The sequence below is a fragment of the Eschscholzia californica genome, unplaced genomic scaffold (genome assembly GCF_041429995.1).
Source record: "Eschscholzia californica isolate CP2 unplaced genomic scaffold, dmEscCali1.0.p SCAF_2, whole genome shotgun sequence".
Taxonomy (NCBI): Eukaryota; Viridiplantae; Streptophyta; class Magnoliopsida; order Ranunculales; family Papaveraceae; genus Eschscholzia; species Eschscholzia californica.
In genome coordinates, this window is record NW_028238309.1 from 50,444,192 (window position 1) to 50,588,370 (window position 144,179).

Sequence of the window (144,179 nt, forward strand, 5' to 3'; positions counted from 1 at the left end):
AGATCCGTAGTTTTCTTTGTCATATTGAGTGGAATATTGAATTCTTCGAGAGAAATATAAAATATTAAGTTTCTTTTTTGGACATGTATATTAAAATTAAATATTGATACATCATTTTTGGACATGTATAGTTAAATATCAAGTATTAAGCATATAAAAAATGGGTAGTTTGAATGGCCTTCATGAGTATGACAGTTACCAAAGTTGTGACATTGCAAGTTATGACGGTGACAAAGTTTTTTTTTTTGAGATAGAAATATTCATTTTATTAATGATGGAGTAAAATCTTAACATCTTACATGGCTTTCATTACATCATGCGGATACAAGTACATAACATCATGATGATTTGAGAGAACACTATTACTGCCATAATTACAGATACTTGGACCTTTAAAAGGCTGCCAAGTCCCCTAAAGGCCATAACAAAGACCTAGAGAAAATCTAAATTTTATTTATACCGGAGAATCACAGTTTTTTTTTACGTATGAGTAATGAAGACCACCCTTATGAATTGAATCCATAATTTCTTGGATTTCAGAGTATTGCACATCTACCATAGCAAATAGTGGAGAAGTTGGAGAATTGATGAGTCTGTGGATTGAGGTTTTGTCCTCTTTATGGACAAATATCACTGCTAGTCAAGAGGCAAATTAGTGTACCATTAGGCTATTGTCATAGATCAAGGTGGCCAATACGTGGACAACCGTTTTTCTTATATGGACAACTATCTTATGTGGACAACGCAAAAAAATTAAATTTTTATATGGACATCAGTTTCTAAGGGGACAACTTTTTATTATTTTCACTCAAGTCGTCTTATAATCAGATGTATTATTTAATGACCTCTCTCTTTCTCTATAAACCCTAGGTTAGTTTTGTCTTCATCTCTTCTATAACTTGTTCTTCATCATCACCCAAATTTCTAGAGAGAGAAACTCCTTGGAGAAGCATTGGTGGTTATGGCATCAAACAAAGGCAAGGGAGTTGTTGTAGAATCTCCCCAAAGACAAAGGTTAGAACCCTAAAATTCTAAAACCGACCATTAAGAAGAAGATGGTACTGATGGCAGAGAAAATTAGAGAAGATGTGGAAGACGAAGATGGATCTGTTGATTCCGACTCTGAAAACGATGGTGAAGAGGAAGATGAATCTGGTAATTCGGGTTGTGCAAAAATATGACATAACAGAACATCACTTGCGAAGAAAATCTGGCATAATCAGAAAACTTGCCAGATTTTTGTCGCAACTCAGCTTCTGTTATGCAATATTTTCGTCGGTTTTCTCCGAAAATACGGCATAACAGAAGCAAAGTTGTTACGAAAATCTGGAAAATTGTCCGATTTTGCCAGATTTTCGTCGCAAGTTGTGTTCTGTTTTACCTCATCAATGTCATTAATGCCTATTATAGAAACGCCCGGAAAAACTTCTTCAGGTGCAGATTGAGGGATTTTGTCTTCTTCATCCATCTAGGGTTTGATAAAAAAAATGGTAGAAACTATAGTTTACTTCTAGTAGAAGTGAAGAAATAAGAATAAGACTAAGAAGAGATTTTGTCTTCTTCATCCATCTAGGGTTTGATAAAAAAAATGGTAGAAACTACAGTTTACTTTTAGTAGAAGTGAAGAAAGAAGAATAAGACTAAGAAGAAGGAAGAAGATGAAGAAGAAGAAGAAGACAGTTTAGGTTTTCAATCTTTAACTATTATTTTTGTTAGTAGTCCCCAAGTTACCAATTATTAGTATTTAAGACTTTATGGAGTTGTCCCCTTATTAAATCAAAGTCAACTAAGTCAAGCATAGTTGGCTCGCATCGGGCCCGAAAAATAGTTGTCCATATAAGAAAAACGGTTGTCCGCCTATTGGCCACCTAGATCAATAGGTATAATAATGATGGGCCCATAAGGTTACTCTAAAAAGTCTCCACCCGCAAGTATACGGGCGTCAAGTAATAATTCCGGTAAGACAGGACCAATCCACATGGACTAATTAAAATATATTCCAACCTAAACTAGCAAATTATAAGATATTTAGTTTTTAGTTGATGAGAATGATAATTATAAATACACGGAAATTAAATCGAACCAAATTAGAATTTCAGATAATGAACTATCTTAATTCCGGGGGTTATTTTCGTTTAAAACCGATAAACCATAACAATGTAACTGTTTCGTTTTGAAAAATAGATCTCTAAATTATTATCTATCAAATTATAAGTATACACCATCAAATGATTTTTTTTACCTAATTATGATGCATCAAATATTCAAATCCAAAAGTATAGACAATGAAAAGAAAATCGATTTAATTAATTAAAACAATCATAAACTTTCAAGCTTGATCAAGAGAATCAATCAAATAAGAATGTGTCTCTAAAAGCTCAAAAATGAGTTTCATCATAAAACCCTAGAAAGAGACTTAGCTACACATCAAATTCATCACAAAGAATTATGTTCAAAAGAAAAGTAACAAAAGAAATCACCAAAAGAAGAATGATCCTAGTATTTGAGGTCTTTGTTCTCTCTCCTTTATACTCTGTTTTTGTTATCCCTCTCTATTAACTCTCTTTTCACTCTCACAAAGAAAATATGTTGATAAAGATCCTAAAGTGATGAAGAAAAGAACGTGAGAAAGCTCTTTGTTAAAGACAATGCACAATTCTATCTTCTTCTTTTTTTCTCTCCCTCTAAAACTACTCTTTGTTCACTCCATTTCTCTCTCACAAAGAAAAGAAATAAATGAAGAAAACTTTCAGCAAAGATGATAAATTGATGATACAAGTAAAGATGAAAGTACACTGCCTCCTCTCTCTCTCAAATTATAATGCCATACAAAAGAATGAAGAAGAAGATAATGGTGGCTCTGTTTCTATCCCTGTTCTTCTTCTCTCTTTCTAAAATATATCCTTTAAGCTCATGAGAAGAAGAACATACCTCTTTGTTTCACTCCTAACCGAGTTCCCCCCTGTTTCAGTCAAAGAAAAGATGTTATGATTTCTTCTCTGCTAGAGCAATAGTATAATTAGAACCGCTGGTTCTTCCTCAATCCCTCTCTCTTGATAATCTTCTCAGTCAAATCTTCAATCTCTCTAAAGTTTTAAATGTCTTTGTTTCTCAATCTCCAGCTATGAACAGAATCATCTTTCTCAATCTTGTTGTAAATCATGTTCTTCATCAACTCATTGATTTCTCTCTATAAGAATATCTTGGTTATCTTCTCATTTCAAAAGAGACCCTAAACAAAGAAATTTGATTCAGCAATCTCCTTCTCTTTCCATCATTGAAAATCTCCAGTTATCCATTTTCCTTTCAAGTTCTCTCTCTCTCTCTCTCTCTATCTCTAACGAATCTTCATCCTCTCTTTAATTCCAAATCTATTATTTCCTTTGATTCTTCCTCTGATATCACACTTTCTCTCACTACTGTTTATTTAGAGAAAGATAGAAATGAGAGAAAGATCAATTGAAGAAAGTATAATATGGTGGATTGAGCCAGTTGGTTGTTTCCAATAGAGTTTTGATTTCCCAAAAACAATCCACGTGAGATTTCAAAGTTTGATTGGAGAGACGTGCGATTTAATGAAGCAAAGGTTACCGATTTAAAGTGCGTCTCCATAAACATGACCGTCGGATGGAAGCTGACCAGCGTGTACATCTTTGATCTTTCCATTTTACTTTTTATCCTGCATCGCATCACATGGAATCAGAATCTTGAATAGTTTACACTAGCACCCGCTTGGGACCACCAGAGTACCGAAAACTTTTCTATCGCATCGGTCGTCACGTGTCAGTGAAAGCCCTAAGTCGAGCTGATTTTTACTAAAACGTTGACCTACTATAATTTTGTCATCAGGACTTCGATTTGACTTCCGCTTTCGTTGTTGGGTTTGTCTTGGGGGCTTCTTCTTATCCGAAAATCAACATTGGATTTTGACCAGTCTCTAAATGACCGAAATGTCTTTTTGTGTCTCTTTCCCGTTTTAATCTATTTTTCGCGCTCAATTCCGTAGAAAACACCTGGACAAGAGATACAAGTAATTCATCAGAGTAACTGCTCGAAGTGAACCAACTAGCCCAACTTAAGAGATCCAGATGGGACATTTTTGTTGGGTTATGTGGAGTCTACTAATGTTGTATTAGCGGAATCTCAGACATCTCATGTCTAATATTAGTATGGTCCCTGGATCATCATGCATAAACTAATGATTAACTAAGTAAGTAAAACGAGAAGATTGCCTTAATCGCTAGTTTTCCCTCGAACCTTTCCAATCGCGTTGAGATAAGCAAGAGCTTCAATTGTTGCTCCTCTACTTGGGACACCGAATGGTATACTTAATCTCCCACCTTGAAAGCTAGCTAAAACTTCAATGGTAGTTTGATAAGAAGAACACTTCTTCTTGAATGATTAGTTGATAGCTTTTGGGAATTAGCTCACTTCTCTTCCCTACTTGATGTGGTAGAGTAAGAAAGCTATAAGAGAAACTCCACACCTTATTCTCTGCCCTAAGAGTCTTTATATAGAACCCTAATAAAAGACCACCTCTAATTTGGTTTCCTAAAAGACCCTTTAGAATAAGATTAAGGAAATTGCCGAAAATAACAACTAGTTGATATTTTCTCAATTCCTTGAGGAGGTGATCTCCAAACCCAGCCAAAATTGATATATTTGATGTTCCTTATTAGTGGAACCAACCCTCCAGAAATCAGCCCAATCCGAGCCCAAAAAGTCCCTTTTTGGCTCTAGGCCCAAAACTTCTTTTTCGGGCCTTTTTGTTATCTTTGCCTAAACTTGTTTTAGGCCTATGAGATATATTTATGGGATACTCCCATGATTATATATCTCACTCCCACTATTCATATCAACCGATTAAATATCCATTCTTATGTGTAACCCGTTGTAGGATTCGATCGAAGTTAGCCGCGAATTACTTCGTAATTCGACAATTGTAGTTGGTTTCTAGCTAAACACTACGACCCCTAAATCAATCGGACTTGATGATCTTCTTCATCAATTATCCGAAAAATTGCTCGCATTACAATCTTAGTCGAAGGACATCTCATTCAGACTCCCACTTGTACTTATATCAAGTGTAATGCTCGATTCCCGTGTCAATTTGTATCTCATCTGATACTTCACGTCATTCACACTTTCTTGATATCCGAGCACAACTGTAAAAGACAAACGATTAACATTTAATCCGCTTGAGCGTGGCCACGCATTTTCAGTTGTTAACTCATCAAGTGGCCTTTAGACACTTTGTACCTAATGTGATTAGGATGACACAATCCATTCTTGTACTCCCACTTAACTTCACGTATATCATGCCCTTCCCAGTATCCGCTTTTATAACCTCCTTTTGCGACGCGACGTTTAACGAATGCAAAGTCAGACATTCCTTACATAAGATGAGTGGAACACTCATGTTTTGAGGAATCTTTCCAATTTTGTCTTTATGAGAAGCGTTTGGACGTTCATCACGAGTGATGTACTTGTCATTTGAGGGTTATCTAGTGTATAGTACCTATTACACACCCACGTAGTCGAATAAAATACATTATTCCTATAGCCTATGAAACTGCGCTATTCCATCGACCTTACGGGCTAGTCTTCCTTAGTCGTTGTTGTCCATGCAACGACCTTGACCAGTGAGATGATAATAAATATTCCAAGTTCACTTAATAGGGTTTCATTCATCAGATCACGTATCTGAAAAACCTATTCGAAATGTTTTATTATCCGTGACTGTCGTTTAAATACTAAACTAAATTTAGACGACGGTGAAATAACTAACTTATTTTCGATAACGAGAGTTTGTTAATTTGAGCTTCTTCGGTAAAACTCCTTTTACCCGCTCACTTTACTTGTCAAGGTTTATTCAAAATGTACCTTATGCTTTAGACTTGTGTATGACTCTCATACTTTGTCTTAGGTGACAGTTTAGTTTGACTATGGATGTAGTCTATTTTAAACTTTGTTAATTATCAATTAATTTGAAGATTGTTTTCTTCAACCTTGATAATTGCTAGTAACCCTTTACTAGTATTAAAGCTTAATTCTTTTGTACAATTCGCAACAGTTCCCGGCTTGAAACACTTTCAACTTAATTTCCTTGCATGTCTGGAAGTTTGGAACGATGACATGTTCAACTTTTGTACTACTTCATCCTACAACCTTCTAGGATGCTCTAAGTAGTGTTTCAGGTTCTCCAATCCGAATTTGGATGTCGACATCATTGTTCTAGATGTCTAAATGCCAATCATGTCTTACATAACCCATTTTATGTCTCATGCATAAATATCTTCTCATGCGTGCTTGCTCATCAATGTCTTGTAAACTCGGAGTCCTGCAACGCTCTCTGTCATGAATTTTGGGTTGAAGTTCTCATAGACTTTTCCGAGTCATGGACCTTTCGAATTTGGACTTCAAGAATCTTTAGCATACCAAGGATTCTTAATCCTATCATCTTTTCGATCTATTCTCATAGATCTTTGATGTCCAAAAGGCATTTTATCCTTTTGCGTGTGGTCCTTTATTGAGTCAGTTCATAACTGTTTTATAACATCTTTACGTCGTACTCAATCTCTTGTATATACACTACATATGGATCTGAAAAGTTTGTTACTCCCACTTACCTTGTTGAAACTCGTGATTCAAGATTTTCTACATTCCTCAGAAATCAAACTTCTTTGATTACCTCTATGAATCGAAGAATCCAACTCTCGCGTGCTTCTATCCATTTACAGATTCCCGAAGCGTGCGTATGGACATAACTGAACTAGAGGAATCTCATTCTTCCTGTCTAATTTTGGGAAACTCTAATGTTTCCATCCTTCTCAGTTTTAATCTTGGAAATCTAATTTAGGTCTTCCATTGACTAAATTATCAAGCTTCATGTCTTGATGAGATATGGATTCCATAATGGCTTCTAGCCAAAATCTAGAGTCGGTTTCCGTCTTTGAGCAGGTCTTTTATCTCTTCAGAAGGTATCTTGATCTTCTGAGTTTTATTAGATAAACTCTTGACCTTAAGGGCTTTTGAACAACAATTTTGGACTAATCTCAATTACTTGAGATTTTTTCCTTTTGAGAAACTTCTAACAACTTCAGAGTTCTCCTTCGAATCACATTCGTTTTTGTGCGGTAGGTTTTAAATTTTACCTTTTATATCCTTGCGAGAGGATCCGCGGTTTAATGTCTTTTAACAGTTTTGTTGCTATTGGTCGAACTTAATCGGCCTGTACAATTTGCATGATTGTTCCTCCTGACTCCTCATGACTTTTCTCATGGTCGCATTCATTCGACTTGTACTTTTCTCCCACTTATTCTTGTAATAATTAGTACCATGTTACGCTAATTATAAGAAGAATACTATCATGAGCAACAAATACTTTGTTTCTCTTGATTGTTTGTGGAAAAAACCCAAATTTCTTTTTAAAGAAATTACGTCAGACTCTTAGCTAATTTTGTATCCTTGTAAAACACTTTTACACAGGCTTAGCTTTAGATGGATTAAGGAAAGTGAGAAAACGATCGTTTCTAGAATATATCCCAAAATATTCGGAAGACTGGCTTAAACCCATCATTGATCGATCATTGCATAGCAGTGTCCGATTACTCCCACTGAATCCATTATCCTTCGGATGTGTTCCATGGAGTGAGTTGGGAAACTGTTTCTCAACTCTTTTGATAATTATCAAATTCTTGACTCAAATCTCTTCTTGTCAAGGTGATTCTTTACTTCGGTATGTACTTTGTTTGAACACTTCAAACTTTCCGACATACTTTCTGATTTGTACATTTCCATACTATATGAAGTTGTCAGAGTACGTATTGAAATTTCTCTCGTTAGCTTCTGCAATTAATCTTGTAGGTCTGCATAACACTGTATGAGTCCTAATAGATTACTAGTCTTTATGCCTTTAAAAGGGTGACTTTGTCAATTGGCCATTAAGACCTAAGTGACAATGCTGAAGTTAACGAACTTGAATCTTTTGATTTCAGCTATTATCAATGTTAACCTTTAGTTAATTTACCACTGGTTTAAAACATCAGATGTTTCTAGAAGAACAAAATAATTATTATTAAGTTCTAAGCTAGATCAGTGTCTAAAAGAAGACTTCGATCCCTTTTAGCATCCTTAGCAATACTGCTTCTGCTCCCTCTTGAATCTTTACTCTTTTTAGTCAAGTATGTGGTTTCCTTGAGCTCCACTGAACCGCACATCCGGTTTCAAATACCTGATGAAGGGATTCTATGATACTTGTTTAACTTTGTTAACAAAGATACCAGAATTCATAATTCCGTTCCTTTTTGTCTTCCAGGTGCTAAGGGTGGTTTCCTATTAAATGGTCTAGCCATTGTTTGGAAATATTCACCGTAATGAGAAACACGCTAGATCATGAACTCGGCAACTACTTGCTTTTTCTTTGATCAAATATTTTTCTCACTTGACTAATCCTTTGCCCTTTTGAGTCTCAAGAACTTTTCTTAGATTCCTTCCATCGAATCGCAAGAACTCTTTCTTAGACTCGATGTTCCCATATAATCTGCTCAGTTGTTCATAACAATCTGAGTGACTCATCTAAGGTCTTATCTATCTTTGTTCAATAGACATTAAATTGGGTGATAGATTAATTCTGTTGTCTTCCATTAGGATGATTTTCAGATTTCCTTGGAGGTCTCTTACCTCTCCATTTATGACTTCTGTATAAACTTCTTCCTTAGTTTGTCTCAATGATCGTGCTAGCATTCACTACTATTTTAAAGAGAATGTTATATGATTGCTTGGAGAAGGCTTTTGACCTTTTCCGGTATGAGTCAAGATGATGGGGATTGGGTATTCTAGTACGCTTTCCTTTTGAATCTGAGAACTATTCTCGGATTCATTCTTCCATTTGATCAACACCTCCCTTAGGTGTGATTCAATGTTGAACTCGTTTCCTTGTGTCATCTTAAAACTACATAAAAGAATTGCAAAGTTTTAAACTCGTTATCGTTTTTTGAAAAATTCAGTTTTCCACATTATACAATATAAAACCGTCCCCGATTGAATAACGTGATTCCAATATCCTAGTTCTTCGGAGTAAAGCGGACTAGGGCCCTACCCTCCACTCCGTCGTTCCAGGTGAGTTGACTACTTCACTGATCATACCCTTATGATTCTTGGTTGATAGATTTCCTTGATGAATGACTAATCTATCCTTTTGCCTCGAGTATCCAAAACTCTTCTGCTGATCTCGTTGAGTAAAACCATTTAGACGCGTAGACCCTTGCCATGAGTCTACGCGCATTGTCCCTAAGATAGAAGAGGTACTCTGCGAAGGCCGACCGACCTTCCACGATCGAGGGCTCAAAGGGTGTCTTAGTCTGGGTAGGCATTTTACTCAAAATTACTTTTGGGGACTTTTACGCTAGTTTGGCGTTTGTTATAGAGAACTACTTAGCCTAACTAACATCCAAGACATAAAGCATAAATAAGTAAGTACATGCGCGCGAGAAAATAAATCAAGCAGACACGGATCCTTGTATGGCCCCTAACCTAGAAGATCTAATCTCCTTCGATTTCTTCTTGTTTTGCCTTTTGGTTCGCCTTAGATCGCCATCTTTGAACCTCCATTGATTTCTCCCACTCATCTTTGGATCTCATCCTCGAACTTCTTCAATGGACTCATAGATCCTAAACTCTAATTACAAGACTTTAACAGTTCGCAGAACGTATAAACTTGAAATTAAAATTAATTACAAATATGCACCCATCCGTGCTTAAACAAGAATAAAGAAACACTTTCTATGGCCATACTAATTTCCCGCATTCACATCACATGCATTCATATAATATAAAGGCTAAGAATTATATATGCATGATAATCCGAGAGATACTTTTGTTGACTTCCCATGTCACATTACGAATCTTAAGCCTAAATTCGAAAAATTCGACTAATGTTGCGTTCCGGTTTTATCTTTTATGATTTCTAAAATTAATTTTAAGAAAAACTCTGTTTTGGGTTTATGCAGGCCCGGGCCAATTGCAGAAAAAATTGGTTTGATTCTTAATGATTTCACAAATTAATTTTAAGAAAAAGACCGTTCCTGGCCTTTGGGTAGCCCGGAACGATTTCGGTAAAATTTGGGTGGAACCGGGAGAAAAATTTGACTTTTCGTTGAAAAACTCCCACTCGGGTCAAGACCCGTGAAATTTCGGCCCGTGGACCTAGGTCAAACTCGGGATGGCCCGGGGACAATTTCTTGGTCAAGGCCCAAGACCCTAAGGTCAAGGCCCAACAAGATGGTTCGGGGCAAAGAGCCCTAGGATGCATCTTGGTACGGCCCAAGCATGGTTCGTCCCGAGGGAAATAGCTTGGTTGTGCCATGCACGGTTCGGCTAAGACCGGATGCGTCTAGGCCCATGCTAGATGCGTTTTGGTCCTGATCAGGGCTAGGACGCGTCTGGAGAAGTCCCATGGGGTCAACCTGGGACGCGTCCTTGAGACCCGAGACGCGACCCAGACTGGCCTGGTCGCGGCCCAGACTGGCCTGGTCGCGGCCCAGTCTGTCCTGGTCGCTTCCTGGACGCGTCTGGCCGGCTGGGTCAGATTTTGGCAACTTCTAAATTTTTTTTTCTTTTGGCTATTCTCAACAACACTTGTTCCCTTCTTTTAGAAACTTCCAAAAGACTCAAAATTGTTTTTCAAAACCTTCTAAAGTCATAAAATCACATCTTTTGGTCTTTTTAGGAAACTTCTAAAAAACCCAATTTGTGATTTTCAACAAATTCTAAAATCATGAAAATCAGAACTTTTGAAACTTTCTAGAACCCTTCTAAAATTTCAATTTTGTTTTCAAACGATTTCTAAAATCAATGAAAACAACTCTTTTCAAAACACTTTTCAATACCGAAATCAATCAAAATTGATTCTTTTGCAACACTTTCAATCATCAATCTTTGATTATCAATTTGAAAAACAATGAATCACATTCAAAACAATCGAATTGGATATTTAAAACACTTTTAAACATAACTATCAAGCTAATCAATCATGGATTAGTCCGAAATTTAGTAAAAAATAGTTATTTGCAAGAGGCTCTGACGCCACTATTGGGTTATGTGGTGTCTACTAATGTCGTATTAGCGGAATCTCAGACATCTCATGTCTAACATTAGTATGGTCCCTGGATCATCATGCATAAACTAATGATTAACTAAGTAACTAAGTAAAACTAGAAGATTACCCTAATCGCTAGTTTTCCCTCGAACCTTTCCAATCGCGTTGAGAAGACAGCTATAAGAAAGCTAGTTGATAGCTTTTGGAAATTAACTCACTTTCTCTTCTCTCCTTGATGTGGTAGAGTAAGAAAGCTATAAGAGAAACTCCACACCTTATTCTCTGCCCTAAGAGTCTTTATATAGAACCCTAATAAGAGATCACCTCTAATTTGGTTTCCTAAAAGACCCTTCAGAATAAGATTAAGGAAATAGCCAAAAATAGCAATTGGTTGATATTTTTAATTCCTTGAGGAGGTGACGTCCAAACCTAGCCAAAATTGGGATATTTGATGTTCCTTATTAGAGGAACCGACCCTAAAAAAAATGAGCCCAATCCGAGCCCAAAAAGTCTTTTTTTTGCTCTAGGCCCAAAACCCCTTTTTTGGGCCTTTTTGTTATCTTTGCCTAAACTTGCTTTAGGCCTATGAGATATATTTATGGGACACTCCCATGATTATATATCTCACTCCCGTTAGTTATATCATCTGATTAAATAACCATTCTTATGTGTAACTCGTTGTAGGATCCGATCGAAGTTATTAGCCGCGAATTACTTCGTAATTCGACGATCGTAGTTAGTTTCTAGCTAAACACCACGAACCCTAAATCAACCGGACTTGATGATCTTCTTCATCAATTATCCGACAAATTGCTCACATTGCAATCTTGATCGAAGGACATCTCCTTCAATTTTCATGTCTCATCAAACAACAAACATTGAGAGTTTTTATTACCCACATTAGTTAGTTTCTTTTTCTTAACCCTAAATCCCCCCTAAAACTCAAACCCCTAAGTACTCATCTTCTTCTCACTGAAATCTCCTTGTCCCGAACCACCATAGAAGAAGGAAATTTCAAAATGTTGAGGAAATGTCAAAGGACTATAAAAAAAAAAATCTAATTTCTGGGAACATCCGCTAACACATTTGATGAATTATTTTTGGTTGTATGAAGAAAAAAATTGTGGAGCACCAAAGGTGATCTGGTCCGGTTCAAGCGAATTGGTGTGTAAATTTCAATCAAACAAGACTGCATTTGCCAAAGAAATTCAGCTCAACTGCACCGACTCAAAATTTCCGAGATTTCATGTGCTACTGGAGTCGAAAACCGTTAAGATGAATTGTTATTCTATAACACAATTCAATTGGCTCGTGTCGAATTTCACTTACAAGTTCAACATGGGCGTATGGAATTGAACTACAGTAAACTACTTGTTGGAGTTGAATTCGGTGGTATGAAGTCGAATTTGAGTAAGGTCATCGACACGAGCCTAGAAAATTCACCCCTAAATATTACAAGAGACATTAAACATAAGTTTGGGATGACCACGTTGATGTATCGTTCAACTTTCGGCCTCCTTCGAACTAATGTAAACTTTAAAACCAAAAAACATAGGAAGGAAGGTAAATATGATATTATAGAGGGAGAGAGGGAAAGATATAAATAATTCATCTCGATGCCTCAAATCCGCAAGCGTCTTCTCTTGATTCAGATTGGTCAGCTCAAAGATGTTACATTTGGAGGTCTCGAGTGATAGCTTATCTTTTTACCTCTGGGCAAGAAGACCATCCTCTTTCTCTTTATAAGCCTATGTTGGGGTCCCTCCTTATAATAAAAGGACTCCTAATTGAAATAGGATTTCCCTTATTCCTTGTTTGGGGAAAAATAGAAACTAGTTTCTATTTTTTCAAGCCTAAAAAGGAATTCCTATTTCTATTGGTAAACCTCCTTATTTATCATTATAAAAGGGAGTGAAAGGGAAGAGATTATTCTCAACAACTTCCAGAACAAAGAGAAGTCAGAGAAAGAGAGATTTCTGAAGTGGTTCTTTCAAGAGAAATTGAAAGAGAAGAATATTGGTTTGAAGAAAAGAAGATTATTAATCTTGTGAAGCAATTTAGTTTGTGGTTATCTTCTTCAACCTTTGGTAATATAGGATTTGTTCAAATCCTAAGGAGTAAGAGATTTCTATTTCTTTGTTTCTTTGTTCAGTTTATCCACCATAGTTTTGGTGAAGAGTTGTTATCTAAGAGTGTTTCTACACACCTTGAAGAATTGGTTTATCCACCATAGGTTTGGTGAAGAACTGTGTAACCCATTATTTAATCATAGTGGAAGATTTCTGGACTAGGTCCCGTGGTTTTTTACCTTCTATCTTGGAGAGATTTTTTGCCACGTTATATAATCTTGGTGTCTCTCTTTTACTTTCACATCGTTTATCTTTATATTCCTGAACAAGTTAATTGGGTTATTTTTCCTAACAAGTGGTATCAGAGCAAAGGTTGGATTTATTGTTCAGAAATATGGAAGTGAATACTAATCGTATGATTAGTTTAGATGGAGAAAACTATTTGATGTGGAAAGCAAAAAATGAAAGATTTGTTAAACTGCAAAGACCTAGCTGCACCCATTGAAAATCACGGTACAAAACCGATGAAGATGGATGAAGAAGACTGGAAGGTATTAGATCCTAAGGTTGTTGGATTTATTCGACAATGGGTAGAACCCAGTGTTTTTCATCATGTATCGATGGAGACTTGTGTTTTTAGTCTATGGAGGAAAGTAGAAGAATTATATGATCAGAAGACAGCTGCCAAAAAGGCTTACTTGTTCAGAAAAGCTAGGAAAATTACAATATAAAGAAGGAACCTCAATTGCTCAACACTTGAATGAGATGAAAAGTTTAGTAAATCAGCTTTCTGCAATGAAGTTAGTTTTGGATAATGAGTTGCAAGCCTTACTTCTTCTAAATTCTTTACCAGATAGTTGGGAAACATTAGTGGTGTTTCTTAGCAATTATGCTCCTGATGGCATAATGCGTATGAATCACGTAACAAGTAGTTTGTTGAATGAAGAAACAAGAAGGAAATCGTCGTCAGACGAGTCTCATTCAGAAGCACTTGTTACAGAAAGACGGGGGATAGGTAAAAGTAGAAAACCTCATAACCGTGATAAGTCAAGGGGGAGATCAAAACCAAAGAAAGAAGTTAGATGTTTTGGTTGTGGAAAAATGGGTCATTACAAGAGTGATTGCAGGAAACCAAAGAAGAAAAATAAAAAGGATGATGAAAAACAAGATAATGTTGCGGCAGTTGCATCAGGTGATGACATTATCTTACTCTCAGGTTGTGGAGACACTTGCTTAAGTATGACTGAGTCAGAACTAGAAACAACATGGTTGGTTGACTCAGATGCTTCGTATCATGCTACTCCATGTAAGGATTTTTTTAGATCTTACAGATTCAGTGACCTTGGCAAAGTCAGGATGGGAAACTTGGGTTTCTCAAGAATTGTAGGAATTGGAGAAGTGAAAATTGAGACGAGCACAGGGAGTACATTGATTCTTAAGAATGTGAGGCATATACCAGATCTTCGATATAACCTAATCTCTACCGGAGTATTAGATGATGAAGGGTACCACAGTCACTTTGGTGATGGAAAGTGGAAGGTCACAAAAGGGTCAATGGTGATAGCAAGAGGGAAGAAGTGTTGTACTTTATACAGGACTCAAGTAAAACTTGTAAAGGAGAATTGAATGCAGTTGAAAAAAATTCTTCCACTGATCTTTGGCATAGAATACTCGAGCTCATGAGCGAGAAGGGACTTCAAATCCTTGCTAAACGACAAGACTTACCGAACATAAAAGGTATAAATTTAAACACTTGTTCTCATTGTTTAGTAGGAAAGAAACATAGAGTTTCCTATCAAAGGAACGCATCTAAAAGAAAATCAAGTGTTTTGGAGCTCGTTTATTCTGACGTTTGTGGACCTTTAAAGGTCAAAACACTTAGTGGTGCTTTGTATTTCGTTACTTTTATAAATGATGCTTCCACGAAAGTTTGGGCATATGCCATAAAGACCAAAGATCAGGTACTTACAATTTTCAAGAATTTCCACAACATGGTAGAACGGGAGACAGGAAAATCATTGAAGTGCATTCGCACTGACAATAGAGGAGAATACATCGGGTCGTTTGAAGAGTATTGCAAAACCCATGGTATTCGACAAGAACAGACAGTTCCCAAAACTCCACAACAAAATGGTGTAGCAGAACGCATGAATCGCACTATTGTGGAGAGGATCAGATGTATGCTCTCAGAAGCTAAGTTGCCTAAAAGCTTCTGGGGTGAAGCAATGCGTACTGCATGTTATCTGATCAATTTATCACCTTCAACACCATTAGATGGAGATGTAGCTGAGAGAGTGTGGGCTGGGAAAGAGTCAGTTATGAACACCTAAGGGTGTTTGGTTGTAGGGCTTTTGTGCACATATTTAAAGATCAAAGAGCAAAGCTTGATGATAAAGCCAAACAATACATCTTTTTAGGGTATGCAGATGAGAAATTCGGATACAGGTCATGGGATCCAGTCGGTAAGAAGATTATTAGAAGTCGAGATGTGGTCTTTCTTGAAAATCAAACTATTGAGGACTTCGGGAAAGTTGAGAAGCATGAGAATCATAGTAATGATCTCATTGATATAGATCCACATATCTCTTCTAAGGTTATGCAGGAGAAGAACAAAATCATGAAGATGAAGGTCATGAAGATGTTCCTATGGGTGATGATGTTGAGGAAGGAATGGAAGTTCAACATGAACCACCAGCTGAATTGAGAAGATCGACTAGAGAGAGAGCACCATCTACCAAGTATCCTCCACACGAGTATGTCATGGTTACAGATAGTGGAGAACCACAGTGTTATGAAGAAGCTCTAGATGATGAACACAAAAAGGAGTGATTGAAAGCTATGCAAGATGAGATTGAATCTTTGCATAAGAACAACACTTTTAAGTTGGTTGAAAAACCTAAGAATAAGAAAATTCTTAAAAATAAGTGGGTGTTCGAAATCAAGACCGAAGAAAGAAATTCACAACCACGGTACAAGAACGCCTAGTGGTGAAATGGTTTGGGCAGAAGAAAGGTATTGATTTTGATGAGATTTTCTTTCCGGTGGTGAAGATGTCCTCGATACGGTTAGTATTGGGATTGGCTGCAAGTATGACCTAGAAATTGAGCAACTAGATGTCAAGACCGCTTTCCTTAATGGTGACTTGGAGGAAGATGTGTATATGGAACCAACAGGGTTTGAAGTTAAAGGTAAGGAACACTTTCTTTGTAAGTTAGAAAAGAGTTTATATGGGCTGAAACAAGCACCAAGGCAGTGGTACAAAAAGTTTGAATCATTCATGAAGGATCAAGGGTATCACAAGACGGCTTCAGATCATTGTGTTTTCGTTCATAAATTTCCTGATGGAGATTTGATTATACTTCTGCTTTATGTTGATTATATGTTGATTGTTGGTCAGGATGCTAATAAAATTAGCAGGTTAAAGAAGGAACTAAACAAGTATTTCGATATGAAAGACTTGGGTCCAGCAAAACAAATTCTTGGCATGCATATCTCTCGTGATAGAAAAGCTGGAAAACTTTGGCTATCACAAGAAAGAAACATTAAGAAGGTTCTAGAAAGGTTCAATATGGACAAAACAAAACCAGTGAGTTGTCCATTAGCCAGTCACTTCAAGTTGACTCGTGATCAGTGTCCATCAACTAGAAGTGAGAAAGAAGAAATGGAGAAAATTCCTTATGCTTCAGCTGTAGGAAGCTTGATGTATGCAATGGTGTGTACAAGACCGGACATTGCATTTGCAGTTGGAGTAGTAAGCAGATTTCTTGCTAATATAGGCAAAGAGCATTGGTTAGCAGTGAAGTAGATTCTGAAGTATCTTAGAGGTACGTCTAAAGCTCGTATATGTTTTGGTAATGATAAGCCAGTATTAGTCGGTTACACAGATGCAGACATGGCAGGAGATGTAGACTGTAAAAGGTCTACATCAGGCTACCTATTTACATTTTCAGGGGGAGCAGTGTCATGACAATCTAAATTACAAAAGTGTGTAGCTTTATCAACAACAGAGGCAGAATATATTGCCATTACAGGATGTTGCAAGGAGATGTTATAGATGAAGATGTTGTTAGAAGAACTTGGTATGAAACAGGATAATTATGTTATTCATTGCGACAATCAAAGTGCCATCCACCTCAGTAAGAATTCTAGTTTCCATTCAAAGTCCAAGCATATAAATGTGAGATACCAATGGATCCAATATGTTCTTGAAGACAAGGTGCTGAAGATCGAGAAAATCCATACTGACGACAATGGTTCAGATATGATGACAAAACAATTACCCAAAGGCAAACATGAGCTATGTAGCAATGTTAGGTTTGGGGATGGTAGGTCCCTCTTCATAAGTCGGGAGGGGAAGTTTTTTGGGGTCCCTCCTTATAATAAAAGGACTCCTAATTGAAATAGGATTTCCCTTATTCCTTGTTTGGGGAAAAAAATAGAAACTAGTTTCTATTTTTTCAAGCCTAAAAAGGAATTCCTATTTCTATTGGTAAACCTCCTTATTTATCATTATAAAAGGGAATGAAAGGGAAGAGATTATTCAGAACAACTTCCAGAACAAAGAGAAGTCAGAGAAAGAGAGATTTCTGAAGTGGTTCTTTCAAGAGAGATTGAAAGAGAAGAATATTGGTTTGAAGAAAGTAGATTATTAATCTTGTGAAGCAATTTAGTTTGTGGTTATCTTCTTCAACCTTTGGTAATATAGGATTTGTTCAAATCCTAAGGAGTAAGAGATTTCTATTTCTTTGTTTCTTTGTTCAGTTTATCCACCATAGTTTTGGTGAAGAGTTGTTATCTAAGAGTGTTTCTACACATCTTGAAGAATTGGTTTATCTACCATAGGTTTGGTGAAGAATTGTGTAACCCATTATTTAATCATAGTGGAAGATTTCTGGACTAGGTCCCGTGATTTTTTACCTTCTATCTAGGAGGGATTTTTTGCCACGTTAAATAATCTTGGTGTCTCTCTTTTACTTTCACATCGTTTATCTTTATATTCCTGAACAAGTTAATTAGGTTATTTTTCCTAACAGCCTCGAGTTGCTTCCACAGAATAGACATGCGAGAATTCAGTTGCTCGATCTGCAGCTCCAAACTAGATTTCAGTTGTTCGGCCTGAAGGTTCCAAAAGCCTCTATCAGTAACAACGATCTTCAAATCAGAGGCCAAAACTTCAGCCTCAGCCTTGAAAGATTGAGCGTCTAGTTCGAGTTGTTGCTATACTTTTCCAGGTTTTCGATTTGGAGTAGACTACTTGTCGCATGGTTTTTTACTTCTCTTATTGAGGAGGTTTTCCGCGATAAAATCATTGTCTTATTTACTTTCATTTCTTCGTTTATTGCTACCATTATTCTTCATATTTTTCTCATAACTAAGACACGGGGGGAAAACTTATATTCCGTTGCGCCTACTCGCCCGTTTTTTCCAACATTCAAGTCTAGTAAAATTATATAACCATGCAGGTAATGAAGAATTCATCATGTTATCAGAAAGATCAAGAATTGAAAAATGTAAATTCTATGGGTGGAAGTGTTGTTACGATGGATGAATCTAGATAACAGAAAGCAAGACATAACTCGACTAAAGAATAAAAATGGGTGTATGTTAATCACATGTAGCTACTTATTAGACACCTCGCTGAGGTTCAAATAACTCATGTCAAGATGTTGGAGAGAAGAAAGATGAGAGAGCCATTGAAGATCACTAACATCTAGCAGGTTATCACTAATATCCAGAAAAATGAAGATCAGATAAGTTTCCAAGTTCCGGAGAAATCATTCCACCAAGGCCAGCTCTGTGAAGATCGAGATATGTCAAATTATAGAGGGAGCCTGAGAAAGAACGTATCTGAATACCCTCAAAATTATTCAAACTTAAGTTCAAATTATTCAATCTTAAGGTATTTGAATACTATATGGGGGTCTCATTCCTTGAAAAGTATTAGGTATATTTCTACACTCTCCGTCATCGGCGCCAAAAACTTGATGGACCTCTCTTTCTACATTCCCCGACGGCGCCGCCAAATATGGTCTCTCACAAACCCTTTTTTTCTCATTGTGATTTTAACAAGTAGAAAATAAAAACTAAGACCAGATGATTCCCGATTCTCCTATCCAAGAATACTATCTCTCTAAAACCAGCCACTGATTGTATTTATATTCTTCTTCTTCTCTCTCTATATTTTTATTGAATACATATCCACTATTTGATTTGTAATCATTTGTATGTGAGATCCAATTCGCATCGCAATATCCTTCTAATACCTCAGGATATAACGTATAGTTGAGCTCATACCCTTTGGTCTTTCTTAGATACCTTAGTACTCGTACTATAGCAGCCCAGTGTGGATTACTCGGATTGCTTGTATACCTACTTAGATTGCTGACTGAGTATGCGACGTCTGGTCTAGTACAAGTACATTAGACTTCTGATAATCCTGGAGTATTCAAGTTGTTTTACTCCTTGACCAGTATTTTTTTTACAAAATGTATACTTGGGTCTGTGTACTTAAAATTTTCAAGTCATTTTTACTAAATTTTTCTAGGATTTTCTCAACGTAATGAGATTGAGATAAAGTCATCCCACTCAGAATTCTAGAAATTTTAATCCCAAGAATGTCTTCTGCTTTACCTAAGTCTTTTCTTATCGAAATTTTGAGAGAGCATCCTTTTTGTAGCTTTAATGATATCCAAATTATGCCCCATACTTTAACATATCATCGAGATATAAACATAGGATTACACATCCTTTGTTAGTGGTCTTAGTGTAAACATATTTGTCACATTCATTTATTTTGAAACCGTTTGATATTAGTGTACTGTCGAATTTCAAGTGCAACTGCTTAGGAGTTTGTTTTGGCCAATAAAGTCACTTTACAAGCTTGTATATTTTTCTTTCTTGACCGGGTGGAACAAACCCTTCAGGTTGCATCATATATATTTCTTTCTCTAAATGTTCATTCAAGAAGGTTTTGTTTATACCCATCTGGTGTATTTCCAGATTATGTATAGAGGCTATGTGATGAGACATGAAAATGTCCCATCTGAATCTCTTAACTCGGGTTAGTTAGTCCAGTTCGAGCAGTTACTCTAATGATTTGTTTGATTTTCCTTCTCAGGTGTCTTTTACGGAGTTCGGTGTGAAAAATAGTTAAATTCGGGAGAAAGACACACTTGAGGGCATTTTGGTCATTTGGAGGTTAGGGTATTCTGGAAATTTAAGTGCTCGAATGAAAAGTAGAGTTCAAGACGTGTCAGTGGGTGAAAACAGAGGTCCAATCGGAGTTCGGATGAGAAACTTATAGGTAGTCAAAGTTGGAGTCAAAGGCATTGACCAACAGTTATTAGACGACACGTGGCGCAAAGGTAATGGTACAACGTGGTGCGTCTGGATATTTTCGGGCTGTCTTCGGTCATTCTAGTGGGTGCACAGACTATTTTCAGGGATCCAGCAAGGCAACACGGGATTTTAAAGAATTTTTCGCTACAGTGTACTGGAAGCAAGATACTTCGATGCTCCCGCGAGGATCCAATGGACGGTTTCAATAGCTCAACACGTGGCTTCATCCGGATACTACGTTGCAACTTTGTTAATGTCACCGCAATGCATGTTATCTCCCTCCCTACAACTAACCTTTACACGTGACTGGATGATTCTCCATATTTAATGGGATAACCATTCTTCCCATTTTTTATCTCATGTATAACCCATTCTTTCTCTCTTTTTACCCATACACATGATATTAACCAAAATCATGGACAGCAAAGAAAGGGAAGATTTAATGTCGTGAAAATGGAAAGAGAGTGATTTGTGATATGGATTGAGAGGGAAAGATAATCTTCTCTTTAAGAAGGAAAGAATGCAGAAGCAGGACTCGATTTTGATATAAATGGCTAGAAATCTACAAAGAAAATAAGAGATAAATAAGGAAAAACCGAGTTAGAGAGAGAAACAGAGAAGGAGATCATCAATCTATCAACAACATTATCCATCTTTCATCTTCATCTTCTGAATTTCTTTTAGTGACAGAGAGAAATTAAGAGAGATTGTAGAGAGATTAGACAGGAAAGAAGAAAAACAGAGAAGGAGAGGTTAGAGAGAGAAAGCCGATCATCATCATCATCTTCTATCTTTCTTCTTCTTCTTTTGATTGTAACTTTTTAGTGAGAGAAGAAATTACAGAGAAAGAGAGAAAGTTAGAGAGAGAGACAGAGAGATATTGTAGAGAGAGAGAGAGAAACAGATTCTCGGTTTTTAAGAAAATAATTTGATTTTTCGTGATCTTTTGATTTCTCTTGTTAATTTATACTTCTTAGTGAGAGAGAGGAAGATTACAGAGAAAGAAAGAGAGAGATTACAGAAAGATTGAAAAAGAAACAGAAAGAAAGAAGACGAGAAAAATATTTTCTCACAAGGAAAATATTTCCGGGAAGACGAGAAAATCGTTTTCCCGGCGGGTGCGTTTGGCAGAACAGTGGAAAATCAGCAGGAAATCCTTTCCCTAAGGTTCTGTTTGGCTGCGCAGAAGGACAAAAAAGCGAAAAAAGGTGTTTTCTCTCCGATTCTTTACTTTATTTTCCAATTCTTTTTACATAATGCCTATGAGTAACTAATTTTTCTATCTAGGGTTTTAGATGAAGTTTCAATAATTATTCTGATGATTAATTTATTACAGTTTTTATTATTTTAACGATAATATCTTCCGGGTTTTTAGACCATCCATGGACTGAAAACCTGAGTTATACAAAGAACAATCGAATTAGACCAAATTAATTTGTTCTTAGAATTGTTAGGAAAACGGATTCGAAAACCCTAGGTTCCCTTTATCTGAATATCACTTTAGAATTATTTAAATTTTAATTGTTATTTATCTTATTAAAGAAAAAATATTATCAATCAAACCATTTCTTGAAAACCTAATAGTTTTAAGATTAGAATTGAAATTCGGCTTAGTCTCTGAGGAACGAACCGGTCTTACCGGAAATTATTACAACTTGACACCCGTGCACTTGCGGGTGTAGACCTATTTAGGGTAACCTTTCTAGGCCCATCAAGTTTTTGCCAAAAACTTGATGGGCCTAGAAAGGTTACCCTAAATAGGTCTACACCCGCAAGTGCACGGGTGTCAAGTTGTAATAATTTCCGGTAAGACCGGTTCGTTCCTCAGAGACTAAGTGAAACCTATTCTAAGACTTGGAAGTAAGACGGTTTTGAAAAATGGTTTTGGTTTTGGTTTTGAAATGAATAAAATATTAAAGTAAAATTACGGAAAGAAAATAAATACAAATGATACAAGGGACTCAAATGGGGGAGATCCTAGGGTTTTCTGAATCCGTCTTCCTAACAATTCTAACGACAAATTAATTTTGGTCTGATTAGATAGTTCTTTATATAACTCAGGTTTTCAGTCCATGAACGGTCTAAAAACCCGGAAGATTTTATCGTTAAAATGGTAAAAACTTTAATAAATTGTTGAGAAAATGATTATTACGACTTCATCTAAACCCTAGATAGAAAATTAATTCTTCATGATAAAGGATGGAAGCTTAAATATATGGAAAAAGGAAAGAAAAGTAGAAAAGTTGGATTTCTTACTAAATTTTCAGCCAAACAGAGCCTTAGGGAAGTGATTTCCTTCTGATTTTCTACTGCTCTGCCAAACGCACCCTCTGGGAAAACGATTTTCTCGTCTTCCCGGAAATATTTTCCTTGTGAGAAAATATTTTTCTCGTCTTCTTTCTTTCTGTTTCTTTTTCAATCTTTCTGTAATCTCTCTCTTTCTTTCTCTGTAATCTTCCTCTCTCTCACTAAGAAGTATAAATTAACAAGAGAAATCAAAAGATCACGAAAAATCAAATTATTTTCTTAAAAACCGAGAATCTGTTTCTCTCTCTCTCTCTACAATATCTCTCTGTCTCTCTCTCTAACTTTCTCTCTTTCTCTGTAATTTCTTCTCTCACTAAAAAGTTACAATCAAAAGAAGAAGAAGAAAGATAGAAGATGATGATGATGATCGGCTTTCTCTCTCTAACCTCTCCTTCTCTGTTTTTCTTCTTTCCTGTCTAATCTCTCTACAATCTCTCTTAATTTCTCTCTGTCACTAAAAGAAATTCAGAAGATGAAGATGAAAGATGGATAATGTTGTTGATAGATTGATGATCTCCTTCTCTGTTTCTCTCTCTAACTCGGTTTTTCCTTATTTATCTCTTATTTTCTTTGTAGATTTCTAGCCATTTATATCAAAATCGAGTCCTGCTTCTGCATTCTTTCCTTCTTAAAGAGAAGATTATCTTTCCCTCTCAATCCATATCACAAATCACTCTCTTTCCATTTTCACGACATTAAATCTTCCCTTTCTTTGCTGTCCATGATTTTGGTTAATATCATGTGTATGGGTAAAAAGAGAGAAAGAATGGGTTATACATGAGATAAAAAATGGGAAGAATGGTTATCCCATTAAATATGGAGAATCATCCAGTCACGTGTAAAGGTTAGTTGTAGGGAGGGAGATAACATGCATTGCGGTGACATTAACAAAGTTGCAACGTAGTATCCGGATGAAGCCACGTGTTGAGCTATTGAAACCGTCCATTGGATCCTCGCGGGAGCATCGAAGTATCTTGCTTCCAGTACACTGTAGCGAAAAATTCTTTAAAATCCCGTGTTGCCTTGCTGGATCCCTGAAAATAGTCTGTGCACCCACTAGAATGACCGAAGACAGCCCGAAAATATCCAGACGCACCACGTTGTACCATTACCTTTGCGCCACGTGTCGTCTAATAACTGTTGGTCAATGCCTTTGACTCCAACTTTGACTACCTATAAGTTTCTCATCCGAACTCCGATTGGACCTCTGTTTTCACCCACTGACACGTCTTGAACTCTACTTTTCATTCGAGCACTTAAATTTCCAGAATACCCTAACCTCCAAATGACCAAAATGCCCTCAAGTGTGTCTTTCTCCCGAATTTAACTATTTTTCACACCGAACTCCGTAAAAGACACCTGAGAAGGAAAATCAAACAAATCATTAGAGTAACTGCTCGAACTGGACTAACTAACCCGAGTTAAGAGATTCAGATGGGACATTTTCATGTCTCATCACTATGGCTAGTAATACAAGAATCAATGTAATTCGAGTGACAGGAGAGTAAGTGTCGAAATAATAAAACCCTTCTCGTTGTCTAACTCCCTTTGCAACCAGTCTAGCCTTGTACTTGTATATCGAGCCACACGTTTTCATTTTCTTTTTGAAAATCCATTTGCAACCTAAAGGTTTGCATCCTGGTGAGAGTTCCACTAATTCCCAAACGTGATTAGCTAAAATAGACTCGATTTCACTATTCACAGATTCTTTCCAGAAGGGAGCTTCTGGAGTAGCCATGGCTTCTGAGTAAGTCTATGGATCATTTTCTAACATATAAGTAAGAAAATCAGGTCCAAAGTCTTTAGACACTACTCGTGCTCTTTTTCCTCTTCGAGGTTCTTCAACTTCTTGGTGTTTGTCTTTATTAGACTTTTCCAAAGACTTGCCTTTTTCATTTTCATCACGTTTCTCTTTAGTGATTGTTCATCCACTGTTGGTTTATATGGAAAAATTAATTCAAAGAATTCGGCATCCCTTGACTCTAAAATAGTATTTACCTGACTATCTATTATTTCATATTTATACACCAAAAACCTATATGGGTTGTTGTTTATTACATGGCCAATAAAAACACAATCTACTGTTTTTGGTCCAACCTTAACCCGTTTGCGAAGTGGTACCATAACCTTGGCCGGACACCCCACTTTTATGAATTTAAAAGAAGGTTTTCTGCCCTTCTAAGATTCATATGGTATATTTCCTGTTTTCTTGTGGGGAAGTTTTGTTTAGTAAATAATTTGCAGAAAGAATTGCTTCTCACCAAAACTTCTGGGGTAAACCAGAACTTATTAATAGAGCATTCATCATTTCCTTTGAGGTTAGGTTTTTCCGCTCCGCTATACCATTTTGTTGTGGTGTGTAAGGTGCCGTTGTTTGATGAATTATACAAATTTGGGCGCAAATTTCAGCAAATAGAGATTCGTAATCTCCACCTCTATCACTTCTCAACATTTTTGTTTTCTTATTTAGTTGAGTTTCCACTTCATCTTTGTATACTTCAAATTTTTCCACTGCTTCGTCGTTGCTTTTTAGTAAGTGGACGTAACAATATCTAGTGCTATCGTCAATGAAAGTAATGAAGTATTTCTTTCCTCCTCTTGTTTGATCCATTTTTAAGTCACAAATATCAGTGTAAATTAAATCTAATGGTTTTGTTGTCCTTTCTATTGATTTGAATGGAATTTTAGATAACTTAGACTCGACACGTGTTTAACACTTTAAGTTAGAGTCTATCTCGGATTTAGGAATCAAATCCATGTTCATCAATTTTCTTAAAGAGTCAAAATTGACGTGTCTCAATTGTTCATGTCAAATACAAGATGAATCAACAATATAAGCAGAAAAAATAATTTTATTCATATTCTATTGCATTATTGTTACTACATTTAATTTAAAGAACCCACGGCTCATATATCCCTTTCCCACATACATTCCATGTTTAGACAGTACAAAATTATCAGATTCGAAAACCATCTTAAAACCATTCTTGCTAAGCATGGATCCAAAGGCTAAGTTCTCCTTTATGTTTGGAGCATGAAGGACTTCATTCAGAGTTACCTCCTTTCCAGAGGTAAACTTGAGAATAATCTCCCCTTTGCCCTCAACCCTCGAAGTTGAAGAGTTTCCCATAAATAAAGATTCGCCATCTTCAACCTTCTGATAGGTAGAGAACATGTTCCCGTCTGCAGAAACGTGGAGGGTAGCCCCAGTGTCAACCCACCATTCATTTGGCTGGCAACTAGGATACTTCAGAGATGACAGAACAAATGTTCATACTTTGCATCTCTTCAGTCACTTCTTGAACTCCTGTCATCATAGCACAAAAATTTTGGAGTTCTTCGTCTTCTACTAACGAGGCTTGTTGCTTCGTCTTTTTCTTTTTATTTATCCTGCCATTTTTTGAGCGAAAATCCTTGGCAAGGTGTCATTTTTTACCGTAGTTAAAATAGTCACCTTTGAATTTTGATTTCGCCGGCTTACCTGTTTCTTTCTTTGAGTGTTTTCACTTCTATTTTGGTTCACCTTCAATTACATTAACTTTGGCCTCCTAAGAAAGTTTCTTTGCTTTCTTCTCTTCAAGTCTACTGTCCTCCTCAACTCGGAGTTTCAATATTAATTCTTCGAGACTCGTATCTTTGTTTTTGTGTCTCAGGTAATTTTTGAAGTCTTTCCAAGCAGGGGGCAATTTTTCAATCATTGCTCTGGCTTGGAAGGCTTCATTAGTCCCTATATTTTCAGCCTTCAACTCTTGTAGTATAATCTGAAATTCTTGAACTTGCACCACGACTGGTTTTGAACCAGTCATCTTGAAGTCCAAAAATCGACCTACAATAAAAAATTTCATACCTGTAGTCTCGGCTTTATACTTGTTGGCTAATGTCCCCCACAATCCTTTTTTTTTTTTTTTTTGTTGACACTAACATAAATACACCGAACTAGACATTCAGCTCAAAACACATATTCTCCTTCGACTGCCACGTACGACTGCCCCCTCGAGTTCTCGCCCACTTCGCTAGTGCATCCGCGAGAGTATTGGTTTGGCGCGGGCTGTATTGAAATTGGATGTTCTCGAAGTGGAGACGGCATGCTTTGATACTCTTCATGTGTTGAAGTGACTGCCAGTTTATAGAAAGCTTTTCATTTTTGAGATGTTGAATGAGATTGTTGTTGTCACTCACTAAGCAAAGGTGGTGGATATTGAGATCTTTTGCCCATTGAATTGCCTTCAGAATCGCCAAACATTCGCATTCCTCCGCAGTCTGTCCTCGCACATGCTCTGCTTTTGCCATCATGAATTCTCCGTTTGCGTCATGAATGATGCAACCTATACCTGCCAGATCTGATAGTTTGATGAAGGAGGCATCTACATTTATTTTGATGAAGCGATTGGATTGATGCTCCCAAGCCTCGGGTATGTCCCCGCCAGTGGAGTGTTGCTCATCCTGGAGGCTGGTTGAGTAACATAGAATCTGCCTGATCACCTGTTGTGGCGTGTGAGCCTTCCGACCAAAACATTTCTCACATCTCGCCTTCCAGATAAACCACATAATTTTAGCGAGGATCGCTTTAGTGGGGTCATCCCATTGTTGCCATGACTTAATCCAATCAAAAGCCGAGGTCACGAAATCCGAGCGTATGTTGAAATAGAACCAAATAGATCGCGCAAAGGTGCAGTGGAGAAGCAAGTGTGACAAGGATTCCCGCTCCTCACAGAACGCACATTGATAGCTGTCGCCGATATATTTACCGATTTTGTCTTTCACTGGTAAACTGTTGGTGCAACACTTCCAGAGGAAGAGTTTGATTCTCGGAATCGTTTTGATGGTCCAGATGAACGACCAGTCAATCGTGTCATTTTCTCCATTTTCGTTACTCAGAAAATTGTACATGGATTTAACCGTGAAATTGCCAGAGTTGGTGAGAGGCCATATCATAGTATCCTCTGCCCCAAAGTGCAGGTTGATACTAAGGATGGCTTTACGAGTATCGTCATTGAAATAGAGCTGTAGCAAGCTTTCATCCCACTTGTTATCTGTTATCAGTTGGTTCACCGTATGAAAAGGACAGTTGTTAAGGTTTGGGGTAGGCGGTTTGTGATTGGGGATCCAGAAGTCCTCCCAAATATTGATATTAGTACCGTGGTTGATGTCTCAAAAACACAATACACATTGTATAGACTATCATCTAAACCATTCAGAATATGATTCTTACAAAGATAGTCATTGTGCTTCCATGCATCTATTGGAGACACACGTTGAACATCTCCGTTCTCGTTTAGAACTGGTTTCGGGTTTGTTATATATTTGACATGTCCTAATGTTGTTAAATAAAACAACATCTTTTGGTGCCAACGTTTGAAATCATTCCCCTTGAATTTTTCTTGTTTCTCTCCGTGGGTGGATGGACCAGAAGCAGTGACACTGATGAAATCATTGTTTGAGGCCATTACTTTCTTATCACATAAAATACACACAAATCAGTAACCTAAACTCAGGAAATATTGTCTTAAGATCGTTATTATCGGTATACTGATCATAAAAAGTCAGAGTTCTGACTATAACTCGTATTGTTCTGAATTTCAGAACAATGATAAACTTATCTAACAAATTAAATTAACAGATGATAAAAATTAATGAAGGACAGAGGCGAGTTGGTCACTCTTTCCTTAAGACAATAGTCGCACAGTATTTTGAACCAATAGTGCGATTTGCCTCACAGGATACAGCTGTTTTACCTTTCTGATCCGAAATTGGGCGAACTCTTGCAAGCAATACGAACTTTTACTTAATTCCTTCTCTGGATATGTTTTACTTCGAAGTGATTTATTTTCAGTCTGAGTTATGGTTTTTATAGACTAAGAACAGTCACCATGGATGTTGGGTCAACAGTCATAATGATTGGTGAGTCTAACTGACTTCGACCAGTCAACAAGACTGTCCTGGTCCGTTAGATGGTGATCTGTGTGATCACTACCAGAAAAGATCTCGCCTGCTGGATTACATCTAATGTACCTAAAAAGAAAAAGGCTCCTAGGCTTCTAGCGACGATACACAGTGCAAAGTGCGTGCGCCTCTAAACGATTTTGTTTTAGTACTAGATGTGGGACTAACTATAATTAGCTCCCAGCTCCCATGTTATAACTCCGACTTCAAATATTAATATCTTATTCATATGTAATCTGTTTGATGCAAATCTTTAGTCGAAATTCAAGTTCTCAACGACACGAACGCAACGGTACCTATTCCGAGCTATTGAGATGAGTGGACCCCACTCAAATATGCAAAAAAACGTCCTTTGCGTTTTTGGGTCAGATTCCATCAAGCAATAAGTTAACATGAAAAATTTCAAGCTCTATTGGATCTTCAATATATATCTGGATACCTTGCATTTGGGTAATAATTTCGTATCGAGTGAACTACCTCAGTTCAATTGTGGTATTCCAGAAGCACTTTGTAGTATTATTTCACTACAAATAATGGATATCGCTCATAGCAGCTTACTAGGATCAATTCTAAGATGTTTTTTTAGCAATTTATGTGCCACGACTTCGAAGCAAAAATCTGATGGACTATTTTAGCATCTCCATTCATGAAACCTATAACGAAACTGCTTCGCTGGAGACAAATGGAAGACAACATGAGTAATAGTAACACTCTTTTACTTGTTACAACCATGGACCTCTCTCTCTCTCTCCCTCCCTCTCCCACACACAAACAAACAAAATTCATAATCAATTTTTTTTTCTTTCTCCCACACACATGAAAATGTCCCTCAATGTCCCTATTTTCGTGTCCCAAACGAATAACACAGACATATGGTGACATTTGAAATGTCCCCAATCAATAACACGGACATTTGGGGACATTTGAAATGTCTCCAACCAATAAGTCAGACATTTGGAGACATTTCAAATGTCACCAACCAATAACACGGACATTGGGGGACATTTTCATGTCTCCCAATGACCCCAACCACTACCCCCTCCCTCTAAAGCTCACCCTTAGGGGGGTTGTAGTGGTTGGGGACATTGGGAGATATGAAAATGTCCCCCAATGTCCGTGTTATTGGTTGGTGACATTTTAAATGTCTCCAAATGTCTGACTTATTGGTTTGAGACATTTCAAATGTCTCCAAATGTCCGTGTTATTGGTTGGGGACATTTCAAATGTCACCAAATGTCTGTGTTATTCGTTTGGGACACGAAAATAGGGACATTTCAAGACAAATTGGTTTTGGAGACATTTTAGTGTAAATTTGGAGAGCTTTTGGAGAGAAATGTCTCTTTATGGACACTTGGGGACATTTGAGTAAGGAAGATAACAAAAATAATAATTATTATCAAATCATATTATAATAATATTATCTTATTATTATGTTACTATATTATTGTATTATTATTATTATTATTATTATTATTATTATTAGTACTATTATATTAAAATATATTATATTATATTATATTATATTATATTATATTATATTAAAATATATTATATTATATTATATTATTATATTAACTATATTAAATAATAAATATTTACCAATTGTCCATCAATGTCCACAGATATCTATGGATGTCTACGAAAGTTGAAAAATATATATTTGAAAATATTAATTAAGTTTTTTTTTTTTCATATGGTAAGACAGTAATAATATTAAAATAATAAATATCGACTAAATATCTATCAATGTCCACAGATATTCACGGATGTCTACGAAAGTCGAAAAATATATTTTTAAAGTAGTAGTGCAAATATTTTATTTCATATGATTAGACAATAATGATTACATTAAAATAATAAATGTCTACCAACTGCCATCAATGTCCACAGATATTTACGGATGTCTACGAAAGTCGAAAAATTTATTTTCAAAGTAATAGTACAAATATATTGATTTATATGATTAGATAATAATGAAAACATTAGAATAATAAATGTCTACCAATTGCCATCAATGTCCTCAGATATCCACAAATGTCCACAAAAGTCGAAAAATATATTATTGAAATATGAGTACAAATAGATTATTTCATATGGGGACATTTCAACATATTATTATTATTATTATTATTATTATTATTATTATTATTATTATTATTATTATTATTATTATTATTATTATTATTAGTGGACTACACATTTTGTCCATGGATTCAATGTGTTGAAATGTCTCCAGGACATTTTGTCCATGAACCAAATGTCTTGAAATCTGATTCTACCCTAGATTGTTTCATTACCATCACGATACAAAAGAAATGCAAGATTTGAAGAGGACGGTTTTTTTTTTTTTTTTGTGAGATAGAGGACGGTTTATTATACATATCAACATGTTTTGGCATACACATCAACATGTTTTGGCAAGAAAATTCCATTTTTGAAGAATCAAACAATGTAGGGTAGAATCAGATTTTGTCTTGATTAGTGTAACAAAGGTTAAAACAAGTCATCAGACCAGAACTAATGAGATTACACAAAAAAGAAGAAACAAAACCATCACAACCTTAAGAACCAAAGTTTCATTGTAATTGAGATTGGTGTGTTATTTTAAATATTCTTACCATATCGATACATATTTCCAAACTACCATGTGCAAAACTTAAAGAGCTTTTGTGTCATAGAAGTAATGAACCCAAAATAAGCATGTCTCCAAGATTGCTTCCACAATAACACCCCACATAAACCCCAAAAACCTGTTACAAATCCCAATATAGCACTAATATAAAACCACTTCATCTCAAGCCAATCATCCTCATCATCTTGTTTTCCTTCACGACTTCCGGACGGTTGAGTGTGTTCATTTCCATGGCAGTTATTGACTGGAAAACCACAGAGTTCAGGGTTGCCAAGATAACTCAGTTCCGTAAAGCTTTGCAATTGGTTACCCGAAGGAATTTCACCTGACAAGTTATTGTATGACAAGTTCAAGTGATTCATAGAATACAACTCTATAATGCTTTGAGGAATTACACCTGAAAGTTTGTTGCTTGACAAATCAAGAGATTCTAGTGTTCTCATCTTGCCTATTTCATCTGGGATCTTTCCTGTAAGCTGATTTTCAGATAAGTTCAAAAATCGTAACTCATGAAGTGTCGTTAGATCTTGAGGAATCTGCCCGGATAAGTTGTTTCTAGAAAGATCCATGGTTGTAAGAAGTGATAGTATAAGCGGGTTTCTATACTCATATTGTCTTCCATTTGTCACCAGCGAAGTGGCATGAAGGTAGATGCTTTTTCTTATTTTTGATGAAGGATCAAGGTAGATGCTTAGTTCTTGCTTCAAAGCCATGGCACTTAAATTGCTGAAACAACTTGGAATTGATCCTGAAAAGCTATTATAGGCAATATCCAGTATTCGTAGTGAAGTAAGGCTACAAAGTGCTTCTGGAATACCACCACTGAACTTATTTAGACGCAACCTAAGAAGTATAAGCCCTGCAAAGTCAGCTCCCAGCCATGTTGATATGCTTCCACTGAATTTATTTTCACCAAGATCAATCGCTATTAACTTGGTACAGTTTCGCAATAACTGAGGTAGTTCACCGGATAAAGAGTTATTACCCAAATGCAAGGATTGTAATTGAAGTAAAGAACCAATAGAGCTTGGAATTTTTCCGGTTAACTTATTACTTTCCAAGTTTAGCAATGACAGATCGGATGAGTTAAACCAACGTTCTGGAATCTCTCCAAACAGGGCATTGTTTGAGAGATCAAGATATTGTAATGTACACATTTCGCCAAACTCTGGATGACATTGGAAAGAGGAAATAGGACCGGATAAGAAGTTGTGAGAAAGATCTAGTAGTGAAACATTAGATACACTAGGTAGTGGGCCGTTAAAATAGTTCGAAGTCAAGTTAACTTCTGTAAAAGTAGAACTAAATTTCAGTAACTTTGGTAATTCTCCAGTGAGACTATTGTGGCCTAGATTCAAGTGATACATTTGAGAAGACATGTTCCAAAACCAAGTAGGAACTGTACCTGAAATTCTTGTGTTGGATAAATCAATATGGGTTAATTTTGTTTGTGTTTTTAACCATTGGGGAAATCCAGATCCTATGTGACAATTTCTAAATGATAACCATACGAGTTGAAAAGGAGGTTTCCAAGCAGATCTCAACTTCAAATCAACTGAATCAATATACAACAGTTTTAGTCTTCGGAGATTGGCGAAGTTAGCTTCAGTTACAACGCCCTGTAATTTAATATCATAGACCATTAATGTTTCTAAATTTGAGAGATGCCATATTGTTTCCGGCAATGGTCCATTCAATTCATTTCCACCAAGGAATAAACCCCTTAATAATGATAATCTTCCTAACGACGAGGGAATTGAACCAGAAAATGAGTTACTGTAGAGATAGAGTTTTTCGAGATTCTGTAATTTCCCTAATTGCTCAGGCAAAGGGCCAGAAAGTTTGTTAGCTGATAAACCCAACCATTTCAAACTACTGGTTATACATCTAGATGAATTTACTAAAAATCCAGATATATCTCCATGAAGTTTATTTGAATCCAAGAGTAATACCTGCAGGTTGCATAGATTTCCCAAGGTATTTGGTATCTCCCCTTCAAGCTCTTGATTAAATCTTAAATCGATGTTCTTGATTGAAGTCAAATAACCAATATCTTCTGAAATCGGTCCGTGGAAATAATTCCAACTTAGATCAAGTTCTTCAAGTCTAGTAAGATTATATAACCATGCAGGTAAAGAAGAATTAAAATTGTTATCAGAAAGATCGAGAATTGAAAGAGATGTAAAGTTTATGAGTGGAAGAGTTGGTACTATGGATGAATCTAGATGACAGTAAGCAAGACGTAACTCGACTAAAGATGGGAGCATGTTAATCACATGTATCCATTTGTCACTTACCCTGCTGAGGTTCAAAGAACTCATGTGAAGATGTTGGAGAGAAGAAAGATGAGAGAGCCATTGAAGATCACTAACAGTTACGTGGATTCTACTAATATCAAGAAAATGAAGATTGGATAAGTTTCCAAGTTCCGGAGGAATAATTCCTCCAAAATTTGTTCCTCGTAGATTGAGATACCTCAAATTATGGAGAGACCCCAAGAAAGAAGGTAACTGACTACCCTCAAAATTATTAAAGCTTAAGTTCAAATGACTTAAATATTTTAGTTCAAGCAGAGAAGGATTTAAGTTACCACCTAGTGATAATTTTTGAAGATGAAGTTCAACAACATTTCCCGTTCTCGCATCGCAAAACACTCCTGTCCAATTGCAACATTCTTTACCATCCCAAGTAGATAATATATTCTCCGCATAATAAAAACTTTCATCATTTTCATCATAATATGAAGTATTTAGATGTTTTAAATCTGCTCCGAAGGCCAACAAAGCTTGTCTCTCCCTTTCCTTACAAACAAAACCAAAACTGAACTTGTTGTAATCTGGTCTGAGTAAGCAAAATGCTGCAAGAAAGATCATTAGAGAAATAGATCTCGACTCCATTATTAAGTACTGAAATCAAAACTAGAAATTAACTCTATTTTTAAACGGAATTGTCAATATATATATATACAAACACACAAAACCTAAAGACCTTCTATCGGTGATCAGTCTCAAGACTCGGCTTTCTGTACAACCATTCAATTCGTCGTGGGCCGTAAGATCTTAAGATGTTATGGCCACAAAGAGAATAATAAATAAGTACATGTCCACTGAAACTTCCAAAGATTGGGACAATAAAACTTGTCCGAGACTTTTCTCAAGTCTTCAGACTTTTCTACCTTGTTAAGTTTGATTATTCATCGGCCCTCTCAATGGGTTTGGTTTGTCAACAACTGCTACTTCAGTGTATATCACATTTACTCCAAAATCCCAAAGATTCCAAGCTCGATTCACAACAGAGCAGGAATATATGATTTATTGGACTTGGGGTATTAAGGATATAAATAATGAAATATAGGGTAATTCGTACGTCCCTTACGGGGTATGATTGTGACCGAAACTATGACATTGTAAGGTATGACAATGATGGAAGTTTTTTCTTTCTGTCTGATAGGATTTCTTATGTCTTCTTTATGTGGAAATGTCAATGCTAGTCATAAAGACTAACCGATATTAGTTGTGTTTTCTTTCGTTTGCGATATTTGTTGTCGTGTCTTCTTTATGTAGAAATGTCAACTTTTTTTTTGTTCAAAGCGCTCGAACAGCTTTAAAGAGTTAACTTGATAAAAAAAATGTGGAAGTTTTAACTTGTTATGAAAAAATGTGATGTAGTATGTTAAGTATAAAATTGCACATGCTTGCAAGTTATCCCTCTGCCTCTAAAATTTATTTATTTTTGAAAATTTACTTCTAGGTGTGTGTACATTTAGCTAGATTCTAATTCTTTTCAGTGAATGAGTCTTCCAGATACAAAATTTTTCAAAATATTTCAGTAGTCCACCTATCTGATTGAGACCTACAAGTATTCTGAGAGTACACGATTGATTGGAGACTCTTTAAAATCTGTAGAATTTTCTGGCCCGTTAAATTTTGTTATTCAATCCTTTCAATGGGTTCTATTGAACTCATTATTTTCTCATTCTTATTCTTTTAGTTGTTTATTGAAGTCTTATAGACTATTCGCAATAAACGTTTTAAGATTTTAACTTGTGTCTTCTTCTTTATATAGAAATTTCCATGCTAGCTAGTCACCAAGACTTCTACTGATATTTATTGTAAAGTTATGAATCAGGCCAAACAGATTAAATTATTTGGATGCAAATTGACTTAGTTTGAATGAGTCCTTTCGACCACGGATAACTTTGTACAGTACCAACTAATATCTTTTTTTGTGGTTTGATTTTCTTCCCTGCACTATCTTAAAAGAGAGTACAGACTAAATAGTACATAACACTAGTGATGAAGAGCGTGTTTGAAGGGGCACTATACGTGTAAATTTGCAATATGCTTGGTGAACAACCATGGGTCCTCCAACAGGTGGCGAGATAAGAAAAATGTGTCTAGTTACTAAAAACACGTATGTCGCTATAAGTTCATATCTCGATAAACTAGACCAGTGTCCCTATACCAACGTAGCGAGATAAAAGATAACTTTACAATTGGATCTTTATAAAAAAAATACTAAGGTATAGTCCGTGATTCTGATATGAATATTATTATTGTGACAAAATTGGTTTCAGTTTCGATCTAAAATTTAGAAAAGAAAAGAAATTATATATGTATAATAAGTAGCTTTAAAGTTTTTTTCTTCAAGAAAATGAGAACCCATGGCTTAAGCTACTTACAGTTTGCTCGAAAATGAAAATCTAAATAAACACAACGTTGTAACAATTTAAACAAAAAGCAGAATAGCATTACTAATTAAAGTTAAAAAAAAAACATAAAAAGAATTCAACAAAATAATGAGAGTTGTACATGATTATGAACAAAAATTTCCATACAATAAAGAGGTTGAACTTTTCTATACAATGAAGTTAAAGATGTAAGTAATCCAGATCTTAAAGATAAACATAAAGAGGTTGAACTTATGCAATATAGTTTATTCGCTTCTAAAAAACAACATTTGTTGAACAATCTACCTTCAAATTTGGACTGAGTGCTAGGGCAATATAAGAGCACATACATGCCAACGGTTCTTTTGTCAAAAATGGCAGAGGTGAACGGTTGTTTTGGATGCAAATTGACTTAGTTTGAATGAGACTTTTCAAAGACTACTGATGAATTTTCTGCACAACCAGTTGACGTGTGGAGCTAAGTTAATATTTGAGTTGATGAATTATCTCCTAAGTTATTGTAATTTGTGTTTTTTTGTGGTTTGATTTTCTTCCTTGCATTAACTTAATAGAGATTCGATAACAAAAGTGAAGAAGAGCGTGTTTGAAGGGACGCTACACGTGCAAGATGCACCTTGAAGAACCATGGGTCGTCCAACAGTGGTGAGATAAATAAAGTCAGTACATACTAAATTTTAAGCTATTCATTTAAACCCAACACTCAATTTGAGGCGAGTGTAATTGCCCCTCAAACAACTTAAAAGGGTTGAGTTGCAGGGGCGGCCCTGACTTTCCGGTGGCCCGAAGCGAAGTCTGAAAATGTGGCTCTTTCTATCAAATTGTAAAACGTATAAATATATTTACATGGAAACAATAAGTACCGCAAAATATTTTCATCATATTTATACAACAAAATAATTTTTTTGATAATTACAATCACTGAAATCTTCTTAAATTTTTCGATGCAAAGTCGCTAATAATCGACGAATAATCAAGAGGTCAACCATATCCTTCTCAATAGATAATATAGCTAACTCGTTTAACCTTTCTTCTGACATAGTAGGTCGAATATAAGACTTAATCAACTTCAACTTAGAAAAACTTCTTTCTGCAGAGGCAACAATAACTGGTATGGTTAACATAATTGTATAAGAAATCCATGTGTTCGGTTAACAACCTTTCAAGGCGAACACATGAATATCTCAAATCACCATCATCTTGTGAGTTTGACTTTTTTAACTCAAACAGAAAACTAAATATTTCTTTGTATTTCTAGTTTGCTCGAATCTGCTCGTAAATGAAGAAAGAGTTTGATCTAATATGCATATGTAATAATTAACTCTAAATGCTTCTTCAGGTGACATTGATGGATCTTCACACGCATTCTCGTCAAACTGTTTCTTTCTTGGAATAATATGTTTTTTTCAAAATGTTGTTTCAACTTCCATTTTAATGGCAATCTCTTTAGCTTCAACCATGCCTTCTTCAAATCTCACTTCTCTATAATCTTCAAGATAACGAATGAGTCCATTCAATTTCTCTAATGCAACATCAATATCTACATCTTCAGTTTGAAGTGTTTTGCTAACAGAGTTTACCTCAAACAATATATTATGGCAAATAACCGTGCTCAAAAGATATTCAAAATTTTCAAAGTGTTGTTTTAATATATTTTCGGCACCATAAACTGTTTTTGAATCATCACTTGTCTCCACCAATTCTTCCAAAGCTTCTCGTAATTGTGGAGCTTGAAACCTAATGTCTTGGTGGCCCTTTTTTACTTCACATTTTTTAAATGGATTAAGCTTCTCGTAATTATCACTTGTCTCCACTGGTTTTTGAATCAACACTATCTACTCTACTTTCCCATAAATCAAACAAATTGTTGGGCCCATCGTTCATTTAAAGATCATCAAATTTGGTGGCCCTTTTTACTTAGTAATATTTTTTAAATGAGACCCTTATAATTTTCTTAGAGAATTGGACTTCTTATATATTTCTTACAGAAATTAATGTCTCGGTGGCCCCTAAAAGTCGTTGGCCCGAAGCGACGCTTTGTTCGCTTTGGCTCAGGGCCACCTCTGTTGAGTTGATAACAAAACAATATGGAAGGTTTATGAAAAAAATGTGATGTAGTATGCTGGCAAGTTCATCCATCTCCCTCCAACTCCTTTTGTTTTGTTCGAATCATTATAACTAGAACTACTAATAATATAGTAAACATTAACTATGATCAACCAATTATGTAGCTTAGTTGTTATCCTGATGAATTTCAGAATTGACACTGGCCGTCTTCATCTTTTTTGGAAACATTATTTCTGGATGTACACTTGATCTACAGTCTAATTCTTTTGAGTGAATGAGTCTTTTGCTTGATTAATGAAACAAAAATGCTTTGTCATATTAGAGAAAGATGCATCTCGTGATATTATTTTGTTGGATTAAGGTTTTCAACCTGTCTCATGAAATGGTGATGATTATATGTCGAACTTGAAGAGCAAGATAGTTGATAAGATTAATGGTTTTTAATTTGTCTGATTGAAGAAGTCGTTTCATACTCTGTATCAAACTCCTGCTGAAAACTTCGAAGATTTTGGTAGCCATTTTTTTTTTTATGATTTTAATGAAAAATCTTCAGTTCAGTTTGTTTAATTAGAGCAGATGATAATTGCCTCCAATAAATAACATCTAATCTATTTCGATCAACAATTAGTACTTAAATATATCCACCCAATTGTTTCCACTCATCAATTTTACTGATTCTAATCTTATCTAAAATAAACTTATACACACAAGACTATAAGAGTCGTTTTTTAGATCCGTAGTTTTCTTTGTAATATTGAGTGGAATATTGAATTCTTCGAGAGAAATATAAAATATTAAGTTTCTTTTTTGGACACGTATATTAAAATTAAATATTGATACATCATTCTTGGACATGTATAGTTAAATATCTAAACATCTTACATGACTTTGATAACTGTGACAAAGTTTGTATGGCCTTCAAGAGTACGACAGTTACCAAAGTTGTGACATTGCAAGTTATGACGGTGACAAATTTTTTTTTTTTTAGATAGAAATATTTATTTTATTAATGATAGAGTAAAATCTAAACATCTTACATGACTTTGATTACATCATGCGGATACAAGTAAATAACATCATGATGATTTGAGAGAACACTATTACTGCCATAATTACAGATACTTGGACATTTAAAAGGCTACCAAGACCCTTAAAGGCCATTACAAAGACCTAGAGAAGATCTAAACTGTATTTATACCATAAAATCACATATTTTTTTACATATGAGTAATGAAGACCACCCTTAGGAATTCAATCAATAATTTATTGGATTTCAGAGTATTGCACATCTACCATAGCAAATAGTGGAGAAGTTGGAGAATTGATGGGTATGTGGATTGAGGTTGTGTCCTCTTTATGGAGAGATGTCACTGCTAGTCAAGAGGCAAATTAGTATACCATTAGGTTATTGTCATAGACCAATAGATATAACAATGATGGGCCTAAAAGGTTACCCTAAAAAGTCTCCACCCGCAAATATACGGACGTCAAGTAATAATTCCGGTAAGACCGGGCCAATCCACAGGGACTAATTAAAATATATTCTAACCTAGAACTAGCAAATAAGAATTTTGGTTTTTAGTTGATGAGAATGATAATTATAACTACACGGAAATTAAATCGAACCAAATTAGAATGGAGAAGTATAAGGTTTAGGAATCCACCACATAAAATCACCTTTAGAACAAATAATTAGCTAATCGATTCTTTTTTTTATAACTCCGAAGTTCAGATAATGAACTATCTTAATTTCAGGGGATATTTTCGTTTAAAACCGATAAACCATAACAATGTAATTGTTTCGTTTGAAAAATAGATATCTAAACTATTATCTATCAAGTTATAAATACACCATCAAAGAATTTTACCTAAGAATGATGCATCAAATATTCAAATTCAAAAGCATAGAAAATGAAAGGAAAATCGATTTAACTAATTAAAACAATCTTAAACTTTCAAGCTTAATCAAGAGAATTAATCAAATAAGAATGTGTCTCTGAAAGCTCAAAAATGAGTTTCATCGTAAAACTCTAGAAAGAGACTTATCTACATATCAAATTCATCACAAAGAATTATGTTCAAAAGAAAAGTAACAAAAGAAATCACCAAAAGAAGAATGATCCTGGCATTTGAGCTCTTTGTTCTCTCTCCTTCTTTCTACTCTGTTTTTGTTATCCCTCGCTATTAACTCTCTTTTCCCTCTAACAGAGAAAATATGTTGATAACGATCCTAAAATGATGAAGAAAAGAACATGAGAAAGCTCTTTGTTAAAGACAATGCACAATTCTTTCTTCTTCTTTCTCTCACTCTCTAGAACCACTCTCTATTCACTCCCTTTCTCTCTCACAAAGATAAGAAATAAATTAAGAAAACTTTCAGTAAAGATGATAAATTGATGATACAAGTAAATATGAAAGTACACGGCCTCCTCTTTCTCTCTCTGAAATTATAATGCCATACAAAGAATGAAGAAGAAGATAATGGTGGCTCTGTTTTTATCCCTGTTCTTCTTCTCTCTTTCTAAAATATATCCCTTAAGCCCATGAGAAGAAGAACAAAGCTTTCTGTTTCACTCCCAACCGAGTTCCCCCCTGTTTCAGTCAAAAGAAAAGATGTTATGATTTCTTCTCAGTTTTCTCTCCCATTTATATAAAGAGAGCAACAGTATAATTAGAACCACTGGTTCTTCCTCAATCCCGCTTTCTTGATAATCTTCTGAATCAAATCTTCAATGTTTCTAATGTTTCAAATATCTTTGTTTCTCAATCTCCAGCTATGAACGGAATCATCTCTCTCAATCTTGCTGTAAATCATGTTCTTCATTAGCTCATTGAAAGTGCGTCTCCATAAACATGACTGTCGGATGGAAGCTGACCAGCGTGTAGATCTCTGATCTTCCCATTTTACTTTTTATCCTGCATCGCATCACATGGAATCAGAATCTTGAATAGTTTCCGATAGCACCCGCTTGGGACCGCCAGAGTACCGAAAACTTTTCTATCGCATCGGACGCCACGTGTCAGTGAAAGCCCTAAGTTGACCTGATTTTTACCAAAACTTTGACCTGCTATAATTTTCTCATCAGACCTCCGATTTGACTTCTGCTTTCGCCGTTGGGTTTGTCTTGGGCTCTTCTTCTCATCCGAATATCAACATTGGATTCTGACCAGAGTCTCCAAATGACCAAAATGTCATTTTGTGTGTCTTTCTTCCGTTTTTATCTATTTTTTGCGCCAAATTCCGTAGAAGACACGTGGACAAGAGAAACAAGTAATTCATCAGAGTAACGGTTCAAAATGGACTAACTAGCCCAAGTTAAGTGATCCAGATGGGACATTTTCATGTCTCATCAAACAACTAAAATTGAGAGTTTTTATCACCCACATTAGTTAGTTTTCTCTTTCTTAACCCTAAATCCCCCTAAAACTCAAATCCTTAAGTACTTATCTTCTCCTCACTGAAATCTCCTTGTCCCGAACCACCATAGAAGAAGGAAATTTCAAAATGTTGAGGAAATGCCAAAGGACTATAAAATAATCTAATTTCTGGAAACATCCGCTAACACATTTGATGAATTATTTTTGGTTGTACGAAGAAAAAAATTGTGGAGCACCAAAGGTGATCTGGTCTGGTTCAAGCGAATTGGTGTGTAAATTTCAATCAAACAAGACTGCATTTGCCAAAGAAAATTCAACTCATCTGTACCGACTCAAAATTTCCCAGATTTCTTGTGCTACTGGAGTCGAAAACCGTTAAGATGAATTGTTATTCTACAACACAATTCATTTGGCTCGTGTCGAATTTGACTTACAAGTTCAACATGGACGTAGGAAATTGAACTACACTAAACTACTTGTTGGAGTTGAATTCGGTGTTATCAAGTCGAATTTGAGTAAGGGCATCGACACGAGCCTAGAAAATTCACCCCTAAATCTTGAAAGAGACATAAAACATAAATTTTGCATAACCACGTTGAAGTATCGTTCAACTTTCGGCCTCCTTCGACCTAATGTAAACTTTAAAACAAAAAAACATAGGAAGGAAGGTAAATATGATATAGAGGGAGGGAGAGAGAGAGAGAGAAATATATATATATATATATATATATATATATATATATAATTCATCTTGACGCCTCAAATTCGCAAGCGTCTTCTCTTTATTCAGATTGGTCAGCTCAAAGATGTTACGTCTAGAGGTCTAGAGTGATAGCTTATCTTTCTCCGTCTGGCCAAGAAGACCATCCTCTTTCTCTTTCCCTTTATAAGCCTCGAGTTGCTTCCACATAATAGACATGCGAGAATTCAGTTGCTCAATCTGCAGCTCCAAACTAGATTTCAGTTGTTCAACCTAAAGGTTCCAAAAGTCTCTATCAGTAACAACGATCCTCAAATCAGAGGCCAAAACTTCAGCCTCGGCCTTAAAAGATTGAGCGTCAAGTTCGAATTGCTGATATCTTTTTCCAGGTCTTCGATTTGGAGTGGACTACTTGTCACATGGTTTTTACTTCTCATATTGAGGAGGTTTTCCACGATAAAATTATTGTCTTATTTACTTTCATTTTTTCGTTTATTGCTACCATTAATCTTCATATTTTTCTCATAACTAAGACAAAGGGGAAAACTTATATTCCGCTGCACCTACTCGCTCGTTTTTCACAACATTCAAGTCTAGTAAAATTACATAACCATGCAGGTAATGAAGAATTCATCATGTTATCAGAAAGATCAAGAATTGAAAAATGTAAAGTCTATGGGTGGAAGTGTTGTTACGATGGATGAATCTAGATAACAGAAAGCAAGACATAACTTGACTAAAGAATAAAGATGGGAGTATGTTAATCACATGTAGCAACTTATTAGACACCTTGCTGAGGTTCAAATAACTCATGTCAAGATGTTGGAGAGAAGAAAGATGAGAGAGCCATTGAAGATCACTAACATCTAGCTGGTTATCACTAATATCCAGAAAAGTGAAGATCGGATAAGTTTCCAAGTTCCGGAGAAATCATTCCACCAAGACCAGCTACGTGAAGATCGAGATATCTCAAATTATAGAGGGAGCCTGAGAAAGAACGTATCTGAATACCCTCAAAATTATTCAAACTTAAGTTCAAATTATTCAAACTTAAGGTATGTGAATACTATATGGGGGTCTCATTCCTTGAAAAGTATTCGGTATATTTCTGCACTCTCCGGCATCGGCGCAAAAAACTTGATGGACCTCTCTTTCTACATTCCCCTGTAGCGCCGCCAAATATGGTCTCTCACAAACCCTTTCTTTCTCACTGTGATTTTAACAAGTAGAAAAATAAAAACTAAGACCAGATGATTCCCAAGTCTCCTATATATCCCAAGAATGCTATCTCTCTAAAACCAGCCACTGATTCTATTTATATTCTTCTTCTTTTCTCTCTATATTTTTATTGAATACATATCCAGTAGTTGATTTGTAATCATTTGTATCTGAGATCCAATTCGCATCGCAATATCCTTCTAATACCTCAGGATATAACGTGTAGTTGAGCTCATACCCTTTTGTCTTTCTTAGATACCTTAGTACTCGTACTATAACAGCCAAGTGTGGATTACTCGGATTGCTTGTATACCTATTAGATTGTTGACTGAGTATGATACGTCCGGTCTAGTACAATTCATTAAGTACATTAGACTTCCGATAATCCTAGAGTATTCAAGTTGTTTTACTCCTTGACCAGTATTTTTTTTACTAAATGTATACTTGGGTCTGTGTACTTAAAATTTTCAAATCATTTTTACTAAGTTTTTCTAGGATTTTCTCAACGTAATGAGATTGAGATAAAGTCATCCCACTCAGAGTTCTAAAAATTTTAATCCCAAGAATGACTTCTGCTTTACCTAAATCATTTCTTATCGAAATTTTTAGAGAGCATCCTTTTTGCAGCTTTAATGATATCCAAATTATTTGCCATACTTTAACATATCATCGACATATAAACATAGGATTACACATCCTTTGTTAGTGGTCTTAGTGTAAACATATTTCTCACATTCATTTATTTTGAAACCGCTTGATATTAGTGTACTGTCGCATTTCAAGTGCCACGTCTTAGGAGTTTGTTTTGGCCCATAGAGTCACTTTACAAGCTTGTATACTTTTCTTTCTTAACCGGGTACAACAAACCCTTCAGGTTGGATCATATAGATTTCTTCCTCTAAATGTCCATGCAAGAAGGTTGTGTTTACATCCATCTGGTGTATTTCCAGATTATGTATAGAGGCTATGGCTAGTATTAACAGAATCGATGTACTTCGAGTCGCAGGAGAGTAACTGTCGAAATAATCAAACCCTTCTCGCCGTCTAACTCCCTTTGTAACCAGTCTAGCCTTGTACTTATATATCGAGCCACCCGTTTTCATTTTCTATTTGAAAATCCATTTGCAACCTAGAGGTTTGCATCCTGGTGAGAATTCCACTAATTCCCAAACGTGATTAGCTAAAATAGACTTGATTTCACTATTCACGGATTCTTTTCAGAAGGTAGCTTCCGAAGTAGCCATGGCTTCTGAGTAAGTCTATGGATCATTTTCTAACATATAAGTAAGAAAATCAGGTTCAAAGTCTTTAGAACACTCGTGTTCTTTTTCCTCTTCGAGGTTCTTCAACTTCTTGGTGTTTGTCTTTATTAGACTTTTCCAAAGACTTGCCTTTTTCATTTTCATCACGTTTGTCTCTTTAGGGATTGTTCATCCACTGTTGGTTTATATGGAAAAATTAATTCAAAGAATTCGGCATCTCTTGACTCTAAAATAGTATTTACCTGAATATCTATTATTTCAAATTTATACGGCAAAAACCTATATGCGTTGTTGTTTATTACATGGCCAATAAAAGCACACTCTGCTGTTTTTGGTCCAACCTTAACCCGTTTGCAAACTGGTACTATAACCTTGGCCAGACACCCCAGTTTTATGAATTTAAAAGAAGGTTTTCTGCCCTTCTAAGATTTATATGGTATATTTCCTGTTTTCTTGTGGGGAAGTTTTGTTTAGTAAATAATTTGCAAAAAGAATAGCTTCCCCCCAAAACTTCTGGGGTAAACCAGAACTTATTAATAGAGCATTCATCATTTCCTTTAAGGTAAGGTTTTTCCGCTCTGCTATACCATTTTGTTGTGGTGTGTAAGGTGTTGTTGTTCAATGAATTATGTAATTTTTGGCACAAATTTCAGCAAATGGAGATTCGTATTCTCCACCTCTATCACTTCTCAAAATTTTTATTTTCTTATTAATTAGTTGAGTTTCCACTTCATCTTTGTATACTTCAAATTTTTCCACTGTTTCGTCCTTGCTTTTTAGTAAGTGGACGTAACAGTATCTAGTGCTATCGTCAATGAAAGTAGAGAAGTATTTCTTTCCTCCTCTTGTTTGAACCATTTTTAAGTCACAAATATAAGTGTGAATTAAATCTAATGGTTTTGTTGTCCTTTCTATTGATTTGAATGGAATTTTAGATAACTTAGACTCGACACATGTTTGACATTTTAAGTTAGAGTCTATCTCGGATTTAGGAATCAAACCCATGTTCATCAATTATCTTAAAGAGTCAAAATTGACGTGTCTCAATTGTTCATGCCAAATACAAGATGAATCAACAATATAAGCAGAAGAAGTAATTTTATTGATATTCTGTTGCATTATTGTTACTACATTTAATTTAAAGAACCCACCGCTCATATATACCTTTCCCACATACATTCCATGTTTAGACAATACAAAATTATCAGATTCGAAAACCATCTTAAACCCATTCTTGCTAAGCATGGATCCAAAGGCTAAGTTCTTCTTTATGTCTGGAGTATGAAGGACTTCATTCAGAGTTACCTCCTTTCCAGAGGTAAACTTGAAAATAATCCCCCCTTTGCCCTCAACCATCGAAGTTGAAGAGTTTCCCATAAATAGAGATTTGCCATCTTCAACCTTCTGATAGGTAGAGAACATGTTCCCGTCTGCATAAACGTGGAGGGTAGCCCCAGTGTCAACCCACCATTCATTTCGGCTGGCAACTAGGATAACTTCAGAGATGACAGAACAAATGCTCATATTTTGCATCTCTTCAGTCACTTCTTGGACTCCTGTCATCATAGCACACAAATTTTGGAGTTCTTCGTCTTTTACTTACGAGGCTTGCTGCTTCGTCTTTTTCTTTTTATTTACCTTGCCATTTTTTAAGCGACAGTCCTTGGCAAGGTGTCATTTTTTACCGCAGTTAAATAGTCACCTTTGAATTTTGATTTCGCCGCCTTACCTGTTTCTTGGTTTGAGCGTTTGCACTTCTATATTGGTTCACTTTCAATTACATTAACTTTGGCCTCCTAAGAAGGTTTCTCTGTTTTTTTTCTCTTCAAGTCTCTGTCCTCCTTCAGCTACTAGCTCATCTTAAACCTTCTGTCCTGAATAACTAATTACACCCTAAAAAACAAAAGAAAATCACTACTAAAAGCCAGAATCAAAAGACCATAACCGAATACTAAACCAGAATTTGCATCAACAGTTATGAAAAAACAAACAAGGTAAAAAAAAAGTCACTAAAATCAGATTGCTTGTTATTTAAAATAGGTATTATTACCACATCAATACATATTTCAAAACTACCATGCACAAAACTTGAAGAGCTTTTGTGTCATAGAAGTAATGAACCCAAAATAAGCATGTCTCCAAGATTGCTTCCACAATAACACCCCACATAAACCCCAAAAACCTGTTACAAATCCCAATATAGCACTAATATAAAACCACTTCATCTCAAGCCAATCATCCTCATCATCTTGTTTCCCTTCACGATTTCCGGACGGTTGAGTGTGTTCATTACCATTGCAGTTCTTGACTGGAAAACCACAGAGTTCAGGGTTGCCAAGATAACTCAGTTCCGTAAAGCTTTGCAATTGGTTACCTGAAGGAATTTCACCTGACAAGTTATTGTATGACAAGTTCAAGTGATTCATAGAATACAACCCTATAATGCTTTGAGGAATTACACCTGAAAGTTTGTTGCTTGACAAATCAAGAGATTCCAGTATGCTCATCTTGCCTATTTCATTTGGGATCTTTCCTGTAAGCTGATTTTCAGATAAGTTCAAAAATCGTAACTCATGAAGTGTCGTTAGATCTTGAGGAATTTCCCCGGATAAGTTGTTTCTAGAAAGATCCATGGTTGTAACAAGTGATAGTATAAGAAAGTTTCTATACTCATATTGTCTTCCATTTGTCACCAGCGAAGTGCTTTCGTCACTGGCTAAACTGTGGGTGCTTGGTTCTTGCTTCAAAGCCATGGCACTTAAATTACTGAAACATCTTGGAATTGATCCTGATAATCTATTATAGGCAATATCCAGTATTCGTAGTAAAGTAAGGTTACAAAGTTCTTCTGGAATACTACCACTGAACTTATTTAGACGCAACCTAAGAAGTATAAGATTTCGAAAGTGTGCTCCCAGCCATGTTGATATGCTTCCACTGAATTTATTCTCGCCAAGATCAATCACTATTAACATGGTACAGTTTCGCAATGACTGAGGTACTTCACCGGATAAAGAATTATTACCCAAAAGCAAGGATTGTAATTGAACTAAAGAACCAATAGAGTTTGGAATTTTTCCGGTTAACTTATTACTTTCTAACTTTAGCAACGCCAAAGATAATGAGTGAAACCAACATTCTGGAATCTCTCCTAACAGGGCATTGTTTGAGAGATCAAGATATTTTAAACTATCCATTTCGCCAAACTCTGGATGACATCGGAACGAGGAAATAGGACCGGTTAAGAAGTTGTGAGAAAGATCTAGTTCTGAAACACCAGATACACAACAGAGTGGGCCATTAAAATGGTTGGAACTCAAATTAATATTTGAGGAAAAACCAGAACTGAGTTTCAATAACTTTGGCAATTCTCCAGTGAGTCGATTTTGGCCTAGATTCAAGCGATTCATTTGAGAAGACATGTTCCAAAACCAAGTAGGGACTGTACCTGAAATTCTTGCGTTGGATAAATCAATATGGGTTAATTTTGTTTGTGTTTTTAACCATTGGGGAAATGGAGATCCTATGTGACAATTTCTACATGATAATCGTTCGAGTTGAAAAAGAGGTACCCAAGCAGATCTCACCTTCAAATTAACTGAATCAATTTGTAACTCTTTTAATCTTAGGAGATTGGCGAAGTGAACATCAGTTACAACACCCTGTAAGTCATTATCAGAGATTATGAATGTTTCCAAACTTGAGAGATTCCCTATTGTTTCCGGCAATGATCCATTCAATTTATTATCAGAGATTATGAATGTTTCCAAACTTGAGAGATTCCCTATTGTTTCCGGCAATGATCCATTGAATTCATTATTTTGAAATTGTAAATCCCTTAACAATGATAATCTTCCTAACGACGAGGGAATTGAACCAGAAAAGGAGTTACCATAGAGAAAGAGGTATTCGAGATTCTGTAATTTCCCCAATTGCTCAGGCAAAGGGCCAGAAAGATTAATGTTATTTGATAAATCCAACGACTTCAAACTGTTGTTGTTACATCCAGATGAATTTATTAAAAATCCAGATATATCTCCACGAAGTTTGTTCATTCCCAAGTTTAATTCCTGCAAGTGGCATAGATTTCCTAAGGTATTTGGTATCTCTCCTTCAAAGTCGTTATAGGATAATATCAGGCTCTTGATGGAAGTCAGACAACCAATATCTTTTGAAATCGTTCCGTAGAAATTATTGTGACTTAGATCAAGTTCTTCAAGTCTAGTAAGATTATACAACCATGCAGGTAATGAAGAATTCATATCGTTATAAGAAAGATCGAGAATGGAAAGAGATGTAAAGTTTATGTGTGGAAGAGTTGGTACTATGGATGAATCTAGATGACAACCAGCAAGACGTAACTCGACTAAAGATGGGAGCATGTTAATCACATGTATCCATTTGTCACTTACCCTGCTGAGGTTCAAAGAACTCATGTGAAGATGTTGGAGAGAAGAAAGATGAGAGATCCATTGAAGATCACCCAAATCCAGCGGGTTGGGGTAATAGGAACTATCACCAATATCAAGAAAATGAAGATTGGATAAGTTTCCAAGTTCCTGAGGAACTATTCCACCAAAACCTGCTCTATGAATATCGAGATATCTCAAATTATGGAGGGAGCCCAAGAAAGAAGGTATCTCAATACCATGAAAATGGTTCCCACTTAAGTTCAAATGATATAAATGTTTTAGTTCAAGCAGGGAAGGATTTAACTTACCACCAAGTGATAACTCTTGAAGATGAAGTTCTACAATATTTCCCGTTTTCGGATTGCAAACCACTCTTGGCCAATTGCAACATTCTTTACCACCCAAGGTAGATAATATATTCTTCTTATTCTTCTTAAGCAGAGTATTTAGAATTTCAACGAACATTGAATCATCTGGATATGTTAAATCTGCTATGAAGGACAAAAGAGCTTGTCTCTCCCTTTCCTTACAAACAAAACCAAAACTGAAGTTGTTGTAATCTGTTCCGAATAAGAAAAATGCAGCAAGAAAGGAAGCTAGAAAAATAGATCTCGACTCCATTATTAAGAACTGAAATCAAAACCAGAAATTAACTATGTTTTCAAACTAAATTGTTAATATATATATAGAAACACACAGAAAATCTAAAGTTTCCGCGTCTTAGGACCTCTCATACTGTATTCTATTTTTTAGCTGAATTGTGAATTTTCGAGTCAACACGACCTTCAATCGGTAATCAGTCTCAAGACTCGGGTTTCTGTACAATCAATCAATTCTTCGTGGAGTGTAATATCTTAAGATGTTATGGCCACAAAGAGACTAATAAATTAGTATGGCTCCATTAAAACTTGCAAAGATTGGGACAATGAAATTATTTGGAGGCTTTTCTCAAGTTTTCAGACTTTTCTACCTTGTTAGGTTTGATTATTCGTCGGCCCTCTCAATGGGTTTGATTTTCCAACAACTGCTAGCTCATTGGGTATCAAATTTACTCCAAAATCCTAGAGACTCCAAGCACGATTAACATTGGAGGTAGAATATATGATTTATTGGACTTGGGGTATTAAGGATATAATTAATAAACTATAGGGTAGCTTGGATGCCTCTTAGGAATATGACAGTGACCGAAGCTATGACATTGTCAATTACGACAGTGACGGAAGCTTTTTCTTTCTGTTTGATAAGATTTTTTGTGTCTTCTTTACGTAGAAATGTCAATGCTAGTCATGAAGACTCACCGATATTAGTTGTGTTTTCTTTCGTTGGCAATATCTTAATAGAGGCATACAAGTACACAATTAGGCCAAGCGTGTTTGAAGGGGCTTAACCTGTGTAGCTTCCCCCTCGAACAGCCTTTTGTTTTTGTGTTTTCTTTATGTAGAAACGACAAAAAATTCAGTTGAAAGCCCTGGAACAACTTAAAAGAGTTAACTTGATAAGAAAAAAATATGGAAGTTTTAACTTTTCATGAAAAAAATGTGATGTAGTATGTTAAGCGTCAAGTAGCTCATGCTTGCAAGTTCATCCCTCTGCCTCCAATTTCTTTGTCATGTTCGCATCATTTCTCCTAGTCGTCTCCATTGGTAGTTATTTTTAGGAAACATTATTTCTCGGTGTAAACTTGAGCTAGATTCTATTTCTATTCAGTAGTCCAACTATCTGATTGGGACTTACAAATATTATGAGAGTATAATGGATTGGTCACTCTTTAGAATCTGTAGAATTTTCTGACTTGTTAAATTTTTTATTCAATCCTTTGAATGGGTTCTATTGAACTCATTATTTTCTCATTCTAATTTTCTGACTATTCGCAATAAATGTTTTAAGATTTCATCTTGTGTCTTCTTCTTTATGAAGAAATTTCAATGCTAGCTTGTCACCAATACTTCTACTGATAATTATTTTGGATGCAAACTGACCTAGTTTGAATGAGTCTTTTCAAAGACGAACGATGAATTTTCTGCCCAACCAGTTAATTTGCCTAGAGTATCAGTACTAGATGTGTGGAGCAAAGTTAATATTTTAGTTGATGAGTAATCTCCTAACTTATTTTAATTGTAATTTGTGTTTTTTGTGGTTTGATTTTCTTTCTTGCATTATCTTAATAGAGAGTACATAATACAAGTGAAGAAGAGCGTGTTTGAAGGGGCGCTACACGTGCAAGATGCACCTTGAACAACCATAGGTCCTCCAACAGTGGTGAGATAAATAAAAGTGGTCCTCCAAACTCATTTGAGGCGACTGTAAGAGGAAGAACCAGCCATTATCTCTCCAAAACCAATTTCTTTGTTTGTTACTCCTTTAAACCACTTTCTTCGCCCTTTAATCCCCAAATTCAATATCAATTTACCTAGAACCCATAAGAAAAGCACAATACGTAAATTAGGATGTCAGTGACCAAAGCTTTTTCTCTCTGTTTGACAGGATTTCTTGTGGCTTTTTTATGTAGAAATGCCAATGCTAGTCATGAAGACTCACTGATATTACTTGTGTTTTCTTTCATTTGCGTCATCTTAATAGAGGCACATTAGTACACAATTAGGCCAGGCGTGTTGAAAGGGCTGTACCTGCGTAGTTGCCCCTCAAACAACTTAAAAGAGTTGAGTTGATAACAAAACAATATGGAAGGTTTATGAAAAAAATGTGATGTAGTATGCTGGGAAGTCCATCCCTCTCCCTCCAACTCCTTTTGTTTCGTTCGAATCATTATTACCCAGAACTACTAATAAAATAGTAAACATTAACTATGATCAACCAATTATATAGCTTTGTTGTTATCTGAGTTTGATATAGTGTTGGGTTTAAAGGCACTCTTGATTGAAGTGAGATAACCAATATCTTTTGAAATCGTTCCGTAGAAATTATTCTCACTTAGATAAAGTTCTTCAAGTCTAGTAAGACTATATAACCACGGAGGTAATGAAGAATTAATATTGTTATCCAAGAATTGAAAGAGATGTAAAGTTTATGTGTGGAAGAGTTGGTAATGTGGATGAATCTAGACGTAACTCGAATAAAGACGGGAGAGCCATTGAATATCACTAACATCTAGCTGGTAGTTGTTACTAATATCAAGAAAATGAATATTGGATAAATTTCCAATTTCCTGAGGAATAATTCCACCAAAAGTTGCTTCGTGTAGATCGAGATATCTCAAATTATGGAGCGACCCCAAGAAAGAAGGTATATGAATACCATCAAAATTATTCAAACTTGTTCAAATAATTTAAATGTTTTAATTAATTGAAGCAAAGAAGGATTTAAAACCACCTAGTGATAAGTTTTGAAGATCAAGTTCAACAACATTTCCCGTTTTCGGATTGCAAACCACTCCTGTCCAATTGCAACATTCTTTACCATCCCAAGTAGATAATATGTTCTTCTTAAATAGAATATGTAAAATGTCATGGAAGAATGAATCATCTTGAGATTTTAAATCATCTCTAAAGGACATCAGAGCTTGTCTCTCCCTTTCCTTACAAACAAAACCAAAACTGAAGTTATTGTAATCTGGTCCGGCTAAAAAAAATGCAGCAAGAAAGAAAGGTAAGAAAATAGATCTCGACTCCATTATTAAGAACTGAAATCAAAACCAGAACTTAACTATGTTTTCAAACTGAATTGTCAATATTTACACACAGACACACAAAATCTAAAGCTTTTCGGCATGGTAGGACCTATCGTCTTGTATTCTGTTTTTCAGCTGAACTGTTAATTTTCGAGTCAACAAGACCATCAATCGGTAATCAGTCTCAAGACTCGGCTTTCTGTACACCACTCAATTCTTCGTGGGGTGTAATATCTTAAGATGTTATGGCCAAAAAGAGAGTAACAAATAAGTATGGATCTACTAAAACTTGCAAAGATTAGGACAATAAAATTACTCAGAGACTTTTCTCATGTCTTCAGACTTTTATACCTTGTTAAGTTTGATTATTCATCGGCCCTCTCAACGGGTTTGATTTGCCAACAAATGCTCGCTCAGTTGGTATCACATTTAGTCCAAAATCCCAGAGATTCCAAGCTCGATTCACAATGAGGTGGAATATATGGTTTATTGGACTTGGGGTATAAAGGATATAATTAATGAACTATAGGGTAACTTGGATGGCCCTTACGGGGTATGACAGTGACCGGAGCTATGACAATGAGGGAAGCTTTTTCTTTCTGTTTGATAGGATTTCTTGTGTCTTTCTTTATGTAGAAATGTCAATGTTAGTCATGAAGACTCACTGTGTGTTTTCTTTCATTCGCGTTATCTTATTAGAAGCATATTAGTATATTATTAGGCCAAGCGTGTTTGAAGGGGCTTAACCTGTGTAGTTTCCCCCTCGAACAACTTTTTTTTCTTCATGTAGAAATGTCAACTTCTTTTTTTGTTGAAAGCCCTCGAAGAACTTAAAAGAGTTAACTTGATAAGAAAAGAATACGGAAGTTTTAACTATTCATGAGAAAAATGTGATGTAGTATGTTAAGCATCAAATAACACATGCTTGCAAGTTCATCCCTCTGCCTCCAATTTCTTTTGTTATGTTCGTATCATTATTACCCTTATGAATTTCGGAATCAATACTCCTAGTCGTATCCATATGTGGTTATTTTTTGGAAACATTATTTCTCGGTGTAAACTTGAGCTCAATTTTATTTCTTTTGAGTGAACGAGTCATTCCAGATACAAAATTTTTGAAATATTTCAGTAGTCCAACTATCTGATTGAGACTTACAAATATTGTGAGAGTATAATTGATTGGAGACTCTTTAAAATCTTTAGAATTTTCTGGCCTGTTACATTTTGCTATCCAATCCTTTCAATGGGTTTTGTTGAACTCATTATTTTATCATTCTAATTCTTTTGGTTGTTTATTGAAGTCTTATAGACTACTCAGATAAACCTTTTTTGATTTTATCTTGTGTCTTCTTGTTTATGTAGAAATTTCATTGCCAGCTAGTCACCAAGACTTCTACTGATAATTGTCGTGAAGTTATAAATGGGACCAAACACATCAAATTGTTACGGATGCAAATTGACTTAGTTTGAATGAGTCTTGACGACCACCGATGAACTTTCTGCACAACCAGGAAATTTCAGTGCTAGCTAGTCACCAAGACTTCTACTGATAATTGTTGTGAAGTTATGAATGGCAACAATTTATTACGGATGCAAATTGACTTAGTTTGAGTAAGTCTTTTGGACGATAACCGATGAACTTTCTGCACAACCAGTTAATTTGCCTAGAGTATCTCCTAACTTATCTTAATTGTAATTTGTGTTTTTTCGTGGTTTGATTCTCTTCCTTGCATTATCATAATAGAGAGTAAAAACAAAATAGTACATAACACAAGTGAAGAAAAGAACGTCTTTGAAGGGGCGATACGCGTGGAATAGGAACCTGCCATGGGGGTCTCCAGGCTCCAACAGATGGTGAGATGAATAGAAATGGTCCTCCAAACTATGAACTTCAATATAAGAGTGCTTTTAACGTCAATACATATTAAATTTTAAGCTATTAATTTAAACCCAACATTCATTCGAGGCGACTGTAAGAGTAAGACCCACCCATTATTCCCCAAAACCAATTTCTTCGTTTGTTACTCTTCCAACTCACTTGTTCAACCTTTTAATCCCCAAATTTACTATCAATTTACTTAGAACCCACAATAAAGGCACAAAACGTAAATTAGATAGTCATTAGATTTAAGATGAGAGATTGTATAGGTAACGTTCAAAATTGTTAAAGGCAATCTCACAAATGCTTAGAGGCAGTGTGGTCTTGAGGGCGATGTCCATCTTTCTTCTTCTTCTTATTTTTGAGTTAACTTTGGGGCTTGGGCATTCCCTATAAAACTTCTTAATTATGATTTAACTGAATTACAGTAAGGTGCGGGCCAACTTTGGAGTCCCGCCCCAGCTATTTGACTATGAATTTCACCACCACTTTTTAGTGAAGAAGAAGCAAAAGAGAATAGTTAAGAGGAAGAAGAGAAAAATAAGAAGGAATAAAGGGAAGTTCCATAGGGCCCTCTCATTTTTGTTAAAGGGCTCTTCACATAAACATTGACTTAGTCTATTGTCATTAACCAAGCTTGGTTATAGACCCCTTTTGGATTAACTCTAAATCCCTCTAAAACTCAAATCTCTTGGTCAGGAAATTTCCGGTGACGCCCTTGCTTTTCGGCAGGCTCTCAGTCGCTACTCCATAAAGCATGGGTACAATTACAAATTCGTAAAGAATGATCTTTCGCGGATTACTTGTGTATGCAAAACTCTTACCCGTGCTTGGACCATTCATGTTGTTGCTCCTTTGAAGTCCCGGTCCATGTTTGTTCTCAAAACTTTCAACCCTCTGCATACGTCTGATGATTTTGTAATGTCTTCACGTAAACCATTGGTTGTCAACAGAAGATGTTAATCAGTTAATAGCTGATGACATTTGAGAGAATCCTACGAAAAGTATCAAAGATATTGTAACATCATTCAAAAAATATTGTGGTATAAAAATGAGCTAGTACTAATCATATAAAGCTCGGAATGCTACTATTTCTTTGGCATATGGTGAAGAAGAAGATTCATATGCGAAGCTCCAGTGGTAAGTTGATGCACTACCTCGGTCGAACCCGAATACTGAGATTGATCTTCAAGACGATCCAATCTCCCGTCATTTTGTTAGAATATTTATTGTTCTTGGAGCATGTATTGACGGCTACAAGCACTACCGACCGTTAATATTTGTTGATGGTACCTTTGCCAAAACCAAATACAATGGATGCATACTTGCAGCTGTAGCAAAGAATGGGAACGATTGTAAGTACTTCCACATATGTTTGTTACGTGCACTACCTGGTTTTCGCAACACTACTTGGTTTTCTGAACACCAGATGGTTTTCTAAACACTACCCGGTTTTCTAACACTGTCTGGTTTTCTGTCATGTCTCTAATTTATTTGAATTCCAATTACAGATTGATTGCAGGATTGTTTGTTGTTGCCTACGCCGTTGTCGATGTAGAGAACGATAAGAAGTGGACCTGGTTTGTCGATGTAGAGAACGCTTATGTCTGACCGGCACCATGGTATTATAAATGGAGTTTCCAACATTTTCCCAGAGGCCCACCATTCAGATTGCGTTTGGCATCTACGCAACAATCTGAATGTACGTGTTAAGAATGGCGCAAAGAAGTCTGAATATTTCCAGTCGCTAATGTTTAAAGCGACTCGGGCGCTTACTGTATCGGACCTTCAAAAGTACACTTCAGAACTTGTTGTCATGGGCGGAAATGGTGTGGATTCATTTTTGCGCTCCGTCAATCCTGAACACTGGCAGATATGTATTTCGCGGATAATAGGTATGGTTTAATTTGTTCTTTTCTATCTGAGTCGTTCAATTCTTGGATAAAGGACGAGAGAGTTCTTCCTATTTCTGTGATGCTCGATATATTGCGGATAAAAATAATGAACATGATGAACCATCGAAGAATTGAATCTTCTTCTTGGAACTCATTCTTATGCTCTAAGGTAAATGAAACAATTAAGTCCAGATTTAATGTTGCCTAGTCACTTCGAGGTAATCTGGCTTGCTCATGTCGTAAGTGGCAAGTGCAAGGTATTCCATGTGAGCATGCTATCTTGTGTATTAAAGTGGATGGAGGTGATTCCTCCACTTTTTTTTATCTTGCGGTTACAACAGATGCATATTGTAAGACCTACAATCGTTCCATCAACCTTGTCCCTACTTTTGATGAACCAAAATCATTCGATAAAGCCAGCATGATACTTCCTCCTTTAACTAAGAAGCATCCTGGAAGACCGCGAACTGTTAGGATTGAAAGTTCAGGGAACTTTCGTAAAAGGCAGAGGGTATGCGGTAGATGTAATCAACTATCTTATCACAACAGTGCTTCGTGCAACCAACCTATTTAATAATTGTAACTGTTCTTCATATCAGCAGGAGATAACTGTTGATCGGGCGCTCGACAATTTCGAATAGCTTCTACAGTGTTGGAGTTTTTCACATTCTGAAGAGAGTCTTTCTTTTTGTTAACTTTTTGTTGTTCTGTTTTTGTGTAAATCATGTGGAAGATAAGTTAGTTTTTTAGTGTAAGCTTCTTTTTTGTTCATGATTCTATTTTGCTTCCAGTAAATCTGGTAATGAACTTGACATCTGACTGTTTCCAGTAAATTTCTTAATGTACTGTCTTTGTGTTTTGTTTTCCAACCTTTGCCGAACCGTATTTTTCGTAGATGCTTACGTTCCATTAAAGTTATAGAATAAGTCTCCCATCTTTGTTTTGAATACAAACTTATGGACCAAATAAAAAATTTGCAAAGGGAATTTTCTTGTGTACCTGGAACTGTTTTGTGTACCAGGAATTGGTTTGTGTACTAGGAACTTTCCTGTTTACATGAAATGATTTTATGTACAGTATATATTTTGTTCCAGTATATATTTTGTAGACGTGTTGTTTGTTCCAGTATATATTTTGTTAAGGTTTATAAGCAGGAGAAAAGTGTGGACGGGGCATTGTACAATTTTGAATAGCTTCTACGGTGTTGTAGTTTTTCACATTCTGAAGAGAGTATGTGTTTTTGTTAAGTTTGCGTTGGTCTCTTATTGTGCAAATCATGTGGAACATAAGTTACTTGTACTGGGAAATTTCTTGTGTGCTTTTGTACTGGGAAATTTCTTCTGTACCGGAAACTATTTTATGTACTGGCCATTGGCCCACCCGTTGGATTCAAAATATTTCATCGTGATATTAAACATAATTGTTTCCAGTAAATGTGTTAATATTGTAAGTTATAAACATGTCACCATAATCCGTTTCTAGGAAACTTACAAAACACCAACCTAAATTATCCGATAATAAAAATTTCAGGACTCTTCTGTAATTTTCTTTCTCCACGCATCCTTAGATTCCTCTAAAATTTTGTAGGTTACTTCTGCCCTCTTCCTCCGTGCTTCGTCTTCATAGTTTTCCTTTTGGGAGCACTTTCTCGGGTAATTTTCCTGGATGCTTTCAAGGAAAATTTCCTCCAACTTGAGCATTACGTATATTCCACAATCGGGACGGTAGGAATTTAGATTTGGACAAAAAAATCAGTTAGTTTCCAATAACTATTAACATACTAAAGGAAAATTACAATTTTTTTACTCACCTTTGCTCTTGTTAGGGGCATTCGACATCTTTGATGTATGGAATTTTTTTCTTAATCCTTTTTCGACCGCACTTCATCTGTATCAAAGTTTCTGCAAGTGTTTCTGCAAATTGTTTGGCATTATAGTTGCATCTGTCACCCAGGTCATAATCACGAGTTACTGAGTTGTAGTGCATCCATTCATTCTCCTCAAAATCATAAACCTACAGAGTCTAGTGTTGGCCCTCGAACGAGTCATCTGTCTAGGGAGTATTCAACGATGCGTACAACGTTCTCGTATGACCTTTTATGAATCCTTTTTCGATCCTAACATTCAAATTAACTCTAATTGTCGCTTCACTGAGCTTCTGCTTTATCATTGTCTGCATTTTGTCATGAAAGTTTACTATTCAATACCCAAAACATATTTAAAATGAATTATAATAATGGCACGGAAACTTACAAAAAACAGGGATGATAGGAAAAACACTTCATGGTCTAAGTTCTTGGGTGCGAACATTAGGTTGTCTTCAAACCAGTCAATTACTTGAGAGTCACAGCCTCGATTCATCATGAGCTCGTCTAAATATTTTGCTCTGAGGTAGTGATGCTTGTCTTTAGTCCGCACATCCAGACTGTACAAGACAACGTATAATTCATCAACCACAGAACAATTTCCAGGAACTCTCTTGTTTACTGACCAAATATTTGTTTACCAGGAACTCTCTTGTTTACTCACCACATATTAGTTTACCAGGAACCGAGTTGTGTACCAGACACTCACTACTTTACTATCTGAAAAAAAAAATTTGTTAACCCAAAAATAGTTTGAAAGAATAGATAATACCTTGTCCAACTGTTTTTCATGAATTCTTGCATGAGTGGTTTTTCTGTCTCTTGCACATATGGCCATAACCCACCTTTTCTCCAGTCATTCAATTTCACATGGGTTTCCTTCTTTAGTTTTATCATCTCCAAATCTATCACAGGGACTTTACTGCCACCTCCTTTTTCTTTTTGTCTCCTTATTCTCGGATTATGCATAATCCTTTCTACAAGTGAAGTTGGCAGTGGGAAGACTGTGACACCCCGTGCCCAATAACTAGGCACGACCACGCCCCGGCAATTCACAGACGAGCCGAAAATCCGGCATCACCTCCTCTGTAAATTGAACCGGTCGTACTTGTAACCTGTCATGCAAACCATACATTTGCATACACATACATAACGGAAGCTAAAAATAAGACATAACTCAACTAAAAACTCTGGTTCCAAGTTGAACCACAAACACTAGGTTAACTCAACCTGCACACAACCTTACATCCCTGCACAACCTATGTGATACATATATATTTACATTATAAGGTGTTCAGTATATAAAAGTATAACTTCGAAGATAAATCAAAACCGAAGTGAAAGGAAATAACACCAAAGTGGCACCACGCCACAACCCCTGCAATTCATTTGCTAACCCTGTCGCTGCAGATGCTTCTAACTAGGAACCTGCATACTAACACACTGGTAGGGGCTCAGTAACTCACCGACACGAGTTAACTGGTAGAGGAGTCCCAAAATAAAACTACGATAAAAACCATTTTCGCCATAAAACATGCACACGTATAAATTTATATCAATCCTACTCTAACATACAACAGCACCCATGGTATGCTCCTCAATCAACAGAGAGTTACCCAGAGAACTCTATAGTACTTGGGCTAGTATCGTCCCATACCGGCACTAACCCAAGTACTCAAGTTCTCTCGAGAAAGTGGCTTACCCTAGGTAGGTAAGCCCCTCTCTCACTAGGCGACTCCACAGTCATAAAAAGCTAACCTCGTGACAAATATATACACCTAGCTTAACTAGATACGTTTTAGCTTCACCGAAGTCGAATAGTCAGGTCGTCCCTCCAGTATTCCTGTTAGGACGAAAAGCATATTCTCATCAGTACCCTAGCATGCAACTATTCCTTCTGGTTTTGAAAAAGAATTTATTATGTCAACAACCGAAATAATACTCTTTTCTTGTGAAAACCTCCTTCACCCACAATCTCAGCAGATTCGGAACTCGCCCGTTACGCCCTCGACTGAGATAGGCTTTTTAAAACATTACTTATCTTATCACACAGATGTGGCACAACCAAGATTCATATCATAACGTGCAGAGGGATCCCAATCACCAAACCAGTCGGGCGGTCAGAGGTGTACATCCTCTAAACCCCTAGGGTAAAAACAAATAGGCTTACAGTCCAATCGAGCGGTCAAGGGTAGCAAATCCCTGAGCCCCGAGAGTCCAACCTAAACGAGAATCCTGGTCAGAGAATGGAACACTACAACTGTCAAGACCCTCACGACTCGTCTCAGTCCACTTCACCCATCACATACAGCATACGAAATCGTTATGTCAAAACATTGATTATTACCATCCGTTTCTAAAATCATTTCTCTGGAAATCATTCGTAAGACATTTTTCGTATATAAAACCACCTCATCAGTAAGCAAAGTTCACCAGACAAATCTTACTGAAATCAGCATCTAAAATGTCAACACCATCAATACTCAAACCAACGATACCAGTTTCATTGAAATCAATGGTCTCAATCATGCAGTTATGATCAGCTATCATCTACACATAGTGATGCATGCATATCTCCTACTATTAGCATGAATCTAGACAATAATATACAATAAAACAAGAGATCACCCCTACCTAGCAATTCAGGACTTCGTCCTCGTCCGCTTTGCTTCGAGCATCTCGCCCCCAACTCATTTCGGCTTTCCTTCCGACACCCTAGACAAAGATAAACCTGAGATTCTTCGAGAAGAATCTTAACATAACACAAAATCTCTTACTAAAATTGCACAAAAACCATGCTTAGATCACATCATGAAGCTTAAATTCGATGAAGCAACTATTCCGTTCTTGAATTTCTACCAATTTCCTCTCTTGATCGAATTTCTTCTCCCACGCCACTCTTGAACTCAGTTAGAAGAAGGAAGAACTCAATTCTGATTTTCCCCTAAAACAAACAAACTTTGACTTTAGTCCCTAGGTTTGTACTAATTGCAAAATACCCCCTGATTTTGACCTGATTGCACATTTAGTCCCAATGTTTAACTTGGCCTGAGTTTAGAATGGTCCCTCGTCTAACTTAAAATCTTGGGATGTTACAAAGACCTTTCCCCTTTCTTAGATGTCACTCTTTTGGCAAGGCTGACATGTGGTGATATTGTTTTTGACGCGAAGTGTTCCATCCATGTTTTTAGTCACTTCTTCCACTGATTGTCTTCCCATGTCTGCAATATAGGCGAATTGACGCTTAGTTGGTGGTGTACACTCTTCATCTTCTTCAATCGGCAAGACAAACTTTTTTGGTGGAGTCCGTATAATGATTTAAGTCCCTAGCTCGATGTTAATCAAAACTAGGATACTCTTGTTTATCATCAACCATCCTCCTTACATTATAACCTGTAAATATTTTACACGTGTAGGATTAAATTTAGAGATTATAGAAAAACTTAATGTTTGGGGACTACTTGATATCACAACATTACCCATTTCTTTTGGCGTCTCTTTTTCCAATTTATCTGGAACCCACCCTACCTCTTGACTTGATAAATTTATTTCAACCTCTTCATCCTCATCCGTGTCTGAACCCACTTTACTTACTTCTGTTATAAATGGATAAAAAAGAAGATGAAGTTTAGACTACAATTCAAGACCATTTAGTAAAGATTCAAATTGAATTGGGAGTTAAAATAAGAGTTTGCCTTTGTTGTCCTCATCCTCGCTCTCATCGCTGCCCTAGCTTTCTCACTTTCCTCGCTATTTTCTGTTATAACTACCGTGTAAACAACACTAAGCCATTCCCTAGACATATAATAATTTACTGACAATGAAAGAATTTACTAAACAGGATCTAAAGTATGGCTAACAGAACTAATACTTAAAACTTCCCGATTGTTCATTAAACCTTCGAAATTTCCTAAAAACATTTGAATCTAAAACATTACTAAGATGTAGAGAACAATATTAGATAAAATAGAAATAAATTCTTAATCTGAAATTAGAGTTTTCCTTTTTTCGCACCCTTGCTTGCCCCCTTGCTTTCACCCTTGCTAACACCCTTGCTTTCACCCTTGCTCATGATGTGACACGAAAATGTCACATTTGGAGAGCCTAACTTAGACTAATTAGTCATTTTCGAGTGTTATCAATAATATTTTATGTGTTTTTCATGTTAGGTACTTATTTTAGAGTTAAGCGTGTGATTCGGAATAAAAATAGCGAATTATCACTATCATTTCACGAGCCCAAAATGAGAGAAAATGACTTCAAGCAAATCAAATTACAAGTGGAGGCAATGACGAGTCCGACGGTGAAAACGGAATTCAATTCGGAGTTCGGACAGGGAAGATGTGAAAGATAGAAGCTAAGGTCTTTTCTTGAAGGCACCCCCCCCCCTTTGGTTCAAAATGTAGAGACAAGATGAAGGCACTCGCTTGGTTTCTAAGCCAAGCCCAAAGCCCACACAAGCCTAAAGAAGATGACAAGGAAAAATTTTGGAGGCACCCTCTTTATGGTTCAAAGTAAAGTCTGAGTCAAAGTCAAATATTGACTAGGGTTTTGAGTCAAAAAGAAAGGGATATAAGAGAGAGAAAGGATGGCTAGGGTTGGTGTTCTTGGTTGCTAGAGAGAGAGAGCTTGAAAGAGAGGGTTTGAAGAGAAAGACAAGAGAGAGGAAGAAGGAGGATCCGGCCAAAGCTAGGGTCGGCCAGCACACTAGGCCGGCCTAGCTTTGGCCGACCAAGCAGCAGCTCGGGCTGCAGCACAAGCAGCTGCTCGGGAGCTGCACAGGATACGCACAACAAATCGGAACAGCAGACCGGAACAGCAGCTCGGGCTGCAAGCTTTCTAGCTCGGGCTGCAAGCTTCTCTCCAGCTCGGGACGTGGGATGGCAGCACGGGACAGCATAGGGAAGGACGCGACATGCCCGGGACAGTGTGCATCCGGCCGGGACAGCACCTATGTGGACGGATTTCATGGTTGGCCGGAATTTCTTCAATCTTTGGCCGGATTTTTCTAGGATTTCCGGCCACTTTCTTGGCCGGAAACCTTAGGGCTTTTACTCCCCATGTCTTGATCTAGCTACTCATGCGATTTGATTTGATTTTGGACTACAAATTTCTAGAGAGAGAAAGCTAGGGTTAGCTTTAATGGAGGTTGTGTTCTAAATGGAGAAGATGATGGTGGTCGCTATGGGGAACCCAGAATTTGCTAAGGGGTGATCGGCTGCACTTTAAAGACTCATATTTTCCGACGATCTTCGCCTCGAACCACATCGAAAAAGGGGGATTTTCTCATCATCTTCTTTTCATTTTTTATTTAATCACCATGTTTAGCTAACTTTAGTGTGTCGATTATATGAGATGAAATGTGATGAATTCGTGATTATGTTTAATGTGATTTGATGTTTTGATTATAAATTGATGTTCATTTATTTCGATTATCATTTTGATCGTATTTTCATGTGTCTTGTCAAACACTTCGCATAGTTAATAGACGAAACAAAGTATTCGATATCGATCGTAGTCTAAGTCATAATTTTATGTGTCTTGTCATGCACTTCACATAGTTAGGCGACTAGACAACACTTTCGATGACTCGGGATTAACTGATTTAGACGTTTGTTTGACTAAGTATGATCTCCGGATATACGTAGTACTTAGAGACATCTACTTTAGGAGTCGAATATCGATTGTACTTCGACACATTAGACTGGATCATACGTAGTCGTAGGTTTATCATTATGGATTCCCGGACTTCGACACCTCTCTCGCTTATTTGTTGCCTGAATCGAGTCTTACCGTCTCCCGACTCTTGTTCCTCCGACACTTCTCTCGAATCTCTCTCGCCCGTTTACTTTTATTGTTTAGTCTAGTTTCATTTGTTATCTTATTTTGTTACTCATTCATTCTAAAACCCTCATTTATCTTTGTTTAATTTCCTATTGAGTCTAAGTTAGCTTTTAATATCTAGACCGAGGGATAAGACCCTTCGATATCCAAGCTACCTTCCTATCCTTGGATCGATTCCGGCTTTGCCGGATTACTACTTGATACCTTCGTTTGGGTGTGCAACCTTTTCGGGTGCATCAAGTTTTTGGCGCCGCTGCCGGGGATAGGTTTGGTAGTTAGGATATCGTTTGTTGTTTTGTTCATTAGTTTAGTGTTATTTTCTTCTTAGACGTCTTTATTTTATTTTGTACTTTCTTAATTCATTTTCTTTTTAGGTACCAATTTTAAGAAAAGATCCAAAAGAGACATAAAAGCGAGGGAAAAGGAAGGATTCGAGAAGTTAAGAAGAAAGGCGAACGAAACGAGAGGAGCACTCGATAGTATCGGATTCTATCTCATCCTTTTTACTTGTGTGTGATTGTTTAGTTCTTTAAGTGTTAGCTCCCATTTTGTGATTGTGTGTTAGTATCCTTGAACATTGTGAGATCATGGCAAGTTGGTCATTTGATGAGAATGACCTTATGCGAACCCTTTCCAACACTAGTCGACCATCTACAAGTCATCAGGACTACTCGAATTTATATAGGAATGTTACGACTAGTGATAGGAATAGGCGAGTTGAGTCTGACCGACCTAGGATGACCATGGGTGAATATCGACGGATGTATGGAGTCGGTCAGACTCGTCATGAACATGGTTTTAGGGATTATGAGCATGGGGGTAATCAACCCCGTAAGAGTCTTCGAGACTATCGACAAGAATTTGGGATGACCACACCTTCATATATGAATTTGTCATTTGATGAGGACCGTAGTTCTATTAGTATTGAACGACCAGGTCGAAGTCTTCGGGACTATCGAAAAGCATATATGAACGGTTCATTTAGTGATGACAATTCTCGACTCGATGATTCCACTCAAAGAGTCGAGTCTAGGTATCTACATGAAGGTAGTGAAGAAAGGACCATGGAGACTATTAGCCCGGTTTATGCTATTTGTGCGAGCTTAGACCATTTGACCGAGTATTGTCCCATGATCCGTGTTCAGCGAGAGTCTTCGTCTAGTTATACTCATGTGCCTTATTACGAGGAGATGTCTGAAGACACTCTCCAAGCAATTTTAGAGTACCAAACTAGATTCAATCGAGATATAAAAGAGATCACAGAATGGATTCTCAACATTGTTGATAGAATTGAGTCGGAGCCTATCATCGACGAGGAAGGGGTTTGCGCACCCCAAACTCAAGAGGAGACTATGAATGATGGTGAGGGTAATACACCTGACTCTAGTCTTAAGTTAAATGTCGAAGAAGCTCCTGATAGACCTTTTGAGATGGAATTGACCGATGACCCTTGTTGTTCACTCCCTCGACCATTGTCATCTCACCATGATCAGACTACATTAGATTGTAATGTTCAAGATGATAGCTCTATGAGCAAGTTGAGGGATCACACGTTATTGAACTTTTAAATTTTTAGCACTTGTGATCACTTAGATGAGTTATGTTGAAGTGAAGGATGTCAATAACATAGTAGTTGAAGAGATAGCGGATAGCTTATTGGATTATTTACCTAAGGAACTTATGAACCTTGACTTGGTCCCCGAGCATATTGCCTTACCCTTAGAGTTTAGTTCGACCTTCCACATGATCTCAGACTCGGTTGTTGACCCCTTCTGGGACACTTCGGACGTCTTTCCTACCATGTCTAGGGACTTAGTGGATGTTCTATCCACTAAGCTTGAGGATGACTTTTTACCTTCGACTGACTTCCTGACCCTTCATTTGTATGTTGATCCTTTTGACGACTGTTTAGTCGTCGCCCCTAGCATTTATGCGCACTTAGTGGACCGTGCATCCACTAAGTTTGGGGATGGCTTCTTTTCGCTTTTAGTCTCACTTGCACTTCTTTCGTTTAATATTCTTGTGAGACTTTTAGCTTTTGTGTATAGCTTTCTTTGGGTTGACCCCCAAATCTTCCGTCTTTTGCTTTATGATCGTTAGGTCGATTAAGTTGGCCTTTGATGTTTGTGGCTAGCATCTCTGGAAACCCTCCACGAGACATAACTCGTGCTCTTGTGTGAAAACAAGAGAATCGAAGGCTAATTGCATAGCTCAATGCAATCGTGTATACCCGCGTTAGTGGTAGAGTTCTATATGGTCATGCTTTTTATGTGCTTCATTCTCATTATATTTTTGGATATTTTAGGAGCATCTCTTATATGTTTTACTTCTAAGGCGTGGTTTGTTCCAAGTTTGGGGATGGCGCGAGCTTAACATCAACTTGGAACCTCTTTATACATGAGCCTTGGTAGTATCATCTTTTATCTCCTTCGGGTATGGTAATATCTCTCCACTCTTATCTTTAAATTGATGTGCCTCTTTATCTTTAGGTGAGTGTATGCTTAGAACATTGAGGACAATGTTAGTTTTAAGTTTGGGGATGCGGGATATGACCATAACCAATGCATGACCATGGGTTTCAAAGACAAAAGGGTTCAAATTAGCCAAAATTTGAAACTTTTGAACATTTTAAGTAGACTTGCATGTGATTATAGTGATAGTTTTAAGAATGTTGATGCATATGTGTCGAGTTGATGAGTTTTGTGATTGCTAATGGTCTTTGCATGAAAGTCGAATCTTTGAGTGTTTGTGTTATACTATGGGAGTAACATCTTAGTGAAGAAGAAACATCTCTAAGAGATCTAGAGTAGTCATTAGTGGAGACTTAACCCATGCGAGAGCTCAAAGCCTAAATTGCCCTTCGAGTGTACTCTTCCGCGCTAACTCTGAGTAGAATGAAGAGCTACTCAACCTCGTAACTATCAAAAGAGCTCATTTGATCTCGTGTGCTCAACTTTCTTAGCCACTAGGAGTGACATTAGGATAGGGAATTAACCTTACCCTTGTAGTCCATGAAACCCAATAAGAGTGTCAACTAGAGGGAGGCGGATACTCCATTACCATCATCATCTTATATCCCGAGAATGAAGACATGAAAAGAAAGAAAGAAGAATGTCAAAGCTAGTATGAAATGGAAAAAGTTGATTGCAAGAATAGAGTTGTGTGTGTTGTATTTTATTTTGGTTGATTGTATTCGTGTTATGAAAAAAAAAAAAGAAAAAAAAATGAATGAAAAAAAAAGTGAAAAAGTGAAAAAAAAAAAAAAGAAAGACAAAAAAAATGAATGATGAATAAAGTTGTTTATGTTATGTTTGAGCATGTTAACTCTTTTGTGTGAGTGATGTGATTGTATATATGTGTGTTTGTGTGTATGTTCATGAATAAGTATTTGAGCAAGAAACAAATGTGGACATTCTCGGAAATCTTCCATCGTCATCCATCTCTAGTATCCGCTAAACTTTACAAGGCATTTTTAGAGGGTAGAATGGGTGAGAAGGGTGAGTGGGCTTCCCCACTCCATTTAGTGGCTAATTCCTTTTCGAAGATTATTCGTTCCAAAATGTTGTCCTCACCCCTTTTTATGTGTTGAGTCCATGTTAGTGATCACACTCCCACATACGAGCGAACCATTCTTGAGTGATTTCATATTTGGAGTGTATGTCCGTGAGGCCGAAATCGAGGCGAAATGTACTAACTTAGGAGTCAAAGTTTTGTGACTTCGGAACATAGATGTTGCTCATTATGGTATGACACTAGCACTTTAGGGTAAGATCATTAGTGAAGGGGCCATTAGCTTTTACAAGAGTTTATTTACTTGATTCATTATGTATTAACATGCTTAAACACTTTACTATATGAACCATGTTTATCTATGATTTGGATTTTGGACCCTTGTGTATTTGAAACCATGATGTTTGTGGGTGTCATCAATGGAAACCCTCACGAGACAATACTCGTCCTCTAGGGGTAACCTAGAGGTTTAAAGGTTTGTTGCATACGCTAAATGCAACCGGGGTGCCTCCGAAAGTGAGTTAGGCTTTTATTTTGTTTTATTTGCTCGAGGACTAGCTGCTCACACCTTTGCTTTCACCTTTGATTACACCCTTGGTTTCACCCTTTCTTACATCCTTGCTTGCATTCTTTCTTGCATCATTGTAATCCTCTTCTTCGTCACTCTCGTCGTCCTCTTCTTCCTTTTGTTCCTTACTTTCTTCAGACTCATCTTCCTCACTTTCTTCATCATCATCTTCTTCCTCATCATCTACTTCATCCTCTTCTTCCTCATCATCCTTATCTTCTTTCTTACTCTCAGATTTTTGATCTTTTTCTTTCTCACCTTCTTCCTCATCGTCCTGATCTTCTTCCCCACTCTCTGATTTTTCGTCTTTTTCTTTCTCACCTTGTTCCTCATCACCCTTTTCCTCATCTTTCCTTCTTTTTCGTTTTCTCCCTTTGTTGAAACTTCCTTCATTTTTTCCTCCTGATCCTCCTGTTGTTGTACTGTTCCTTTTTTTGCATTCATATCATTTGCAGACACTAAAATCCCATTCTCTGATCGAACATAATGCTCGAGTAGAACATTTCCCTCTGCCAGTGAACCAGAGTAACCTTTGGATGCCTCGTCCCTCTCCTCAATAGCTTCTGCCAGTTCATCCTTAAGTTCAACATTTTCTTTCTTAAGTTCTGCATTTTCTTCCTCCAACTACTTATTTCTTTGCTTAAGTTGTTTAATCACGAGAAGCGTGTCACTTACGTTGGACACGGTCTCTGTTTTTTGCAACCACTTGCTTTCTTTTTCGCCGGGGGGAAAACAAATGCTTCACTTACCTGAATGAGGAATAAATACATATAATTATTACCTTTTATTAACACTTGTGTAGTGAATATGTTAATGTAAATTAAAAACATTTCAGTATATCAATAAGTTTACTATTGATATACCAATAAGTTTACAGTAAACCAATAAGTTTACAGTAAACTAATTGGTTTACATTTAATTAAAGTATTATGTTACTTGTTCCTCTATCAGACCGGCTAGCTTCTCATCTAAGCTTTCATCTATTTTCCTTAGAGACCACCTTGCAATTCTGGGGATTTCATCTTTGTACTTCTCCTCTCTTTCATAACATAGCGTATGTTCGCAAAACCATAGCTTTAAATAAGACGAACAAATTTTTATGTTGAATAAGGCACTTCAATGTTAAGATATAACTGAAATAAACTTAAACATACTCACAGGCATGATAACGAGGCAGCCGAAAACTCTGATTGGGTCGTTAGGGTGCCGATTGATGTGGTCAATCATGTACTAGTGCACCACCATTGGCCAATTGTAACTCTTTTTGGTTTCCATTGATTCCACGTAAAGTAGAATTTGTGTTGGCACCAAGTACCCTGATTATGGAGCAAATAAAATATTTGCAACATTTGACATGATTATCAACCTAATGGCATCCATTTCATCCTCTTCACGCACAGCCTTTCTCAGTGCATTAGAGATTTTAATACATGACACTTTTGTAGGTAACCCTATGAAGTACTTCTCACAAAAATCTAGTTGAGGTTTCTCGAGTACTTTGGTGGTTGGGAAAACATCTGTTACCTTCCCTCCCAAGGGCATGCCAAGAATGAGAGAAATATCCTCAGGCTGTACTTTTAACACCTTGCCGACGAAGTTGAAACTTGCTATTGAACTGGAATACAAGCACATGAGTTCAAAAATTGCTTTGTTAGGTCTACATGTGTTGTCCATGTCAATCTTGTCATGGATAAACGCCATCACCAAATCATGGAATGGAGTCGCTGCAAGCAACTCCTTCTGGATGTTTGTCAACTTCGGATAAGTAATTCTTAACTGCGTCCATGTATTCTTCAGCGGATATCTGTATGCCTTTGACAACCTTGCTGCCAAAGCATGTGGTCTATTTTTCCGTTCACTGGGAAAGGCAACCAAGTCATCTAGTCTGTATTTGGCCTCAGTAGCAGAGCCAACTTCAGGTACAGTCAGATTTGCCTTTTTCTTTCGGCTTCCTTCTGCTTTCACCTCAGCAATTTTTCTCTTTCCTTTGGTTTGTTTGTCAACTAAAATGGTTTCATCTGCTGAGACCTGAAAAAAATTACAAACCAGTCACATAAGAAGGACTTGAATTTTCTGGAAATCATCTGTGTGTTAGATACAGAAAACTTGATGATGGGAACCATCCAGTTTACTGGAAATCATCTAGTTTACTACTATTTTATTTGTACATGTACGGAGTTAAATGGTCATTTTACTGGGTATTCTTCTTTGTACATTATACAAATTTACAGCAGTAACCAAACATTTTACCAAACATTATACAAATTTACAATAGTAACCAAATGTACAGAAAATTGAATAATCATTTTACTGAACACAAATTTTTAGTAACCAAACATTTCGTGTGCATGGTCATGTGGAAATACGAAAGAGTTCAATGTGTTTTATTAACAAGTAAACTATCAATCCATGTGGGTTAGATACGGAAAACTTAATGAAGGGACCCATCCTGTGTACAAGAAATCAACTGGTTTACCACTACTATTTGTTTTTCCTGTACACAGTGAAATTTCGTGGGTATTTCTTCTGTGTACAGTATACAACTTTATGATCTGACATTAACGTTATTTTAGAACTTGTATGATTTTTTAGTAGCAAAATTTTGAACATTAGGTTTATTTGAACAAAAAAAATAACAGACCCCATATCTTATAAAACCCAAATTTTTGTTTATGATATAGCGAAAGGAAAAAAAAGCATACCTTTGATTGATCAAAAATCTGAGGGAATGAATAAGGTTTCTTTCTGCAACTTCCTTCTTCAACAAATAAGGATAGTGGCTGTCATTTGGAACTGAGATCAGGTGAAATAATTTATTTATTTTTCGGGTTCTCTTCTTCAATGGGTGGTGGTTTTCGGCTTCTCTTCTTTAATGGCTGGTGGTTTTCGGCTTCTTTTCTTTAATGGCTGGTGGTTTTTTGGAGTTAAACTTTCGGTTTTGAGAGAGAGAACGGTTTTGGAGAGATGTTTTGGAATAAAGAGAGTGATTTGAATAGGCAAGGGAGAGAAATTTATGGGGGATGTGACAAACCAGCTGCAACGTTCTGATCCATCACTTCATGAAGCACACAAGTTCTGAAATTTTCGCGCGTTCCCGGGCAAATTTCAGTGGCATCTTTTGTAGATTTGATAAGAACTCACGAGTGTTGCAGTAATTTCCTCTAGGGTTCTGGCGCATTTGGACTCCTTTTACATATTCGGTTATGATTGGGCTGGGTCCTTATTTTCGGTCCATTTTTGCACCTTCCGATCATTCCCTCTTTTATCTATATATTGTAATAATAATCTTGTTTTAGTAATATATGTGTTCTTTGAAGCAAAAAAAAAAATATTATGGTCGCGGCTTTGGGGAATAAAGAAAATTCTCTGGGGAATAAAGACTTTTCTTGAAACTAGTCAAATAAGATTGACTTTTATGTTTATGTTTTATTGCTAAGGGGCTTTTAATTTTAGAAGATGCTATAACTCATCACCTCTCTGCCACTTCATCTTCTTGCCACCTCATCATCTTCTCCAGCGAAGTTTCCGGCCGCGACCTTCAAAAAAAAAAAAAAATTTTTTTCTCTCTTCCTCTCTCTCTCTCTAACACTCCGGCGAAGGGAGACCTTCGCCGGAGATCTGGTCTGTCCATGGACAGACCTTGGAGGTCTGTCCATGAACAGACCTTTGGAGGACTGTTCGTGGACAGACCTTGGAAGGACTGTTCATGGACAGACCTCCAAGGTCTGTCCACGAACAGATCTGGTCTGTTCGTGGACAGACCTTGAAGGTCTGTCCATGGACAGACCAGATCTCCGGCGAAGGTCTCCCTTCGCCGGAGTGTTAGAGAGAGAGAGAGGAAGAGAGAAAAAAAATTTTTTTTTTTTTTTTGAAGGTCGCCGGCCGGAAAAGTTTTCGGCCGGCAACTTTCGTCGGAGAAGATGATGAGGTGGCAAGAAGATGAAGTGGCAGAGAGAATAGATGAGATGGACGAGAACTTTAAAAAAAAATGTAATTTGCACTCCCCATAAAAATTTATTCCCCGGAGAATTTTAAAAAAAAACTGAATTCCCTGGAGAATTTATTCCCCGGAGAATTTTCTTTATTCCCCAAAGCCGGGGCCAAAATTATTAATGGACAGGAAACCGTATAACTTAAATTTATGGGTGCCTTTTTATACAAAGAAGATGCCCTTAGTAGCAGCTGGCAAGTAAGATATCACTGATATCACTGTACCAGCCTCTTCCTTTCTCTGTCTAGAATCAGCTTCTCTCTCTCTCTCTCCTCGGTGTCGTATTCAAATTTGCTCCCAACTTCCACCGCTACTATCCACACAAACAACAAATTCAGAACAAAATAATAATTTATTCAAAAGAATTGGACTTTTCCCAATCTGTATTCAAGTCAACTGAATCATGTTCCTCTGGATTTTATTAGTATTTCTAAGCCACTCCTATAGTTTTATCACTACCCAGCTGGTTTATCAGAAATGGGAGGAAGCAGAGAAGATGATAATAATAATAATAACCTTGTTTTCGCCATTAATGGTGAGAGATTTCAACTTTCTACAATCGATCCTTCAACTACTGTTCTTGAATTCTTACGTACTCAAACTCGTTATAAAGGAACCAAGCTTAGCTGTGGAGAGGGTAATTACTACTCCCTTTTCCCCCCTTGAATTTTTAATCTTTAGTTATACTTGTCACGGTGGGTTTCATTAATTAGGGTTTGGGGTTTACTAATCTCTCACTTCTGTAGATATGATAAAACAAGGCACATCATATTGAAACACAAGGGATGAAATAAGCACTTCAAGTTTTTGATTTAATGTTGATAGTCGAATTATTGATGATAAGAGGGGAAAAATCTATAAGCTCATCTACTTGGTTAATTTGCGGCTTAAATTAACCTAATATCTTTGTAAAAATCTATAAGCTCATCTACTTGAGTAATTAATTACGCGATTTCCTAGTTAACTAGTTAAAACTATCAGATTTTATCAAGATAGAATCTAAGAGTATGTTTAACTAGTATATATGCATCATCGAGACTATATATTGTCTATGGAAATAGCCCAAAACATACCGGAACCAAAAATAGTGCACCAAAGAGGTATACTCCTAGCGTATCGGATACATACATGGTAGCGTACCGCGTAACAGTACCGGTGCCACGTACTGGAGCGAAACGCTTTCCCGGTGACGTTGGGAGTTGGGACCCGCCCACATGTCGATTATGTCCTCACTCAGCCACCACCTGGCTTGGTATGAGGTTTTGTTCCACACTTGGAGACTTCGATACTTACTAAGCTTGACGACATATCAACAACCCAAGCTGCAGACACTCTCCCAAGCAATGTGGGACCACCTAACCGCACACACACCTAGTCCCGTAGCAACTTTCTGACTGTACTAATAAGATTGTTCTCTTTTGTTGTATTAGTGTTGTTAATAGGGTTCAATTTCTTACAGTGACTGAATCCTGAACTTGGAGAGTAAAAGACAAGCAGTATTTTGGTTTCTACAATTTGGTCATCTAAAGTTCTTTTTCTTTTCAATTGCAGGTGGCTGCGGAGCTTGTGTCGTTTTACTCTCCAAGTACGACCCGCTACTTGAAAAAGTTGAGGATTTTACAGTTAGCTCATGCTTGACTCTTCTATGTAGTATCAATGGATGTTCAATTACGACTACTGAAGGCCTTGGAAACATCAAAGATGGGTTTCACCCTATCCACAAAAGAATTGCTGGTTTTCATGCTTCTCAGTGTGGCTTCTGTACTCCAGGCATGTGTATGTCTCTCTTTTCTGATCTTCTCAATGCTGAGAAAGCTAAAGATGGCAGTCCGCCTCCTGGATTTTCAAAGCTCACGGTATCTGAAGCTGAGAAGGCTATTTCGGGAAACCTCTGTAGGTGCACAGGTTATCGACCAATAGCTGATGCCTGCAAAAGTTTTGCAGCTGATGTTGATATGGAAGATTTAGGTCTGAATTCCTTTTGGAAGAAAGACGACAGTTCAGAGGAGAAAGTAAGTAAATTACCCTTCTATTCTCCTAAAAATGAGATTTGCACCTTCCCCGAGTTCTTAAAGAAGGAAGTTAAGTCTAAAACCATATTGGACTCAAATGAGCATTATTGGTACAGTCCGGTTAGTGTTGAGGAACTTAAGAGCCTTCTGGAATCCATTGGATCTGAAAACAGCACTGCAGTTAAACTAGTTGTTGGTAATACAAGTACAGGCTATTATAAGGAGCTGAACCATTATGACAAGTACATTGATCTAAAACATATTCCTGAGCTTTCAGCGATTAGAAGTGATAGCACTGGGATTAAAATTGGAGCAGCTGTCACAATCTCAAATGTTATCCAGGCTTTGAATGAAGAGAGAAAAGATGGTTATCAGACACCAGAAAATCTAGTATTCAAGAAAATTGCTGATCATATGAACAAGGTTGCGTCGAAGTTTATCCGGAACACCGCTAGTTTGGGGGGAAATTTGATAATGGCACAGAGGAACCGGTTTCCCTCTGATATTGCTACTATACTTCTTGCTGCAGGTTCATCAGTTGACATACTTAAAGGCTCAGATCATATAAAGCTTACATTGGAGAAATTTTTGGAGAGTCCTCCTGATGATACTACAACTCCTAAGTATTAAAATCCCTGATTGGGGCCCGCATAGAAGTTTTTCTTCCCAAACTAAAACTGGATTGATGTTCGAGACATACCGAGCTGCACCTCGACCCCTCGGTAATGCGTTGGCGTATCTTAATGCTGCTTTCCTGGCTCAGGTTTCTAGCTCTAAAACATTTTTGTAAGTAAAATGGTTCATGGGGAGGCCTTTTAACAAAATCGGGGAGGCCTTATAAAACTTCCCTAACTCTTAAATTTATGGGTGCCTTTTTATACAAAGAAGATGCCCTTAGTAGCAGCTGGCAAGTAAGATATCACTGATATCAACAACCTCTTTCTTTCTCTGTCTAGAATCAGCTCCTCTCTCTCCCTCCTAGGTGTCGTATTCAAAATGCTCCCAACTTCCACCGCTACTATCCACACAAACAACAAATTCAGAACAAAAGAATAATTTATTCCTTTCAACAAAAAAAAAAGAATAATTTATTCAAAAAAATTTGGACTTTCCAAATCTTTATTCAAGTCCAACTGAATCATGTTCCTCTGGATTTTATTAGTATTTCTAAGCCACTCCTATAGTTTTATCACTACCCAGCTGGTTTATCAGAAATGGGAGGAAGCAGAGAAGATGATAATAATAATAATAACCTTGTTTTCGCCATTAATGGTGAGAGATTTCAGCTTTCAACAATCGATCCTTCAACTACTGTTCTTGAATTCTTACGGACTCAAACTCGTTATAAAGGAACCAAGCTTAGCTGTGGAGAGGGTAATTACTACTCCCTTTTCCCCCCTTGAATTTTTAATCTTTAGTTACACTTGTCACGGTGGGTTTGATTAATTAGGGTTTTGGGGTTTACTAATCTCTCACTTCTGCAACATGGGTTGTTGTTTTCTTGTTTGTTTTTTATTGTTTTAGTTGGCTAATTTGTTTCTTCGTTAATAGAGTAGTTTTGACTATATATAATTTGATTTTACTACATTAAAGTCTCAGTCTTGACTCTTGAGGGGTCTTATGTCCTTTGTCCACTATGATCCCATGCTTCTTCTCTTTGGCTCATTGTTATTTTCAGTGCCTACCTCTCTTCACCATCTTTCTTTTATTTTCTTTTCATAGAGGGAGAGCCTGTAAAAGCCTTAATCACTTGTCTCCTCTCACCATCCAAAAAAGAAAAGATAGTCTTGAGAAGAAGACAACTTCCTTTTCACATTTTCTCATCAGATTTCCATTATTTTATGCACCAATATGACCTGTCCCTCATGTGTGTCTGTGCCTCTCTCTCTCTCTCTATTATATATTAAATAATGGTGCTAGCTCATCCACCCATCATCATTCACCTACTCTCTACCATTTAACCTTACTTGAAGAGAGACAATTGACACTTATCAGTACCCATAGACCTCTTGCAGCCTTGTAAGCTTTGATTGTTGAATCATGAACATAGGGAAGAGAGAGATAGAGAGATGATTATGATGTTGATGTTGTAGATCAATTAAGAAGGAAAGCAGAGTGTCTAGAATGAAGTTTGAGCCAAGATCCTTCCATGTATTCATCCATCTTTTTATCTTTTATGCTTACACACTCATATCTTTCTACTCCATAAATATGAAACATGGGTAGTGTTTTATATGTAATTTTCATGTATGGATCTCGGACCAGGCTTCATTCTTTACACCATGTTTTCTTCCAGAAGAAGAAGAAGATCATCCACAACAACCAGGCAAGCTTAGCTACCTATACATATACTTTTCACTACATCCATAGAGTTTATGAAATTATAACCTTATAATTGCTAGTACTAGATCCATTTATCCATCTTTCTTATATATATTGTCTTGTTTAGTTTAGTTATATCTTCCTTCTTCTCGTTTGTCTTTACTATGAGAGGTAGGTTAGCTCCCTAAATTGAACTATATATATACCTTCATCCCCCAAAAAACAGTAGTAGATGCTTACAACCATGCAAAACCCTAATCTAGTTTTGATCTCCAAAAGAGAAGTGAGTTGTAAGGTTTTAGGTTAAAGAAACATTGTTATTAGGTCTTAGATATTAGTCGATAATGATATCCCTAATAGAGTAATCGTTGTTTTAAGTCAATGGATCATCCAAAGAAACTTGAACCTTTTCTTTGATCTTATAAATTTAGTTACTAATTTGTTTTATAGATCTGTTGTAGTTTAATTGATTAAAGATAAATTTAGCTTCATCAACATATAATTGGTTAATTAATATAGTTTGATTATATGGTTAATTAACATGCATATAAGTTCTTTTTAGCTAGTCAAGATGCTTGAGTTAAGTAGTTAGGAGTACATATTAGATGAGTTATTAGGGTTTCCATTATTTCTGATTAATGAAATGAGAAAGCTATTGTCTGTGTATTGGATGGTTAGCCATCTAGGCTTCTGCCATTGCATTGTTTTTTCATTAATGATACTATTTTATCTTCTCCGAAAAAAAATATGAGAAAGCTAGGTTACTAGGTTTTCTAGTGTGGTTATATGGTTAATTACCAATGCATTCTATTACTTCTAACGGGTTAGACATACCAAGTTGGTTATACACTCTAGATCCACGGTTTGAGACACGAATAAATATATTACCTTTCAATATATATATATATATATATATGTAGTTTGGAGAAAAATTTCCACAAATAATGGAGGGATCACAAGCTGACAGGTTAGAGCTTTTCGATCACAATGGGGGAAGTCCTTGGATTCCAAGTGTTCAGACACTCAATATTATAGTTGCAGATAATGAGCTTAAACATATTGTTGATAGGGTACTAATTTTTATAAGCATTAATTTCTGCCTTCATTTCATTAAGCAGCTGATTTATGACATGTTATATGACATATTACTAACATACAATTTTACGAGAGAATATTTTCAAATTGGTAAATGATAGAGTGACTTAGAATTTGGTACTTAGAGGATGACATGTTTCCTCTAAGTAACTGTAGCATCACCCTTTCAAATTTTCATCCTCGATTTGGTTAGTGTTCGTTATTGTTATCAACACTATCTGAATTACTTAGACCTAAGTATACCCATCATTTGACCCATTCATGATTTTTTTTTTCTTTGTTAAATTTCTTTTGTAGATAAAAGTGGGCTTTTGCTGATTTTCTTTTTTCATCTTGTGTTAAATTCACGATTATGTGATAATCCGAGATATGTTAAAAGTAAAGACACAATGTTTAACGTGGTTCGATCGAATACTTAAGACCTACATCCACGGAGAAATACTTTCATTATTATAATCACCACATACAATTGTATGTAGGGTTGATCGGTTACATAACTTAATAACTCGATAATTTAAACTCTGGAACCCAACTCATATTTATACAGTGTTCGGGTTATCTATTTCCCTAAGTTTCCTAACTAAACTTAGGAAATAATACAATATAAGAGATATCTTGAATATATGAATATTTCTTCTCATCTTCATATATCTTGGTCTCTTCTTTTATCGTCGGATCTCTTCATCTCGATCCGTCTCATATATTTTGTATCTTTCGATATATTCCATATCTTGTATATTAGTAGTCACCATATCCAGTATATCTTCCATATCTCAATATCTTGATTATTGTACTTTTTCTATTTAAAGTAAACTTCATTAGACAAATGTTGTTGGTGAAGATGAACACTCTTTATTACATGTATTTAATTTCGCAAATGACGACAAGTTAGTGGCATTTGATAAATCTACACAATATTGAAATTTAAAAATTTCAAGATGCAATTCAATAGTATTATGATGGGACTCAAACTAGTGAATTCTGAAGAGTAAACCATGTTGCATGTTCTAGTTGATAAACAATTCATTGCTTGGAACTTTGATTTACAAACAAATTGAAGTTCTTATAGTTTTCTTTTCTGGATCAATTTTACATTTTTCCCAATGAACTTCCATGATCTTGATCCTTTTGAGTTGATCACATGTTGAACTATTTGTACAGGTCATGTATTAATTTGTTCATTAAACTTTTAATACTATGTCTTAAATCTTAATTTCACTAACTATCAAGTAATCCAAGAAAGAGTTTAAAAGCACAATAATTTTTTTTGTATAGCATATAGTGTATGATATTTTGTTCATGGTGCCCCCAAATACAATGTAGTTTTATCTTTTTGTAATTTTTTTTTTGCATCTCCGAGAATATCCCAAGCGTTGGGAGAGCAATGCCACCCCCTCTATGAATATTTCTCTTTAGTTTTATCTCTCCTATGTTAAGAGGACTGAGGGGTCATCTGAGGGACAGACGGAATAGAAAAGAGATATGGAAACTAGGAGAGGGAGAGAGAATGCCATCCTAACTTTTCGTCTTTACTATTAATGCGAAGGGAGGGAGGGAGCTAGGAGTACGTACTGAAGAGTTTTTTTGTGTCGAACTGGTGAAGAAGGTGAATGTCGAGCAATCTAAGGCCGTAGAATAGCTAGATTCTGCGAGAATAGTCCCACCCACATGAGGGAAAAGTAATCTAGTAACCAAGAATGTAACCTCTAGGTTCTTTTCACTTATGGTTGATTGGTTTTGAGGTGGATGCCCACAAATTTACCAAACGCATCATCACAAGTCTTTGAGTACGATTGTCATTGAACAACTAACGCTTCAGTTGAGGATATTGAGGGTTAACTTTAGGAAGTTCTTTGAGTACGGAAGTATTAAGTTTATACACAAAGAAGTATAGAACATGTAAACCTTGGTCCTTGGCAAATACTACAATCAAGAAAACCAGGAAGATAGAGAAATTAAACACAAACATGGGTATCAAATTCAGACGCAACGAACCTAAAATCAAGGGTGAGTTTTTGTTGGTGGCCAGACTATTTCTCTTTCAGTGAGAGTTGATCATCTAGTCAAGACTTCGACCGAGTAGCGGAGTAGGTTTACTCTGGTTAGGTGTGGCCCAATTGGTGGTTGCCCCGTTTATTGGTTTTAATATATTGATTGTATAAAAATGCAATTTTTTCCTTAAAATTTACGTTGGGCGGAGAGATATAGTTGATAAAAGAACTTGTCAATTATGAATATCAGGTGTGGATGGATGAAGAATTTGAAGTTTTAGAGCATCTCCAGTGCGAAACTATAAAACACTCTAATTGTCCCATGTGTCGAGTTTCAATTGGGAGTCTCTTTACTATATGACACAACCGAAATTTTCAATTTAAAAGAAATCTGAAATGCAACACTCCGAAAACATAAAATTTACTTAATTTTCTAGGTGGGTAATTTTCTTTGTAATATTGAGTGGAAAATTGAGGTCCTCAAGAGGCCAGAACCTCAAATATTGAGTTTCTTTTTGGAGCATCTTATAATTAAATTGTTGACACATGCTAACTTATAACATTTCAGTTGCTATGTTCCGGATGAGCCGGTTACAAACAAGTCATCAAACCCCAACAAATGAAATTACAGAAAAAAATAAGGAAACCTATGACAACCTGAAGAACGAAAATCTCACTCTAATTAAGATTGCTCTGTTATTTGCATCGTTCTTACTGGTTACCATATCGATACATCATACATATTTCCAAACTACCATGTGCAAAACTTGAAGAGCTTTTGTGTCTTAGAAGTAATGAACCCAAAATAAGCATGTCTCCAAGATTGCTTCCATAATAACACCCCACAGAAACCCCAAAAACCTATTACAAATCCCAATATAGCACTAATATAAAACCACTTCATCTCAAGCCAATCATCATCCTCATCTTGTTTCCCTCTACCATATTCGAGTGGTTGATCTTGTCCATCATCATCGCAGTTGTTGAGTGGAATACCGCAGAGTTCAGGGTTGCCAACATAACTCAGTTCAGTAAAGCTTTGTAATTGGGTACTAGAAGGAATCTTCCCTGACAAGTTATTATATGACAAGTTCAAGTGATTCAGAGAAGTCAAATCTGTAATGCTTTGAGGAATTACACCTGAAAGTTCGTTGCTTGAGAGATCAAGAGATTCCAATGTGCTCATCTTTCCTATTTTGGTTGGAATCTTTCCTGTAAAATGATTCTCAGATAAGTTCAAAAATCTTAACTCATGAAGTGTTGTTAGATCTTGAGGAATTTCTCCGGATAAGTTGTTTCCAGATAGATCCATGGTTGTAACAAGCCCAAGAGTGTTTCCATACGCATATTCCTTTCCCTTTGTCACAAGTGAAACAGTTTCTTCATATCCCCCAATGTAGAAACGGTTGATGCGAATATAGTTTATCTGTTTTTTTTGCTTCAAAGCCATGGCACTTAAATTGCTGAAACATCTTGGAATTGATCCTGATAAGTTGTTATGAGCGATATCCAGTATTCGTAGTGAAGTTAGGTCACAAAGTGCTTCTGGAATACCACCACTGAACTTATTTAGACGCAACCTAAGAAGTATAAGCCCTGCAAAGTCAGCTCGCAGCCATGTTGATATGCTTCCACTGAATTTATTTTCACCAAGATCAATCGTAATTAACTTGGTACAGTTTCGCAATAACTGAGGTAGTTCACCGGATAAAGAGTTATTACCCAAATGCAAGGATTCTAATTCAACTAAAGAACCGATAGAGCTTGGAATTTTTCCTGTTAACTTATTACTTTCCAAGTTTAGCAATGACAAAGATAATGAGTGAAACCAACGTTTTGGAATCTCTCCAAACAGGGCATTGTTTGAGAGATCAAGATATCTTAATGTACACATTTCGCCAAACTCTGGATGACATCGGAAAGAGGAAATAGGACCGGATAAGAAGTTGTGAGAAAGATCTAGTATTGAAACATTTGATACACTAGGTAGTGGGCCGTTAAAATAGTTGGAAGTCAAGTTAACTTTTGGAAAAGTAGAACTAAATTTCAATAACTTTGGTAATTCTCCAGTGAGACTATTGTGGCCTAGATTCAAGTAATTCATTTGAGAAGACATGTTCCAAAACCAAATAGGAACTGTACCTGAAATTCTTGCGTTGGATAAATCAATATACGCTAATTCCTTTTGTGTTTTTAACCATTGGGGAAATCCAGATCCTATGTGACAATTTTGAAATAATAACATATTGAGTTGAAAAGGAGGTTTCCAAGCAGAGCTCAACTTCAAATCAACTGAATCAATATACAACTCTTTTAGTCTTCGGAGATTGGCGAAGTTAGCTTCAGTTACAACGCCCTGTAATTTACCAGAGACCATTAATCTTTCTAAATTTGAGAGATGCCATATTGTTTCCGGCAATGATCCATTCAATTCATTTTCATGAAGGTCTAAACCCCTTAATAATGATAATCTTCCTAAGGACGAGGGAATTGAACCAGAAAATGAGTTATAATCGAGAGAGAGGTATTCGAGATTCTGTAATTTCCCCAATTTCTCAGGCAAAGGGCCAGAAAGTTTGTTATCTGATAAATCCAACGACTTCAAACTACTGGTGATACATCCAGATGAATTTATAAAAAATTCAGATATATCTCCACGAAGTTTGTTCATTCCCAAGTTTAATTTCTGCAAGTTGCATAGATTTCCCAAGGTATTTGGTATCTCCCCTTCAAGGTCAAAATTATACCTTAAATCAAGGCTCTTGATTGAAGTCAGATAACCAATATCTTTCGAAATCGTTCCGTAGAAATTATTGAAACTTAGATCAAGTTCTTCAAGTCTACTAAGATTATACAACCATGCAGGTAATAATGACGAATCCATTCCGTTGGCAGAAAGATCCAGAATTGAAAGAGATGTAAAGTTTATGTGTGGAAGAGTTGGGAGTATGGATGAATCTAGATTGCAATCAGTAAGACGTAACTCGACTAAAGATGGGAGCATGTTAATCACATGTATCCACTTATGACTTACCCTGTTGAGGTTCACATGACTCATGTCAAGATGTTGGAGAGAAGAAAGATGAGAGAGCCATTGAAGATCACTAACAGTTACGTGGGTTCTACTAATATCAAGAAAATGAAGATTGGATAAGTTTCCAAGTTCCGGAGGAATAATTCCACCAAAATTTGTTCCTCGTAGATTGAGATACCTTAAATTATGGAGAGACCCCAAGAAAGAAGGTAACTGACTACCCTCAAAATTATTAAAGCTTAAGTTCAAATGATTTAATTGTTTTAGTTCAAGCAGAGAAGAATTTAATTTACCACCTAGTGATAATTTTTGAAGATGAAGTTCAACAACATTTCCCGTTCTCGGATCGCAAAAGACTCCTGTCCAATTGCAACATTCTTTACCATCCCAAGTAGATAATATATTCTCCCCATAATAAAAATCTTCATAATTTTCATCCAAATATGAAGTATTTAGATGTTTTAAATCTGTTCCGAAGGCCAACAAAGCTTGTCTCTCCCTTTCCTTACAAACAAAACCAAAACTGAACTTGTTGTAATCTGGTCTGAGTAAGCAAAATGCAGCAAGAAAGATCATTAGAGAAATAGATCTCGACTTCATTATTAAGTACAGAAATCAAAACAAGAAATTAACTCTATCTTTAAACTGAATTCTCAATATATACACACACACAAAATCTAAAGACATTCTATCCGTAATCAGTCTCAAGACTCGGCTTTCTGTACAACCACTCAATTCATCGTGGGGGCGTAAGATCTTAAGATGTTATGGCCACAAATAGAGAGACAAATAAGTATGGATCCATTGAAACTTGCAAATATTGGGACAATAAAATTAGTCGGAGACTTTTCTCTCATGTCTTCAGACTTTTCTACCTTGTTAAGTTTGATTATTCATCGGCCCTCTCAATGGGTTTGATTTGCCAACAACTGCTAGCTCAATTGTTATCGCATTTACTCCAAAATCCCAGAGATTTCAAACTCAATTCACAATGGAGGTGGAAAATATGATTTATTGGACTTGGGGAGTTGGGGTATTAAGGATATAAAAAATGAATTGTAGGGTAACTTGGATGGCCCTTGGGAGGTATGACAGTGACCGGAGCCATGACATTGTAAGGTATGACAATGACGGAATTTTTTTCTTTCTGTTTGATAGTATTTCTTATGTCTTCTTTATGTAGAAATGTCAATGCTAGTCATAAAGACTCACGAATATTAGTTGTGCTTTCTTTCAAATTTGCGTTATCTTAATAGTGGCATATTAGTGCACAATTAGGGCAGGCGTGTTTGAACGGGCTTAACCTGTGTAGAAATGTCAAATTTTTTTTTGGTTCAAAGCCCTCCAACAGCTTAAAAGAGTTAACTTGATAAAAAAACTGTGGAAGTTTTAACTTATCATGAAAAAATGTGATGTAGTGTGTTAAGTATCAAATAGCACATGCTTGCAAGTTCATCCCTCTGCCTCTAATTTCTTTTGTTATGTTAGTATCTTTATTACCCTCGTGAATTTCCGAATCAATTCTCGTCGTTGTCTCTACCTTTAAGTTATTTTTTTTGGAAAAGTTACTTCTAGGTGAACATTTAGCTAGATTCTAACTCTTTTTAGTGAATGAGTCTTTCCAGATACAAAATTTTTCAAAATATTTCAGTAGTCCTCCTATCTGATTAAGACTTACAAGTGTTGTGAGAGTACGATTGATTGGAGATTCTTTAAAATATGTAGAATTTTCTGGTCCATTAAATTATGTTATTCAATCCTTTCAATGGGTTCTATTGAACTCATTATTTTCTCATTCTAATTCTTTTAGTTGTTTGTTGAAGTTTTATAGACTATTAACAATAAACGTTTTAAGATTTTATCTTGTGTCTTCTTCTTTATATAGAAATTTCAAAGATAGCTAGCCACCAAGACTTCTACTGATATTTATTGTAAAGTTATGAATGAGGCCAAACAGATTAAATTATTTGGATGCAAATTGACTTAGTTTGAATGAGACTTTTCAAAGACGACTGATGAATTTTCTGCACAACCAGTTGATGTGTGGAGCTAAGTTAATATTTTAGTTGATGAATTATCTCCTAACTTATTTTGATTGTAATTTGTGTTTTTTTGTGGTTTGATTTTCTTCCTTGCATTAACTTAATAGAGAGTCGATAATACAAGTGAAGAAGAGCGTGTTTGAAGGGGCGCTACGCGTGCAAGATGCACCTTGAAGAACGGTCCTCCAAACTATGAACTTCAATATAAGAGTGGCTTTAAAGTCGGTATACATACTAAATTTTAAGCTATTCATTTAAACCCAACACTCATTTGAGGCGAGTGTAAGAGTAAGACCCAGCCATTATTCCCCCAAGACCAATTTCTTCGTTTGTTAAAGCCTGTGTAGTTGCCCCTCAAACAACTTAAAAGAGTTGAGTTGATAACAAAACAATATGGAAGGTTTATGAAAAAAATGTGATGTAGTATGCTGGCAAGTTCATCCCTCTCCCTCCAACTCCTTTTGTTATGTTCCTGATGCAGGCGCATAACGCGTGGGCCCACGTTCACGCGTGCCCACGACCTAGTCGACTACATTAGTGGTCCTAGTTAGTATAGGATTAGGAAGTTACCTTAATTTGGTATTTCTTTTATTTAGGAGTTTCTATGTTTTAGTTTCTTTAATATATAGGAATCCTAGTTTGAGTCTATCTAGGAAAGTCTATTATCCTATAAAAGAAGGTCTAGTCTGTTATTCATATTGAAGAGAAAAACCATTGAAGTTAATCAAGTTTTAGTTTATTTATCGTTTTCTTTACAGTTCTTCGTTTATTTTATTGTTCTTATTTTAGTTCCGCTGCGACTACATGAAGTGGTATTCAGAGCCATCAAAATTCTGGAAATTTTTGTTTTTTTCACAAAAAAAAAAAAATAATAAAAATATCGATGGATACATCTCCTCTTGAATGTTGGAAAAATTTTTCACGTTTATGTTGGGATCCAATTAGAGATACAATTCAATTTTATATGGATCGGAAGGATGAAAGAAAAATTCATCAAGTTTCTAAAATTCCACTCTTCGAAGGTCAATTCCATATAAATTTCTGGATTCAACGCATGGAAGATTGGTTCAAAAATCAAGAAGTTCATGACAAAGATAAGGTTTTTTTGGTTGAACAACATATGTCTGAAAGAATCTATGAAGATTTCAATGCAATGCAATGGAGACTCATTGACCAAGATAAACAATTCATAGATAATTGGGTTATATTGAAAAGCATCCTCAGGTATGATTTTCTTCTTCTCGATGAATATTTTTCATATACGGAAACAAAGATTGAATATGGAAGACAGTTCTCCGAAGTTACTTCAATCACTAAGATTGATAATATTGAAGGAGAGGTTCTTGATAATCATAGTTTTTCAATAATGGAGTAAGAAAATTTTGATGAGACAGATAAGGAAGAAGAGATCCAATTGGATAACACAATCTCCGACAATTTATTTGATCCGTATATAATTCCGGGAGAAGAATTAGTTGTTTCGAATCATAAAAATTTTCCGAATCAATTATGTCCCACATTGCCGCTTTCTCTATCAAATCTCTTCCTACAAAATTTTCTTGAAACAATTAAGAAAAAGAGGATCAATTTCCCAATTCTTACAATGAACCTATACTCAATGGTCAAAGATCACATATCAATTGAACAACTTCCATCTAGGTTTCACATATCAATTGAAGAAAACAAACAGTGGGCTCCAGGTCTCAACAAAAAAAGAAAAGGTTACAACACAGATAAAGGGAAAAAGTATATAGTCGCAAAACGAGTCGAGGTTGAAGAAAAAGAACAAACTGACGGAAAAATTGTTTTATCCATTAAACAGTTGTGGGAAATTCAATATGAGCTTGAAAAGCTAGATGAGAAAGCAAGTGGAGAGGTGTTTGAAGTGGAAAAACAGTATAACGTTATCGAGCAGCTTGTAAGGAGCTGGATCATCAACTTCGTTCATGACTTTTGGTTTAATTCTTTTTTGAGCCATCTAGCAGTTGGCGATCTCTTGAACAAAGAAGAACAAAAGGTTTTCCGTCACCTAGGTTCTTTAGATGTCGAAGATTGTAAAGATGTGAAATCTGCGTATTGCAACTTCCATCAGGTTCTTTACTTTGAAAACAAAAGCCTCACAAAGACACTCTTCTTCTCTGATGAAGAACATACGAAGAAAAGTGGTGCCGAAATCAAGTGGAAGGAGGATATTGACATAGCTAATGGAGTTAATTTTGAGAAAACAGGAAACAAGCTACCCTTTGTCGAAGAGAGGTTCTTTACATGGTTCAGTGATACTCAATATAACGGATTTGTGGCATTGCTTCATGATGAGGTTGCTGACATAATGACAGAGGAGCTATGGCCCAATCCTTTACAAAATATTAACAATGAAGCTGATGAAGATTTCAAGGATGATGAAGATATAAGTATTATGAATAGTTTGGTTTCACAATATCAAGCTATAACAACTAATCGTTTTATTCATGGCACCAGAATGACTAAGTCAGGTCTTGGAAATAAACGTGTAACAATTCCAAGCTCTTGTTTTTTTTCATGGAACCATTTGGAAGCCGCCCATCACCTGCTCGATACACTATTCCTTCGAGGGGTTTATCCGACTATAGAAGAGGTAAATAAGACAATGATTCTGGCTACTTTATCTTTTGAAAACCGGAGCTCGACTTTACAATACAGGAGGCCACACACGTGCCTGTTCATTGACGCCTGTATCATGTTCGATATTATGCTTCTTAGAAAAATCAAGGAGATAGAAATTTTGGCTACATCGCATATGGCACAACGACAAACTTCGACCAAAACAATTAATTTGGATGAAATATTGGTTTGGAAACTAACTCAATTTCCAAGTATTGATCACGTTAGGGTACATAAACTACATGAAGATGAACTTGGAAAAGTCAATTTTGCGTGGCATATCTACACTACATGGTTCCATATCGATATCTTAGTTAGCGGTGGTTATGCTTATACTTTGGCTATTGATGAAGTATTTTGGAAATTTGTTACAATTACTCTTACTTCACACTTGCTCATAGTACTTCACACTTTCTTGAAGATTAAGTGGTTGAGCCTACCGTGGGAAGATGGCGAGATGAACATTATTTATTCACTAAGGTTAATTTTGCGAGAATCATTGGCATATGAGTTTGAGTACGAGGTTTACTTGCACATTAGTATCCTTCCATTCCAGTGCAAACTTCGTTCGAAGTGGGAATTCCGGATCGCCATGACAAAGTTCATCGTATGCGGGTGCATCAACTTGTTTTCTTCATCGAAATCGGTTCGGGACGAACCTTCTGGGGAACGGGGAGCTGATGCAGGCGCATAACGCGTGGGCCCACGTTCACGCGTGCCCACGACCGAGTCGACTACATTAGTGGTCCTAGTTAGTATAGGATTAGGAAGTTACCTTAATTTGGTATTTCTTTTATTTAGGAGTTTCTATGTTTTAGTTTCTTTAATATTTAGGAATCCTAGTTTGAGTCTATCTAGGAAAGTCTATTATCCTATAAAAGGAGGTCTAGTCTATTTTGTTATTCATATTGAAGAGAAAAACCATTGAAGTTAATCAAGTTTTAGTTTATTTATCGTTTTCTTTACAGTTCTTAGTTTATTTTATTGTTCGTATTTTAATTCCGCTGCGACTACATCAGTTCCAATCATTACAACCAGAACTACTAATAAAATACATTAACTATGATCAACCAATTATGTAGCTTTGTTGTTATCCTGATGAATTTCAGAATTGACACTAGCCATCTCCATCTTTTTTGGAAACATTATTTCTGGATGTACACTTGATCTAGAGTCTAATTCTTTTGAGTGAATGAGTCTTTGGCTTGATTAATGAAACAAAAATGCTTTGTCATATTAGAGAAAGATGCATCTCGTGATATTATTTTGGTTGGATTAAGGTTTTCAACCTGTCTCATGAAATGGTGATGATTATATGTCGAACTTGAAGAGCAAGATAGTTGATACGATTAATGGTTTTTTATTTGTCTGATTGAAGAAGTCGTTTCATACTCTGTAGCAAACTCGTGCTGAAAACTTTGAAGATTTTGGTAGCCGTTTTTATTTTTATATATATTTATTTTTTTATTATTTTTTTATGATTTTAATGAACCATCTTCAGTTCAGTTTGTTTAATTAGAGCAAATGATAGTTGTCTCCAATAAGTAACATCTAATCTATTTCGATCAACAACTAGTACTTAAATATATCCACCAAATTGTTTCCACTCATCAATACTACTGATTCTAATCTTATCTAGAATAAACTTATACACACAAGACTACAAGAGTATCTCCAGTGCAAAATTCAAAAAAAACTTATAAATTACATAAGAGTCGTTTCCTAGATCCGTAGTTTTCTTTGTAATATTGAATTCTTCGAGAGAAATATAAAATATTAAGTTTCTTTTTTGGAAATGTAATACATCATTTTTGGACATGTATAGTTAAATATCAAATATTAAGTATATAGAAAATGGGTAGTTTGTATATCCTTCAGGAGTATGACAGTTACCAAAGTTGTGACATTGCAAGTTATGAGGGTGACAAAGTTTTTTTTTTTTTTTTTGAGATAGAAATATTCATTTTATTAATGATGGAGTAAAATCTAAACATCTTACATGGCTTTGATTACATTATGCGGATACAAGTAAATAACATCATGATGATTTGAGAGAATACTATTACTGCCATAATTACAGATACTTGGACCTTTAAAAGGCTACCAAGACCCTCAAAGGCCATTACAAAGACCTAGATAAGATCTCAACTTTATTTATACTATAGAATCACATATTTTTTACATATGAGTAATGAAGACCACCCTTATGAATTGAATCCATAATTTCTTGGATTTCAGAGTATTGCACATCTACCATAGCAAATAGTGGAGAAGTTGGAGAATTGATGGGTCTGTGGATGAGGTTGTGTCCTCTTTATGGAGAAATGTCACTGCTAGTCAAGAGGCAAATTAGTATACCATTAGGTTATTGTCATAGACCAATAGGTATAATAATGATGGGCCTAAAAGGTTACCCTAAAAAGTCTCCACCCGCAAATATACGGACGTCAAGTAATAATTCCGGTAAGACCGGGCCAATCCACAGGGACTAATTAAAATATATTCTAACCTAGAACTAGCAAATAAGAATTTTGGTTTTTAGTTGATGAGAACGATAATTATAACTACATGGAAATTAAATCCAACCAAATTAGAATGGAGGAGTATAAGGTTTAGGAATCCACCACATAAAATCACTTTAGAACAAATAATTAGCTAATCAATCCTTTTTTTGAAATTCAGATAATGAACTATCTTAATTTCGGGGGTATTTTCGTCTAAAACCAATAAACCATAACAATGTAATTGTTTCGTTTTGAAAAATAGATATCTAAACTATTATTTATCAAGTTATAAGTATACACCATCAAAGGATTTTACCTAAGGATGATGCATCAAATATTCAAATTCAAAAGCATAAACAATGAAAAGAAAATCGATTTAACTAAATAAAACAATCTTAAACTTTCAAGCTTAATCAAGAAAATTAATCAAATAAGAATGTGTCTCTAAAAGCTCAAAAATGAGTCCAAGTTTCGGAGAAATCATTCCACCAAGACCAACTCTGTGAAGATCGAGATATCTCAAATTATAGAGGGAGCCTGAGAAAGAACGTATCTGAATACCCTCAAAATTATTCAAACTTAAGTTCAAATTATTCAAACTTAAGGTATGTGAATACTATATGGGGGTCTCATTCTTTGAAAAATATTAGGTATATTTCTGCACTCTCCGGCATCGGCGCCAAAAACTTGATGAACCTCTCTTTCTACATTCCCCGATAGCGCCGCCAAATATGGTCTCTCACAAACCCTTTCTTTCTCACTGTGATTTTAACAAGTAGAAAAATAAAAACTAAGACCAGATGATTCCCAAGTCTTCTATCCCAAGAATGCTATCTCTTTAAACCAGTCACTGATTCTATTTATATTCTTCTTCTTTTCTCTCTATATTTTTATTGAATACATATCCACTAGTTGATTTGTAATCATTTGTATCTGAGATCCAAATGGCATCGTAATATCCTTCTAATACCTCAAGATATAACGTGTAGTTGAGCTCATACCCTTTTGTGTTAGCCGATAATTATACTCCACAATATTATCGGTGCATTATTGTATATTCTGTATATTTCCTTCCGTAATTATCTCGATGTATATTTAGCTATTTCCGTATTTAACCCATTCCATTGTAACTATATATACACATTGTAATTAATGAAATAAGCAAGGGTTTGCATTACCTTACATGGTATCAGGCTTTCTAGGGTTTGTTTTTTATCAAACCATTGCCGTCCCATCCCTTCTTGCCAGATCTCGATCGGCTCTTTCAACCCTCCATTCTTCACATGGCAGACAAAGCTCCTTCTTCATCCAATGAAGCAACCACTCACAAATCACTTCACCCAGTTTATACGGTATCAAACATTCAACATAAGGTACGTATCCTCGATGGTACAAAAGTTTCATATTCCTTATGGGTTAAACTGTTTACTCTCCATGCAAAAGGTTACAATGTTCTTTGTCATATCAACGGTTCGCCGTCACCCGATAAGGAATCTGCCGAGTTTGCTTCATGGGAGACCATTGACTCCATTGTTTTACAATGGATCTATGGTACTCTCTCGGATGATCTACTTGTCCGCGTCATGGCCGATGAATCCACAGCCTTAGAAGCTTGGTTACGGGTAAAACACCACTTTAGAAACAACAAAGGACCCCGATCCCAAGCCCTACAACATGAACTAGCCAACCTTACCTTAGCTTCCATGCCTTCACTTGATGCGTATTGTCAAAAGATACGTGACTTAACCGACCAACTATATGCCCTAGATTTTCCCATGAACGATCAACAAAGGGTACTCCATCTCGTTAAGGGCCTTCCCAAGGAATTCGACACTATAGCCTCCATCTTGAATAATTCTTTACCCACTTGGGAAGACGCCATTGACCAACTCAACTCCGAGGCCGGTCGTCTCAAAACACGGGATGCCGTTACCAAAAACCCCGCCATTGCGGCTGCCATACCAACTTCCAACCCAAACCCTAACCACAACCGCAACCCTAACAACAAGCCCAATAACCGTCCAAACTACCGACCCAATAACCAAACCAACCGTAGCCCTTCCTACCACAATACCCGCAACCCACCTAACCCACCCCAACACACCTACAACCGACCTGTTACCCATCAACCTACATACCCAAACCACCAACATCAACAACCCTATTACCCACCGTATTGGGCTCCTCCATACTGGACTCCACCCCCATGTCCTTACCCTACCCAAAATTGGTCTCAACCTTGGCACCCGCAGGCTCCCCCTCAGTCCCCTAATAACCGTGGCATTCGTCGGTCGGCTCAAGCAAATCTGGCAGAAGTAGATTACTCGTACTATAACAACCAAGTGTGAGGGAGACGTAGCATACTCAGTCAGCAATCTAAGTAGGTATACAAGCAATCCGAGTAATCCACACTGGGTTGTTATAGTACGAGTACTAAGGTTGCCATATAAGTAAGAAAATCAGGTCCAATGTCTTAAGACACTCGTGTTCTTTTTCCTCTTCGAGCTTCTTCAACTTCTTGGTGTTTGTCTTTATTAGACTTTTCCAAAGACTTGCCTTTTTTTATTTTCATCACGTTTTCTCTTTAGTGATTGTTCATCCACTGTTGGTTTATATGGAAAAATTAATTCAAAGAATTCGACATCCCTTGACTCTAAAATAGTATTTACCTGAATATCTATTATTTCAAATTTATACAGCAAAAACCTATATGTGTTGTTGTTTATTACATAGCCAATAAAAACACACTCTACTGTTTTTGGTCCAACCTTAACCCGTTTGCGAAGTGGTACCAACCTTGGTCAGACACCCCACTTTTATGAATTTAAAAGAAAGTTTTCTGCCCTTCTAAGATTTATATGGTATATTTCCTGTTTTCTTGTGGGGAAGTTTTGTTTAGTAAATAATTTGCAGAAATTTCAACAAAAAAAAAAATAATTTGCAGAAAGAATAGCTTCCCCCTAAAACTTCTGGGGTAAACCAGAACTTATTAATAGAGCATTCATCATTTCCTTTAAGGTAAGGTTTTTCCTCTCTGCTATACCTTTTTGTTGTGGTGTGTAAGGTGCTGTTGTTCGATGAATTATGCAATTTTTGGCACAAATTTCAGCAAATGGAGATTCGTATTCTCCACCTCTATCACTTCTCAACATTTTTAATTTTTTATTTAGTTGAGTTTCCACTTCATCTTTGTATACTTCAAAATTTTCCACTGCTTCGTCCTTGCTTTTTAGTAAGTGGACGTAACAGTATCTAGTGCTATCGTCAATGAAAGTTGACAAGTATTTCTTTCTTCCTCTTGTTTGAACCATTTTTAAGTCACAAATATAAGTGTGAATAAAATCTAATGGTTTTGTTGTCCTTTCTATTGATTTGAATGGAATTTTAGATAACTTAGACTCGACACATGTTTAACATTTTAAGTTAGAGTCTATCTCGAAATCAAACGCATGTTCATCAATTTTCTTAAAGAGTCAAAATTGACGTGTCTCAATTGTTCATGCCAAATACAAGATGAATCAACAATATAAGCGGAAGAAGTAATTTTATTGATATTATGTTGCATTCTTGTTACTACATTTAATTTAAAGAACCCACCGCTCATATATGCCTTTCCCACATGCATTCCATGTTTAGACAGTACAAAATTATCAGATTCGAAAACCATCTTAAAAGCATTCTTTCTAAGCACGGATCCAAAGGCTAAGTTCTTCTTTATGTCTGGAGTATGAAGGACTTCATTCAGAGTTACCTCCTTTCCAGAGGTAAACTTGAGAATAATCCCCCCTTTGCCCTCAACCATCGAAGTTGAAGAGTTTCCCATAAATAGAGATTTGCCAACTTCAACCTTCTGATAGGTAGAGAACATGTTCCCGTCTGCACAAACGTGCAGGGTAGCCCCAGTGTCAACCCACCATTCATTTGGGCTGGCAACTAGGATAACTTCAGAGATGACAGAACAAATGTTCATATTTTGCATCTCTTCAGTTACTTCTTGAACTCCTGTCATCATAGCACACAAATTTTGGAGTTTTTCGTCTTTCACTAACGAGGCTTGCTGCTTCTTCTTTTTCTTTTTATTTACTGTAACACCCCAAATCCAGATTTCCACGTCGGCCGCCATGAAAACCTAAACTTAAGGCATTTCTCCGCCAAACAGTAAACATATACGATATACTCATCAAGGAGACAAATAGTATCGAACATGAAGCTCAAAAAGTAATAATAAATCATCTAATAAAACTTTACTAAGTTTCTCAAAACTCACATGATGACTCTAAATCATCGACACATATGTCGAACAAGATCAAATAAAAACAACACCAAGTATTTAGGAGATACAACTCCAAATAACTACCTAAAGAAAGAAAGAAAAACCACTAAAGAAACTCCTCCAAGGCTAACTATGACTCAAGCAGGTGGCACTTCCCGATTTCCTTGTCCTAAAAAATAAAAGGTTGGGTCAGACCCCAACAAGTAGATTTCGAAACCTCTAAAGTCTCAATAGACAGTTTCAAGAGCTGCCAAAACAAATAAACAACCACATATCATGTAAAGATGTCCAAGTATAGTATCTGAGTTGTGACCATCAGAAATAAAGTATACCACATATGTAATAAACAACCAAAAGCGACATGACGAGTTGGTGTCTACCTTATGTAAGTGTGTGGTCCACAAGGTCATCCATTGTGTTAGCGCCAACCCCACACGCTCCATACCTATATCACGTCCGGTAGAGAGGGTCGAACCAACCACAAGACTCTTACAACCCTCCACCAACTCCATCATATCACACACATATAATAGCATCACACCACAACATACATAAATAAAATCATATTCGTTAATATATTACGACATACGAGTTTCATATTTATAATGTTTTGCAACTAATGGATTTATGTATAACAATAACCTAAGATTCCCATATCATGTTGAGCACTAAGGTCTTGCGGATGAACTTAAGAGGGCGGGTTTTTGGGTTCGGCTTGTTTCGGATAAGCCTCAAGCAGCGGATATTGCATTGAGAAATCATGTGGTGGAAACAATGGATCGTAAGCGTGCAGACTGTATAGTTCTTGTGTCAGATGATTCTGATTTGTGGATGTTTTGAGGGAAGCACGATTGAGATGTCTCAAGACAGTTGTTGTGGGGGATTGCGTCGATGGGGTTCTGAAAAGATCTGCGGATGCAGGATTTTTGTGGAAAGAAATCATGTTTGGTAAAGCTAAAAAGGAGGCAGTGTCAGTTGTGGAACGTTGGAAGGACCGAGATGTCTTGACGAACCTTGAGTGGAGATACAAACCAGAGTTGGAAAGAACAGAAGATGAATCTGATTTAGATGACTCTGAATCTGAGAACGAGGAGGGAGAAGGTAAAGATAATATGTGTGGAGATCTTGAGAAGAAGGAAGATATTAGACCGTGGTGGGAACTGGATTCTGATATTGACGATCCACCTACAAAATCGTTTAGATAACTGTTCTCTATCGGCTAGTTTTTTAGTTATTTAAGGCAGCTACTGGCGTCGTCGGCATCTTTCTTGTCTTATTTGTTGGAATCGGAGCCAATTTTGGCTCGACCCGACTCGTCAAATTCAGAAACCGAACGCGCCATTGCGTTCGTCTCGTCGAGCTCTTAAATTTAGAGCAAAGAATTACTCGAATCCGATTCCGGATGAATGAGAAATTCGAGTTTGAAGTTTGGGTGAAAAAAACGGTTAAGTCAGGGTCTGAAACGTCAAACGGGACAAGTTAGATCAGGGGTCGTTTGAGCGAATACCACGCGCATCCAAATCTGTGGGCACATTTCGGTATTGATCTGACGGTGGGCGTTCCACCCGAGATTTTCACCCAGATCCGACGTCCCAGATTATAACCGACTTCTACAATCAGTTATACTTCCTGTTTGGTCCCTAATTCCGAACAGATATGTCTTTTAACCCAACAGACACTATGCATCCATTCAACTCCTATATAAACCAACCAAATCCACTCCAATTTTCAATCAATTCATTCTCTTCTCTTCTTCTCTTCCCTTCTAACAATTAGAGGTTCTGGTTAGCCTAGAATATCTAATTAAAGAAGTATTTTCTAGAGGTTCTGGATAGACTAGAATATCTAGAAAAGGAAGAAAGAAGTTCTTCATAGGTCGTCTAGAACATCAATTCAATTCATTCTCTTCTTCTCTTCCCTTCTAACAATTAGAGGTTCTGGTTAGCCTAGAATATCTAATTAAAGAAGTATTTTCTAGAGGTTCTGGATAGACTAGAATATCTGGAAAAGGAAGAAAGAAGTCTCGAGTGAAATCTGAATTTCCAAAGGATCTAGAAGATCATCCGCATCAGTCAAAGAGCTCATAATACTGACAAAGGTTCGCCCGCTTTCAGAATATAGAAGTACCATCTTAAAAATCTGAAAGGTTAGTCGTTGTATCCCGAAGGCATTCACCCTAACGTTTGGTACTGTTACGGGGGTGTAAAATGTCTTAAGGAAAGAGAATTTATTCTTGCCTCGACTACATTAAACACCTATCTCGGTTAGCCCGAAAGAAGGAATATTGACTTATCTTTATTCTTTAATAGTTTATCTCTCTATAAAGTTAGAGAAAGGAAACTCTGTCCGAATCAAGCCAAGACAGAGAGAAATCGACTTATCGATTAATAACCAGAGAACAACAATCTTAAGACATTTTACATAGCGATTATTTCTCTGGTTATAAGATATTAATTTGGCTTACTTTCTGTGTGTTTCAGAAAAGGAAATGGCACGAACAAGAACCACCCTACGGGTTCTTCAGCCTAACACCACATACGTGGAAAACCCAGAGATGTTCAAGGGAACTGACTTCGCTCTGAAGCAGAAGCGAGGCAAGTCGAGGAAAAGGCAAAGGCCTGTCGAATGCTACAAATGTAGAAAGCGAGGCCACCTAGCCAAAGATTGTCACTCCACATATGGCAGTCAAAGGGAAAAAGCCGATAACCAAGCTTTATTAGCAAAAGACACCGAAAATCGGAATCACCGTCTAATGATTACTGAGTTCGAAAAGGCGTTTGATCTACTTCATAGAATGAACCTCTGTGCAGAGGCACATGAAGATAACCTGGTTAACAACCAGAGATGGTGGGTCGATTCTAAGACAAATCATCACGTTTGTAGTGACAAAAGCCTATTCTCTTCCTATACAGAGGTAGCCGAAGGAGAAACCTTACTCAAGGTAAACGGCTCGACCACCCAAGTCAAAGGAAGGGGAAAGATCGTGTTAAAATTCACTTCCGAAATAGAGGTGACTTTGACCGATGTACTCCATGCTCCAGACAATCAAAAGAACTTGATTTCTGGTTCTCTTTTAAGTGAGAACGGGTTCAGACTAATCTTTCTGTCAGATATCGTTATCATATTTAAGAAAATGATGTATATTGGAAAGGGCCACTTATGTGGGGGGTTATTTCAATTAAATGTTACCCATGTAATGCCGAAGGCACCTATTATTAATAAAATTAATAATTATGCGTATATTATTGAGTCCTCCAATATTTGTCACGAAAGATTAGGACATGTGAATAATAAGTCATTAAAGACATTAATGAGCTTGGAGTTAAATTCCGAAACTCGAAATTTACTCAAGACGTACATGTCAAACATGTGTATAGTCAAAAATGACTAAAACGTTGTTCAAAGTCTTTAGACTTAATTCACAATGAACCCTATAACCTAAGAACGGTTCAAACATAAGGTGGAAAAGGCAATTCATTACCTTTATCGATGACTCCACTTGGTTCTGTTACTTACTAACACGTAAGGATAAAGCAATCGAAAAGATCGAGCTTTATAAAATCAAAGTAGAAACTCAACTTTGTAAAAAGATTGAGGCTTTGAGAGACGACTGAGATGGAGAGTATGAATCTCCCTTCGCCGAGATATACGCCAAGAATGGCATAGTTCATCAAACGGCGACTCTTTTGGTACAATGGAAGCACAGAACATTAGAAGGGATAAAACTCGATCAGTGGAGATTAAAGTCGATGATCAATCTAATCTCGATGGATTTTGTGAAGTATTTCACTAAAATCTATTACTAGCCATGAACAGAGATAAGGTTCAACCCATGGTGACCACAAATGTTGACTTAGTTGATGACTCTTAAAATATCTTCTCAATAACAGAGACATCGAAAAACTAAGCGACACCTTGACCACCAAGTATCGACATAAATACTGGGTGTGAAACCGTATATCGAGAATGCATAGAGCGATCAATGATGAATACATGATCCTAAAGATTCAATTCGATGACAAATCGAAGATGACAACCGCATAAGTTAGCGGAAAAGTATGTCAAGACAAATGTCAAAACCTAAACGGTTAGACAAGGTCGATGACAGAATGTTCTCGTTATACAAATAGCTACGAGACGATAAACTGTTCGAAAGAAATCATCGGTCTGAGATAATGGAAAATTCCGTGAAACACTCTCGAATACAAAGTTGACGAAGAATGCAAAATTCTGAAATTAAACTTGTCTTCGAGAAAGTAAGTTATTTCGTATAACATATTCAGGCGGTAAATAATTCTCTAGAAGGTCCTTAGGCCTGTCTAAGAATTACAAGGAATCCTCAGATATGTTAAATGGAAGGACCTTGGCTGAAAGATCTCAAGATCAGGAGTTATTATAAATAAATCCTTAAAGTCTTTGTAAGGAGGTCCCTAGTTTTGTATCATTACAGAATAGTCCTTATAAATCCTCATGGCAACCTAATCTTCTTGGATAGACAAGAGAATTAAGGTTGATAAGACGTAAAGTTGAATATTACATCATTCGGTCTAGACGTGACTCGAATAGTAAATTCAAGGGTCTTGGTAAGATTTTCAATTCAAGAGTATGAACGAAATCTAGAGACGATAAAGGACAAAATAATGAATGATAACTTTGATGATCATAGTCTATCAAACGAGTATATATGATTAAGACATATAACTTAAGAAAGAGTTAAACGAGAAACTCGCCTTGTATTATATCTCAAGGTTTTAATGATCATAAATCATCATGTTATAGAACAAAACTAAAGACACTACACTAAAGAAATTGTGTACGAAAATAGTTTTGTTAAAGAGGAGAATCCAATGGTTACCCTAGAACTGTGGGGGCAGATATTGTTACATATCTGAACAGTACCCTATATGGAATACTATAAAATTCCACCCAAATTGACGAATAAGAGAAAATACTCTTGAAATGTGGGGGGAACCAAAAGGACCAAAATGCCGATTATAAATGGCATAAAAGTCTCTATATTCTCCTGACGATACAACATCATATGGACGTGAAAAGAGGGAAATTATAGAGTACCTCGGAAACCAGATTTAACCAATAAGAATGTTGGTCAATAAGGTTTCATTGAGTTAAGAACTATGGTTATATTCACTAAGTTGTGACAAGAGTCGGAAATCAAGTGTGTGAATATAAGTAATGACGTGAATGTCCAATTCACTCAACAAATCTGGAAAAACACAAATGGAAAGAACTTCTCCTCCTAATCCTAAACTAAGTAACGAGATTCAACCGTGAATCATCTGTTCAGAAGAACAGACAATACTAGTTAGGAATAAGAAAGTGTTTAAGAAGATATGATTCAATGCTTTTCCAGATTGAATCGTTACTCATGATTGATAATCTAAAGTGCATGGTTAGACAGAGAATGGTAGAACAACCACTCAAAAACCACGATAAGCATAAATACTTGAATTTGAACAAATTCAAGAAAGAGTTATCATAGTAACAAATAGTTCTTAGGTATCTGAGCAGACTCGTATTAATTGGTTGTACATATCATAAAAACGAAGATATGTGGACAACACTCGAATCTCAGATACAAAACAGTGGATATGACAAACCACTAAGGGCTACGATATCACAAAATCCTCAGAGGCAGACGTGCATAGCTGGATCAACCATGTAATCCTAAAGGCCTTGATGGATACATTGCTTTGGAGAAAGCAAAGGAAGTAGGTGAACTTCCTGGAGGATATGTGTTTGTGATTTAAGCCAGTGCACGCAATAAACATAAGTAGTTGTTGCGTAGGCACTAATACGGTAAGTCTAGAGAATTCAAAATAAATAGACTAGCACCGTAAAGCAATTGCTCTCAAGGAATGCATAAATTAAAATTATGCTCAATCCTAAGTTACCTGGCGGATCCGTAAAGAACAAGGGTGAACAAGAGAGTTGAAATTGCATCATCAAGGGGAATGTGGCAAAAACGCCTAAAGTAAATGAGTAAAGGCATGGTGAAACCCTACCTAGATGACTGGAGATCCCACGATCTAGGTTCAAAGGGCAACTGAAGCTATATCCTGACTCGACAGTAACACTGTAAGAGATTTCTATCTCTTACCCATTCCTAGGATGATAACAGTGTTGCCTGCATTGAGAGGCTAAGCATTAAGCTTTTAATGAATCCGAAAACTTAGAACTTGATTCTAACGTGAGGTATAGCAGGATACCTTATTACGGATAACCTATATGTGTGTGAATTGATGCCGGTTCCGTGGGAAGGTCGTCTAGGCCGACTTCTCTAAAGCACACATGAATTCGGGAATGTTCAGGGCCGAAATGAACACAACCGGGAACCTAAGTCGGTAAGGGATTAGCTGTGTGATAGCTATTCAGGTTTACAATTTCCAGGACTCAGTTCAAGACGATAAGTTCACTGCCGTCCTTGTAGACCTTGTAGTTATTCACTAGGAAAGGTTCAAAGTCGAAAGACTACCTTCTTCCGATGCAGCGAAGTTCCGCATATGAGCTCTTTTAGTGTCAGTATGTCAGTATAGTATGTTTGTATATAGTAAACCTCGAATTTTCATTCATGTGGGGGATTGTTGTAATCGGAGCCAATTTTGGCTCGACCCGACTCGTCAAATTCAGAAACCGAACGCGCCATTGCGTTCGTCTCGTCGAGCTCTTAAATTTAGAGCAAAGAATTACTCGAATCCGATTCCGGATGAATGAGAAATTCGAGTTTGAAGTTTGGGTGAAAAAAACGGTTAAGTCAGGGTCTGAAACGTCAAACGGGACAAGTTAGATCAGGGGTCGTTTGAGCGAATACCACGCGCATCCAAATCTGTGGGCACATTTCGGTATTGATCTGACGGTGGGCGTTCCACCCGAGATTTTCACCCAGATCCGACGTCCCAGATTATAACCGACTTCTACAATCAGTTATACTTCCTGTTTGGTCCCTAATTCCGAACAGATATGTCTTTTAACCCAACAGACACTATGCATCCATTCAACTCCTATATAAACCAACCAAATCCACTCCAATTTTCAATCAATTCATTCTCTTCTCTTCTTCTCTTCCCTTCTAACAATTAGAGGTTCTGGTTAGCCTAGAATATCTAATTAAAGAAGTATTTTCTAGAGGTTCTGGATAGACTAGAATATCTAGAAAAGGAAGAAAGAAGTTCTTCATAGGTCGTCTAGAACATCAATTCAATTCATTCTCTTCTTCTCTTCCCTTCTAACAATTAGAGGTTCTGGTTAGCCTAGAATATCTAATTAAAGAAGTATTTTCTAGAGGTTCTGGATAGACTAGAATATCTGGAAAAGGAAGAAAGAAGTCTCGAGTGAAATCTGAATTTCCAAAGGATCTAGAAGATCATCCGCATCAGTCAAAGAGCTCATAATACTGACAAAGGTTCGCCCGCTTTCAGAATATAGAAGTACCATCTTAAAAATCTGAAAGGTTAGTCGTTGTATCCCGAAGGCATTCACCCTAACGTTTGGTACTGTTACGGGGGTGTAAAATGTCTTAAGGAAAGAGAATTTATTCTTGCCTCGACTACATTAAACACCTATCTCGGTTAGCCCGAAAGAAGGAATATTGACTTATCTTTATTCTTTAATAGTTTATCTCTCTATAAAGTTAGAGAAAGGAAACTCTGTCCGAATCAAGCCAAGACAGAAAGAAATCGACTTATCGATTAATAACCAGAGAACAACATTATTTTGTCCATTCAAAGCACTAAAATATTTATCAGTATGTGCTCCACTAAAATTTCTTTATATTTGAACTTTTACTTCTTGTCGGATGTATTACAATAGAACCCTTTCTTTAACTTAAATCATTGGGTGAAATACCTAAGGTTTACTCTGTTCGTCTGTTATAATCAAGGTATTATATTTGGTATCGTTTCAAATTTCGTCAAATATTTCCATTAGTATGAAAATAATAAAATATTTATGGAAATGTTGTATAAATGATGGAAGTATTATATTACAAAACTTGCTAGGAATTTAACAACGAAAGAAACACTAAAAGCATTTTATTACGTTTTTGGCAATCATCGTGAGTAGAATGAAAACAGGTGGGATCTAATTAGATGCCCGTATAAGAAGGCAAGAGTGTATCATTTGATTGAGCTGTCTTTCAGAGGATGCATGGGACACATGAAGACAATCTAAGCAATAATATTGGTGCCGATTATTTAATCAATTCCTGCCAATATCCACGCCAGGAAATTATGTTTATAAATCCAGTAACCCAAACAAGATGTCCAATTATAGGGAATATACATGCCCAGACTGATGAACTATTCATTTCTTGTTCGATTATGTTGACCTATCCTGGGTTCCAGGGGTACGGATTATTAAACAAAATGTTTTTGGACTTATTGAATGTTGTGCCTCCTGATTGCGATGGTCCTAAGAATTGTTTTTGATGTTCCAAACTTAGGAATTCCTCCTACTCAGAAACAATCCCACATCATTGAACCCCTTTTTCCCCATTTCAATATGTAAAAGAAGAATGTGACTAAGAGAAGTGGTAGCAACTTTCGTAATGACATGATCATAGAAAGAAATAACCTTCTCCAATTGTCGCTTTTAAGGGTATAATAAGAACTAATAAGCCAGAAAAATGTCATTGTTGTCTTACTTCCATTTTTTCACAGCACAGATCTCAATGATACCCGAATGTATTATTTTTCAGTATGTTTCTATATTTCACTCAAATTTATGTTCTATCTTAGAGCCGCTTAGTGCAATTTAAATTCCGTGCCAAGGCTATTGTCATAGAACTTTTGCTTGACTCGAATTTCATGTCTGGTTGTTTCTCTCTCTTTTGTTATGTAGCCAAAATTAAGCAGGGAGTCTGCCCGTTCTTGTTTTGCTGATTATGTCCTCTGAGGCGGAATCTTATTAGAGTTTGTTAGTCATGAGAGTTTGTAACGGGTGGCGTAGGTTCCTCTTTTGTCTCCCACTCATATGCTTCCTTCCTTACCTATTCTCAGGTGAAATCCTGAAATATTTGTACTTTCCCCTTTTTCCTCCTAGTTTTCTCAGAAATTACATTATCTGCTGAAAGTGGTACTCATAATAAGACTTTGTTGCTATATCAGTTATTGTATTGCACCAGAACTTAACTGTAGAAGGGCCACAGAAACATCAGAAGAACAAATTTGATCATCTGGTTCTAGGCCCTGCTGCTGGTCAGGGTTTGCGTGATCGATTGCAATGTCAGGGTACTAATGTAACACCCCTATTTTCTTGATATACCAAATTGGGTGGAAATAATAAAAGTCTAGGTCAGTTTTGTTTAGATGAAATACTAGTGGGTTTAAAAACCCTATTTCTCTTCATTTTTGAGGAAACCCTATAGAAAAGAAAGAGGGTGCAGCCGCTCCTTAGTGAAGGAAGGAGGAATAAAGAAGAAAAGTGATGGAAATAGAGTTCTCTAGTGAGAGAACAAGCCATGGTTGTGGTCTTAAAGTCATCTAAGGCGAAAAGAGGTAGATTTCCTATCTCCTAATTTTTTTGTAGGCTCTTTCAATTTATTCCATGATAGGTATAGTATTGTTAATCACATGAAATAACGATTAAATGGCTTACAGATTAGTTTTATCTAGAATTTATTAAAACATATAGACAGGACAGTATTTCGGTCTAAATTCAACTTACATCTGGTGATGATATATGAAGAATCTCGGTGTGATTCTTATATGTTTGGAAAGTTCTGTTTGTCTACTTTCTATTAGTTCAAACGGTTCGTTAATCCGAGTTCTGAGTGAAGAGTTACGATAGTTTTCGTACAAGGTGTCAGAACAGTGTCTACTGCACGTCGGTTTACATTAAAATTGAATCTAGTGCAGATATATAACGAATCTAAGTGTAATTTTTATATGGTTGGAAAGGTCTCTTTGTCTACTTTCTAGTAGTTCAAACGGTTTGTTAATACGAGTTTCGAGTGAAGAGTTACGATAGTTTTCGTACAAGGTGTCAGAACAGTGTCTACTGCACGTCGGTTTATATTAAAATTGAATCTGGTGTAGATATATAATGAATCTAAGTGTGATTCTTATATGGTTGTAAAGGTATGTTCGTCTACTTTTTAGTAGTTCAAACGGTTCGTTAATCCGAGTTCCGAGTGAAGAGTTACAATTGTTTTCGTACAAGGTGTCAGAACAGTCTCCGATGGACGAATTTATTGAGATAATTCACATGGTTTCTGTTCTTTAGGCAATGTATCTCCTAGGTAGATACCTTCTAGTGGTGAGTCTATGTTTGTTAATTATTATTTTTATTTGCTTGTTTGAGATTGCGATGCACGTGAGGATCTACTATGAGCATCATCGCTTCTGACTTGTCATGTGTTGTTGACTTGAATTGTTTGGTGAGCTTGTTTGTAATTGGTAAGAGTCAATGTTTGTTGTGTATTGGTCTGAGATACCTGAACGAGAGTTTGATGATTGTGTCTTTCGACATAATGTGTCTGTCCTCGACTTACATGTCAAGTTTGTGGCTATAAAGGTTTACCTTAGTTAAAGGCATGATATTTTCTATCGGTGAAAAAAAAAGATCGTTGTATTATCAGGGTTAGTATTAGATTAAAATACGAGAACCGGAAAACCTAATAATTAATCAAAGGACATAAATGATTAGTTTCGAGGGGGATTGGATAAATCTGATATATTATGTTATGATGTAGAAACGCAGCGGAATTAAAGATATGAAATAACTAAATAAGAACAATGAAATTAAAGATCAAATAACTCTAAATAATAAACTTTATTAAAACTTTAATGGGGTTTTTTCTCTCAAATCTGAATAATAACATAGACTAGATCTCCTTTTATAATATAATAAACCTTCCTAGGTAGACTCAAACTAGGATTCCTAAAATAATAAAGTACTGCAACTTGCCTAAATAACTGGACTAACTCTGGACCTTTCCAATTATTGGAAATATTAAAATAGCATAATTCCTAAACCAAAATTAATTAATAAACATACTAAAATAAGAACTTTCTAAGTCTTCTCTCTTTGGCCGGTTGGACCATGACCGGGTCCGGTCATGGAATTAGTCTCCATGCCGGGTGCCCCTGCATCAGCATCCTCTTCCCTCAAGAGGTTCGTCCCGAACCGTTTGTGAAGAGAATGTAGTTCCTCCGATCCATCTTCAATTGGTAATAATGTCACAATCTTCTTCTTCCATGGAAATTCATAAACATTCGAACGACCACGGTAAGTGGCATCAACATCAGATTGCCATGGCCGTCCTAATATGATGTGGCATAAATCCATATATGTAACATCACAATTAACTGTAGACACATAAGAAGAACCAATAGAAAGATTAATAGTACACATATGATCAACTCTTGTAGTAGTACCGGACTGAATCCAAGCTGTTTTATATGGTGTTGATTTAATCACTGTAGGAATACCCAAGAAATTGACTAGTTTAGTAGAAATCAAATTCTCTACACAACCATTGTCAATCACAATAGTACAAACTTTATTCAGTACTGTTCCCCGTGTAACGAACAAATTCTTTCGTTGTGATAAATTCCTCTTGAAAGGTGTGAAAAGAACTCGTCGAGTGAGTAACATAACCCTATCACCATTGTCGGGAATAGTGTTAATTCGTTCAAATTGATCCTCATCTGTATCCGAATCAGCTTTCTTTTCTACCAAATTAGCTTTACCGCGAGAGGGGCAAGCATTAGAATAGTGGCCTGATTCAAAACAACGATAACACTTAACTGGTGGAGGCTTTTTATAAGGATTTTCTGTTAGTGATTTAGTACCGTCTTCCGCCTGCTTTGATTGATCTAATTCATCTGGTAGAGTTCTGACTGTTTGATTTCTCGTACTATGTCCTCGAAAAATTGAACGTGAATCAGATTCAAAAGACCGAGCTACACTAATACATTCAGAAACCGAATTAAAAGCTCTCAAATTAACCAAATATCATTACGAAGTCTGTCCTTGAATTTTTCTACTTTCATTGACTCTGAATCTGGGAGATTAAGTCTAGTAATAAGTCTTTGGAATTCCGAAGCATATTCCTCAACGGAACGTCTTCCTTGGCGGCAACGTAAATATTCAACACATAGTTGGTTCTCATAATCCGGAGGGAGAAAACGGGAGAACATTAATGGTTTCAATTCTAACCATGAAGAAATAGGTGGAAGGTTTAATAAACGACGATTCTCAGATTCCTGTTTCCACCAAGTAAGAGCAGTTTTAGATAAATAACCAGTTACACAACGTACCTGTTCAGGGCCTTCAACTTGCATAACATCAAAAAATATCTCAAGTCTAGAGACGTAATCCAAGAAATCTTCAATATTAATCGAACCATCATATGAAGGTACCTCCATTCGAATACGGTATGATGAACTAGGATTTGGAGATTCGATGTCGGTGGGTGGAATGTAGTGATCACGTTCGGTTTGGTTGCTTTGTACTCCCAAAGTTTGTCGTTGTTGTATGTTGGTTGGACGGGTGAGAGTGGTAGTAAGGTCACGGTTTAGAGAATTGGTGGAGAGGTGGTCTCGGTTTCGGTTGACCGGGTGGTTTTGATGACGTTGGTTGGTAGTGTTGTCGGGTTGGAAAGGGAGGTTGTGGTGTGGTTCGGTTTCAAGGGGGCGACGGTGTTGTGAAGGTCGTGTGACCGGATCAAAAGGTGTGGTGGTTGATCGTGTTTCGGTATGAGGGTTGTATTGGTAGTGATGTTGATGGTACGGTGGGTTGGTTTCGATTGGGTTTGTTGGGAATGATGGGTATCGATTATACGGGTAAAGGGTACGTGGGTCTTGATGGGTTGCAATGGTTCCCAAAGGGCCAATTGGTTGGGTTAGGTTGGTGATGTTTCGGTTGTTGGTTTGTGGAGTGGTGAGGGTATTGTGATCGGCCGAGAGGTGGCTCTCGGGTGGTGGTCGGTGTGGTGTTGTCGTCGGCTCGGGGAAGGAGAATGATGGTGGTGTTGAAGAGTGGGTATAGGGGGGGGTAGCTAGGTGTTGGAAAAAATGTGTTTGGTGAATAGGAGGTGGTGAAGGGTGGTGTTATAATCGGTGGAGGGTGGCTAATGGTGTGGCCGAAGAGTGGTGTCGTCGGTTCGGAGGAGAAACCTAGAGGGGAAAACCGAGTGGTTGTGGTGGTGGTGGTGCCCGTTAGTGGTGAGGGTTGATGTGTGATAGTGGTAGGAGGTGGAGTTTGGTTTTTACACATACCTTCAAGTTGTTTGGAGATGATGGTGATTGAGTCATTGAGTTGATCGAATCTTTTATCGATTTTGTCGAATTTTTCTGTTGTTTCCTTCTTGTACTCATTGAACCCTTCTTTCAATTTTCTTCCTGCAGATAGCCCTTCTTTAATGTTGTCCCATTCAGAAGAGAAAGTTGGTGATTTCTCCTTAGTTGGTGTAGTAGTAGTAGTATTAACCATGATGATAAAAGTGATGAAGAAAAAAAATTATGGCTCTAGATACCACTTGATGTAGAAACGCAGCGGAATTAAAGATATGAAATAACTAAATAAGAACAATGAAATTAAAGATCAAATAACTCTAAATAATAAACTTTATTAAAACTTCAATGGGGTTTTTTCTCTCAAATCTGCATAATAACATAGACTAGATCTCCTTTTATAATATAATAAACCTTCCTAGGTAGACTCAAACTAGGATTCCTAAAATAATAAAGTACTGCAACTTGCCTAAATAACTGGACTAACTCTGGACCTTTCCAATTATTGGAAATATTAAAATAGCATAATTCCTAAACCAAAATTAATTAATAAACATACTAAAATAAGAACTTTCTAAGTCTTCTCTCTTTGGCCGGTTGGACCATGACCGGGTCCGGTCATGGAATTAGTCTCCATGCCGGGTGCCCCTGCATCATGTTAGTATTCACCGTTAAATTTCAGATAATGCCAATAATGAATATGAATGCAATGCTTCCTTGATTGGGGATTGAGCTTGCCTACCCGAGACTTAGGTTTGAGGAAATCTACTGCGGTTGGGTTTTAACCCAGCTATTTTGTTTTTCAGGTATTGATTGTGCACTCATGATAGGTGTTGCTCGTGGATCCAGTTTGAAGGTCTCAAATCTTCGATTTCAAGGCGGTTAGCTTGAGATTTGGGATTTGGGGCGCTACAACTAATCTGCTTATCTTCCAAGATTGTAATTCGTTAGCACGTCAATTTCAAATACTGGCTAACTATTATCTATTCTAACATCGCATCTCTTTCTAATATTACTATCAGACTGTTAGTCAAATCTGCTTTAAAGATTTTTACAAGATTATCTGAATACATTATATCTTCCTCGAATTAAATCATTTTGAATTATACGGCACCATGTCTGAAATGTAAGGCGACGGATGCACTCTAGACTGTTGTTTGAAATACCTGTCAAGAGACTGAAATAGAACAGTCGGATAGAGCTTTTCAGCATTTTTCTATTTCTTTTATCCTGCTCCTATGGTTTGATAGTTGAACTTCTGTAATCTTATTTAAGTTTTCTGTTTTACAAATACTACAGGATTCAATGCTCTCAACAAGACCCACTTGTCAACTTGGCCTCGCGTCTCTGATTTCAGTGACACGGTTTCCCTAGTAACTGTCTTTACTATTTACAATACCTCTCTTTCAAAAGATGATGACTCATCTAAGTTTGTGACTGTTGGGCAAACTTCGTACAGTAAAGTGGAGCGGTCAATCGCCGTTCTGAATGTCTTCATTAACTTCATTAAGGTGATTGGCAAACTCAAAACTCTACAGATTTAAAGTTATTATCTTATCACCTTCATTTCGAACCAAATATATCAGTTAATCTTAAAGATTTATTTGTTTGTAAAAACAAACAAAGTTTAAAGCCTTAAAGAGAACGAATAGTTCATCTAATCTATTCTTGTTTACTGAAGAGTTGAAATTTAACGAAAACATGCAATTGTGCAGATGTCGATGCCCCAAAGCAATGTAATCATTCTCACTGATCCAGCTTCTGATCTTCCAATACAAAGAAATAATGTAGATATATTTCCTATCCCAGGTGAATATTCGCGAGACAAGTTGATGCTTCAGAGAATCAAATCTTACATTGTAAGAGAACATCACAAAAATGGATACTAGTTCGCAGTTAGAATTTTACTGCCCTAGTTAGATTCAAGTGTTTGTTTTTAAGAAATCTACTTACCCATTTAACTTCATTTGTTCTTCGTGATTGAATATTTTCTCTTTTCCTACTACAACTTTTGCTCTTCAACTCTAGAATATTGAAATTTCAAGTGTAAAATGAAACATTTTTGTTTTCAATTTGATAAGTAAGTTACATCGTTAAACCTTTTATCACGTCTTCTCTCTCGTTGGTTCAACTTGCCTTTCATTATTCATGTTATATTAAAGAATACCTTGAAATTTTTTTTAACTTCCAATTGCCAATTGAGAGAAAAACATAGTATATGATATCATTACTGTAGTTCTTATGCTTTTTGGTCTTGGATGTATGCAGGCTTTTCTAGAAATAAAGCTCAAGCAGCATTCAAGGAGGCAGGAAGATAATCACCATTACGTCTTCACAGATTCTGATATAGCAGTGGTCGATGATCTAGGACAGATATTTCAAAACTACCCAAAGTTTCACATCGCTGTCACTTTCCGGAACAACAAAGATCAACCTCTGAATTCAGGATTTATTGCAGTGAGAGGAACACATGATGGAATCCTTAGGTATGTAAATTGCATAATTTACTCTCTTTTTTAAGTTTCTTGCTGATTTAGACTTCTGAGTTTTCAGTGTTTGTAATCTAGATTTACTATGTCTTGGTTGAAATAGGGCTAAGGTGTTTCTACAAGAAGTACTTAAAATTTATAGTTCCAAATTCATGAAAGCTTCTCGAATGCTGGGAGACCAATTGGCCTTGGCTTGGATTGTAAAGTCAAATCCTTCATTTGATGCTAAGAGATTTACTAAACCACAAGCATTTGTGGATGACATTGGTGGAGCTTCGGTTCTCTTTTTACCTTGTGCAATTTATAACTGGACGCCGCCTGAGGGTGCCGGACAATTTCATGGCATGCCCTTGGATGTCAAGGTAAACATTTTGCCAAAAATTTAACGATCTATTATGTTTATTAAGCTTTAATTATTGAGCACCGATGAAGGTCAATCTTTCTTTCTACTACCACTTTGATTTACAGGCCGGGCTGGTTAAGAACCCGCCATTTCAATGACTAGACATAACTTGTTATCCATGGGCGCTAGCAATGCCCTCGAGCAATGTAAAAGGATTACCCTATAAATAACTTGATTATATCTTAGAGTAGTGTCCTAGTTATAATAAAAAAGAACCTAGTTGTATCGTATTATAAGTACAGCTTAGTTATATCAAAACATTACCTGGTTTTATCATGCTGTTATCTGACATTACTTGGTCGGGTACCGTTTTATGACAGACAAACATCCCATCAGCCCTTTCCTGATTTATCATATAGATTCTTAACTGCGAAATTTCATCCTCAACTCTGTTTCTAAAAGTGAACTTGTTTGATACACACAGGTGGTTCATTTCAAAGGATCAAGAAAAAGACTAATGCTGGAATCATGGAACTTCTACAATTCTTCAACCTCCCCTGACATTTCAAATATGTTGTGTCTAATCTTAATGAGTGGAAGAACCAAGTATGATTTCTGAAACTTAAAAACCCGAGTTTTGTAATCGCCATTTTTTCTTGTAATCCTACAACAATTCTCTTGTGGTGTTTGATTCGACAAGAAGCGGATAAAATCCTTTCATTTCAGTTTTACCGGCACATTGACTAAGAACAAGCATCATCACTACAGCAAATCCGAAATTCTGAATTCGATAAAATGTTTTTCGAATACTTCATTATTTTTTTCAATCAGCTAGTTCAGTGCAGGAGAAGTTCACATTTGTGTCTGTTCTTAACGGGTGTACGTACAGTTTGAATGCTTGAGTATGCAATATCAATCATGCTAGAGCCACCAAAAATCCAGGCGGATTTGGGAGGCAAACACGAATCAAAGGCCAAGATTTTTTCGCGATTTTGAAGGAATCCAGAAAAAATTGACCCATCAACTTGGACCATTGATTTGAATTTCTCTCCCAAATGGCATTTGACTTTTGAGTTTTGAGTTGCTAGAGCATTTTCCTTGCAATATTAAACTGCCCTTTTTTGTTCTCATTAGAACTGCTAACCATGTGATCTTGCAGTTCAAGTGGAAGATGTTTTAAGACACTTCAACTGCCAGCATTATTTGGTTAAGTGATTGTGGTCAGGGGAATTGGTTTGCCGACCATTATTCTTCTTTTGACTTGAATTTGCTAGTGTATTTTATTAAATTTATCTTATTAGGAGGTCGTTTGGCAACAAAAAGTAAAAGTACTTTAACTTGTAGTATAAGTTATAATGAAACATAATTCTCACAACTTTTTGAAGTTTTTTGAAATGAGTTCAGATATTTATTTATTTATTAAATATTTCTTTTTTTTTTTTTTTTATAGAAAAAACATGTGTCACTACTTTATCATTTACAATTATGCTTCGTTTTCATTATTCATAAAAAATTGACTTTTATATATATTAGGAGTGAGAATTATGTCTCATTATAATCTGAATTTATTTTACGTAAAATAAACAATGATAAGAAGAATAAAGTAAATTGTGAGAAAATTACGCCAAAAATATAAAAGTTGTTGCCAAACTGACTTTTTGACTTTTTGACTTATAAGTAAGTGTTTTGCCAAACTAACTTTTGACTTTTTTAAAGTAAAATAACTTATACTACAAGTTAAAGTACTTTTACTTTTTGTTGCCAAACGACCTCTAACACATGTTCATGTATCTACATTAAGGATATTTTCCAATAGTGAGAGACATCTAATTATTAGAGTTATATACTAAAATCATGACAAATAAAGAGGTATAGCCCTAAATATCATTGTAATACATGAATGTAGCATGAAAATGTTAATAGAAATTATATGGTTCATCAAGTATGTCATTAGCGCAAAATATCCTACAAAACCTAACACACATAGATGGGATTTCAAAGTGACCTAGAAAAGAGTTTGTAGAAATGAAGGATCTACTACTTCAAGTATATACATTTGTGTCAAGAACCCTAAACTATGTTCAAGTAATACTAAAATCTAGGGTTTGTAGTGTTATCTAATTTGTCTAGGTTTTCTATAAAAATGGCTATTCAAGCCCTAGAGAGATAGAAATCTATCTAAGATCCAAAGCAAACCAAGCTCCACACCAAGAACAACAATGAAAAAATCACCAAGCTTGATCCCTTCTTCTTTCCTTCCTTTGCCCTAACTTTCTCTCTCTAGAACCAAAATCTCTCTCTCTCTAGCACTATTTGGCTCCTACTCTCAAGAAGGAAAAGAAGAAATAAAGAAACCAAGAGAAAATGAGTAGGGTTTAGGGGTAAAAAAAGGTTTAAAGGGTTTGGATGGTTTGGACCCAAATTGAAATTAAATGAATTAATTTCCACCAACATTGTGAGGCATTCTCATGGTAGTGTTTGAGGTTGGGTTGCTAAAGGCAACCCAACAAATACTCATGGGTGATGGGCCTAAAAAGTTACCCTAAATAGGTCTACACCCGCAAGTGCACGGGTGTCAAGTTGTAATAATTTCCGGTAAGTCCGGTTCGTTCCTCAGAGACTAAGTGAAACCTATTCTAAGACTTGGAAGTAAGACGGTTTTTGATTTTTATGAGGTTTTGGTAATAAATTAAAATATATAAAATATTAAAACAAATAAAAAGATGAACTCAAATGGGGGGAGAAGTCTAGGGGTTTCGGAATCTACCACATAAAATCATCTTTAGAACAAATAGTTAAATAATCAATTCTCTTTCTTTTTATAACTCGGAATTTCAGATAATGAACTATCTTAATTCCGGAAGATGTTTTCGTTTAAAAGCAATAATCTATAACAATGTAATTGTTTATTTCGAAAAAAACAAATCTCTAAACTATTGTTTATCAATCAATAAGCATATACCATCAAAGAATCTAATCTAAGCATGATATATCAAATTTAAAAGTATAAACAATGAAAAGAAAATCAATTCTACTAATTTAAACAATTTCAACTTTAAATCACAATCAAGAAAATTAACAAAATAAAAATATGTCTCTAAAGGTTCAAGTATGGGTTTCATCCTAAAACCCTAGATAGAAAAATTAGTTACTCATAGGCATTATGTAAAAAGAATTGGAAAATAAAGTAAAGAATCGGAGAGAAAACACCTTTTTTCGCTTTTTTTTTTCCTTCTGCGCAGCCAAACAGAACCTTAGGGAAAGGATTTCCTACTGATTTTCCACTGTTTCTGCCAAACGCACCCTCCGGGAAAACGATTTTCTCGTCTTCCCGGAAATATTTTCCCTGTGAGAAAATAATTCTCTCACCTGTTTTCTCACCTTCTCCAATTCTCTTTCTCTCTCTAAACTTTCTGTTTTCTCTCTCTATTCTTAATCTCTCTGTATAATCCTTCTCTCTCACAAAGAAAAATAATAAAAGAATCAAAAGAAACAAATCGAAAACAAATTTCTTTAAACTCCAATATTCATTAATGGTGGTTCTGTCTCTCTCTCTCTCTCTACAACCTCTCTCTCTCTCTCTGTTTTCAACCTCTTTCTCACTAAGAATTAGAAAACAAAAAAAAAGAAAAGAAGAATCGAATAACAAAACCGAGATGATGATCTCTCTCTCTCTAACCCGTGAGCTAATTTCTTCTTCAAACCCGTTTCTCTCTCTACTGTCCTATCAACTCTCCCTAAAACCGTGATGTTTTCCTCTCACTCTCTCTCTGATTTTACTGTCCTTTTGAGCTTGAGAGGAGTTGATCTTTGACCCCAACCGAGATAAAACGATTAATGGTCCTCCCCCCTGTTTCTTATAGCCGAGAGCTTTATCTCTCTAAAATATATTCTTTCCTTTTTCGATTTGTTTCCTTCTTCTAATTCACTTTCCTTCTTCTAATTCACTTTCCTTCTTCAGCCTCTTATCTTCTTTCCATTTCTGTTTCAATTTTGAAAATTCAAAATATCTCCGTTTCAAAACAGCTCTCGGTTATAAAAGGATGAAGAAGATGATGACGTCAGCTGACGTCATCGAGTCGGGTTGGGCCGGGTCACGCGAACAGCTTGGTGTACCTCTGGACGTGACCGACAGTAGCCCGCGTCTTCCCTGGTTCATTCGATTTCTTGCCGGATGCATGCCACGTGTCCCTCTTGACTTTTAGTATACCAAATTTGACCCGAACTTTGACTTCCTCTAATTTATTCATCCGGACTCCGATTTGACTTCCGTTTTCGCCTACGGGTTCGTCTTAGACTCTACTTTCCATCCGAGCACTAATACTGATCATGAGATCAGAATCACAAAATGACCAAAATACCCCTAGTCTGCATTTCTCCGACTTTTATCCGTTTTTCACCCTGAACTCCGTAAAAGACACCTGAGAAAGAAAATCAAGCAAATAATCAGAGTAACAGCTCGAACTGGACTAACTAACCGGAGTTAAGAGATTCAAATGAGACATTTTCACGTCTCATCAATGGGCACTACAATCTTCCCCATTAAAGAAGATTTCGTCCTCGAAATTGAACGTACCTGATGAGAGAAAAAGATGAGGATAACGAAGTTGCATATCATCCTCACGCTCCCAAGTAACCTCTTTATCGTTGTGATGATTCCACTGAACTTTGACCATGGGAATACTCTTTCGGTGAAGCACATGCTCTCTACGGTCCACGATGCCAATTGGTTCCTCTTCATATGATGCAGTTGGTTGGAGTTCTAAATCATGGTAGTCAACCACCGAATGTTGATCTTCATCTCTCACATGCTTCCGAAGCATCGATACATGAAATACGTTGTGCACTCCTGCCAAACTTGCAGGCAAGTCAAGACGATAAGCTACTTTGCCCACCTTTCCCACTATCCTGAAAGGTCCAATGTATCTGGGAGCCAACTTTCCTTTCTTACCGCACCGTAAAACACCCTTCATAGGTGACACCTTCAACAAAACTTCTTCTCCAATGATAAACTCCAAATCCTTACGTCGCTTGTCGGCATAACTCTTCTGACGACTTTGAGCTGCTTGGAGTCTACTTCGAATTAATGCAATCTTTTCGGAAGTGTCTTGAACCACCTCCGGCCGTTCTAGTTTAGCATCTCCTGCCTCTGTCCAACATAATGGTGATCGACAAGGCCTCCCATATAATGCCTCGAAAGGAGCCATGCCAATGCTAGATTGGTAACTATTATTATATGCGAACTCTACCAAAGGCAAGTGATCTTGCCAACTACCACCAAGATCTAGTATCGAACACCGTAACATATCCTCGAGTACTTTGTTGACTCTCTCTGTCTGCCCATAGGTCTGAGGGTGAAAGGCTGTACTAAAGTGTAATGATGTTCCCATAGAAGCTTGAAAATTCTTCCAGAACCGAGAAGTAAAGGATGAATCTCTATCTGACACAATAGACACTGGAACTCCGTGCAACCTGACTATCTCCTTGATATAATGTTGTGTCAATCGATCTCCGCTATCCGTCGTCTTAACCGGTAAGAAGTGAACCGACTTAGTCAGCCTATCAACTATCACCCAAATGGCATCAAAGCCTCGACTCGAACGCGGTAAACCTGTGATGAAGTCCATCGATATGTTCTCCCATTTCCACTCTGGAATAGGCAACGGTTCTAGAAGTCCCATTGGATGTCGATTTTCTGCTTTCACCATCTGACACACCTCACATGTTCAGCAACATCTTTCTTCATTCCGAACCACCAATACTACCTCTTCAAGTCTTTATACATCTTGTTACCACCAGGATGGACAGTATACTTACTCCGGTGTGCCTCGTCTAATATATCCTGTCTCAAGACCGGATCTGGCGGTACAATTAACCTCCTTTGGAATCTCAATCCTCCGTCATGTCCCGTACTGCACTCAGTTTCAGTTTCTTGCATTAACGAAACCTAATTCTGGCACCACTTATCGTTAACTTGTGCATTCACAATACGGTTCAGTAAGGATGGTCTAACAACCATACTACCCAGAAATAACGAGTCAACTCCTGACCCAACCATATCAATGTCATATGTTGCCACATCCTCCAACATTTTTCGACTCATTCATCATCAAAGCGGCTATGATACCCCTCGGTTGTCGACTTAATGCATCAACTACTACATTAGCCTTACTCGGGTGGTATTGCAGCGAGAAGTCATAGTCTTTCATCAACTCTAACCATCGGCGTTGGCGCATGTTCAACTCCTTTTGCGAGAATAGATACTTGAGGCTCTTATCGTCGGTAAAGAGATCAAACTTTTCACCATACGAACAATGTCTCCAGATCTTCCAAACAAACACTATAGCTGCCAACTCTAAGTCATGCATTGGATAATTCTGCTCATGCGGTCTCAACTGCCTCGAAACATAGGCAACCACCTTATCACTCTGCATAAGAAAACAACCCAAACCCTGAATTGAAGCTTCAGTGTAAATCACTAACCGAACACCACCCTCAGGAATGTTCAAAACTGGTGCAGTAGTCAATTTTGTCTTTAGTTCTTGAAATGCCAAGTCACACTTTGTAGACCATCGAAACGGAACTTCCTTCTTAGTTAGGTTCGTCAAAGGGCCTGCAATACTCGAGAACCCCTTGATAAATCGCCTGTAATATCCAGGCAAACCCAGAAAACTGCGAACCTCCGTCACTGAAGTAGGTTGCTTCCAGTTAAGCACTACCTTGACCTTAGAAGGGTCGACTGATACTCCAATGCTAGAAATAACATGACCCAAGATCTTTACTTCTTCTTCCCAAAATTCACACTTCTCGAACTTAGCATACAATTGATGTTCCATCAGTCTCTCTAGTACTTGTCGCAAGTGATCCTCATGATCTTCCTTAGTTCTGGAGTAGATAAGGATATTATCGATAAATACGATGACAAACCTATCCAAGAAATCCCGAAACACCCGGTTCATCAAATCCATGAAAACCGCTGGAGCATTAGTCAAACCGAAAGGCATAACCAAAAACTCATAAGAACCATATCGTGTCACAAATGCAGTCTTAGGAATGTCCTCCTCTCTAACCCGTAACTGATGATACCCTGATCTCAAGTCAATCTTCGAAAACCACTTGGATCCTCCCAGTTGATCGAATAAGTCATCGATCCTCGGTAAAGGGTACTTATTCCTCACAGTAACCTTATTCAACTCCCTATAATCAATACACAACCTCATCGACCCGTCTTTCTTTTTAACAAAAAGAACAGGCGCACTCCACGGGGAGCTACTCTGGTGTATGAAACCCAGGTCAAGTAACTGTTGAATCTGGTCCTGGAGCTCACGTAGTTCAACTGGAGCCATTCGGTAAAGAGTTCTAGCTATGGGTGCAGTACCCGGTTCCAACTCTATGCAGAAGTCAACCTCTCTGCGCGGTGGCAACCCTGGTATATCGCTGAACACCCCATGGTACTCACATACCACATAAATCATCTCTAGCGGCTTACCCATCACCAGATGCTCTATCAGTTCCACGTTACCAAGTGCATCTCCCTTATCTGTCTCGTAAGTCCAGTCACAACCAACACCTCTTCACTCGGAAGGGAAAATGTGACCGTCTTGGCAAAACAGTTCACAAGTACATGATATGAAGCAAGCCAATCCATGCCTAGGATGAGAACGTAGTAAACAAACTGAAGTACAAAGAGGTCTGAAGCAAACTCTCGTTCACCTAACTTAATAATGAGCCCCCGACAAATGTGGTCTATCACTATAGACCCACCCCATGGCGACGACACAATAAAAGGGCTCACACATCGATCTAACACAATAGGCAAAGTGCGTACAAAAGAAGTAGAAATAAATGTACCCATGGCACCAGGATCAAATAATACTCTTCCCAGATACTATGAATAAGAAATGTACCTTCAACCACCTCGGCAGGTGCTCCAACATCTCTAGGAACTACGGCATTCAGCTGCAGCTGCTGACCCCGTCCCTGCAACCTCCCTTGTTGATTATGCTCATGTTGTCGCCCTTGATTACTAGTTCGAGTCTCATTCTTCTTAGGACAATCAACTGCTCTATGACCCTGCCCATGACAAGTGTAACAAGTTCCCTGGAAAGCTTTCTGTCTTCCCCAGTTGCCATTCAGTGGCTCTGGTTGTCCACCAGTTGCTACCACTGCTCTATCATCCCGATTTATACGAGGCCTCTTGCCATCACGCTGCCCATGATAGCGGTCACTTCGATTCTTACCACCGTTCTTATTGTTATTACCACTCCACTTCTGGTTATGTCCCATCTCTCCCTTAACACTCCTCTGCTTCCTCATCTCTTGAATGTAGTCATCTTGTGCCTTAGCACATGTCATCACTTTCTGATAAGTGTCAAAACTAGGTTGCCAAATAATTTGTCTCGCGATGTTAGGGAGCAACCCATTCACAAACCTCTCAATCTTATCCTGTTCAGTAGGGATCAAGTGAGTTGCAAATAATGACAGTCGATGAAACTCCTGCTCATACTCTAAGACTGTCTGATTCTCTCCATGCTTCAAATTCTGAAATTCTGATACTTTCTGTTGTGTTGAATATGGAAAGTAATTTGCCTTGAATAAATCCTTAAACTGTGTCCATGTCATAGCCATAGGATCTACTAACCGAGCCTTTGTATCCCACCAAGAAGCGGCATTTCCTTCCAACTGAAACACTGCCATTCCTGCTTATACACATCTGAGCACTCAAGATTCTACAAAATCTTATCCATCTTCTGGCACCATGCATGTGCTCCTAAAGGTCCCGCGGTTCCATCAAATACCGGTGGCCCCATCTTCTTGAAATGGTGATAATGCTGCACCCAAGTCATCTCAGTCGGTGGTCTCTGATTCACCACAGGTACCACAGGACCTCCTGTTTCCCGTGTGGGAACCTGAACCCAATCTCGCTCCCGCATTTTAGCCTTTGCTGCAATGTTAATCAGATCTTGCAATGCAGTTGCGTCAATGGCCACCGTTGCCCTTCCATTCGGGTTTTGAACTGGAGTTGCACTGCTCTCAACTTGCGCTGTTGTACCCATAGTTTCTGTTGATTCTCTACCCTCAGTAAAGACTCCTCGACCTATCGCCCTGCCTGCACCTCGGCCCGTCCCCCTGCCTACACCTCGGTTGGTACTTCGACCTCGGATCCGAGCACTACGACGTCCTCGGTCTGTACCTCGGCCCGTCCCCCTGCCTACACCTCCGTCCATGAATCTAATGAAGAGAATAATAAGATGATAAACTAAATTAATGTCACACACAACACCCAAGAAAAGACTAAAGTGCCACTTCTGCTTCTAACTGTCTAATAGACCTAGACACAATCCTAGGATTTCTGAACTTAGAGCTCTGATACCACTTTGTAACACTCCAAATCTAGATTTCCACGTCGACCGCCATGAAAACCTAAATTTAAGGCATTTCTCCGCCGAACAGTAAACATATACAATATACTCATCAAGGAGACAAATAGTATCGAACATGAAGCTCAAAAAGTAACAATAAATCATGTAATAAAACTTTACTAAGTTTCTCAAAACTCACATGATGTCTCTAAATCATCGACACATATGTCAGACAAGATCAAACAAAAACAACACCAAGTATTTAGGAGATACAACTCCAAATAACTACCTAAAGAAAGAAAGAAAAACCACTAAAGAAACTCCTCCAAGGCTAACTATGACTCAAGCAGGTGGCACTTCCCGATTTCCTTGTCCTAAAAAATAAAAGGTTGGGTCAGACCCCAACAAGTAGATTTCGAAACCTCTAAAGTCTCAATAGACAGTTTCAAGAGCTACCAAAACAAATAGACAACCACATATCATGTAAAGATGTCCAAGTATAGTATCTGAGTTGTGACCATCAGAAATAAAGTATACCACATATGTAATAAACAACCAAAAGCGACATGACGAGTTGGTGTCCACCTTATGTAAGTGTGTGGTCCACAAGGTCATCCATTGTGTTAGCGCCTACCCCATACGCTCCATACCTATATCACATCCGGTAGAGAGGGTCGAACCAGCCACAAAACTCTTACAACCCTTCACAAACTCCATCACGTCACACATACATAATATCACACCATTTGTAATAAACAACCAAAAGCAATATGACAAGTTGGTATCCACGTTGTATGAGAGTGTGGTCCACAAGGTCATCCATTGTGTTAGCGCCGACCCCATACGCTCCATACCTATATCACATCCGGTAAAGAGGGTCGAACCAACCACAAGACTCTCACAAGCCTCCACCAACTCCATCACATCACACACATATAATAGCACCACACCACAACATACATAAATCAAAATCATATTCGTTAGTATATTACGACATACGAGTTTCATATTTATAATGTTTTGCAAGTAATGGATTGATGTATAACAATAGCCTAAGATTCCCATATCATGTTGAGCACTAACACATGTTCATGTATCTACATTAAGGATATTGTCCAATAGTAAGAGGCATCTAATTATAAGAGTTATATACTAAAATCATGACAAATAAAGTGGTCTAGCCCTAAATATCATTGTAATACATGAATGTAGCATGAAAATGTTAATAGAGATTGTATGGTTCATCAAGTATGTCATTAGGACAAAATATCCTACAAAACCTAACACACATAGATGGGATTTCAAAGTGACCTAGAAAAGAGTTTGTAGAAATGAAGGATCTACTACTTCTAGTATGTACATTTGTATCAAGAACCTTAAACTATGTTTAAGTAATACTAAAATCTAGGGTTTGTAGTGTTATCTAATTTGTCTAGGTTTTCTATCAAAATGACTATTCAAGCCCTAGAGAGATAAAAATCTACCTTAGATCCAAAGCAAACCAAGCTCCACACCAAGAACAACAAAAGCTTGATCCCTTCTTCTTCTCCTTCCTTTGCCCTAAATTTCTCTCTCTAGAACCAAAATCTCTCCCTCTCTAGCACTATTTGGCTCCTACTCTCAAGAAGGAAAAGAAGAAATAAAGAAACCAAGAGAAAATGAGTAGGGTTTAGGGGTAAAAAAAGGTTTAAAGGGCTTGGATGGTTTGGACCCAAATTGAAATTAAATGAATTAATTTCCACCAACATTGTGAGGCATTCTCACGATAGTGTTTGGTGTTATGAGGTTGGGTTTCTAAAGGCAACCCAACAAATACTCACAGGCACTACATTTACCTTGCCATTTTTTGAGCTACAATCCTTGGCAAGCTGTCATTTTTTACCGCAGTTAAATAGTCACCTTTGAATTTTGATTTCGCCGCCTTATCTGTTTCTTGGTTTGAGCGTTTGCACTTCTATTTTGGTTCAGTTTTAATTACATTAACTTTGGCCTCCTGAGAAGGTTTCTCTATTTTCTTCTCTTCAAGTCTACTGTCCTCCTCAACTCGGAGTTTCAGTATTAATTCTTCGAGACTCGTATCTTTGTTTTTGTGTGTCAAGTAATTTTTGAAGTCTTTCCAAGCAGGGGGTAATCTTTCAATCATTGCTACGACTTGGAAGGCTTCATTAGTCCCTATATTTTCAGCCTTCAACTCTTGTAGTATAATTTGGAATTCTTGAACTTGCACCACAACTAGTTTTGAATCAGTCATCTTGAAGTCCAAAAATCGACCTTACCTGCAGTCTCGGCTTATGCTTGTTGTCTACTGTCTCCCACAATTCTTTTGATGTCTCAAAAACACAATACACATTGTAGAGACTATCATCTAAACCATTCAGAATATAATTCTTACAAAGAAAGTCATTGTGGTCCCATGCATCTATTGGAGACACACGTTGAACATCTCCGTTCTCGTTTAGAACTAGTTTCGGGTCTTATATATATTTGACAAGTCCTAATGTTGTTAAATAAACCAACATCTTCTGTTGCCAACGTTTGAAATCATTCCCCTTGAATTTTTCTTGTTTCTCTCCGTGGGTGGATGAACCAGAAGCAGTGACACAGATGAAATCATTGTTTGATGCCATTACTTTCTGATCACAGAAAATACACACAAATCAGTAACCTAAACTCAGGAAGTATTGTCTTAAGATTGTTATTATCGGTATAGTGATCATAAAAAGTCAGAGTTCTGACTATTACTCGTATTGTTCTGAATTTCAGAACAATGATAAACTTATCTAACAAATTAAATTAACAGATGATATAAATTAATGAAGGACATAGGCGAGTTGGTCACTCTTTCCTTAAGACAATAGTCGCATTGTATTTTGAACCAATAGTAATGCGATTTGCCTCCCAAGATACAGTTGTTCTACCTTTAATCGGGCGAACTCTTGCAAGCAATATGAACTTTTACTTAATTCCTTCTCTGGATATGTTTTACTTCGAAGTGATTTATTTTCAGTCTGAGTTACAAGTCTTTTATAGACTAAGAACAATCACCGTGGATGTTGGGTCAACAGTCATAATGACTGTTGAGTCTAACCGACTTTGGCCAGACAACAAGACTGTCCTGGTCCGTTAGATGGTGATCCATGTGATCACTACCAGAAAAGATCTCGCCCGTTGGATTACATCTAATGTACCTAAAAAGAAAAAGGCTCCCACGCTTCTAGCGACGATGCACAGTGCAAAGTGCAAAGTGCGTGCGGGCGCCTCTAAACGCCCATGCGTGTGCGCGGTTTGCGTGGTGCAAACTACGCGAAACACTATATCACGTATTACCCAAGTATGAGTGAGTAATTGCTTATAAGTCTTAACGATTTCGTTTTAGTACTAGATGCGGGACTAACTATAATTACCTCCCAGCTCCCATGTTATAACTCCGACTTCAAATATTAATATCTTATTCATATAGAACATGTTTGATGCAAATCTTTAGTCGAAATTCAAGCTCTCAACGACACGAACACAACGATACCTATTCCGAGCTATTTAGACGAGTACACCCCACTGAAATATGCAAAAAAGCGTCCTCTGCATTTTTTGGTCAGATTCCAACAAGCAATAAGTTAACATGAAAAATTCCAAGCTCTATTGGTTCTTCAATTTATTTGGACACCTTGCATTTGGGTAATAATTACCTATCGAGTGAACTACCTCAGTCATTGCGAAATTGTACCAAGTAAATAACGGTTGATCTTGGTGAGAATAAATTCAGCTGGAGCATATCAACATGGCTAGGAGCAAACCTTATAGTTCTTAAGTTGCATCTAAATAAGTTCAATAGTGGTATTCCAGAAGCACTTTGTAGCATTATTACACTACAAATACTGGATATCGCTCATAGCAGCTTACTAGGATCAATTCTAAGATGTTTTTTTAGCAATTTAAGTGCCACGACTTTGAAGCAAAAATCCGATGGACTGTTTTAGCATCTCCATTCATGGAACCTGTAACGAAACTGCTTCGCTGGAGACAAATGGAAGACAACATGAGTAATAGTAACACTCTTTTACTTGTTACAACCATGAATCTCTCTCTCTCTCTCTCTCTCTCTCTCTCTCTCTCTCTCTCTCTCTCTCTCTCTCTCTCAATATCTACCCCTCTCACTATCCACCTCTCCCTCTCACTGTCTCTCTCTCCCACACACACAAACAAAATTCATAATCAATTTTTTTTTCTTTCTCCAATAAGCTTTCAAATTTCTTAGACTCAATTCTAGTTAATTGATTAGAGGGGATGGGAAGTAGAAAAAAAACCTAAAAATTAGAACCCAGAAAGGTTTTGTCCTGCTTCAATTTATCAGCATTTGTATCACTATCACCAGCGGCTCCATGAGGATGTTGGGGAGAAGCTTCTTGATTATCATTTAAATTAGCCACTGTATTCAATTCATCATTATCTTGACCATCTGCTGTATGAACTAATTCTCCTTGTTCATCACCAGATGAATCTTGTCCCACCATTACCCCATTATCCTCCTTCAGCTACTAGCTCATCTTAAACCTTCTGTCCTGAATAACTAATTACACCCTAAAAAACAAAAGAAAATCACTACTAAAAGCCAGAATCAAAAGACCATAACCGAATACTAAACCAGAATTTGCATCAACAGTTATGAAAAAACAAACAAGGTAAAAAAAAGTCACTAAATCAGATTGGTCTGTTATTTAAAATAGGTATTATTACCACATCAATACATATTTCAAAACTACCATGCACAAAACTTGAAGAGCTTTTGTGTCATAGAAGTAATGAACCCAAAATAAGCATGTCTCCAAGATTTCTTCCACAATAACACCCCACAGAAACCCCAAAAACCTGTTACAAATCCCACTCCTGCACTAACATAAAACCACTTCATCTCAAGCCAATCATCCTCATCATCTTGTTTTCCTCTACCATATTCGGGTGGTATAGTGTGTTCATTACCATTGCAGTTCTTGACTGGAAAACCACAGAGTTCAGGGTTGCCAAGATAACTCAGTTCCGTAAAGCTTTGCAATTGGTTACCCGAAGGAATTTCACCTGACAAGTTATTGTACGACAAGTTCAAGTGATTCATAGAATACAACTCTATAATGCTTTAAGGAATTACACCTGAAAGTTTGTTGCTTGACAAATCAAGAGATTCCAGTATGCTTATCTTGCCTATTTCATCTGGGATCTTTCCTGTAAGCTGATTTTCTGATAAGTTCAAAAATCGTAACTCATGAAGTGTCGTTAGATCTTGAGTAATCTCCCCGGATAAGTTGTTTCTAGAAAGATCCATGGTTGTAACAAGTGATAGTATAAATCTATAATCATATTGTCTTCCATTTGTCACCAGCGAAGTGCTTTCGTCAGTGGCTAAATTGTAGGTGCTTGGTTCTTGCTTCAAAGCCATGGCACTTAAATTGCTGAAACATCTTGGAATTGATCCTGATAATCTATTATAGGCAATATCCAGTATTCGTAATAAAGTAAGGTTACAAAGGGCTTCTGGAATACTACCACTGAACTTATTCAGACGCAACCTAAGAAGTATAAGCCCTCTAAAGTCTGCTCCCAGCTATGTTGATATGCTTCCACTGAATTTATTCTCGCCAAGATCAATCACTATTAACATGGTACAGTTTCGCAATGACTGAGGTACTTCACCGGATAAAGAATTATTACCCAAATGCAAGGATTGTAATTGAACTAAAGAACCAATAGAGTTTGGAATTTTTCCGGTTAACTTATTACTTTCTAACCTTAGCAACGCCAAAGATAATAAGTGAAACAAACATTCTGGAATCTCGCCTAACAGGGCATTGTTTGAGAGATCAAGAAATTTTAAACTATCCATTTCGCCAAACTCTGGATGACATCGGAACGAGGAAATAGGACCGGTTAAGAAGTTGTGAGAAAGGTCTAGTTCTGAAACACCAGATACACGACAGAGTGGGCCATTAAAATGGTTGGAACTCAAATTAATATGTGAGGGATAACGAGAACTGAATTTCAATAACTTTGGCAATTCTCCAGTGAGTCGATTTTGGCCTAGATTCAAGTAATTCATTTGAGAAGACATGTCCCAGAACCAAGAAGGAACCATGCCTGAAATTCTTGTGTTGGATAAATCAATATATGTTATTTTTTTTTTGAGTTTTTAACCATATGGGAAATCGAGGCCCTATGTGACAATTGCTACATGATAATCGTTCGAGTTGAAAGGGAGGTCTTGAAGCAGAGCTCAACTTCAAATACACTGAATCAATTTCTAAATTTTTTAGTCTTCGGAGATTGGCGAAGTGAACTTCAGTTACAACGCCCTGTAATTTATTATCAGAGATTATGAATGTTTCCAAACTTGAGAGATTCCCTATTGTTTCCGGCAATGATCCATTCAATTCATTATTTTGAAATTGTAAATCCCTTAACAATGATAATCTTCCTAACGACGAGGGAATTGAACCAGAAAAGGAGTTACCATAGAGAAAGAGGTATTCGAGATTCTGTAATTTCCCCAATTGCTCAGGCAAAGGGCCAGAAAGATTAATGTTATTTGATAAATCCAACGACTTCAAACTGTTGTTGTTACATCCAGATGAATTTATTAAAAATCCAGATATATCTCCACGAAGTTTGTTCATTCCCAAGTTTAATTCCTGCAAGTGGCATAGATTTCCTAAGGTATTTGGTATCTCCCCTTCAAGGTCAAAATTCCAGCTTAAATCAAGGCTCTTGATTGAAGTCAAATAACCAATATCTTTCGAAATCGTTTCGTAGAAATTATTGTTACTTAGATCAAGTTCTTCAAGTCTAGTAAGATTATATAACCATGCAGGTAATAATGAAGAAAACATGTAGTTATGAGAAAGATGGAGAATTGAAAGAGATGTAATGTTTATGTGTGGAAGAGTTGGTACTACGGATAAATCTAGATCACTTGAAGTAAGACGTAACTCGACTAAAGATGGGAGCATGTTAATCACATGTAGCCACTTATGACTTACCCTACTCAGGTTCAAACGACTCATGTCAAGATGTTGGAGAGAAGAAAGATGAGAGATCCATTGAAGATCACCAACATCTAGCCAGTTATTACTAATATCAAGAAAATGAAGATTGGATAAGTTTCCAATTGCCGGAGGAATAGTTCCACTAAAATGAGCACTGTGGAGGTCGAGATATCTCAAATTATGGAGGGAGCCCAAGAAAGAAGGTATCTGAATACCCTCAAAATAATTGAAACTTAAGTTTAAATGATTTAAATGCGTTAATTCAAGCAGAGAAGGATTTAAGTTACCGCCTAGTGATAACTCTTGAAGATGAAGTTCTACAATATTTCCCGTTTTTGGATTGCAAAACACTCTTGGCCAATTGCAACATTCTTTACCACCCAAAGTAGATAATATATTCTTCTTATTCTTCTTAAACAGAGTATTTAGAGTTTCAACGAACGATGGACCATCTGTATATTTTAAATCAGCTATGAAGGACATCAGAGCTTGTCTCTCCCTTTCCTTACAAAGAAAACCAAAACTGAAGTTGTTGGAATCTGATCCGAATAAGAAAAGTGCAGCAAGAAAGAAAGTTAGAAAAATAGATCTCGACTCCATTATTAAGAACTGAAATCAAAATCAGAAATTAACTGTGTTTTAAAACTGAATTGTTAATATATATACAGAATTGCAGACACACAAAAAATCTAACGTTTTCCACGTAGTAGTAGGACCTCTCGTACTGTAATCTATTTTTTAGCTGAATTGTCAATTTTCGAGTCAACACGACCTTCAATCGGTTTCTGTACAACCAATCAATTCTTCGTGGGGGGTAATATCTTAAGATGTTATGGCCACAAAGAGACTAATAAATTAGTATGGCTCCATTAAAACTTGCAAAGATTGGGACAATAAAATTAGTCAGACTTTTCTCAAGTTTTCAGACTTTTCTACCTTGTAAAGTTTGATTATTCCTTAGCCCTCTCAATGGGTTTGAGTTTCCAACAACTGCTAGCTCAGAGGGTATCACATTTACTCCAAAATCCGAGAGATTCCAAGCTCGATTGACATTGGACGTGGAAATATGATTTATTGGACTTGGGGTATTAATGATATGACATTAAGTTACGACAATGACATAAGCTTTTTCTTTCTGTTTGATAGGATTTTTTGTGTCTTTTTTCATAGAAATGTCAATGCTAGTCATGAAGACTCGCCGATATTAGTTGTATTTTCTTTCGTTTGCCATATCTTAATAGCGGCATATTAGTACACAATTAGGCCAAGCGTGTTTGAAGGGGCTTAACCTGCGTTTTCCCCTCGAACAACTTTTTGTTTTTGTGTCTTCTTTATGTAGAAATGTCTAATTTTTTTCAGTTGAAAGCCCTCGAACAACTTCAAAGAGTTAACTTGATAAGAAAAAAATATGGAAGTTTTAACTTTTCACGAAAAAAATGTGATATAGTATGTTAAGCATCAAATAGCACATGCTTGCAAGTTCATTCCTCTGCCTCCAATTTCTTTGTTATGCTCGTATGATTATTAACCTTACGAATTTTGGAATCAATACTCCTATTCATCTCCATTTGTGGTTTTTTTTTTTGGAAACATTATTTTTCGGTGTAAACTTGAGCTAGATTCTATTTCTTTTGAGTGAATTAGTCGTTCCAAATACAAAACTTTTCGAAATATTTCAGTAGTCCAACTATCTGATTGAGACTTGCAAATATTGTGAGAGTATAATTGATTGGAGACTCTTTAAATCTGTACAATTTTCTGGTCTGTTACATTTTGTTATTCAATCTTCCAATGGGGTCTTTTGAACTCATTATTTTCTCATTCTAATTCTTTTGGTTGTTTATCGAAGTCTTATAGACTACTCAGAATAAACCTTTTAAGATTTATCTTGTGTCTTCTTGTTTATGTAGAAATTTCAATGCCAGCTAGTCACCAAGACTTCTACTGATAATTATGTGAAGTTATAAATGGGGCCAAACACATCAAATTGTTATGAATGCAAATTGACTTAGTTTGAATGAGTCTTGACGACCACGGATGAACTTCCTGCACAACCAGGAAATTTCAGTGCTAGCTAGTCACCAAGACTTCTAATGATAATTGTTGTGAAGTTATGAATGGCATCAATTTATTACGGATGCAAATTGACTTAGTTTGAGTAAGTCTTTTTGACGACAACCGATGAACTTTCTGCACAACCAGTTAATTTGCCTAGAGTATCTCCTAACTTATCTTAATTGTAATTTGTATTTTTTCGTGGTTTGATTCTCTTCCTTGCATTATCATAATAGAGAGTAAAGACAAAATAGTACATAACACAAGTGAAGAAAAGAACGTCTTTGAAGGGGCGATACGCGTGCAATAGGCACCTTGAACAGCCATGGGGGTCCTCCAGGCTCCAACAGATGGTGAGATGAATAGAAATGGTCCTCCAAACTATGAACTTCAATATAAGAGTGCTTTTAACGTCAATACATATTAAATTTTAAGCTATTAATTTAAACCCAACATTCATTCGAGGCGACTGTAAGAGTAAGACCCACGCATTATTCCCCAAAACCAATTTCTTCGTTTGTTACTCTTCCAACTCACTTGTTCAACCTTTTAATCCCCAAATTTACTATCAATTTACTTAGAACTCACAATAAAGGCACAAAACGTAAATTAGATAGTCATTAGATTTAAGATGAGAGATTGTATAGGTAACGTTCAAAATTGTTAAAGGCAATCTCACAAATGCTTAGAGGCAGTGTGGTCTTGAGGGCGATGTCCATCTTTCTTCTTCTTCTTATTTTTGAGTTAACTTTGGGGATTCCCTATAAAACTTCTTAATTATGATTTAACTGAATTACAGTAAGGTGCGCGCCAACTTTGGAGTCCCGTCCCAGCTATTTGACTATGAATTTCACCACCACTTTTTAGTGAAGAAGAAGCAAAAGAGAATAGTTAAGAGGAAGAAGAGAAAAATAAGAAGGAATAAAGGGAAGTTCCATAGGGCCCTCTCATTTTTGTTAAAGGGCTCTTCACATAAACATTGACTTAGTCTATTGTCATTAACCAAGCTTGGTTATAGACCCCTTTTGGATCTACTCTAAATCCCTCTAAAACTCAAATCTCTTGGTCAGGAAATTTCCGGTGACGCCCTTGCTTTTCGACAGGCTCTCAGTCGCTACTCCATAAAGCATGGGTACAATTACAAATTCGTAAAGAATGATCTTTCGCGGATTACTTGTGCATGCAAAACTCTTACCCGTGCTTGGACCATTCATGTTGTTGCTCCTTTGAAGTCCCGATCCATGTTTGTTCTCAAAGCTCTCAACCCTCTGCATACGTCTGATAATTTTGTAATGTCTTCACGTAAACCTAGGTTGTCAACAGAAGATGTTAATCAGTTAATAGCTGATGACATTTGAGAGAATCCTACGAAAAGTATCAAAGATATTGTAACATCATTCAAAAAATATTGTGGTATAAAAATGAGCTAGTACTAATCATATAAAGCTCGGAATGCTACTATTTCTTTGGCATATGGTGAAGAAGAAGATTCATATGCGAAGCTCCAGTGGTAAGTTGATGCACTACCTCGGTCGAACCCGAATACTGAGATTGATCTTCAAGACGATCCAATCTCCCGTCGTCTTGTTAGAATATTTATTGTTCTTGGAGCATGTATTGAAGGCTACAAGCACTACCGACCGTTAATATTTGTTGATGGTACCTTTGCCAAAACCAAATACAATGGATGCATACTTGCAGCTGTAGCAAAGAATGGGAACGATTGTAAGTACTTCTACATATGTTTGTTACGTGCACTACCTGGTTTTCGCAACACTACTTGGTTTTCTGAACACCAGATGGTTTTCTAAACACTACCCGGTTTTCTGAACACTGTCTGGTTTTCTGTCATGTCTCTAATTTATTTGAATTCCAATTACAGATTGATTGCAGGATTGTTTGTTGTTGCCTACGCCGTTGTCGATGTAGAGAACGATAAGAACTGGACCTGGTTTGTCGATGTAGAGAACGCTTATGTCTGACCGACACCATGGTATTATAAATGGAGTTTCCAACATTTTCCCAGAGGCCCACCATTCAGATTGCGTTTGGCATCTACGCAACAATCTGAATGTACGTGTTAAGAATGGCGCAAAGAAGTCTGAATATTTCCAGTCGCTAATGTTTAAAGCGACTCGGGCGCTTACTGTATCGGACCTTCAAAAGTACACTTCAGAACTTGTTGTCATGGGCGGAAATGGTGTGGATTCATTTTTGCGCTCCGTCAATCCTGAACACGGGCAGATATGTATTTCCCGGATAATAGGTATGGTTTAATTTGTTCTTCTCTATTTGAGTCGTTCAATTCTTGGATAAAGGACGAGAGAGTTCTTCCCATTTCTGTGATGCTCTATATATTGCGGATAAAAATAATGAACATGATGAACCATCGAAGAATTGAATCTTCTTCTTGGAACTCATTCTTATGCTCTAAGGTAAATGAAACAATTAAGTCCAAATTTAATGTTTCCTAGTCACTTCGTCGATCCCTAGTCACTTCTTCGATCTTGGTAATCTGGCTTGCTCATGTCGTAAGTGGCAAGTGCAAGGTATTCCATGTGAGCATGATATCTTGTGTATTAAAGTGGATGGAGGTGATTCCTCCACTTTTTTTTTATCTTGCGGTTACAACAGATGCATATTGTAAGACCTACAATCGTTCCATCAACCTTGTCCCTACTTTTGATGAACCAAAATCATTCGATAAAGCCAGCATGATACTTCCTCCTTTAACTAAGAAGCATCCTGGAAGACCGCGAACTGTTAGGATTGAAAGTTCAGGGAACTTTCGTAAAAGGCAGAGGGTATGCGGTAGATGTAATCAACTATCTTATCACAACAGTGCTTCGTGCAACCAACCTATTTAATGATTGTAACTGTTCTTCATATCAGCAGGAGATAACAGTGGATCGGACGCTCGACAATTTCGAATAGCTTCTACAGTGTTGGAGTTTTTCACATGCTGAAGAGAGTCTTTCTTTTTGTTAACTTTTTGTTGTTCTGTTTTTGTGTAAATAATGTGGAAGATAAGTTAGTTTTTTAGTGTAAGCTTCTTTTTTGTTCATGATTCTATTTTGCTTCCAGTAAATCTGGTAATGAACTTGACATCTGACTGTTTCCAGTAAATTTCTTAATGTACTGTCTTTGTGTTTTGTTTTCCAACCTTTGCCGAACCGTATTTTTCGTAGATGTTTACGTAATTATTTCCATTAAAGTTTTAGAATAAGTCTCCCATCTTTGTTTTGAATACAAACTTATAGACCAGATAAATTTGCAAAGGGAATTTTCTTGTGTACCTGGAACTGTTTTGTGTACCAGGAACTGGTTTGTGTACTAGGAACTTTCCTGTTTACATGAAATGATTTTATGTACAGTATATATTTTGTTCCAGTATATATTTTGTAGACGTGTTGTTTGTTCCAGTATATATTTTGTTAAGGTTTATAAGCAGGAGAAAAGTGTGGATGGGGCATTGTACAATTTTGAATAGCTTCTACGGTGTTGTAGTTTTTCACATTCTGGAGGGAGTATGTGTTTTTGTTAAGTTTGCGTTGGTCTCTTATTGTGAAAATCATGTGGAACATAAGTTACTTGTACTGGGAAATTTCTTGTGTGCTTTTGTACTGGGAAATTTCTTCTGTACCGGAAACTATTTTATGTACTGGCCATTGGCCCACCCGTTGGATTCAAAATATTTCATCGTGATATTAAACATAACTGTTTCCAGTAAATGTATTAATATTGTAAGTTATAAACATGTCACCATAATTCGTTTCTAAGAAACCTACAAACCACCAACCTAAATTATCCGATAATAAAAATTTCAGGACTCTTCTGTAATTTTCTTTCTCCACGCATCCTTAAATTCCTCCAAAATTTTGTAGGTTACTTCTACCCTCTTCTTCCGTGCTTCGTCTTCATAGTTTTCCTTTTGGGAGCACTTTCTCGGGTAATTTTCCTGGATGCTTTCAAGGAAAATTTCCTCCAACTTGAACATTACGTAGATTCCACAATCGGGACTATAGGAATTTAGATTTGGACAAAAAAATCAGTTAGTTTCCAATAACTATCAACATACTAAAGGAAAATTACAAATTTTGTACTCACCTTTGCCCTTGTTAGGGGCATTCGACATCTTTGATGTATGGAATTTTTTTCTTAATCCTTTTTCGACCGCACTTCATCTGTATCAAAGTTTCTGCAAGTGTTTCTGCAAATTGTTTGGCATTATAGTTGCATCTGTCACCCAGGTCATAATCACGAGTTACTGAGTTGTAGTGCATCCATTCATTCTCCTCAAAATCATAAACCTACAGAGTCTAGTGTTGGCCCTCGAACGAGTCATCTGTCTAGGGAGTATTCAACGGCGCGTACAACGTTCTCGTATGACCTTTTATGAATCCTTTTTCGATCCTAACATTCAAATTAACTCTAATTGTCGCTTCACTGAGCTTCTGCTTTATCACTGTCTGCATTTTGTCATGAAAGTTTACTATTCAATACCCAAAACATATTTAAAATGAATTATAGTAATGGCACGGAAACTTACAAAAAACAGGGATGATAGGAAAAGCACTTCATGGTCCAAGTTCTTGGGTGCGAACATTAGGTTGTCTTCAAACCAATCAATTACTTGAGAGTCACAGCCTCGATTCATCATGAGCTCGTCTAAATATTTTGCTCTGAGGTAGTGATGCTTGTCTTTAGTCCGCACATCCAGACTGTACAAGACAACGTATAATTCATCAACCACAGAACAATTTCCAGGAACTGTCTTGTTTACTGACCAAATATTTGTTTACCAGGAACTCTCTTGTTTACTGACCACATATTTGTTTACCAGGAACCGAGTTGTGTACCAGACACTCACTACTTTACTATCTGAAAAAAAAATTTGTTAACCCAAAAATAGTTTGAAAGAATAGATAATACCTTGTCCAACTGTTTTTCATGAATTCTTGCATGAGTGGTTTTTCTGTCTCTTGCACATATGGCCATAACCCACCTTTTCTCCCGTCATTCAATTTCACATGGGTTTCCTTCTTTATTTTATCATCTCCAAATCTATCACAGGGACTTTACTGTTACCTCCTTTTTCTGTTTGTCTCCTTATTCTCGGATTATGCATAATCTTTTCTACAAGTGAAGTTGGCAGTGGGGAAGACTGTGACACCCCGTGCCCCATAACTAGGCACGACCACGCCCCGGCAATTCACAGACGAGCCGAAAATCCGGCAGCACCTCCTCTGTAAATCGAACCGGTCGTACTTGTAACCTGTCATGCAAACCATACATTTGCATACACATACATAACGGAAGCTAAAAATAAGACATAACTCAACTAAAAACTCTGGTTCCAATTTGAACCACCAACACTAGGTTAAGTCAACCTGCACAACCTATGTGATACATATATATTTACATTATAAGGTGTTCAGTATATAAAAGTATAACTTCGAAGATAAATCAAAACCGAAGTGAAAGGAAATAACACCAAAGTGGCACCACGCCACAACCCCTGCAATTCTTTTGCTAACCCTGTCGCTGCAGATGCTTCTAACTAGGAACCTGCATACTAACACACTGGTAGGGGGTCAGTAACTCACCGACACGAGTTAACTGGTAGAGGAGTCCCAAAATAAAACTACGATAAAAACCATTTTCGCCATAAAACATGCACACGTATAAATATATATCAATCCTACTCTAACATACAACAGCACCCATGGTATGCTCCTCAATCAACAGAGAGTTACCCAGAGAACTCTATAGTACTTGGGCTAGTGTCGTCCCAGACCGGCACTAACCCAAGTACTCAAGTTCTCTCGAGAAAGTGGCTTACCCTAGGTAGGTAAGCCCTTCTCCCACTAGGCGACTCCACAATCATAAAAAGCTAACCCCGTGACAAATACATACACCTAGCTTAACTAGATACGTTTTAGCTTCACCGAAGTCGAATAGTCAGGTCGTCCCTCCAATATTCGTGTTAGGACGAAAAGCATATTCTCATCAGTACCCTAGCATGCAACTATCCCTTCTGGTTTTGGAAAAGAATTTATTGTGTCAACAACCGAAATAATACTCTTTTCTTGTGAAAACCTCCTTCACCCACAATCTCAGCAGATTCGGAACTCACCCGTTACGCCCTCGACTAAGATAGGATTTTTAAAACATTACTTATCTTATCACACAGAAGTGGCACAACCAAGAGTCATATCATAACGTGCAGAGGGATCCCAATCACCAAACCAGTCAGACGGTCAGAGGTGTACATCCTCTCTTGATCGAATTTCTTCTCCCACGATACCCCCACGCCACTCTTGAACTCAGTTAGAAGAAGGAAGAACTCAATTCTGATTTTCCCCTAAAACAAACAAACTTTGACTTTAGTGCCTGGGTTTGTACTAATTGCAAAATACCCCCTGATTTTGACCTGATTGCACGTTTAGTCCCAGTGTTTAACTTGGCTTGAGTTTAGAATGGTCCATCGTCTAACTTAAAATCTTGGGATGTTACAAAGACCCTTTCCCTTTCTTAGATGTCACTCTTTTGGCAGGGCTGACATGTGGTGATATTGTTTTTGACGCGAAGTGTTCCATGTTTTTAGTCACTTCTTCCACTGATTGTCTTCCCATGTCTACAATATAGGCGAATTGACGCTTGGTTGGTGGTGTAAACTCTTCATCTTCTTCAATCGGCAAGACAGACTTTTTTGGTGGAGTCCATATAATGATTTGAGTCCCTAGCTCGATGTTAATCAAAACTAGGATACTCTTGTTTATCATCAACCATCCTCCTTACATTATAACCTGTAAATATTTTATACATGTAGGATTAAATTTAGAGATTCCAGAAAAACTTAATGTTTGAGGACTACTTAATATCACAACATTACCCATTTCTTTTGGCGTCTCTTTTTCCAATTTACCTGGAGCCCACCCTACCTCTTGACTTGATAAATTTATTTCAACCTCTTCATCCTCATCCGTGTCTGAACCCACTTTACTTACTTCTGTTATAAATGGATAAAAAAGAAGATGAAGTTTAGACTACAATTCAAGACCATTTAGTGAAGATCCAAATTGAATTGGGAGTTAAAATAAGAGTTTGCCTTTGTTGTCCTCATCCTCGCTCTCATCGCTCCCCTAGCTTTCTCACTTTCCTCGCTATTTTCTGTTATAACTACAGTGTAAACAACACTAAGCCATTCCCTAGACATATAATAATTTACTGACAATGAAAGAATTTACTAAACAGGATCTAAAGTATGGCTAACAGAACTAATATTTAAAACTTCCCGATTGTTCATTAAACCTTCGAAATTTCCTAAAAACATTTGAATCTAAAACATTACTAAGATGTAGAGAACAATATTAGATAAAACAGAAATAAATTCTTAATCTGAAATTAGAGTTTTCCTTTTTTCGCCCCCTTGCTTTCACCCTTGCTTTCACCCTTGCTCATGATGTGACACGAAAATGTCACATTTGGAGAGCCTAACTTAGAATAATTAGTCCTTTTCGAGTGTTATCAATAATATTTTAAGGGTTTTTCATGTTAGGTACTTATTTTAGAGTAAAGCGTGTGATTCAGAATAAAAGGAGCGAATTATCACTATCATTTCACGTGCCCAAAATGAGAGAAAATGACTTCAAGCAAATCAAATTACAAGTGGAGGCAATGACGAGTCCGACGGTGAAAACGGAATTCAATTCGGAGTTCGGACGGGGAAGATGTGAAAGATAGAAGCTAAGGTCTTTTCTTGAAGGCACCCCCTCTTTGGTTCAAAATGTAGAGACAAGATGAAGGCACTCATTTGGTTTCTAAACCAAGCCCAAAGCCCACACAAGCCCAAAGAAGATGACAAGGAAAAATCTTGGAGGCACCCTCTTTATGGTTCAAAGTAAATGGGTTTTGAGTCAAATAGAAAGGGATACAAGAGAGAGAAAGGGCGGCAAGGGTTGGTGTTCTTGGTTGTTAGAGAGAGAGAGCTTGAAAGAGAGGGTTTGAAGAGAAAGACAAGAAAGAGGAAGAAGGAGGATCCGGCCAAAGCTAGGGTCGGCCAGCACACTAGGCCGGCCTAGCTTTGGCCGACCGAGCAGCAGCTCGGGCTGCAGCACAAGCAGCTGCTCGGGAGCTGCACAGGATACGCACAACAAACCGGAACAGCAGCTCGGGCTGCAAGCTTTCTAGCTCGGGCTGCAAACTTCTCTCCATCTCGGGACGTGGGATGGCAGCACGAGACAGCATAGGGAAGGACGTGACATGCTCGGGACAGTGTGCATCCAGCCGGGACAGCACTTATGTGGCCGGATTTCATGGTTGGCCGGAATTTCTTCAATCTTTGGCCAGATTTTTCTAGGGTTTCCGGCCACTTTCTTGGCCGGAAACCTTAGGGCTTTTACTCCCCATGTCTTGATCTAGCTACTCATGTGATTTGATTTGATTTTGGACTACAAATTTCTAGAGAGAGAAAGCTAGGGTTAGCTTTAATGGAGGTTGTGTTCTAAATGGAGAAGATGATGGTGGTCGCTATGGGGAATCCAGAATTTGCTAAGGGGAGATCGGCTGCACTTTAAAGACTCATATTTTCCGACGATCTTCGCCTCGAACCACATCGAAAAAGGGGGATTCTCTGATCATCTTCTTTTCATTTTTTATTTAATCACCATGTTTAGCTAACTTTAGTGTGTCGATTATATGAGATGAAATGTAATGAATTCGTGATTATGTTTAATGTGATTTGATGTTTTGATTATAAATTGATGTTCATTTATTTCGATTATCATTTTGATCGTATTTTCATGTGTCTTGTCAAGCACTTCGCATAGTTAATAGACGAAACGAAGTATTCGATATCGATCGTAGTCTAAGTCATAATTTCATGTGCCTTGTCATGCACTTCACATAGTTAGGCGACTAGACGACACTTTCGATGACTCGGGATTAACTGATTTAGACGTTTGTTTGACTAAGTATCATCTCCGGATATACGTAGTACTTAGAGACATCTACTCTAGGAGTCGAATATCGATTGTACTTCGACACATTAGACTGGATCATACGTAGTCGTAGGTTTATCATTATGGATTCCCGGACTTCGACACCTCTCTCGCTTATTTGTTGCCCGAATCGAGTCTTACCGTCTCCCGACTCTTGTTCCTCCGACACTTCTCTCGAATCTCTCTCGCCCGTTTACTTTTATTGTTTAGTCTAGTTTCATTTGTTATCTTGTTTTGTTACTCATTCATTCCAAAACCCTCATTTATGTTTGTTTAATTTCCTATTGAGTCTAAGTTAGCTTTTAATATCTAGACCGAGGGATAAGACCCTTCGATATCCAAGCTACCTTCCTATCCTTGGATTGATCCCGGCTTTGCCGGATTACTACTTGATACCTCCGCTTGGGTGTGCAACCTTTTCAGGTGCATCAAGTTTTTGGCGCCGCTGCCGGGGCTAGGTTTAGTAGTTAGGATATCGTTTGTTGTTTTGTTCATTAGTTTAGTGTTATTTTCTTCTTAGACGTCTTTATTTTATTTTGTACTTTCTTAATTTCATTTTCTTTTTAGGTACCAATTTTAAGAAAAGAGCCAAAAGAGAAATAAAAGCGAGGGAAAAGGAAGGATTCGAGAAGTTAAGAAGAAAGGCGAACGAAACGAGAGGAGCACTCGATCGTATCGCATTCTATCTCATCCTTTTTACTTGTGTGTGATTGTTTAGTTCTTTAAGTGTTAGCTCCCATTTTGTGATTGTGTGTTAGTATCCTTGAACATTGTGAGATCATGACAAGTTGGTCATTTGATGAGAATGACCTTATGTGAACCCTTTCCAACGCTAGTCGACCATCTACAAGTCATCAGGACTACTCAAATTTATATAGGAATGTTACGACTAGTGATAGGAATGGGCGAGTTGAGTCTGACCGACCTAGGATGACCATGGGTGAATATCGACGGATGTATGGAGTCGGTCAGACTCGTCATGAACATGGTTTTAGGGATTATGAGCATGGGGGTAATCAACCCCGTAAGAGTCTTCGAGACTATCGACAAGAATTGGGGATGTCCACACCTTCATATATGAATTTGTCATTTGATGAGGACTGTAGTTCTATTAGTATTGATCGACCAGGTCGAAGTCTTCGGGACTATCGAAAAGCATATATGAACGGTTCATTTAGTGATGACAATTCTCGACTCGATGATTCCACTCAAAGATTCGAGTCTAGGTATCTACATGAAGGTAGTGAAGAAAGGACCATGGAGACTATTAGCCCGGTTTGTGTTATTTGTGCGAGCTTAGACCATTTGACCGAGTATTGTCCCATGATCCGTGTTCCGCGAGAGTCTTCGTCTAGTTATACTCATGTGCCTTATTACGAGGAGATGTCTGAAGACACTCTCCAAGCAATTTTAGAGTACCAAACTAGATTCAATCGAGATATAAAAGAGATCACGGAATGGATGCTCAATATTGTTGATAGAAATTGAGTCGGAGCCTATCATCGACGAGGAAGGGGTTTGCGCACCCCAAACTCAAGAGGAGACTATGAAGGATGGTGAGGGTAATACACCTGACTCTAGTCTTAAGTTAAATGTCGAAGAAGCTCCTGATAGACCTTTTGAGATGAAATTGACCGATGACCCTTGTTGCTCACTCCCTCGACCATTGTCATCTCACCATGATCAGACTACATTAGATTGTAATGTTTAGGATTATAGCTCTATGAGCAAGTTTGGGGATCACACGTTATTGAACTTTTCAATTTTTAGCACTTGTGATCACTTGGATGAGTTATGTAGAAGTGAAGGTGTTGAAACCAACTTTGAGGCTCCCGATGCCTTTAAGGATGTCAATAACATAGTAGTTGAAGAGATAGCGGATAGCTTATTGGATTATTTACCTTGACTTGGTCCCCGAGCATATTGCCTTACCCTTAGAGTTTAGTTCGACCTTCCACATGATCTCAGACTCGGCTGTTGACCCCTTCTGGGACACTTCGGACGTCTTCCCTAGCATGTCTAGGGACTTAGTGGATGTTCTATCCACTAAGCTTGAGGATGACTTTTTACCTTCGACTGACTTCCTGACCCTTCATTTGTATTTGATCCTTTTGACGACTGTTTAGTCGTCGCCCCTACCATTTATGCGCACTTAGTGGACCGTGCATCCACTAAGTTTGGGGATGACTTCTTTTCGCTTTTAGTCTCACTTGCATTTCTTTCGTTTAATATTCTTGTGAGACTTTTAACTTTTGTATATAGCTTTTTTTGGGTTGACCCCCAAATCTTCCGTCTTTTGCTTTATGATCGTTAGGTCGATTAAGGTGGCCTTTGATGTTTGTGGGTAGCATCTCTGGAAACCCTCCACGAGACATAACTCGTGCTCTTGTGTGAAAACAAGAGAATCGAAGGCTAATTGCATTGCTCAATGCAATCGTGTATACCCGCGTTAGTGGTAGAGTTCTATATGATCATGCTTTTTATGTGCTTCATTCTCATTATATTTTTGGATATTTTAGGAGCATCTCTTATATGTTTTACTTCTAAGGCGTGGTTTGTTCCAAGTTTGGGGATGGCGCGAGCTTAACATCAACTTGGAACCTCTTTATACATGAGCCTTGGTAGTATCATCTTTTATCTCCTTCGGGTATGGTAATATCTCTCCACTCTTATCTTTAAATTGATGTGCCTCTTTATCTTTTGGTGAGTGCATGCTTAGAACATTGAGGACAATGTTAGTTTTAAGTTTGGGGATGCGGGATATGACCATAACCAATGCATGACCATGGGTTTCAAAGACAAAAGGGTTCAAATTAGCCAAAATTTGAAACTTTTGAACATTTTAAGTAGACTTGCATGTGATTATAGTGATAGTTTTAAGAATGTTGATGCATATGTGTCGAGTTGATGAGTTTTGTGATTGCTAATGGTCTTTGCATGAAAGTCGAATCTTTGAGTGTTTGTGTTATACTATGGGAGTAACATCTTAGTGAAGAAGAAACATCTCTAAGAGACCTAGAGTAGTCATTAGTGAAGACTTAACCCATGTGAGAGCTCAAAGCCTAAATTGTCCTTCGAGTGTACTCTTCCGCGCTAACTCCGAGTAGAATGAAGAGCTACTCAACCTCGTAACTATCAAAAGAGCTCATTTGATCTCGTGTGCTCAACTTTCTTAGCCACTAGGAGTGACATTAGGATAGGGAATTAACCTTGCCCTTGTAGTCCATGAAACCCAATAAGAGTGTCAACTAGAGGGAGGCGGATACTCCATTACCATCATCATCTTATATCCCGAGAATGAAGACATGAAAAGAAAGAAAGAAGAATGTCAAAGCTAGTATGAAATGGAAAAAGTTGATTGCAAGAATAGAGTTGTGTGTGTTGTATTTTATTTTGGTTGATTGTATTCGTGTTATGAAAAAAAAAAGAAAAAAAAAGAATGAAAAAAAAAAGTGAAAAAGTGAAAAAAAAAAGACAAAAAAAGACAAAAAAAAAAATGAATGATGAATAAAGTTGTTTATGTTATGTTTGAGCATGTTAGCTCTTTTGTGTGAGTGATGTGATTGTATATATGTGTGTTTGTGTGTATGTTCATGAATAAGTATTTGAGCAAGAAACAAATGTGGAAGTGCTTGAGAGGTTCTATCATGAAGAAGTCGACATTCTCGGAAATCTTCCATCGTCATCCATCTCTAGTATCCGCGAAACTTTAGAAGGCATTTTTAGAGGGTAGAATGGGTGAGAAGGGTGAGTGAGCTTCCCCACTCCATTTAGTGGCTAATTCCTTTTCGAAGATTATTCGTTCCAAAATGTTGTCCTCGCCCCTTTTTATGTGTTGAGTCCATGTTAGTGATCACACTCCCACATACGAGCAAACCATTCTTGAGTGATTTCAGATTTGGAGTGTATGTCCGTGAGGCCGAAGTCGAGGCGAAATGTACTAACTTAGGAGTCAAAGTTTTGTGACTTCGGAACATAGATGTTGCTCATTATGGTATGACACTAGCACTTTAGGGTAAGATCATTAGTGAAGGGGCCTTTAGCTTTTACAAGATCTTATTTACTTGATTCATTATGCATTAACATGCTTAAACCCTTTACTATATATATGAACCATGTTTATCTATGATTTGGATTTTGGACCCTTTTGTATTTGAAACCATGATGTTTATGGGTGTCATCTATGGAAACCTTCACGAGACAATACTCGTCCTCTAGGGGTAACCAAGAGGTTTAAAGGCTTGTTGCATACGCTAAATGCAACCGGGATGCCTCCGAAAGTGAGTTAGGCTTTTATTTTGTTTTATTTGCTCGAGGACTAGCAGCTCACACCTTTGCTTTCACCTTTGATTACACCCTTGGTTTCACCCTTTCTTACATCCTTGCTTGCATTCTTTCTTGCATCATTGTAATCCTCTTCTTCGTCACTTTCGTCATCCTCTTCTTCCTTTTGTTCCTTACTTTCTTCAGACTCATCTTCCTCACTTTCTTCATCATCATCTTCTTCCTCATCATCTACTTCATCCTCTTCTTCCTCATCATCCTTATCTTCTTTCTCACTCTCAGATTTTTGATCTTTTTCTTTCTCACCTTCTTCCTCATCGTCCTGATCTTCTTCCCCACTCTCTGATTTTTCGTCTTTTTCTTTCTCACCTTGTTCCTTATCACCCTTTTCCTCATCTTTCCTTCTTTTTCGTTTTCTCCCTTTCTTGAAACTTCCTTCATTTTTTCCTCCTGATCCTCCTGTTGTTGTACTGTTCCTTTCTTTGCATTCATATCATTTGTAGACACTAAAATCCCATTCTCTGATCGAACATAATGCTCGAGTAGAACATTTCCCTCTGCCAGTGAATCAGAGTAACCTTTGAATGCCTCGTCCCTCTCCTCAATAGCTTCTGCCAGTTCATCCTTAAGTTCAGCATTTTCTTTCTTAAGTTCTGCATTTTCTTCCTCCAACTACTTATTTCTTTGCTTAAATTGTTTAATCACGAGAAGCGTGTCACTTACGTTGGACACGGTCTCTGTTTTTTGCAACCACTTGCTTTCTTTTTCGCCGGGGGGAAAACAAATGCTTCACTTACCTGAATGAGGAATAAATACATATAATTATTACCTTTTATTAACACTTATGTAGTGAATATGTTAATGTAAATTAAAAACATTTCAGTATATCAATAAGTTTACTATTGATATACCAATAAGTTTACAGTAAACCAATAAGTTTACAGTAAACTAATTGGTTGACATTTAATTAAAGTATTATGTTACTTGTTCCTCTATCAGACCGGCTAGCTTCTCATCTAAGCTTTCATCTATTTTCCTTAGAGACCACCTTGCAATTCTGGGGATTTCATCTTTGTACTTCTCCTCTCTTTCATAACATAGCGTATGTTCGCAAAACCATAGCTTTAAATAAGATAAACAAATTTTTATGTTGAATAAGGCACTTCAATGTTAAGATATAACTGAAATAAACTTAAACATACTCACAGGCAGGATAACGAGGCAGCCGAAAACTCTGATTGGGTCGTTGGGGTGCCGATTGATGTGGTCAATCATGTACTGGTGCACCACCATTGGCCAATTGTAACTCTTTTTGGTTTCCATTGATTCCACGTAAAGTAGAATTTGTGTTGGCACCAAGTACCCTGATTATGGAGCAAATAAAATATTTGCAGCAATTGACATGATTATCAACCTAATGGCATCCATTTCATCCTCTTCACGCACAACCTTTCTCAGTGCATTAGAGATTTTAATACATGACACTTTTGTAGGTAACCCTATGAAGTACTTCTCACAAAAATCTAATTGAGGTTTCTTGAGTACTTTGGTGGTTGGGAAAACATCTGTTACCTTCCCTCCCAAGGGCATGCCAAGAATGAGAGAAATATCCTCAGGCTGTACTTTTAACATCTTTCCGGCGAAGTTGAAACTTTCTATTGAACTGGAATACAAGCACATGAGTTCAAAAATTGCTTTGTTAGGTCTACTAGTGTTGTCCATGTCAATCTTTTCATGGATAAACGCCATCACCAAATCATGGAATGGAGTCGCTGCAAGCAACTCCTGCTGGATGTTTGTCAACTTTGGATAAGTAATTCTTAACTGCGTCCATGTATTCTTCAGCGGATACCTGTATGCCTTTGACAACCTTGCTGCCAAAGCATGTGGTCTATTTTTCCTTTCACTGGGAAAGGCAACCAAGTCATCTAGTCTGTATTCGGCCTCAGTAGCAGAGCCAACTTCAGGTACAATCATATTTTCCTTTTTCTTTCGGCTTCCTTCTGCTTTCACCTCAGCAATTTTTCTCTTTCCTTTGGTTTGTTTGTCAACTAAAATGGTTTCATCTGCTGGGACCTGAAAAAAATTACAAACCAGTCACATAAGAAAGACTTGAATTTTCTGGAAATCATCTGTGTGTTAGATACAGAAAACTTA

General features: G+C 36.9%; 5 protein-coding genes and 1 pseudogene across 5 annotated transcripts; 3 read left to right on the forward strand and 3 right to left on the reverse strand.

Moving 5' to 3' along the window:
* Positions 1 to 31,395: 31,395 nt before the first annotated feature.
* LOC147558736 (receptor-like protein EIX2) lies at positions 31,396 to 34,284 on the reverse strand. The gene has a single exon (XM_086659096.1). It carries the CDS (start codon positions 34,282 to 34,284, stop codon positions 31,396 to 31,398), a length of 2,889 nt encoding a protein of 962 aa, XP_086515222.1.
* A 12,480-nt stretch (positions 34,285 to 46,764) lies between these two features.
* On the reverse strand, positions 46,765 to 69,069 carry LOC147558737 (receptor-like protein EIX2). Its single transcript, XM_086659097.1, has 6 exons — positions 69,049 to 69,069; positions 68,558 to 68,923; positions 60,811 to 60,927; positions 60,600 to 60,669; positions 52,442 to 52,690; positions 46,765 to 49,707 (listed from the first exon to the last, which is right to left on the reverse strand). Exons 1-6 carry the CDS (start codon positions 69,067 to 69,069, stop codon positions 46,772 to 46,774), a joined length of 3,759 nt encoding a protein of 1,252 aa, XP_086515223.1. The 3' UTR covers positions 46,765 to 46,771.
* A 3,448-nt stretch (positions 69,070 to 72,517) lies between these two features.
* On the forward strand, positions 72,518 to 75,887 carry LOC147558738 (putative aldehyde oxidase 4). The gene is made up of 2 exons (XM_086660449.1): positions 72,518 to 72,927; positions 73,842 to 75,887. Exons 1-2 carry the CDS (start codon positions 72,768 to 72,770, stop codon positions 74,930 to 74,932), a joined length of 1,251 nt encoding a protein of 416 aa, XP_086516575.1. The 5' UTR covers positions 72,518 to 72,767; the 3' UTR covers positions 74,933 to 75,887.
* Positions 75,888 to 80,461: 4,574 nt separating this feature from the next.
* On the reverse strand, positions 80,462 to 83,344 carry LOC147558739 (receptor-like protein EIX2). The gene is made up of 2 exons (XM_086659098.1): positions 82,923 to 83,344; positions 80,462 to 82,745 (listed from the first exon to the last, which is right to left on the reverse strand). The coding sequence occupies exons 1-2, from the start codon at positions 83,342 to 83,344 to the stop codon at positions 80,462 to 80,464; spliced, it is 2,706 nt and encodes a 901-aa protein (XP_086515224.1).
* Positions 83,345 to 83,795: 451 nt separating this feature from the next.
* LOC147558740 (NAP1-related protein 2 pseudogene) lies at positions 83,796 to 87,597 on the forward strand (annotated as a pseudogene).
* Positions 87,598 to 102,678: 15,081 nt separating this feature from the next.
* On the forward strand, positions 102,679 to 111,138 carry LOC147558741 (uncharacterized). The gene is made up of 7 exons (XM_086660434.1): positions 102,679 to 103,217; positions 103,326 to 103,448; positions 108,756 to 108,967; positions 109,172 to 109,315; positions 109,725 to 109,942; positions 110,049 to 110,307; positions 110,773 to 111,138. The coding sequence occupies exons 1-7, from the start codon at positions 103,142 to 103,144 to the stop codon at positions 110,905 to 110,907; spliced, it is 1,167 nt and encodes a 388-aa protein (XP_086516560.1). The 5' UTR covers positions 102,679 to 103,141; the 3' UTR covers positions 110,908 to 111,138.
* The last annotated feature ends 33,041 nt before the right edge of the window (positions 111,139 to 144,179 follow it).

Bases quoted from the DNA above. Each gene is read 5' to 3' on its own strand.
- LOC147558741 (XM_086660434.1), top strand. From the start codon at position 103,142: ATGAGAGTTTGTAACGGGTGGCGTAGGTTCCTCTTTTGTCTCCCACTC. The intron at 103,218-103,325 runs GTGAAATCCTGA...TTGCTATATCAG, and splicing joins CCTTCCTTACCTATTCTCAG to TTATTGTATTGCACCAGAAC. The intron at 108,968-109,171 runs GTGATTGGCAAA...GCAATTGTGCAG, and splicing joins TCTTCATTAACTTCATTAAG to ATGTCGATGCCCCAAAGCAA.
- LOC147558737 (XM_086659097.1), bottom strand. From the start codon at position 69,069: ATGTATTTATTCCTCATTCAG. The intron at 60,928-68,557 runs GTGAGAAAGAAA...CACTATGTGTAG, and splicing joins TCAGGACGATGAGGAAGAAG to ATGATAGCTGATCATAACTG. The intron at 52,691-60,599 runs GTTGGACTCTCG...CATTTTTTTTAG, and splicing joins TGACCAGGATTCTCGTTTAG to CCGGACCAGATTACAATAAC.
- LOC147558738 (XM_086660449.1), top strand. From the start codon at position 72,768: ATGGGAGGAAGCAGAGAAGATGATAATAATAATAATAACCTTGTTTTC. The intron at 72,928-73,841 runs GTAATTACTACT...TTTCAATTGCAG, and splicing joins CAAGCTTAGCTGTGGAGAGG to GTGGCTGCGGAGCTTGTGTC.
- LOC147558736 (XM_086659096.1), bottom strand. From the start codon at position 34,284: ATGGAGTCGAGATCTATTTCTCTAATGATCTTTCTTGCAGCATTTTGC.
- LOC147558739 (XM_086659098.1), bottom strand. From the start codon at position 83,344: ATGAAGTCGAGATCTATTTCTCTAATGATCTTTCTTGCTGCATTTTGC. The intron at 82,746-82,922 runs GTATCTCAATCT...GAACCTCAACAG, and splicing joins GGGTCTCTCCATAATTTAAG to GGTAAGTCATAAGTGGATAC.